This window comes from Fulvia fulva, chromosome 7 (genome assembly GCF_020509005.1).
Source record: "Fulvia fulva chromosome 7, complete sequence".
NCBI classification, from domain to species: Eukaryota; Fungi; Ascomycota; class Dothideomycetes; order Mycosphaerellales; family Mycosphaerellaceae; genus Fulvia; species Fulvia fulva.
The window spans coordinates 939695-1075601 of NC_063018.1; the positions used below are offsets into that span (position 1 = coordinate 939695).

At 50.1% G+C, this 135907-nt stretch overlaps 47 protein-coding genes across 47 annotated transcripts; 20 read left to right on the plus strand and 27 right to left on the minus strand.

Annotated features, from left to right (window-relative positions):
- Positions 1-13243: 13243 nt before the first annotated feature.
- CLAFUR5_10069 (uncharacterized protein) lies at positions 13244-13711 on the plus strand (the record flags this gene model as incomplete). The annotated part of the gene is made up of 1 exon (XM_047909217.1): positions 13244-13711. The coding sequence occupies one exon, from the start codon at positions 13244-13246 to the stop codon at positions 13709-13711; it is 468 nt and encodes a 155-aa protein (XP_047764221.1).
- Positions 13712-13842: 131 nt separating this feature from the next.
- On the minus strand, positions 13843-14533 carry CLAFUR5_10070 (uncharacterized protein; the record flags this gene model as incomplete). Its single annotated transcript, XM_047909218.1, has 3 exons — positions 13843-14059; positions 14123-14355; positions 14390-14533. 3 exons carry the CDS (start codon positions 14531-14533, stop codon positions 13843-13845), a joined length of 594 nt encoding a protein of 197 aa, XP_047764715.1.
- A 510-nt stretch (positions 14534-15043) lies between these two features.
- Positions 15044-16751, minus strand: CLAFUR5_10071 (Receptor y region, transmembrane domain- and RING domain-containing protein 3; the record flags this gene model as incomplete). Its single annotated transcript, XM_047909219.1, has 2 exons — positions 15044-16456; positions 16521-16751. The coding sequence occupies 2 exons, from the start codon at positions 16749-16751 to the stop codon at positions 15044-15046; spliced, it is 1644 nt and encodes a 547-aa protein (XP_047764716.1).
- Positions 16752-17629: 878 nt separating this feature from the next.
- CLAFUR5_10072 (Short chain dehydrogenases/reductase) lies at positions 17630-18720 on the minus strand (the record flags this gene model as incomplete). The annotated part of the gene is made up of 3 exons (XM_047909220.1): positions 17630-18321; positions 18372-18459; positions 18511-18720. 3 exons carry the CDS (start codon positions 18718-18720, stop codon positions 17630-17632), a joined length of 990 nt encoding a protein of 329 aa, XP_047764713.1.
- Positions 18721-19719: 999 nt separating this feature from the next.
- On the minus strand, positions 19720-20502 carry CLAFUR5_10073 (2-methylisocitrate lyase; the record flags this gene model as incomplete). Its single annotated transcript, XM_047909221.1, has 1 exon — positions 19720-20502. The coding sequence occupies one exon, from the start codon at positions 20500-20502 to the stop codon at positions 19720-19722; it is 783 nt and encodes a 260-aa protein (XP_047764714.1).
- Positions 20503-21152: 650 nt separating this feature from the next.
- CLAFUR5_10074 (uncharacterized protein) lies at positions 21153-21476 on the minus strand (the record flags this gene model as incomplete). Its single annotated transcript, XM_047909222.1, has 3 exons — positions 21153-21247; positions 21302-21397; positions 21458-21476. 3 exons carry the CDS (start codon positions 21474-21476, stop codon positions 21153-21155), a joined length of 210 nt encoding a protein of 69 aa, XP_047764719.1.
- A 453-nt stretch (positions 21477-21929) lies between these two features.
- Positions 21930-23294, plus strand: CLAFUR5_10075 (Cyclin pch1; the record flags this gene model as incomplete). Its single annotated transcript, XM_047909223.1, has 1 exon — positions 21930-23294. The coding sequence occupies one exon, from the start codon at positions 21930-21932 to the stop codon at positions 23292-23294; it is 1365 nt and encodes a 454-aa protein (XP_047764720.1).
- Positions 23295-24739: 1445 nt separating this feature from the next.
- CLAFUR5_10076 (uncharacterized protein) lies at positions 24740-25745 on the plus strand (the record flags this gene model as incomplete). The annotated part of the gene is made up of 3 exons (XM_047909224.1): positions 24740-25539; positions 25590-25626; positions 25704-25745. The coding sequence occupies 3 exons, from the start codon at positions 24740-24742 to the stop codon at positions 25743-25745; spliced, it is 879 nt and encodes a 292-aa protein (XP_047764717.1).
- A 48-nt stretch (positions 25746-25793) lies between these two features.
- Positions 25794-26288, minus strand: CLAFUR5_10077 (uncharacterized protein; the record flags this gene model as incomplete). The annotated part of the gene is made up of 1 exon (XM_047909225.1): positions 25794-26288. The coding sequence occupies one exon, from the start codon at positions 26286-26288 to the stop codon at positions 25794-25796; it is 495 nt and encodes a 164-aa protein (XP_047764718.1).
- Positions 26289-26968: 680 nt separating this feature from the next.
- On the minus strand, positions 26969-28403 carry CLAFUR5_10078 (uncharacterized protein; the record flags this gene model as incomplete). Its single annotated transcript, XM_047909226.1, has 2 exons — positions 26969-27610; positions 28197-28403. The coding sequence occupies 2 exons, from the start codon at positions 28401-28403 to the stop codon at positions 26969-26971; spliced, it is 849 nt and encodes a 282-aa protein (XP_047764721.1).
- A 615-nt stretch (positions 28404-29018) lies between these two features.
- CLAFUR5_10079 (uncharacterized protein) lies at positions 29019-29987 on the minus strand (the record flags this gene model as incomplete). The annotated part of the gene is made up of 2 exons (XM_047909227.1): positions 29019-29388; positions 29686-29987. The coding sequence occupies 2 exons, from the start codon at positions 29985-29987 to the stop codon at positions 29019-29021; spliced, it is 672 nt and encodes a 223-aa protein (XP_047764722.1).
- A 355-nt stretch (positions 29988-30342) lies between these two features.
- CLAFUR5_10080 (uncharacterized protein) lies at positions 30343-31314 on the minus strand (the record flags this gene model as incomplete). Its single annotated transcript, XM_047909228.1, has 2 exons — positions 30343-30977; positions 31026-31314. 2 exons carry the CDS (start codon positions 31312-31314, stop codon positions 30343-30345), a joined length of 924 nt encoding a protein of 307 aa, XP_047764296.1.
- Positions 31315-33344: 2030 nt separating this feature from the next.
- CLAFUR5_10081 (Eukaryotic translation initiation factor 3 subunit C) lies at positions 33345-35924 on the plus strand (the record flags this gene model as incomplete). Its single annotated transcript, XM_047909229.1, has 1 exon — positions 33345-35924. The coding sequence occupies one exon, from the start codon at positions 33345-33347 to the stop codon at positions 35922-35924; it is 2580 nt and encodes an 859-aa protein (XP_047764295.1).
- Positions 35925-36238: 314 nt separating this feature from the next.
- On the plus strand, positions 36239-37133 carry CLAFUR5_10082 (uncharacterized protein; the record flags this gene model as incomplete). Its single annotated transcript, XM_047909230.1, has 2 exons — positions 36239-36349; positions 36408-37133. The coding sequence occupies 2 exons, from the start codon at positions 36239-36241 to the stop codon at positions 37131-37133; spliced, it is 837 nt and encodes a 278-aa protein (XP_047764294.1).
- A 1486-nt stretch (positions 37134-38619) lies between these two features.
- Positions 38620-39462, plus strand: CLAFUR5_10083 (uncharacterized protein; the record flags this gene model as incomplete). Its single annotated transcript, XM_047909231.1, has 1 exon — positions 38620-39462. The coding sequence occupies one exon, from the start codon at positions 38620-38622 to the stop codon at positions 39460-39462; it is 843 nt and encodes a 280-aa protein (XP_047764293.1).
- Positions 39463-40654: 1192 nt separating this feature from the next.
- CLAFUR5_10084 (Salicylate hydroxylase) lies at positions 40655-41991 on the minus strand (the record flags this gene model as incomplete). Its single annotated transcript, XM_047909232.1, has 2 exons — positions 40655-41503; positions 41554-41991. 2 exons carry the CDS (start codon positions 41989-41991, stop codon positions 40655-40657), a joined length of 1287 nt encoding a protein of 428 aa, XP_047764300.1.
- A 682-nt stretch (positions 41992-42673) lies between these two features.
- Positions 42674-43521, minus strand: CLAFUR5_10085 (Ecp6; the record flags this gene model as incomplete). The annotated part of the gene is made up of 3 exons (XM_047909233.1): positions 42674-42966; positions 43078-43386; positions 43437-43521. The coding sequence occupies 3 exons, from the start codon at positions 43519-43521 to the stop codon at positions 42674-42676; spliced, it is 687 nt and encodes a 228-aa protein (XP_047764299.1).
- A 1579-nt stretch (positions 43522-45100) lies between these two features.
- CLAFUR5_10086 (uncharacterized protein) lies at positions 45101-46452 on the minus strand (the record flags this gene model as incomplete). Its single annotated transcript, XM_047909234.1, has 4 exons — positions 45101-45306; positions 45357-46092; positions 46145-46218; positions 46275-46452. 4 exons carry the CDS (start codon positions 46450-46452, stop codon positions 45101-45103), a joined length of 1194 nt encoding a protein of 397 aa, XP_047764298.1.
- Positions 46453-48619: 2167 nt separating this feature from the next.
- CLAFUR5_10087 (U3 small nucleolar RNA-associated protein 17) lies at positions 48620-51961 on the minus strand (the record flags this gene model as incomplete). The annotated part of the gene is made up of 1 exon (XM_047909235.1): positions 48620-51961. One exon carries the CDS (start codon positions 51959-51961, stop codon positions 48620-48622), a length of 3342 nt encoding a protein of 1113 aa, XP_047764297.1.
- Positions 51962-52189: 228 nt separating this feature from the next.
- On the plus strand, positions 52190-52550 carry CLAFUR5_10088 (DNA-directed RNA polymerases I, II, and III subunit RPABC5; the record flags this gene model as incomplete). The annotated part of the gene is made up of 3 exons (XM_047909236.1): positions 52190-52225; positions 52281-52357; positions 52418-52550. The coding sequence occupies 3 exons, from the start codon at positions 52190-52192 to the stop codon at positions 52548-52550; spliced, it is 246 nt and encodes an 81-aa protein (XP_047764302.1).
- A 436-nt stretch (positions 52551-52986) lies between these two features.
- CLAFUR5_10089 (uncharacterized protein) lies at positions 52987-53981 on the minus strand (the record flags this gene model as incomplete). Its single annotated transcript, XM_047909237.1, has 4 exons — positions 52987-53019; positions 53072-53337; positions 53421-53675; positions 53729-53981. The coding sequence occupies 4 exons, from the start codon at positions 53979-53981 to the stop codon at positions 52987-52989; spliced, it is 807 nt and encodes a 268-aa protein (XP_047764301.1).
- Positions 53982-54228: 247 nt separating this feature from the next.
- CLAFUR5_10090 (Riboflavin synthase) lies at positions 54229-54983 on the minus strand (the record flags this gene model as incomplete). Its single annotated transcript, XM_047909238.1, has 2 exons — positions 54229-54899; positions 54953-54983. 2 exons carry the CDS (start codon positions 54981-54983, stop codon positions 54229-54231), a joined length of 702 nt encoding a protein of 233 aa, XP_047764642.1.
- A 213-nt stretch (positions 54984-55196) lies between these two features.
- CLAFUR5_10091 (Succinate--hydroxymethylglutarate CoA-transferase) lies at positions 55197-56770 on the plus strand (the record flags this gene model as incomplete). The annotated part of the gene is made up of 5 exons (XM_047909239.1): positions 55197-55355; positions 55405-55436; positions 55511-55885; positions 55937-56490; positions 56559-56770. 5 exons carry the CDS (start codon positions 55197-55199, stop codon positions 56768-56770), a joined length of 1332 nt encoding a protein of 443 aa, XP_047764824.1.
- Positions 56771-59118: 2348 nt separating this feature from the next.
- CLAFUR5_10092 (TATA-box-binding protein) lies at positions 59119-59989 on the plus strand (the record flags this gene model as incomplete). Its single annotated transcript, XM_047909240.1, has 2 exons — positions 59119-59595; positions 59702-59989. The coding sequence occupies 2 exons, from the start codon at positions 59119-59121 to the stop codon at positions 59987-59989; spliced, it is 765 nt and encodes a 254-aa protein (XP_047764825.1).
- A 940-nt stretch (positions 59990-60929) lies between these two features.
- On the minus strand, positions 60930-61562 carry CLAFUR5_10093 (uncharacterized protein; the record flags this gene model as incomplete). Its single annotated transcript, XM_047909241.1, has 1 exon — positions 60930-61562. The coding sequence occupies one exon, from the start codon at positions 61560-61562 to the stop codon at positions 60930-60932; it is 633 nt and encodes a 210-aa protein (XP_047764826.1).
- Positions 61563-63464: 1902 nt separating this feature from the next.
- CLAFUR5_10094 (Multidomain esterase) lies at positions 63465-64305 on the plus strand (the record flags this gene model as incomplete). Its single annotated transcript, XM_047909242.1, has 2 exons — positions 63465-63534; positions 63590-64305. The coding sequence occupies 2 exons, from the start codon at positions 63465-63467 to the stop codon at positions 64303-64305; spliced, it is 786 nt and encodes a 261-aa protein (XP_047764640.1).
- A 199-nt stretch (positions 64306-64504) lies between these two features.
- Positions 64505-65347, minus strand: CLAFUR5_10095 (uncharacterized protein; the record flags this gene model as incomplete). The annotated part of the gene is made up of 3 exons (XM_047909243.1): positions 64505-64958; positions 65052-65246; positions 65313-65347. 3 exons carry the CDS (start codon positions 65345-65347, stop codon positions 64505-64507), a joined length of 684 nt encoding a protein of 227 aa, XP_047764641.1.
- A 422-nt stretch (positions 65348-65769) lies between these two features.
- Positions 65770-68127, minus strand: CLAFUR5_10096 (uncharacterized protein; the record flags this gene model as incomplete). The annotated part of the gene is made up of 1 exon (XM_047909244.1): positions 65770-68127. The coding sequence occupies one exon, from the start codon at positions 68125-68127 to the stop codon at positions 65770-65772; it is 2358 nt and encodes a 785-aa protein (XP_047764821.1).
- A 1205-nt stretch (positions 68128-69332) lies between these two features.
- Positions 69333-69524, minus strand: CLAFUR5_10097 (uncharacterized protein; the record flags this gene model as incomplete). Its single annotated transcript, XM_047909245.1, has 1 exon — positions 69333-69524. The coding sequence occupies one exon, from the start codon at positions 69522-69524 to the stop codon at positions 69333-69335; it is 192 nt and encodes a 63-aa protein (XP_047764822.1).
- Positions 69525-70098: 574 nt separating this feature from the next.
- Positions 70099-70625, plus strand: CLAFUR5_10098 (uncharacterized protein; the record flags this gene model as incomplete). The annotated part of the gene is made up of 2 exons (XM_047909246.1): positions 70099-70543; positions 70597-70625. The coding sequence occupies 2 exons, from the start codon at positions 70099-70101 to the stop codon at positions 70623-70625; spliced, it is 474 nt and encodes a 157-aa protein (XP_047764638.1).
- A 114-nt stretch (positions 70626-70739) lies between these two features.
- Positions 70740-71900, plus strand: CLAFUR5_10099 (uncharacterized protein; the record flags this gene model as incomplete). The annotated part of the gene is made up of 3 exons (XM_047909247.1): positions 70740-71086; positions 71139-71310; positions 71358-71900. 3 exons carry the CDS (start codon positions 70740-70742, stop codon positions 71898-71900), a joined length of 1062 nt encoding a protein of 353 aa, XP_047764639.1.
- Positions 71901-72681: 781 nt separating this feature from the next.
- On the plus strand, positions 72682-73701 carry CLAFUR5_10100 (uncharacterized protein; the record flags this gene model as incomplete). The annotated part of the gene is made up of 3 exons (XM_047909248.1): positions 72682-72712; positions 72768-73503; positions 73557-73701. The coding sequence occupies 3 exons, from the start codon at positions 72682-72684 to the stop codon at positions 73699-73701; spliced, it is 912 nt and encodes a 303-aa protein (XP_047764400.1).
- Positions 73702-73816: 115 nt separating this feature from the next.
- CLAFUR5_10101 (Carbonyl reductase [NADPH] 1) lies at positions 73817-74768 on the minus strand (the record flags this gene model as incomplete). The annotated part of the gene is made up of 2 exons (XM_047909249.1): positions 73817-74628; positions 74705-74768. The coding sequence occupies 2 exons, from the start codon at positions 74766-74768 to the stop codon at positions 73817-73819; spliced, it is 876 nt and encodes a 291-aa protein (XP_047764401.1).
- Positions 74769-75562: 794 nt separating this feature from the next.
- CLAFUR5_10102 (uncharacterized protein) lies at positions 75563-78147 on the plus strand (the record flags this gene model as incomplete). Its single annotated transcript, XM_047909250.1, has 4 exons — positions 75563-75623; positions 75672-75747; positions 75796-77027; positions 77084-78147. The coding sequence occupies 4 exons, from the start codon at positions 75563-75565 to the stop codon at positions 78145-78147; spliced, it is 2433 nt and encodes an 810-aa protein (XP_047764398.1).
- A 180-nt stretch (positions 78148-78327) lies between these two features.
- On the plus strand, positions 78328-79002 carry CLAFUR5_10103 (uncharacterized protein; the record flags this gene model as incomplete). Its single annotated transcript, XM_047909251.1, has 2 exons — positions 78328-78431; positions 78480-79002. 2 exons carry the CDS (start codon positions 78328-78330, stop codon positions 79000-79002), a joined length of 627 nt encoding a protein of 208 aa, XP_047764399.1.
- Positions 79003-79425: 423 nt separating this feature from the next.
- On the plus strand, positions 79426-80219 carry CLAFUR5_10104 (uncharacterized protein; the record flags this gene model as incomplete). Its single annotated transcript, XM_047909252.1, has 3 exons — positions 79426-79460; positions 79508-79749; positions 79810-80219. 3 exons carry the CDS (start codon positions 79426-79428, stop codon positions 80217-80219), a joined length of 687 nt encoding a protein of 228 aa, XP_047764404.1.
- Positions 80220-83729: 3510 nt separating this feature from the next.
- Positions 83730-84642, minus strand: CLAFUR5_10105 (uncharacterized protein; the record flags this gene model as incomplete). The annotated part of the gene is made up of 2 exons (XM_047909253.1): positions 83730-83974; positions 84033-84642. The coding sequence occupies 2 exons, from the start codon at positions 84640-84642 to the stop codon at positions 83730-83732; spliced, it is 855 nt and encodes a 284-aa protein (XP_047764405.1).
- A 571-nt stretch (positions 84643-85213) lies between these two features.
- Positions 85214-85952, minus strand: CLAFUR5_10106 (uncharacterized protein; the record flags this gene model as incomplete). The annotated part of the gene is made up of 2 exons (XM_047909254.1): positions 85214-85314; positions 85367-85952. 2 exons carry the CDS (start codon positions 85950-85952, stop codon positions 85214-85216), a joined length of 687 nt encoding a protein of 228 aa, XP_047764402.1.
- A 1160-nt stretch (positions 85953-87112) lies between these two features.
- CLAFUR5_10107 (putative tubulin--tyrosine ligase) lies at positions 87113-88402 on the plus strand (the record flags this gene model as incomplete). The annotated part of the gene is made up of 1 exon (XM_047909255.1): positions 87113-88402. The coding sequence occupies one exon, from the start codon at positions 87113-87115 to the stop codon at positions 88400-88402; it is 1290 nt and encodes a 429-aa protein (XP_047764403.1).
- Positions 88403-88466: 64 nt separating this feature from the next.
- CLAFUR5_10108 (uncharacterized protein) lies at positions 88467-89999 on the minus strand (the record flags this gene model as incomplete). Its single annotated transcript, XM_047909256.1, has 1 exon — positions 88467-89999. The coding sequence occupies one exon, from the start codon at positions 89997-89999 to the stop codon at positions 88467-88469; it is 1533 nt and encodes a 510-aa protein (XP_047764406.1).
- Positions 90000-90429: 430 nt separating this feature from the next.
- Positions 90430-90681, minus strand: CLAFUR5_10109 (uncharacterized protein; the record flags this gene model as incomplete). The annotated part of the gene is made up of 1 exon (XM_047909257.1): positions 90430-90681. The coding sequence occupies one exon, from the start codon at positions 90679-90681 to the stop codon at positions 90430-90432; it is 252 nt and encodes an 83-aa protein (XP_047764407.1).
- A 490-nt stretch (positions 90682-91171) lies between these two features.
- On the plus strand, positions 91172-95032 carry CLAFUR5_10110 (Putative ATP-dependent RNA helicase; the record flags this gene model as incomplete). Its single annotated transcript, XM_047909258.1, has 1 exon — positions 91172-95032. The coding sequence occupies one exon, from the start codon at positions 91172-91174 to the stop codon at positions 95030-95032; it is 3861 nt and encodes a 1286-aa protein (XP_047763939.1).
- Positions 95033-96264: 1232 nt separating this feature from the next.
- CLAFUR5_10111 (uncharacterized protein) lies at positions 96265-96804 on the plus strand (the record flags this gene model as incomplete). Its single annotated transcript, XM_047909259.1, has 1 exon — positions 96265-96804. The coding sequence occupies one exon, from the start codon at positions 96265-96267 to the stop codon at positions 96802-96804; it is 540 nt and encodes a 179-aa protein (XP_047763938.1).
- Positions 96805-97511: 707 nt separating this feature from the next.
- Positions 97512-97919, minus strand: CLAFUR5_10112 (Avr4; the record flags this gene model as incomplete). The annotated part of the gene is made up of 1 exon (XM_047909260.1): positions 97512-97919. One exon carries the CDS (start codon positions 97917-97919, stop codon positions 97512-97514), a length of 408 nt encoding a protein of 135 aa, XP_047763941.1.
- Positions 97920-99717: 1798 nt separating this feature from the next.
- Positions 99718-100380, minus strand: CLAFUR5_10113 (uncharacterized protein; the record flags this gene model as incomplete). The annotated part of the gene is made up of 3 exons (XM_047909261.1): positions 99718-99974; positions 100023-100099; positions 100295-100380. 3 exons carry the CDS (start codon positions 100378-100380, stop codon positions 99718-99720), a joined length of 420 nt encoding a protein of 139 aa, XP_047763940.1.
- Positions 100381-101396: 1016 nt separating this feature from the next.
- Positions 101397-102173, plus strand: CLAFUR5_10114 (uncharacterized protein; the record flags this gene model as incomplete). Its single annotated transcript, XM_047909262.1, has 4 exons — positions 101397-101424; positions 101480-101635; positions 101680-101956; positions 102002-102173. The coding sequence occupies 4 exons, from the start codon at positions 101397-101399 to the stop codon at positions 102171-102173; spliced, it is 633 nt and encodes a 210-aa protein (XP_047763943.1).
- Positions 102174-102242: 69 nt separating this feature from the next.
- Positions 102243-103043, minus strand: CLAFUR5_10115 (3-oxoacyl-[acyl-carrier-protein] reductase FabG; the record flags this gene model as incomplete). Its single annotated transcript, XM_047909263.1, has 3 exons — positions 102243-102747; positions 102827-102931; positions 102985-103043. The coding sequence occupies 3 exons, from the start codon at positions 103041-103043 to the stop codon at positions 102243-102245; spliced, it is 669 nt and encodes a 222-aa protein (XP_047763942.1).
- Between the last annotated feature and the right edge of the window lie 32864 nt (positions 103044-135907).

The window sequence follows — 135907 nt, forward strand, 5'->3', positions numbered from 1 at the left end:
AACGGGAAGCGAGGAGAGAGGCGGTGTGTTTCATGTTGGAGTCGAGGCGCTGGCAGGTCTCGACGAGCTCACGGAAGCTCATAGCACCGACGTCCTTGTCCTCGAGGGCTCGAAGAAGCTCTGCTGACAAACCACGGCGGAGAGTGCTCTTCTTGGTCTCTTCGTTGTAGCCGGTGAACCCGATGTCGCGGTTGAAGGCCGCGAGGTACTCGGCGAAGCTCTTGTTCTTCTGGAGGAGGTTGTGGATGGCGTTCTGGGCGGTGGCTCTACGGTCTGGATCACCAAAGGCAGCACGGAGGTCCTGCATCAAGGTGAGGACGTCCGGGCAGCCGATAGTCTGCGTGGCGTTGTCGATGTAGTGTTGTACCTGAGCCGCGGCGTCTCCCCGAAGGAGGGAGAAGACGTACGTGACTTTGTCCTTCTCTTGCGGAAAGTGGTCGGCATTAGCCAACAGCTTGATGGTGAGCTGTGTCTCAAATGCCTCAAACTTGCTCTTGTTGCCGTCGAACTCGTCTGGGTCGTTGACCTTCTTGGAGAAGTGCTGGCGGCGGTTGTCGTCGGCGTGCGGGGCGAGGTTCTGGAAGGTGTTCACAATACCTTGAAGGTATGTTGCTTGGTTGTTTGCTTGCTCGACCTGCTGGGCGGTCTCGCGGAAAGAGGAGACGGTGCGGTTGATGAGAGCGTAGGCGGTGTCGGGGTTGGCGTTTGCCCAGGCACCGAAGGCAGCGGCGTTCGAGAAGGGGATGTCAGTCCACTCACTGAAGTGGAATGGAGTGTCTTGGTTGTCGAGGTTGACACCTCCATCGGTGGCGTGGTCACCCATGAGGATGACTCGAGTGGTTGACGGTTTGTTGGTCTTTTGTGATGTCAGGGCGAGAGCCTGGCCTGTGAGATGCAAGGGTGAAAGCGAGAATGCAGGTGCGAAGTGCAGATGCAAAAGGGTATGGTATGATTGCTACACAAAACAAAAGACGAAGAAAGCAAGAGAGGCCTAGGGAAGGCCAGATATTTATACGCGACCCTCGCGAGTGCGTGTCCCCGCATCAACAGGGCTAACCCGTGCGAAGCCGCGCTCAGCAGCTTTGCTCAAAACCTTATTCCAACCTGCCCTACGTTCCGAGTCTTCCACGTGCTTCAAGGTTTGGTAGAGGGGTGAATTTGGAGGGCTGGGTCCCGTAGTGAATGTTGCGGGGCATGTGATTCTTGGCGCTCACACACCAAGCTGGACTGTCACTTCTTGACGACTTCTGAGCGCTCTGAGGCTCTTCTGTCCCCACCTTCCGTACACTCTGTGGGGAGACCATGACAGTAACCTACTATAGGATCGAATATAAACTCGAGACGTCGTTAGACTATATACTAGTCAGGACCTCTATTACGATATAGATATAACGTATACTAGCGAGAACCCCTAAGCTAAACTAGGGAAAGGCCTACTAGGCTAATATCTAGGTATACCTCGATAACTCTAAGAGGCTAGTCCAGATCGCGTAGTAGTAATACAACAGTAAAGACGAGATAGACGAAGTAGTCTAGGGGTTAATAGACGAAATAAGAAAAGCGACCTTACTTCACGTTCCGCTTGCCTAACTAACGATATAGTCTAAACTATACTAGACGCCGGAGTATACTACGGTAGTAAGAGAAGTAAGGAGAGCCCGCCGGGTATAGACGAGTAGCTATAGCGAGGAGGCCTAGAACGTATATAGGGAGGCATACTAATAGAAGAAAGCTATAATACGAAGGGAGAAAGCAGTCGGCTAGAGGGCTATAGTAGAAGAAATCGCCGGCAAGCTAGAGAGGATGTAGAAGCTAGCGAAATGGGCCCGACAGGACCCTATATAGGGCCCCTCCTTCTCTATCCTAGCGCTACAATCGCCTAGTAGTCCGGTTAGCGACCCCGAGGCTAAGGCGCGTCTACTAGCTAGTAAGTTCTTCCCGCCCCTATTCGAGGCTAATCTAAGCGATATAAATAGCTCTACTCCCCTAGCCCCTAGTATCGCGGTCTAATAGGAGGTGTCCGAGGGAGAAATTACCGCTATGCTAAGGAAGTTGCCGGCGAAGAAAGCCCCGGGGCCGGATAGGATCCTAAACGAGCTACTAAAGAAGTGTAGAGATCAACTAGCCCTAGTAGTTATAGCGATCTTTAACGCCTACCTATAGACCGGATACCACCCGATAGCTTTTAAACAATCGACGATAGTAGTCCTACGTAAGCCGTAGAAGGAAGACTATACGTAGGTAAAGTCGTACCGCCTAATTACGCTTCTTAATACTCTTAGGAAGGCGCTTAAGAAGCTAGTTATAACGAGACTCTCCGAGGCGGTAGAGGAACACTCCCTACTCCCGGACACCTAGATAGGTACGCGCCTATAGCGATCGACGCTATCCGCGATAGAACTTATCACCTCTTAGGTAAAGGCTATCTAGTATAAGAATAGGGACAAGGTAGCTTCCTTACTTAGCCTAGACATATCGGGAGCCTTCGACTACGTGTTATACCCGCGGCTACTCTATATCCTAAGGTCGAAAGGACTCCCTAAGTAGCTTGTTAACTTCGTACGGTCCTACCTCTAAAACCGTAGTACGTCGATCCTAGTCGGCTAGTATAGAAGCCTATTTTAAGCAGTCTATACTAGAATCCCGTAGGGCTTAACGCTAGTACCTATTCTATTCCTCTTCTTTATAGCGACGCTGCTCCTAGCCCTAGAATCCTAGAACACCGCTACGAGCGGCTTCGTAGACGACATAAACATCCTAGCGTAGTCTTCCTCGACTAAGGAGAACTATAGGCTACTAGAAGAGAAGTACAAGATCTACGAGGACTAGGCTAGGAGGTACGGGGCTCGGTTTGCCCTAGAAAAGTACAATCTAATACACTTTACGCGCCGGCTACGGTTCTATAATATATAAGCTTCTATCTAGATATAGGGGTATACGACTAACCCGGCAAATTAGCTTAGGATCCTCGGACTATAGGTAGACCCGGCGCTACGGTAGAGGAAGTACGTATAGGCAATATTACGGAAAGCTAAACAGAATATAGCATTATACTAGAGGCTCACTACGTCTATATAGGGGGCGGACTTCCGGTAGTCACGACTTCTATATACGGCTATTATACGGCCAGTCCTTACCTATAGTAGCTAAGTGTAGTCCTTAGGCGAGAGGGCCTACCTATCGAAGGGACTCGTCGCGCCGCTAGCGAAGATCTAAAACCAATGCCTAAGGAAGGTCACCGGGGTATATAAGTCGACACTAATAAGGATACTTAAGTACGAGACCGCTATACCGCCGATCGACCTATACATCTAGGGACTCCGGACCTCCTACTTAGGCAAGTCGGCACAGTACCTAGTATAGAAGGTCATCGCTAGTGTAGTCGTAAGCGCCCGCGAATTAGTACTAGCGTATAAGGGCATTCGACCCGGAAACGAGCCGAACTACCGGGTAAGGGACGAATAGCTAGTAATATAATAGGAAGGTAAGAAATCGTTTATAGAGTAACTATAGAAAGAGAGGTAGAACAACTAGGTTATAGGGCATAGTAGACGCCCTTAGCTAGCGGGACAACCTAAGGAATAGTTAGCTATAAAATCCGCGGTTAAGTACCCCCCGAAGCTTATCTACTACCGCCTTACGAGGGTATAGAGTAGTATAGTAACCTAACTACGAAGCGAACATATTAGCCTCTAGGGGTACATATTATAGAGGAAGGTTCTAGGATATACGAATACTAGCTACCCCTACGGCTATCGCTCCTAGAACGTATAGTACGTACTCCTCGTCTGTCCGAGGTAGTCGCTAGGAAGGGGGGAGTAGATAGTAAAGGCGAGGAACCGGACGATTAGGGCACTTCTTAACAACGCTAAGGACCTACGGCGTATTACGAACTAGATACTAGAGAAGGGCTAGCTAGAATAGTACCGCCTAGTAGGAGCAGTATAGGAAGAGAGGACACGACGTAGCGCGACGAGACCGGCTAGGAGCGGGGGCTAACGGGGTAGTAACATAGACTACGTACGTTTAGAGGGAAAGCTAAACTAGATAAGGAGTAGTCGGGGGCGGGAAGGGTCATCACCTATTCGGGTTTCCCTTTGTACATAATAATAGATATATACCTATATAGGCCGGATAGGGTCCTAGAATAGGGGAATGACAAATCTATCTATCTGTTATATTACGGACGCGTTCTTAGCTAAAGACTATAAAGGGCTCCCGCCTTATACGCCGGGTATTAACTATAAAATCTATATTAAGCCCGACGGCCTATAAGAGCCTCCTTACCGCAAACCCTATAGGCTTATACCGTAAGAGAATAAAGTAGTTAAGAAATAGGTTACTAAGTAGGAGAGCAAAGGGAAAGTCCGTAAGGCTAGTTAGAAGACAAGCTAGTCCCTAGCTCCTATTCTAGTAGTACGTAAGCTAGGAGGAGGACTCCGAGTATATATTAACTATCGAGGGCTAAATGTAATAACTATTAAGAACAGGTACCCTATACCTTTGATCTAGGAAACCCTTAATAGGATGTATAGTAAGAGGTACTTCACGAAGCTAGACATCGTTATAGCCTTTAATAAGCTTCGTATTACCGAAGGGTATAAATAGCTAATAGCGTTCGCTACGAGGTACGGAGTATACGAATGTCTAGTCTTACCGTTTAGTCTATATAACGGCCCGGCATCGTTTCAGTCGTACATTAATAGTGTGTTATAGGAACACCTTAACGACTTCGTGTCGGTATACCTAGATAATGTACTGATTTTTAGCGACATACTCAAAGAGTATATCGAGCACGTAACGAAGGTTTTAATAAAACTACGCGATACTAGGTTGACTATAGATATTGATTAATACGAATTCTATTAGTAGAGAGTCAAATACCTAGGCCTAATTATTACGCTAGAAGGCATTGAAATAGACCCCGATAAGCTAGAATATATCTAAAGCTAGGAGGCTCTAACTAACCTAAAGGATATATAAGCGTTCCTAGGCTTCGCTAACTTCTATAGACGGTTCATTAAAGCGTTCTTACGACTCGTATCGCCGCTAACCAACTTGACCAAGTCCGATAGCCCTAGTAACTATAAGAACAGAAGAATCGATTAGACACTAGGGTGCTAGAAGGCGTTTGACGTATTAAAGGCAGCATTTAGTAAAGCGGGCATATTAGTACATTACGTACCGGGGAGGTAGACAGTCGTTAAGACGGACTCCTCGGATTTCGTTAATACCGGCGTCCTCTCCTAATATAACAAAGAAGGCGTCCTATACCCGGTAGCGTTTTACTCTAAGAAGTTAAGTCTATAAGAGTACAACTATAAGATCTACGACAAGGAGCTATTAGCTATTATCAAGGCGTTTAAAGAGTAGAGGCCTAAATTAGCCTACGAAGTAGATAATAATACTATCGAACCGGTTAAAGTGTTTATAGATCATAAGAACCTAGAGTACTTTATAACGACGAAGTAGCTTAATCGACGTTAGGCGAGGTAGGCTAAGTTCCTCTCTTAGTTTAACTTCCGTATCGTCTATAGGCCCGGTGTTTAAGGTATAAAGCTAGACAGTCTAACGAGACGTAGCTAGGACCTTCCGTAGGGGGTAGACGATCCGCGTAATTAGTATTAGTACTAGACGTTACTACCGCCTAAGCGATTCCTTAAGATCGACTCTATACGCGTAACCGTAGAAGATGTTACTAAAGAGACGGAAACTCCGCTAAACCTAGAAGCAATAGAATTTATACTAGCCGAAGCCGCTATACCTATAGAAGCTACTACCGTATCGAAGCCTACGATAGAGGCTAATTACGAGGCTAAACTCGAGTATCGAATAGTAATAGCGTACGCCGTAGACTAGGAGCTTAAGGTAGCAATCAAGATGCTATAGAAAGGTGACGCAATCCCGCTACTTCTTTAAAAGGCGAAGGTATACCTAGTATACTACGAGGTAGAAGGAGACATACTCTACGTCCGTAATTAGTACGGCGACTAGAGCTTATAGGTACTAGATAACTAGAAGCTACGGACTCGAATAGTAAAGATAAACCACGACGTACTAGTAGTAGGCTATCCTAGTAGAGCCCGTATATATAAGCTCGTAGTACGTGAATTTTACTAGCCTAGCTTAGTAAGATTAGTACGTAGATATACCGCAAATTGCCGAGTATACTATACGACAAAATCTCTATATACCTAGCTACCTAGATTATTATATCTACTTTCTATACTAGAACGACCTTAGCGCTATATATTAGTCGACTTTATAGTAGACTTACTAGATAGCGAACTCGACGGTATGACTTATAACAACATTATAACCGTTACGGACCGCCTAACGAAAGAAGTAGAACTTATTCCTATTAGAGCTATAACGGCGAAGAATGTAGCGCGCCTATTCTTAAAGTATGTATTTAGTCGACGTAGGCTCCCGGACACGATTATCTCTAATAGAGGGAAATAGTTTATCGTAACTTTCTAGAAGTAGCTATATAAGATACTACGGATTTAACGTAAGCTAAGTTTATTATATCACCCCGAGACGGACGGTTAGTCTAAGCGTACTAATTAGAATATAGAATAGTACTTACGCGCCTACGTTAATAAGGTATAGAGCGACTAGGCTAAATAGCTATACCTAGCTCAGTTTGCTATTAATAACTACGTGTTAGAAACTACCGGTGTCTTACCTTTCTATATAAACCTTAGATATAACCCCGAGTTTACGGAACGTATCGACTTATAGGTAGGCGGAGATCGCCGCTAGATAACGACTCTTTAGCGACTCGATAGCAAATCCGCCGAAGCATTTGCCCGACGCCTTTACGAGCTACATTAGTTCCTCTAAGAGAATATAAGAATGTCCTAAGCCTTATAAGCTAAGGCCGCTAACCGATATTACCGTATCTCGCCCGACTATAAGGTAGGCGATTAGGTGTTCCTTAGTACGAAGAACATCCGTACGATACGCCCTTCTAAGAAAGTAGATCGACGATATACTAGACTATACTAGATCGTAGAAGTCATGCCCTCGAAGCTCTCCTATAAGCTAAAGCTCTCCGGTACGTTAGCTAGACTCGACAACTATTTCTATACGTCGCTATTATAGCGCGCCGACGATACTAACCTACCGCCGCTAGAGGGACAGTACCTTATACCGCCGCTACCCGTAGTTATAGTTCCTAATACGACGGAAGCTAATGCCGAGGCCGACATTATAGTAGTACCCGCGGCGACCGAGTACGAGATAGACAAGATCTTAGATATATATACGAGGAAGCGTACTAGGAAGGTAAAGAAGGGGCATAAGCGTAAGGTCGACATATAGTATAAGGTACGATAGGTCGGATATTAGGACATAGAGGATAGTAAAACTTAGTAACCTACTAAGGACCTATTTACGAGGGTAGCCGCCGCTATTATAGACTTTTACTATAACCGGCCGGAGTTGTCTACGCCTATAGGTTTCGTAGCTCTATCTAACTAGTCACCGCTAGACGCTAAGGTACTCGGACTTAACATAATCAGGATTAATAGAGACACCGTTACGAATAAGTCGACTCGAGCCTTACCTCTAATAGAATCTACTCCGTATATGTTCGATACTCGAGTAGAGCCTATAGAGCCTATAATAATACCTAACTTTAGTTATAAGGATTATACGCGAGTACTAGCCGAAGACAGACTTAGGTCTAGGGCAAGCTAGCTAACTAGGCAATATGTTTCTCGAAGGAAGCCGGTCGAGGATAGTCTTAATAGAGCGAATACGATGTTATCGGATAACGATAGGGTACTAGAGGATAATTAGGCATTCGCGCAATTATAGAGCTTAATAGGTAAGTAGCCTTATAAGGTAGATAACGCTTAGAGGACTAAGGCGTGTTTTAGGAAGGGGGGTACTATTACGGGTAGCCTACGACCCCCTACTATAGCTACGTTGGCCCGGCTAAACCGCGGACCTTCCGTATCGGGTTAGCGCGGCTTAGCTTTACTTTATAACTTCGCCGCGCCTCGCGCTCCTCTTTTATAGCTTCGTAGAATAACAACTATCTCTCCCGGACCCTATAGTACGCGCGCCCTTATAGGATTATACTATTATCGATGTCTTATTCTATAGACAGTGACTAAAGTAGTAATCTAATCTAAATGCTACCTTGCCTATCTCCTAGAAGATGTTTAGGTTGTACGCTATAAGCAACGGTAGGCTAAAGACGATGTTATATTCGAGGTCGGTGACGTAGTATAACATTTGCTCGTAATAATCGCCGATAACTACGTCTATAAGGGCCGCGTGTGTAATCTGCCGTATAGTGGCCGTTCTATCTCCTAGTGTTAGTCGTCGGCTTTACGTCAAAGGGATTAGGGGTATTATATATTTGCGTACAAATTTCTAGTCAAGAAAGAGAGAGGTAGAAGTAGAATCTATAAGGCCTCGAGCCTTTCTATATTATATTATCACGGGTAACAATATATAAGGGTGTATAGCTAGCTATTATTTATCTAGTACGTATACCGATATCTTAAGCTCCTTACTATAGTCTATTACCGTCTCTTACATTCCGTGTCTCTCAATCTTATACTCTTTCTGTCCTAGGAAGTTCGGGTAACCGCTATCTACTACGCTTAGGTAGCGGTCGTACTATTTCCCTACTACGGATCGGCGGCTAGGGAACTAAGGTTTACGTTCGGATTCGGCGTAGTATTACGTAGACGCGGTAGGCGATAGTCGCTATCGTACCTATATATTAGGTATTTAGGGTTAGTCGATACGTAAGAACCTATACGGTAGCGGTAGTACTTACCCTACTTCTTAAGGTCTTCGCGCTACTTACGGTTAAGCGTAGGTAGGTTCTATAGATATATCGGTAGATCCTCCTTCTTCTTAGTACTAGCGTACTATAGTAGGCGCTATACTAAGGTACCTACTATACCGGTAGCGGTACTAGTAACTACGTTACCGTTATTCTAGTTATTCTAGCCGCTATTACCGTTCGAGTTACTATTACTACGGGGGCGCTCCTTCTACGGGTATAGTCGATCTGTCTCGTAGAAGCTCTCGTCTAGTACGGTATACTCCTCGATAACGTCTTATATACTATCTAGGCGGCGGTCGACTTCGCGGTCGCCGAAGGTCTTAATAAAGTACTTACGGTTTAGTCGGTTACGGAATAGTATAAGCTCGGTCTTATTGGTCTATAACATCTAGGCGCGTAACTTCGAGTAGCGGGTATAGAAGGCTATAAAGGTTTCGCCTTATTCTTGCTTATAGGTAGTAATATTAACTATAGCCTTAGTTCCTTTATTACGTATACTATATTAGCGTGTTATCTAATCTAATAACTCTTCTCTAGTCTTAAACTCGTTAAAGGACTACTATCTAGGCATAGGGATCCTCGGCTTAATGCTTCGCTAAGGATCACCTTACGTCTATCTATATACGAAGCGTAGACTATCTACCTTAGTACGGAAGGTTACTATAGTTAGCTTTAGGAGAACACTACTATACTAGCTATCGAAATTAGGGTTATTATCGTTCTTAAAGTGCTTAGGGTTAGGCACACCCTTGCCGATCTCTATACCGCGAGTAAGGGTACGGTTAATAGTAAAGAGACGTTCTAGGAGGTCAACTAGTAGTGTCTAGGTACGGGTGTTACGTATTCTCGAGTCACGACTATTATTAGGTCCTAGTCGCGGACGGTCGTTATTACGTCCTCGGCTATTATTACTACGGTTATCGTCGTCTCTATTATTATTACTACTACCGCTACCGCTACCTCTACTAGTAGCTTCGCGATACCTACGTAATAGCTGCTCGAGTAAGGTCTCGCGTAGGCGGGAACGAGAGGGTCGGCGGCCTAAACGGCCCCTACCTCCGTTCTATATAGTGTCTCCTACCTTAAGCCGAGCCTTTAGGTTATCGACTTCTTGTTATAGGGCCTAGTTCTTCGCCTTAGCATCTTGTGCCTTCTTCTTCTCCTTCTCGTAGATCTCGCTAAACTGCTTATATAGGTTATTAGCTTCCTTATATTTCTTCTCTAGCTCTTATAACTTAGCTAGGTCGTAATCCTTCTTACTCTTAAGATCTACTACCATTTTCTATATAATAAGCTCTTCACTTCGTAGCGTCTTATAGATACGGTCGTATTTGGTATATGGCGTAGTATACTAGGTGTTCTAGAGGTCGTTAGCTCGCTCTATTATATCGAGTTGTCTACCCTTAGTAATCGCCGTGTTGACTACTTATAGTACGAAGTCGTAGGTAGTCTTCGGGTATTAGGATATAAGGGTCGTAAGGTTGTCTAGGGCAACATTCTAGTATTCGGATACGAGAATATATTCTGCCTCGTCGAGTAATAGATACACCTCGTCTAGGTCGCCGCCTAGGTTCTCTTTAAGCTTAAACTCGAACAGTTCTATAAAGTTAATCTTACTACCTTCTTCTCGCTCGAAGGCCTTCTAGTAAGCTTTATTAATCTCTTATTATAGCGCGATACCGGTGTCTACTATAACCCGCCGGTTGTCGTCCTATATCTAACTCTAAGGAAAAGAGGAGAGGTCGGGGAAAAGAGATATACGCTACTTACTTTTACCCTTAGGCTTAGGTAGCGGTAGTATACCGCCGTTCGCTATTTATAAAGTCGTATTGTCTAGGTTCGGGGGAGGCGTAACGGTGCCTATATCCTAACTGTCTACGAGCGCGCGACTACCTACTAATAATATCGCCGCGTTACGTTCTCTAGGTATCTACGCGCTATACGCCTTACCGTGTTCTATATTCTAATACGACTCTACGCGTTCTCGAGTTCTACGGTTCTGTCTATTCCTATTATTACGCGTCCCTTACCTAGATCCGCGATCTAGGTAGGGTAGTAGAACAAACTATAAGGGCGCGCGTACTATAGGGTCCGAACGAGATAGTTATTATTCTACGAAGCTACGAAAGAGGAGCGCGAGGCGCGGCAAAGTTATAAAGCAAAGCTAAGCCGCGCTAACCCGATACGGAAGGTCCGCGGTTTAGCCGGGCTAACGTAGCTATAGTAGGGGGTCGCGGGCTACCCGTAATAGCGCGTCTCCCTTTATTTACCGCCCTTCGAGGGCGCTCTTTACTTTTACGACGCTATCGCCCCTTCGTTTATTATTATATTTCGTTTCTCTCTATTAGTTATAGTGTTCTAGTAGTAAAGGCGATTAGCCTTATATATAGTCTTCTTAATATATATACTTAGGATCGTTTAGAGCGTCCTTAAGCTCTTTAATACGGTACTAAGCTTTTATTAATTCTAATTAGAATAGCTTAGCGTCTACGTCTCGCTAGTCCCGCTCTTCTACGTACTCGTTACGATCCTACCGAAGTATTACGGTCTTCTCGGATAGCGTTATAGTCTTTCTATACTTATATTGTCTTGTTTTAAGCCTAGTTATACTCTTACTATACAAGCTTAGCTTCCTCCTTAGTATCTTCCGCTTCTTCGAGGGCTTGATCCCTCTCTATTTGTACTTCGTTACGTTTATCTCAATAACGTCGGCAGACTAGTTTCAGTTCAGCGTAGTTATTAACTGTCGATTTGACCTTGAGATAGATAGCGTTAGGTCGTAGGTTGACGGCGCGCTAGAAGGCTGTCGCGTCTGCTATTCGATAGTTGTCGGGGTCGTACTCGAAATCGCTAGCGTCGCGGTCGATGTCGTCGATTCGAGGAGGTTCTACTAGGTCAATAAACTGGCTAAAGTCGATGCCCTTGCTATCGTCTTCATATCTAGACAGGTTGGTGTCTTCCTGCCGACTCGCCGGCTGTTTACCCTGTCGTGTTGAAGACTCGGGTTTCATAGGAGGGAGAGGTGCACGTGGAAGAGACGGAGGAAAGGGTTTCTGGGTATCACCGCGCAGAGTCTCTTGAGTCTCTGCGGGTTGTGAAGTCGGTGTCTGGGAAGTCTGTGTCTGGGAGAACGGTGTAAACAGTGACTTGCCTGCTGGCATACTTGACCTGGGTGGCTGCAACCGAGATGCGTGATCCGGATACATGCTCGGTGTGTTGCTATTGTCACCTCTGAGCATCGAGTCCAGTGCCTCCTAGGTTCTCGGGTCGTTGGGGTTCTTCAGCTGCTCAGCTGTCAGGCGTGGTTCTGATCTGGGGCGTGTACCAGTCCGGTTGCTAGTCCTCGAGGATGGGCGAGAGCGTTCGTCGTCGGCCATACTGGCGTGGTGGTTCGCGACTCGGTCGCGTCGTGCTTGCGACTTGGTCGCTCGGTGTCGGTGTCGTGCTTACGCAGAGTTCAGCTCTCTGCTTTCAAAGGCGTAACTAACTGTCACGGGCGAGGGGGCTACAGTGTGGTCGGGTAAAGACATATGTAGTTACGCGAGCTATCTAAGAGGTCTAAGGGAAGGCGAATGGATAAAGGAATCGGAAGGGCGCTAGCGCGCGAAGTTGCCGCCGATGACGTCGATGTGTCGCGGGGCAGTGCGTGAAGTGAGTGAAAGGGCTGTCTCGTGACATATATACTTTTCTAGCTCGGGCGTAATCTGTTTTACTAACTACTATACTATATCTATCTCTTTCTTCCGGGCGTAATCTCGACACTAACACTAATACTAACACTATATAGTATCTAGATCTATCTCTTTGTTTCTAGGGGAGACCCCCTAGACCCCCCTCTACCTACGGTAGGCTCTTATCGCGTAGTGTTGAAGCGTAGGTAGTATCTAGATCCATCTCTTCGTTTCTAGGGGAGACCCCCTAGACCCCCCTTTGCCTACGGCGCTAGCGCGAGGTGTGTCGATTGCCTCCGGCGGGCTTACTAACCTCCGCTCGAGTGCTCGAGTGTTCGTAGGCTTATACCTCGCACGTCGCTATAGTATTGCGCGGAGGGTCTTTATCCGTGTTATGGTTACTACGTACGGCCTCGCAAGCTCGGCGCATGCCGCAGTCTCCACCTACACGGATTTAGCTAATGGCAAAGCTGCACTAGCAAGCTAGCGTTGATTGAAGCTCGCTAACTCGGTGCAGCTTCGCCATATTATAACGCGCCTTCGGCGCAAACACATGCAGACCATTGTTGAGTCATTCGATGGCGGGCAACACACTGTCAAGACATGTCTTGGCAAGTCTACCATTACATGCGATGATCCCCAGTTCCAGAGACATGATCCCCAGACTAAACCACAAATCTGAACACACACACACACAAAGAGAACACTGACCTACTCAACAACATTCACAAATCCCTCGTCTCGCGCCAACACCAACACCATGAAGTTCACCCTCTTCACCCTCACCGCCATAGCCTCCTCTACCCTCGCAGCCCCTCTCGCCGCGAGCCCCATCGCCCCCAACACCGCCACCTGCGATTACAAACAATGCTCAGAAGGCAACATGAGCACCCGCGGCTGCTTCAAAGTCCACATCGGCCGCGACTTCATCAATGGCCAAGGCTGTGGTCCTATCAAGAACACCATCTCGAAACACACCAGATCTCTCGGTAGCTACAAGTGTACCGATGATGGTGCCGGACAGACTGTGCTCGAGTTCATGACGGAGGCTGATCGCTTTGACAGTTATGCGGCTATTGAGGCGCTGCAGGAGGCGTATCCGATGGTGCCGTTTATCAAGAATCGGATTTGTTTGCAGACGGGTATGCCGGTGCCGGACTGCCGGCGTATTGGTTGGTTCCGGATATTGCGAGGGTGGGAGGTATTACGGTTTTGTAGATCGGCTTGAGGGTCGTTGCCGCTGCGATGGGGTCAATAGGCCAAATCGCTCGATGCGTGTAGACTGACGACCCTCTGCAACTGAGCATACACTTCCATAAAATCATGACTCCTCCCCCTTCCCCCTCATCTCTTTCCCTTCTACCCTCTCCCTCTACTCTCCCCCCTACTCCCCCTCCCCTTCATGACCCTCCACTCCCCCTCCAAAATCCCAAACGACACATCATCCCACCACCTCCCCTCAAACCACAACGCCTCCCTCCCCCTCTCCTCCTCCACAAACCCCAGCCGTCTAGGCAGCCTCACAGCACCCTCATTCCACTCGAAAGCCCTGATCAAAACCCTATGCAATCCCGCCCTGCCCTCAAGTCAGAAATCACTCCATAATACTGTGGTCAGAAGTGCAATGCTTGAACAATACCTCTCAAAAGCCCACCCCAAACACCACAGAATCGCTTGACTCCCATAGCCCCGTCCCTGATGCTCCTGATCGATATCGATCCCGATCTCTGAGAAGCGGTGGTGCATCATTCTCGCGGGGTATGCGCTCAACTTGATTGCACCGATCGGCGTGGATGAGCGTTTCTTCCCTTCTGCCTCGCTTCTCTCACAGTCATCATCAGGAGGCAAACAAATCACAACGCCTAACATACTCTGCCCCAAATCCTTAATATACTTCTGCGCAGACCCCTTTGCCCTGTGGGCGAGGTATGCTGATATTGGAGTTCTGGTAGCCAAGGGAGTCCTGTTGGATGCCTAGGAAGAAAGGTTCGTCTTCTGGGGACTCTGGTGCGCGGTAGAGGAGGCGTTTGGAGCGGAAGGGGTCGGCCATGATAGTTTCGAGGTCGTATTGAAGGGGAAATGGGAGGTAGAGATAAGAAATACGGGTTCCAAGCTGGAAGGATTACCAATCTAGTCTCGCCTGGCTGAGGCTGAGGCTGAATTGATTGATTGACTATACCGGTATGGGCCACCGCAGTGCGCATTGGGCGATGTTTCCGACAGGATGGAGTCGTTGCACTACTCCGCGGACGAAGAAGGCCGTCACCGCGCGGAAGAAACCAACGTGGGCTGACTAGAGGCGATACGAAAGCGGTTTCGTCGAGATAGTGAAAATGGAACGTCGAGGTGTACATGCTTTGCTTGATAGAGCACCCCTCCCATGCTCGAACTGAGCTATATATTACAAAATGCCATGCGGATATCGTAAAATTCGTACACCGATTCTCGTCCAAAATGCACAAACCGCATAACGATGCAGCATCAAATCATCTCAAAATGCCACCCACCCTGGCCCCTGCCCCCAAACACCGTGAACGCCTTTCTCTGTCCTTCATCGCCCTTATGAAGGCCTGCTCGATGCAGCATTATCCTGTGTCGCCGCATCGGCTGGAGCCGCCTGTTGTTCTGTCTCAACAGTTTGACCATTCTCACCAGTTCTCCTGGTGCGGATGCGGAAAGCGTTTCTGAGCCTCCTTCGCACGCTGGTCTCTTCATCTAGTGCCTGATTTGTTCTTTGTGTCTGCTCATCAGTCCTGGCAGCCTGTTGGTCTCTGTACCGTCGTAGTGCTGCGACGCGCTCTTCTCTGGTCATTCGTTCTGGTCGGCTGCCGATCAGACCATGCAAGGGACTTCGTCGTACGCTTCGCCGATTGCCGTCAGCATCGGCGAGGGGTGGTGCTAATCGTTCGCCGTTCTCGTCGCGTGCGATCGGGTTGCCGTGCTCGTCGGTCTCGTCGACTGAGCCTCGGGAGGCTGGTGGGCGTAAATCGATTCTGCACAATGGACATGTGCCGGACACATTCAGGAGCCACGGATCGATGCATGCTGGGTGGAAACGATGGTCGCATGGCAGTACACGCTGGTCCTCTCCTCGCTGGAACTCTTCCGTGCAGATGCTACAACATGGGTTATCGTCGTCCGATACCTTAGGTGACGTTTGCACTGCTGCAGCAGCAGCAATACCGCCTTCATCAGCGTTGCTTGATTCAGAGCCCGCAGCAACGTCTCGCGTGGTCTCGTCCGCTGTGGTGTCCTGTGGCTGCTGTACACCATCTTGCACCGGCAGCATCTCCACCGATCCATGTGCTCCTTCGGCGGACTCAACATCTGCCGGCTTGGGCTGATCTCCTTCGCGATCCCCAAACTTGACGATCGGTATAGTCTCCAACATAGCTCTTGCCAATCCTCTCGCCCTACTCTGCCTCGGCCTTCCGATTCCAGTTCGGGGACCATATCTTTCTGGGTGTCGATGCGCCCTGACCGCGCCGGTAATGATGATAACCAGAAACAATGCCGTGATGATGCCAGTAATCGAATAGAGAATGATCATAGCCACCGCCGTACTGGGCGAAGGACCGAGAGGGTTCGTCTGGTGGTTGTTCTGGCCATTCGAGCTGCCGTTTTGCGACCGTGCAATGCTCGCCAACGCATCGCGCGGCGCAATCTGTGCATACGCTGGTCTGTCCGCATCTTGACTGTTCATGACGCCGATCAAGTCTGAAGCGTTTCGGGAGCTGATCGTGGAATAAATGGCGCGGTAGTTCGAATCGGTGCCGGTCAGTTGACATCCAGTAGCACGCTCCGAGAAGAGAATGATGGCACCAACGTTGGTCTCCTTTGCACTATCGAATACATCTTGTGGCTGGATGTTGCCACTATAAGGGTCGCATGATATCAGCACAAGATTGTCTTGCGCAATCGTCAGTTGACTGGAGGCGTTCGCAAGGATGATATTGCCGGACAGGCCGCTTTCCTGTTAATCGATCCTATATTAGCATTGCCTCGAAACGTGCCTCGTAGCACAGTGTTTCACGTACCGGTGTGTAGCGTTGCGAGTCCGCTGTCAAGCCTGCGACTGAGAATATGGCCATCGGCGCGGCGTGTTCGTTCTGCGAGATGCCAATCTCAATAGCTTCCTCCAGGCCATCTTGTTCCAAGGCGGTGCCGCTCGTCGCATTCGTCGGCGATATCGATTGCGCCGTCGCCATGTGTAGAGCGGCCACGAAGACCAGCAATGCCGTCCAGAGCGCCCGCAGAGCAGAGTCCATGTCGACGGTCGAAACGGAAACGCCGGGTAGGGACAGAAGTAAAGCAGCAGCAACAACAGCAAGTGCACATGTGCGAAGTAATCCGACGGCAAGCACTCATGGTACGGTAGTCCCTAATACATGTACCTTAACACTGCATCGCCTGAATTCCAAGACTCCAGAACCCCGCGATGACCACGAGACATGCACCGAAGATGGTAGCGTGAGTGCTTAAGACGTCCTGTCCTGTCCTGCTTCGGCCGACCAAGAAGTGCGCAGCAGCTGGGAGGGAACGAGCAGCGTTGGCGCTGTCTTTGCTGTGCGTTCGTACCTTCCTTGTTGAAGTTCCTTCCTGCCGTAAGCAGAGGAATCCGGCGATCGCGCGGAAGGACGACATGCCGTGCCACTCGGCGGATGTCTTTCTTGGAGCCAAGATCTACTTCGCCTACCGCACGGCTGCGGATGGGGCCCGGGCGGCTGGGCGAGGTTTTTGTATGTACAGTATTGCGTGATGACTTTTGTTCGATCGCTACATACATTGTCTGTCGTTGTAGACTGCATCGTTCATCCAGACCAGAGGCATTCCATACAGAGCACGCGCGTTGCCGGATCTGCTTGATGATCGTCTTGCATAGCCGCCATGCACGGAAAGCAGCGGATGCTGGTCAGCATTGAAAGAGCGGAGACGATATAGCACTGTCTCTGTGGATGGACAAAAACGCTCAATGCTTATGCTACCCCGGTGCGCCCGCAGTATCATACCGAAACATGCCGTGTAGCTGCAACACCCGCCCAGGTCCCGAAGAACAAGCCACATCTCATGCGATCAATAACAGAGCCTGGAGGCTTCCCACTGAACCATCAGTAGCGTGATGCCCACCGCATCTCCATGCCTTCAGCTACCACGCGGTATATCCACCATCAATAACAAGATGACTCCCCGTCATGAAACTCGAAGCGTCACTCAGCATAAACAACGCCGCACCACGATACTCCCCCGGCTCCGAAATCCTCCCCATCATATTATTCTGCTCCCACAACTCCCTAAGCTGCGGATCGTCGTCGAAATTCTTCTTCACCATCGGAGTCATGATGTTTCCCGGACACAGAACGTTCACACGAATCGCCTTTCCATCGATGATCTTGCCCCATTCCATGGCCAGTGACCTCCCGAGCTGGATCACGGCACCCTTGGAGGAGTTGTAGACAGACGCTGTGAAGCCTTTGTTGGCGATCAAACCGCTCATGGAGCCGATCAGGACGATGGAGCCGGGGGTTTTGTGTTTGACCATTTGACGAGCACAGGCTACCGCGGAGAGGTAGACGCCGCCGAAGTTGATGTTCATCATTTCGGAGATCTTCTCGGGTGGGTAGTCCAGAGCGGGCGAGACGTACTGGACTCCAGCAGCGGCGATCAGACCATCGAGCCGGGAGCGCTCGCTTGCGATCTGATCGATGGCTTCTTCCAACTCCGGGGCATGTTGGACGTCGACTTTGCGGTAGTGGAGGCTGCCGCCGTAGTGCTTTGCTAGGCGGTCCCTGGTGTCGTAGAAGTCCTGGGCGGGCTCATCGCGGCGGTCAACGCAGTAGACTGTTGTGCGTTAGAGGTGAGTGAGCTTGGAACAGATGCTATTAACATACCATGGCCTCCAGCTTCTACCAGCGCTTCTGCTAAAGTCAGGCCGAGTCCTTGTGCTCCGCCTGTGACGATGTAGACACGATCGTTGAGCTGTGCTTTTGGTCAGTCTGTGCAATGGCAGCTGAAGTTGTGGCGTCGCACCTCAAACTCGCGGAAGCGGTGTGGTCCATCGACCTCATCTGGATCATGAAGCTTCCTCGCAATGGCAGATGGAACGCTTTTCCTGATGTTGTTTGTCGATGTGGTAGAGTTCCTGGTAGAAACTCCAGTCGCGGCACAAGCCAATCGGAACGTCTGGCTTGTGCTGAAAGTGGAGCGCAGCAAAGTGGGTATCGTGAGTCGAGACAGCATCTCGTTCTTCTTCAGCTCTGCAGGTCGTAATGAAGTACTTCCTTCTCGAGCTTCGACTTCGTTGTTGTTACTTGTTCAGTGTGGTGATCAAACAGGTAATATGAGGGGTCGCGATGATCTTGCGCGCTCTGGAAGCAGCCATTCACCAGGTACTTATTGGAAGGAAGGCGCAGTGGGCTCAATAAGCATTCCAGCTTTACACAGCAGGAGATGGACAGCGCGCGGGGTTGTACTCCCACCAAGACTTGCAGGAGCTGGCATCGCGGTTGAAGAGCAGTGGCTGCTATTCGAAGACTGCATCGCGTAAGGCAACTGCTTCGTTGACGCCAGAGCAGATGACCCCTTGCGTGACATTCGTTGCCAACAATGCCTGGGCATTCTAAACTCTTCATTAGGTTAATGTACACTGTTTGGCGATCATATTGACGGTGTCAGTTTCCGCATATGCGTTTCGAGGTAGGTGCGAACGAAGGTTGGAGTGCAAGGAAGACCGGTCTCTCACCTGGGTAGTGGCCGAGAACGTATAATGTATTCTATTAAGATATGTACAGTAGACCTCTACGGACCAACACTTAAAGCACAGCAAAATACTCCAGATGATCCAGAGGCGGCAAAACGATCGACCTTGGCCGAACGGAGCTACGCTATGCCAATCAAGCCGGATCGACCACAAGCATGGTCGAGGCGGGTACAGTGTGCACCAGTCAACGGCAGCCTTCAAAGACCATCCGCCGACCAAAGAGCCAAAGTGGATCGTCGAAATGTGTATGCTCTGAGGACTATATGTAATCTCACCTCCCATAAGATTTGATCATATGACATGTGATCGAGACCTATTTGAGCCGATGATAAAGCCACACCAAAGACCCCTTGAGTTACAAGCGCAAGTACTGTCAGTAAGATGTGCGAGAATTTTGAGATCGATAGCGAAATTTCGGGACATTGTCAACGTAGCCCCTTGAACGACCCCATAAAATCCTCCTTCACCTCAATACCCCCTCACCTCGCCTTCCGCACCACATCCTCCAGCGCTCTACTCAACCCCTCCATAGCCTTCCAAAACATCTCCGGCCCCACACTAACTCTCGCAACTCCCATCTCCCCCAACTCGTTCACATTCAAGTACCCCTCCCGCAAATTCATCTTAACATTCACCCTCCCATCCAACGCCTCCACCAACCGTCTAATCTCCCCATCATGCACGCCCCTCCCCTTCGGTCCACCCCAAACGAAGACTGTCACCGCCCCGGCCTCAAGATATCGCTTGCCTCGCTCGATAGCATCGTCGATGGAACCGCCATAGGCCAGGACATCGGTACGGGCATTGAGACAGAAATCCGGAACGCCAGCTTCGCGGGCTGCGGTGAGGGCTAAGTGAATCCGATGCACTGCATCCTCTACATCGCGAAGCTGGCCGGTGGCGTGGTTTTCATCTTCGATGTTCGCGCCTACGGCACCCGCCTCGATTGCCTGGGTGATACTGGCTGCGATGTCTTCGTATCCATCTTGGAGGTCTACCGTCAGGGGGAGGTTGTGTTTAGCGGCGACTTTCGCGACGCGGGAGATGCCGATGAGGTTGTCTGAGAGTGTGAGGTCGGGGTCGGAGACGCCTGTGGTGGCGGCTATGGCGAAGGAGGCTGTTGCTAGGGCTTTTGTTGAGGGGTGGGAGGCTATTGCGGTGGCTGAGGCGGCGTCGTAGGCGTTGGTGAGGAGTAGAGGGGTGCCTGAGATGTGCAGGGCGCGGAGGCGTTTTGCTAGTTCGTTGCGGTGGGTATATGCCATTGTTTCGCTGTCAGTACTTTGCTCTGGTTCGGGTGGCGATGTTTGAACGTTTATGGTGGTGGATGGATGGAGGTTTGATCTGGTTCTGTAAGACGTAGTAACATTGAGCTCATGGAAAAGTGTATGTCATATAGGGCGTAGCCTTCGAACGCCTTGAGCTGTAGCCGGGAGCACAACAGGTGGAGCTCTTCCATTGCCGTGGAAGGAGGAAGTAGCCAATGAGAGCAAGCTCAATATAGTAGGTTCTGCCGAAACCATGTCTGAAAAAGTGCAGACGAGAACGGTGTTTCTGTGCAATGTCAGCAAGTTGCGTTGTGTTTGTGCTTGCAACGTCGGAAACTGAATGCAATGGCGCAGGACCTTGCTAACACTTCTGGTGGGGAAACTGCATGCAGCACCGGGCTTGGTCTGCGAGATGTTAACTTCCCAGCACGTATGTGTGGTTTCGCAAGCACGCATGAAATGTTCCCCGAGATCTCCAAAAGTGTTGATGCGGTATATCACCCTAACGCCCTCGCTTTGCATCCCATGGCAGTCGGACTTATGTAGCCGTGATTCGGCGACCTCAGCACATGTCCACGCCTCGCTCCTCATTTACTCGTGTCATGGCCAAAGTTCAGCACATGATGGTATCTCTCCTTCCTGCACGTCTACTTCTTGCCAGACTTCTTGATGCCTTGGCCACCAGTGTTCAGTGGGCCCTTGCCGCCGGCCTTCTTCGCCAACTCTTCACGAGCCTTCTTGTCTGCCTGCATGTCAGTCCACCGCTCTTCACTCCGACACACATGTGTCTACTGACCGGCTGCCTGCTTCTGCTTGAAGGCGATGTCCTCGTCGTCCTCCTCGGCGGCTGGCTTCTTCTTTGGCTTCTTGTTGTGGATTGGGTTCGTACCAGCTAGGCGGGAATGTCAGCACTCGGTCGCAAAGGTAGCCGTTAGGATGCAATGTGACATACCTCCCTGACCTGAAGGCATGATTGCGACGTGCGTGTGAGGTTGTTTGGAGCACAAGATTAAGTCAGCGGGCAAAGGTTCAGGTTGGTGGGATCAGTCAGGGTCCTCTCTTCGACTGTTAGTGGGTGTGAATAGTGGGACAAGGAAGGCGGCCGATCGAGTAGAACTATTCTCATTCTTGCCGGCCGCGTCTCCCACGCTGCCATCAGAACTCCCTTCATTCTGCCGTCGCGTTCACCACTGCACGACATCTTCACATCACCTGCCATTGTCACCGGATACTGTACAAACAACCACCAACGAGTTATCGCGACAGAATCACCACCACCGATGTGCAGCCTCTGCACCGCACCGAGTCAACATCGTCGCCGGCCGTCGTGAGACCAACCGCAATCGACCGATCTGCTGCTTCCAGCGCGATCAACCTTCCAACTTCCACCACCCGCATAGGAGTCAGGTCCGGTCGCGGCGACAATGCCATCTGCGAGCAATACCACCCATCTACCTCCGACACATCCAGCGACACGACAACGACCGAAGAGCCCCAATCGCGTGCTCGCAGAGGCAGAGGCGCAATGGCTCTTCTCCGAGGCCGAGCTGGCCAACACGCCATCCATACAGGACGGCTTGACCCAGGCCCAGGAGAAGGAACTCCGTGCGAAAGGCGTCAATTTCATTGTGCAGGTCGGCGTGATGCTGAAGTTACCACAGCTCACACTGAGCACGGCCTCGATATTGTTCCAACGATTTCTGATGCGCGCGAGCCTCAAGAAGGAGCGCGGTGGCATTCCGAAATTGCACCACTATCAAGCAGCAGCTACGGCATTGTTCCTGTCTACGAAGGTTGAGGAGAGCTGTCGCAAGATGAAGGAGCTGATACTGGCCTTCTGCCGGGTCGCGCAAAAGAATCCGAACCTCATTATCGATGAGCAGAGCAAAGACTGGTGGAAATGGCGAGACTGCATACTCCTGAACGAGGACATCCTGCTGGAAACGCTGTGCTTCGACCTCACAGTGGAGTCGCCGCATAGAACGCTGTTCGACATGCTCAAGTTCTTTAACCTGGAGAAAGAAAAGCGACTGCGCAATGCGGCGTGGGCTTTTGTTACGGACAGCAACAACACGCAGCTATGCTTGCTCGCAAATAGTCGGACCATCGCTGCGGCCAGTCTGTACGCAGCTTGCAAGTACTGCCAGGTGACGATCAAGGACAATGACAAGGGTCAGCCGTGGTGGGAGAGCTTCCACGTGCGGCTTAGGGACATCAGACAAGCTGTCGAGCATATGGCTACCAACTACGATCCTGCTTCAAACAAGATCAATGGTATATCGTCTGCGAGTGGTGCTTCTGATGGTAATGGCTCGATCTACCCTGGCTTGACTCCAGGAATGGATGGTGCGGTTGATGGGTGGGATTCTACTAGGCAGAAGTCCGTGTCGCCATACCCGAGACTGGGCAGCGAAAGGCGGCACAGTAACGCCAGCAGCATCGGAGTGAAGCGAGAGCGGGAGGAGCAGCCATCTCAAGGCGATCAGCCGTCGAATGGTGTGGTGAAAGATGAGGCAGATGCAAAGCGACCGCGTCTTGAGGACAAGACAGAGTCCAATGGCACATCAGCCGTCGCAGCACCACAACAGCAAGCCGCCGCAGAGAGCGGTGGTCCTGGCATGCAACAGCGCGAGGAAGCAGCCCGTGTCGAAGACGGCAACAAGCAGGCCACACTTGATGTCAAAGCATCAGAAGCCCTGAACGAGACCGCAAAGCCAGTGAAATCGCACAAGATTGAACGCGCTCCATCTGATGATGAACTTAGCGAGGAGGGTCAGGTGGATGAGTAGAACTTGCCACTCGGAGCCAGGGATCAGGAACGACCCTCGGGCACCGAACAACTGAAGCGATCTTACCAGTTGAAGCACAACATCAACTTGGACCAGGAATACCGAAGAAGACAGGGCAAGGCAGTGATCTTGCTCAAGAAGAACCTCGCCAATAGACCGGCTGGTCTCGCAGGTGGCGATCTCAACCCAGCGATCTACATACGGCGCCAAGGAAAAGACTCACTGTTCTTGAGTCGAGTACATGCTGCAAGAGAGGCGGCGAGAGCGGGGACAGCTCTTACGAAATGACTTTAGGTTGCATAGCGTTCGGCGCAAGGAGAGGAAATCAAAATGTTTAGCATCGAGACTAAGGCGCGAAGGCCAAAGGGTCATCGAAAGAGCTTTTGTGTGGGAGGGCGCATGTTATGAGTTGCGTTGTTCTATTTCATGATACCCACGCGCGGCACGGGGACGGGCGTTCAAGGCGCTGCCTTCGTGGAAAGGCGTATGTAGCATCGTTATCGATTGAGAATCCTCAAGGCAGTTCAACCCCAGCCGGTCCCTCGCTTCGACAACACACGTTGTGAAGTGGTGCAATGGCTCTGCGGCAGCATGCGTCAACGCCAAGAGAGAGTTCAAGACGTGACTTGCGACTTCTTGTGAGACTTCACACTTAATCATCAACATCATCAAGCCAGACCCAAAGACTGCACCATACCATCAGGAATCGCGTGGCCTAACATCGCCAGCTATGGTACAACATCAGCCGGCTCGTACGCCATTCTGAAGCATCTGGAAGCCGAGAACTTTTCAAGCTGCATCACATAATGAAGTCCAGACCTTCGCCCTACGAAATGCCATATTGGACGACCCGCTCTGACAATGCTCCTTTGGTCCCATGCTGGAGAGTCTGCATACAGGACACGATCCTCCGTGCTATACCTCAAGCGTAAGAACATGAATATGCGACTGCGTAACGTCCAATGCTGGAAGGACTCCTTTCGCAAGCGGATGAAAATGCAAGAAAGTATGGCTCATCACATCTTGGACACGGCTCGTGACCTACACGCGGCCTTGTGCATGGCCGTCACTGGCGTGGATGGTGCTCGTTCGTGTATGTTGGTGCATCATCGCTTTACTGGGAACGGGAGCTGCAGGGCTCCACCGTTCTGTTATATACAGGGCTGAAACACGGTTTACACAACCATTAGTACCGACCTTTCGACAGCAGCATCAATACACTCCATGCGTGGGTGAAGAGAGCTGGTATATATACAGGTAGGCCGATGCTGGTGTTGTCTTTCTATTTCGTGTCAGATCACAGTTCTTCTTTGTGCTGCGCACTTTCTGTTTCTGCTCTTTTGCTAGGTCTGGTACCTATTCCATTCACTCGACAACCCATTCCCCGACAAGGACTGCTATCTTGCTCTACCAAGCCCCGTCGCAACTCTCGGTAGCCCAACAACATGAAGACCTTCGCCGCCCTTTCTGGCTTCGCAGCCATCGCCGTGGCTGCACCGTTCCCAACAGGCTACGGTCTCCCAGCACCAAGCGGAGCACCATATCCAGCACACGGAACTGGCCTGCCTCCTCTTCCATCAGCCGGCATTCCTCACTTCCCCATCAACGGCACTTATGGCCCTCACCCAACTGGTCTGCCATTCCCGCCAGATGGCACTGGACTCCCTCTGCCATCAGGCAGTTTTCCAGACTTCCCACCAAACAGCACTTTTGGACCGCATCCGACTGGCGGCTACCATCACTACCCGATTCCATACGGTACAGCACCACCACAGCCGCAGGCAACTGGAGTCTGTAAGCGCGAAGCTCAGCTTGGCGAGGGTCTATCTTTGCACGGAGCAGCTGCGTCGACTAGCGGTCTCAGTGGAAATTCTGGCCTGGGTTCCGGCTCCCAGCCAAGTGTGTCCCTCTCAACAGGAGGCATTGCACAGCCGACAGGTCTCGGTACTGGGACCGGCGGCTTCTTAAGTCTCTCTTTGCCGACAGGCGGTGTCGCAGCGCCAACCGGACACGGACATCATGACTACGAAGGGCACGCTGCGCCAACGGGTCTGCCAGGTCATGGAGCACCATCGGTACCTGCTCCCTTTCCCACTAGCGTCACTGGCGGTGTAGCTCAGCCGACTGGCTTGTCGGAGGTGAATGGTCAGCGTAGATACAGTGGCAAGATTAGTGCGCCTTGGAGAGTACGAAAGATGCTGAAGAGGACGAGGATGAAGGACTTCATGTGCCAGCGACAGGATTTGTATGACAATATACGGTATGAGCTCGGAGCATGTGTGACGGTCATGCTAGAGCTTCGACCAACTTTGGAGACGCGAAGCAGAGCAATGTACGTTGTTTGGGATGCGCATTGGTGTAACTCATATCTGCTGTACGTGTTTGGGTATCATGCTCGATCCATGCCAGCCCATGCAGTCTTTCGAACATCCCATCCCCTCGCTCAACTAGCTAGAATGATGCAATCATCTCCTATAGCACCCATGCATTCAACTCCTCCTACCACCTTCGGAACCCAGCAGACCCAGCCCGCAACTTCAGCACAGCACCCCTGACGACCTGGCCCAGTGTCACGTCCTGTCCTGGTGGATAGTGCCAGGTGAGACGTGGAGCCATGACTGTGCTCACTTGGATCTGGAGCTGCCCTGGACAAATCAGCACCTCTTGCCACGATGCATTCACCTGATACGCCAAGTCTTCCAGGAACCAACCCGTGGGGTTGCGATGTCGCACATCCAAGTAGTAGTCTCGGTCCATGTCAAGGCTGAGTATGAGGAGCTTGGATCCGTCCGGGCCTGTAGAGACGGACTCGATGCGGAAGGGATGCATTGCATTACGCAGCTGCTCTGGAGTGTAGTCAAGAACGCGAATCTCGGGAGGTGGCTCGAGGAACCCGGCTGGCTTGTACTCGGGGTCGAGAATCTTCTCCACGAGCTCGGGAAGGCTCAGGGCTTGCTCGCAGGCGGTCATCTTGGAAACAGATCTTTGGCCCATGGTGTCGATAGTGTGTTGGTAAGGTGTTAGCGGAGGGTTCTGCGACGAAGGTAAGCTAATGGGGCGCTGTGACAGTGTGTTAGTGTCACTCACTATAGCTGATTGTGGCTGGAGCTGGTTTTAGATGACGGTGAATTGTCGTTGCGCGAAGAAAGACTCAGGGATAAAGTGATTTTGAAGAAGAGAAGCAGGCGAAGAGTTATTGGCAGCTGATTCACATGTGCTCGTGAGGCGGAAGGTCCGTGCACTCGGGTCAAACGTCAAGTCTTCTTCTTACCAGGATTGACATCCATTCACTGCTTCTACACCTTTGGATTCCACCTCTGCACCCATTTACTTGACTGTACGGGATAACCACGCAACTACGCTCTACTTGCCCTTTTCGTGAAATCATCTCTATTAACACATAGCAGGACACCGATGATCCGCAGGCGAGTCCCTACGGCGCTTGGGAGTCGGTAATTGCCGGGGAAGATTAAGCAAGAGGATATCTCAGATGAATGACGGCATTACGCAAAATCTCGTGAGTACTCATCCATCGACACACGCCCGCATCGCTTCCAACCGATTGCTACAAGCCACTGCACTGGCAGTAGCCCTCCAGAAAAGTCCTTCCAGCTCCAGTACCCCTACCGTAGGCTTCAGCCAATGCAAAAATTCTCCACGCCCAACCCATCTCATCAATCTCTTTGCAACAAGCCATACCGCATCGGATTTCTATGCGAATGAGCCTGCACCTCAACCACAGCATCCCGAATAATACGACCAAGCGGCACGTCTCTCCCCGACGCATACTGCCAAGTGATCCGCCCTCCCAGGTCGATTTCGACCTGAAGCTGGCCGGGACAAATCAGCACATCCTGCCAGGATGCTTTCTTCGTGTAGGACATGTCCTCGAGAAACCATTCGACGACGCTAAGGGGCAGCATCTTCTGGCAGAAAGCCTTCTCCATCTCGAGTCTGAGCATGAGCTTGGATGAGGCTCGAGCTGGGGAGAAGGTGATGATGCGGAAGGGATATGTTGCAGATCGCAGGTTCTTGGCTAAAAGGATCCGAGTGAAGTCGAGGATTCGAAGCTTGGGACTTGGGGAGAGGAACATTGCGCAATGGTACTTGCGCATGTTGATGGTGTCATTGAAGGTGGAGTTCACGCGGCGGAGGGCGAAGAGCTTGAGTGGTGTGGTTGAGACGTGATCGAGGATTTTCTCAACGAGCTCGGGAAGCGCGAATACTTGCTCACATGCCACTGTAGGAGGCATATTAGTGGTAGATCTTGCTTGCATGGTCATGGTCTTCCGTTGGCGAGATAGTGGTTGAGGAACCTACGATGGAGGTGAGCCACTGAGGCGCTGTGACAGGGTTCAGTATCACTTACTGTAGCGGGTGGTGTCTGAAGCTGGTCTTTCGTGTTGGTGTTGTCGTGCGGACAGTGACCGGCTGCGAAGTGGCTTTAAGAGAGGGACAATAAAGCAGAAGGTTCTTGGCAGCTTAGCTGCATGTGCTCGCGTACGTCCGTGCACATCGGACTGAGTTTGCAAACAAGTGACATCCATTCACTACTTCAACGCCTGTCCATATACTCAGTGGCTTTGCTCCTGCCATGGCCCAGGTACATTGTCAATCGTCCGAGAAACATTGGCAACTTTGCGTACTCTACTTTCGACAGAACCTATACAGGTCAAAGTAACTCCACCTCGAGCATTTCTCGACTTCGCTCATACACTCCTTGATCACGTCACTCAATGTCAGACATCGACCCGCCGGCCAGCGGATATCCCGTGCGTTTACTCCACCCAATTTGACACGCGGCGACAGTCTCCCAGGGCATGTCCACACATTCTGCCACGAGGCCGTCTGGTTACATGCCAAGTGAGCCTTGAAGCTTTCCTCTCGTGACGCATGCTTGACAGTCTGCTTTTCATCGCACCATTCACGATCTAAGGCGAGGTTGAAGATGAGCTCTGGTGCATGTTCCTTACCTTTGTGGTCGGTGGTGAAAGTGTTAGTGTAGATGACGATGATATGGAAAGGATGTATTGCCTCTCGCAGGCTGTGGGCCATGAAGACCTTGGTGAGGCTAAACAGGCGTAGTGTTGGGCTTGGGTCGGGTAACATGGTACTTCTGAAATATTGCAAAGCGATCGTACCGCGAAACATGGAGTTTACTCGGCGTAGAGCGAAGAGCTGGGAGACTGTTACATGTCCCAGGATCTTCTCGACGAGCTCTGGGATGGCGCAGACTTGTCCGACAGCAGTGGTAACGTTGGTGGCATGTTCGCGCTCCAGAGATTTTCGAGCTGTCTCCCCATCTTGATTGATGTCTCATCATGACATGTTACAGGTATGGTCCATGGCTCTGCGAGTGTTGTGTTCGCGAGTGTCATGTCCTACCACATACACATCTTTACGTGAAGAAAGAGGATGCGCATTTCCGCTCCTGGTATCTCTCGTCTCCTCATAGTCCACCACTCAGTCGCTCTCCTTCGAGGGCCCCTGACAAAAGAGGCGGCCGCCTTGCTTCAAGTCGCGACGGTTATTAGAGCGTGTGCGAAACGATCGAAGCACCGTCGGCCTAAGCAATTTTGTAGAGAGGCGCGTCGTGTAACGCTTCCGCTTCTATTTCTACATCATTTGCTGCGCTGCGGTACATTGGTCGCCGCTGACAAGAGACCAGTCTATGATTTTGCAGCGGCCCCGTTCTTTTTGTAAAGAGCCCTTGGTCCCCCAGGCTTAGCTCATCCACCAGTGCCTATCCCTGAAATGACGAATTCCAGGTAACGCCACTCTCTCCGCATCTTGGAGCAGCCTTTCCAACTTAACCTTTTTTCCAGCACCATATCGATGCGCGTGATGAGTAACCCCACCCGTCTGTATATCCAAACGTAGGGTCCTGTTGGCGAGCGGGCAAAGCAAGACCTTCCTCCATGTAGCTGTCGATTGGTATGGTGCCTTCCGGTTCTTGCGCAGCGTTGCCTTGAGATCTTTGTTTGACATCTGCGCGGCCTCGCTGTCAAGGTCGAGCTGAATGACAAAGTCGTTTGTCGCTGACGATGGGTAGATGACTGCGATTATGAAGGGGTATGTGCATGTCCTCAGGTTCCTGTAAGACTTGTCAGCTGTGGCCGAAGCACAGGTGTCGTAGCGTGCGAGGGCTCCTGATAAAACAGGTGACCGCTGTGCTATATATTGAGTGTCTCTCGAACGTGACGATAGCTGCAACGTAGCAGAGCGACTCCTTGCAAAGTAGAAGCGTCTGACCTGGGGCGGCGTGCGTGGTATCGCTTCGGCAAAGTTTACTTTGTCTCACGCGCTGGAAGCACTCTCCGCAGGTCATAGTCGCTATCACTTCTGGAGTAAGTCGGCCCCGTCTTTTGCCAACGGCCCTTGGTGTACTTACTCAGTTCGGAGCAGGTTGGTCAAGTGTCGCAGCCTTAGCGATAGGAATTGAGGTTCAATGAACATGAAGTGTAGAATCCTCATCCGGCAGGTAGTGCCCATGAACTTGCTGTTGAGATGACGAAGGGCGTAGAGCTGGTTCGGTGACACGTAATCGAGAATCATGTCAACGAGCTCTCCGATCGCGAAGACTCGCGCTGAGGCTGATGCCTCGACGATGATGCTGGAAGTACCGGCGGTAGTGATGGTGCTGGATAGTTTCTTGGAAATCCTGCTTCGTATATTTTTGATGGTTTCCTCCATGGTGGAACCTTTTCTGCTCGATCGGCGAAAGGGCAGCCTTGCAGGCTTTATGTTTCGATGTTCTTTCCAATCCTGGCCAATGTTTGCTGATGAATGTTGGCGCTTGTCCCACAAATAGCGATGTCTCAGTAGCTGATGATTGAATGTCTCTTGTACCGTGCATGATCCAGTCGCAGCTGTGAGGTTTCAGACTGTTATGTGACCCCAGTCAGGTACGCCGTAGCACCTTCTGCTTTCCAACTCCAGCAGGGAAGGCTTTGACATTGCTCAGAAGCAGGTAGCAATTATTGAGTAGCTCCTGCTGAGCACGGACAAGACTGGCACCCCCTCGCACTTTCTATGCGGACTCCTTCCCTCACTTCCCAACAGCCTTACTATCCGCCATCGATACCTCCCGATCCGCCGGCGCCTCAACCGGCTGCATCTGCCCACTCCAGACTTCCGCCGGAGGTGCAGCCGGAGGCGAAGCCTCGCGAGGGACCGATTGATACCCCCCATACGCATGATCGTAAGGCTTCTCCTGCGCCGCATAGTGTACTCCCTTCTGAACATTCCCATCATATACCGAACCATGTACTGCCCCTTGCACCTGATTCCTCGCCTTCTTCAGATTCCTCCACAGCACGAAACAGCCAGCCAGAGCCGCGAGGAGGAGAAGACCAAGGGGCACTGATATTCCGGCTGCGATGGCTGTTGTGTTGTTTGATTCGGGAGTGTTTGTGGCGTTTGCAGCGGCTGTGGCTGTGACTGTGATGATACTGCCAGCTGCGTCTGTGCTGTTGAAGTTCTGCGGAAGGGTGGCGCCGTTACTACGATCGATCACGACAGAGCCTGCTGGTAGGGAGAAAGGAGCGGATGTGCCGTCGGACTCGGTCATGCATTGTCTGGATGTGACGTTGTAGCCATTCAAGCAGCAGAACAAGCCGTTGCCTTGACTGCTGTCGGCGGTGTCGGCGGCTTGGAAGATGGTGAGGGCTACGTTTTGGGCCACTGGCGATGAATCAGCTCTGGCCATGCGATTTATGACAAGGCACTTACCATCGCGACATCTTGCCGGACATGCTGTGCTGCCGAAGCTTGAATCGGTACATGCTCCACGACTTATTCGATTGGCATATCCTGTTTGCTGGAAGCAATAGCCGTTCGAAAGGCAAGCTTCAGTGGGCCTACAGCATGAGCTCTGTGTAGCAGCTGCGTTGCAAGACGTGTAGTTGGCCGCTTCGGTTCCGTCTGGGAAGTAGCACTGTGCACCAGCAGCATGTATGCATGGTATTAAGGTGATCAAGATTGCGATCGAGACCCAGAGGCAGTAGAGCTGCGACGACATGGTCTTTAACTGCTGTCGAATCAAAGCGAATGGACGTGGCAGCGATCGGCAAGTGCAGAAAAAGTTGCGTGACAAGAGACGAAGGTAGCAAGGAGATCTTGAACGCGAGAATATTAAAGCAGCTCGAACCGTTCTGCATGGCTATGATTATCCCGAGATAGTACAGCCAGCAGCAGCTGAAGTGGTTGGTACAGCTGGGCCCCACGCGCCGCATCCTTCGCCGGGATTGTGGTCGGGTGAAATGCACTAGCGACCAGACTCCGCCGGCTGCCTTTTAAGGCCAGCAATATGGGTCGGCCAATGCCTGAGGCTAGAGTATATATGGAATTTCGCTGTCGCTCCGTGTAGTGGTTACGTAGCATCGATGTCGAGGATCTCTCTATGCTTTCTTCGACTTGCCATGCCTCCGTGTCGACATCGCTTGGGTTCACCTCGCGCGGCTGTACTGGGAGCAGTACGCAGCGTGATGCTCAGGCCTCCAGACTCGGCATTCCTGATCATCACAGTAACAAGGTATACCACACGAACGAGAGCATCGACGCACTAGCGTACCATCGAGATTGAAATATTCAGCGCACTAGTGGCAGAAATAGAGACCTGAGTAGGTGTCAGTCCCCTCAGTGGCTTAATCGATTCACTCCCCTGTGGGACAGACCTACCCCGATGGTGAATGAACTCCATAGCTCCGTCTTCGACCGCGGGGAAATCTGGCCTTCGCTGTACGATCCAACTCCTGAAGCTGTGAATGTTGATTCCTTCCGCTGCTTGCCTTGCCCGGGCAGTGCAATCGGCATCTCTCTGCAACGATGTGCGGCGGCCATAATCAACCACCAGACTCAAGGTCTCTTCCAAGAACAGATGCATGACAATGATGTGGCGATCATCTAGATCATAAGTGTCAGATCTCTTGAGAACAACGTCGCAGTTTCTCGACTCTGAGCATTTTCCGAAGTCGGCAGAGTTGGTTCGATATTCGTTGTGAGTAGTTCCATGCAGAGATCATGATTGGGTCTGGTAGTTCGGAAGGCGATCCAGTGAGTATTGTAAAGGGAGACCGAGATGATTTGAAAGTGGAATATCAGTCCAGTCCCTTGTAGATTGATAGACCGGAATCAAGGGCACGACCGCTTCGCGGCCCAGTTGGTCGTTTGCCACTGGAGATGGGTGTGGGAAGGTGATGGGGAAGGTGATGGTGACGCCAATTTGACCACCGCCAGGAGCCGGCATTGCAGCGGTTCATCAGTATATCTTTTGTGGTTGTGTCGAGTTGCGACGAAGAAAGATGCTGTCCACTCGGCTGTTGGAGCAACATCGACCCCCGTGAAGCAACACTGATGCCTTCGAAGCTGCCAGTACAATCGAAGTGAGGCGCACGCTGCCTGCTGTATCGATGGTTCGGTATCCGCCGATCGCGTGCCTTCCATGTACTTCGTTGCTGCTACCTATACTCAGTCAACGGTGGTTTGGTCAGTGCACGTGTTCTCATCGCTATTTCTTGCTCCGATGCGTCTTCTCGACGCCAACCTTTCGTCTATGAGTGCCTGAGATCTTCAAGCCTTGAGGCTACGTCAGGACATTGCGAGTACCGTCAAATGCCACCTCAGGTACCGGCAATTCACGAACGATACTGCCATTGTCGGATGTGTTCGCGACTCGTGACTCCTTCGTAACTCGTGTATGATAAGGTGTAATGATACATGTATGATCCGCGGAAGTCATAGTCGAGCCTCCCACGCTTAGCGAAGACCTCATTGTCATGTGCTGGCAGGCGAAGGACTTGGTGGTTGGAAGGAGCGAAGATGGTGAATGAAAGAGCGACTGCACTCGAAGAAGGAGCAGACCCCGCCAAGACTCTCGGACTCAGCCGGCGTGGCCCGCCCACTTCGTCTTTTCAGATTGTTGCGGCGACAAGACAACGAAAAGTTCACCGGTCGCGTTTGTGACTCACACCACCACAGCACCGCACACAGCGACTACATCACAGGCGAGAGCCGCTCGAAATCTTGCCGGTCGCATAATCCGCTGCGAACATGGGGTCTCGATTCTTCCACGGCAGCGACAGCTCCAGCGAGAGCTCTTCCGACGAGGAGGAGCTGTACGAGAGAAACGAGGAGGAGTCGTCCGAGGAGGAGTCTTCGGAGGAGGAAGATGATGACGACGACGACGATGATTCCAGCAGCGACGACGAGGGAGGCAAATCTGGAGCCAGCCGTTTCTTGCGCGAGGCCTCCAGCGAGGAGGACTCCGAGGACGAAGACAAAGTCACAATCGTCAAGTCTGCAAAAGACAAGCGCTTCGATGAACTGGAGGGAACCATCAGGTTGATCGAGAATGCCGAGAAAATCAACGACTGGACCGCTATCAACGAACAGTATGACAAGATGAACCGGCAACTCCCCACCCTGATCCGCGCTCTCGACGGCAAGCCACCAAAGATGTATATCAAGGTCGTGGCTGAGCTCGAGACGATGGTCGCCGAGGTGTTTGAGAAGCACAAGGTCACGCCAGGCAAGAAGATGAACCCGATCGCACAAAAGGGTCTGAACGCCATCCGCCAGAAGATCCGCAAGAACAACCGCGACTACGCAACCGAGATTGACACCTTCAGGAAGGATCCAGATGACTACATGAAGGAGGATGTTGTCGAGGACACTGCACCAGCACCCAAGAAGCCAAAGAAGACCCTCTTGGCGAACGCTGACTCTGTCGATGCCGACGATGATGGCTTCACTATGGTGGGCGCAGGCGGCAAGGCCATGGTCTACACTCCAGAGAGCATCCTCAAGCATCTTCGATCGATCGTGGAGTCAAGAGGTAGGAAGAACACCGACAGGCTTGAGCAGATCAGGATTATGGAGAAGCTTTCGGACGTCTCTGTCAGCGACTACCAGCGCATTCGCGTCCTGCTCACCCTTATTGCTACTCGATTCGACCTGACATCCGGCACTGGATCCCAGATGGCGCAAGAGCAGTGGAAGTTGGCACAGCAAGAAATCGGACGCCTACTCGAGGTCCTCGAGAAGAACCGCGACATCATTGTGATCGAGGCTGCCGAAGAGTGGGAGGATGACGAGAAACAGCCAACCATCACCCCAGGTGAGATCTTCAAGATTCCGGGCAGCGTCATCTCGTTCGTCGAGCGTCTTGACGACGAGCTCACCCGAGTGCTTCAGCACGTCGATCCACACACTGCAGAGTACGTTGAGAGACTACAGGATGAGGGTGCTCTGTACACCAACATTGTCCGCGCCATGATGTACGCAGAGCGTCTGAAGGCCGAGCCAAAGATCGAGCATTCCACAGATGCCATCAACAGAGTCGTCCAGCGCCGCCTCGAACACGTCTACTTCAAGCCATCCCAGGTTGTGAGCATACTCGAGGAGAACAGCTGGAAGGAGATCCCTGAGCAGCTCAACTCGACTGTCACTCCTCGTTCGCAGGCCAAGGATGTAACCACTCTTGTCCAGACCCTGGCAGGCTACCTCTTCCAGAATGCAGAGGGCATCATCAAGGGCCGCGCCATGCTCTGCCAGATCTACTTCCTTGCGCTTCACGACAACTACTACAAGGCCAGAGATATGATGCTCATGTCACATCTTCAGGAGACAATTGGCAGCTTCGATGTGAACACACAAATCCTTTACAACCGAACACTCACCCAGGTCGGCCTCTGTGCTTTCCGTGCTGGCCTTGTCTACGAATGCCAGACAGCACTCCAGGACATCTGTGGTAGCCAGAGGCAAAAGGAGCTACTGGCCCAAGGTCTCCAGATGCAGCGCTACTCACAAATCACACCAGAGCAGGAACGCCTCGAGCGCCAGCGTCAACTCCCGTTCCACATGCACATCAACCTCGAATTGCTCGAGTGTGTATACCTCACATGCTCAATGCTTCTCGAGATCCCAACTCTTGCGCAAGCAGGCAGTTCACCTGACCTCAAGAAGCGTGTTATCTCGAAATCGTACCGACGTATGCTTGAGTACCACGAGAGACAAATCTTCACTGGTCCACCAGAGAACACCCGCGACCACGTTATGCAAGCCTCGAAAGCATTGGCAGCGGGCGAGTGGAAGAAGGCCGCCGATTTCATCACCAGCATTAAGATCTGGGATCTACTACCAAAGGCCGCCGAGATCAAGAAGATGCTCGAGAGCCAGATCCAAGAGGAAGGTCTTCGAACATACCTTTTCACCTACGCACCATTCTACGATACCCTCAGCATTCAGAACCTTTCCGAGATGTTCGATCTCGAACCTCAAAAGATCACAAGCATCATCTCGAAGATGATTCACCACGAGGACCTCGCTGCTGCACTTGACCAGGTCAACAGCGCAATCATCTTCCGCAAGGGTGTTGAGCTCAGCAGACTGCAGAGCTTGGCACTTACACTCAGCGACAAGGCACAGAACCTCATCGAGTCGAACGAGAGAGTGTTGGAGCAGCGGACACAAGGTACAGCCAACGCGTTTGAACGACAGGGCGCTCAGCGTGGCGGACGAGGAGGTCGTGGTGGAGGCCGAGGAGGTCGCGGTCGCGGTGGCGCCCCACCCAGAGGTGGTGGACACGGCTTCACTGGCGGTGCGCTTGGCAATGCGATCAGGGCGCAATAAAGGCATGCGTGATCAAAGGCGTTCTATTGGGTTGGTAGCGACGGCATGATATGTATGTGCTGCATGAAAACGGGTGCTGTAGGCAAAATGTGCTTACGTTGCTCGCTACGTAGTTTACCACGAAATGGTATGAAAGACGTTGTTCAGTGAGCTCATTGTATCACCGCTGCCTTCTCGAATCCCTGCAATACATTAGCGCGTGAAGCTAGTTCCGCGCGCTCAAGCACTTCTACATTTGCTGCACCTCTCACACTCACCTTTGAACGCGAGCAGCAACACCGCATATCAACAAGACACCCCGAGCAGCGAGCGCCATGGTGTTACCTACTCGAGAGCAGTACTTCGCGCAGCTGCCGACTTCACAAGAGACCGACGGCTCTACTGCTGAAGCAGTCATCGCGGATGAGTGCCCTGTTTGTTACGATGTATGAACCTGCGCACCAGGCCCTCAACAGCTATCATGATTTACTAACACAGTGACAGGAGGTCACCACGCCCGTCAAGACATCCTGCAACCACACCTTCTGCGAAAATTGCCTGAAGCAATGGCTCAGCTCATCAAATACATGCCCATCATGTCGCACGGAGCAGTTTCAGCGCGATCCAGTTGAGGTAACCGCAAGTGAGCTTGCGCAAGCACAACGAATTCTATCACGAACTCCTCGCATCGGATTGGGGCCGTACAGCAGCACGGCCGTCGAAGTGCAGTCCCTGGAAGGCGAAATACGACACGCAAATGAGGTCCTGGCGGCGTACAGAAGGGTGCGCCTCATTGCTGGGCCAGATACGATGGCTCTAGGCCGCTCAGCGCTGGACGCTCATGTGACGCTCCCCACTTCCGACAACGCTGCTGTACAAGCACTGCGAGACAGTATAGCTCCACGCCGTTCGTTGCTACCAGAAGCTAGAGAGCAAGGTCACCCAGCCACGCCGCCACCGGATACTGGAGAACCGCCTCGAAGACCCAGCGTCTTCCCGCGGTTCGCTGATGATCTTATGGCCAGCTTTGACCGCCTCTCCAACAGTGCGTTTCAGCGCCCTTACGTCGAACTTAGAAGTACCGAGAGAGTCTCTCCGACAGCGGCGCAGCTAGCACGCCAGATCCCTCCAACATCACAGTCAGGTCCACTACTGCGAAACCAGCGTCGCCAGAGAGCTCCGCGAGCAGACCAGGCGCGGAACTTAGGATCAATGATCTATCACTCATAGCTGCAACACTCGGCGACCCTCGCAGTGTGGTTCCGCGTCATCAAGGTTTGGGTGGAGGACGTGATTTAAGGGCTGTACGAAGTGGATGAGTGACGAGTACAATGAACTTGGAGATCGGCGGAGTGTAGAGAAAGACAGCCTCTTTCGATGAGCTGCTACACTACACCATGAAGTGGCAGTGCAATCGCGAAGAATGGCTCTGGAGAGGCACCCGATGCGCGAGCCTACTCACGCATAGTGTCAAACGCCACGTAGTAAGTCAGCACACTGTCTGTCTTGCAGAACTCCCTTTGCTGGGAGACGATACGAAGTGCACATAGTACCAGAAGCAGAGCGTCTGTTTTGTGGCACCTCAGAACCACCTCCAAAAAGCATACCAATACCACACCCGTCCGTCATGCGTCACCTCTCAAAATGCCTCACCACCTCGCTGCTCAGCATCTTCCCCGTCTAATGACCGTGGCATCCAAGCTTCCCTGTCCACTTCAAGGCCCCCCTCATCTCCTCGACACATCGTATACAAGACAAAGTCCTTCACCTCACTCGTCCGCCGCACCAACGTCACACATCCGGCAACACGCCATAATAGAATCGCTTTAGCTGGTATTTCGGAGAAATTTTTACGGCCTACTCCCATCCTGAGCGCTGCATGCTCGAACTTAATATGTATGCTGTGAATCGAGAGCTGAAGTCGTTGCTGAATCAGCCACGCGTACATTTGTTTGCCCTCTATTCCCTGAGTGAGTGACATCGTAGGCATGCACACAGCTGCAGATGGACCAGGCGGTTGTCGAGCCGGAGCCCCTCCTCTTGTCGTCATATCTATTACCTTGGATGTTGTTCGCCGCAACCGCCGCCTTGAAAACATGACACCGTGGTCGTGAGCGTTGTTGTCGGGGAGATTGAGCCACCAAGCTTATCCCCGGTGGCGATGAAGGTCTTCTTCATGCATCGTGCAGAACACAAGAGAATGATTATCGTGGCTAGCCATGCCGTACATTGGGTATGGACATCGACGAATGTATCAAATGATGTTCTCCCCGTGAAAGAAGAAGGTGAAGTGGGAGGTAATGGTAGACGTCCTCGGCTAGAACTACCGGCCGGAGCGGCGGGTCGCCAAAGTGGGTCCCCATCCAAGATCTCTCACGCGTGCGACGATGCACGATCCCTGCTGCTCTTGCGCGAAGGAGGGGTCCTTGCAACACATTTGGTGTTGTTGTGTCTTCTTCATTCACTGCCTTCTTCACTGAAGCTGCAGCTGAACACATTCTCGAATCGAAGCTCGTCACTAATCTGCCTCTTCTGCTGGTCAGTTCGAGAAGTGTTCTTTGTCCAGCATCATGTCCACCAAATAGCTCTGCCTCGGTCAGCGCGCATCACAGCTTCCAACCCATACGTACACCATGGCTTCAGTGCTAGGGAGCAGGAAGCGCACTCGTGATGATGATTTCGGACTGACCAACGAGGATAGTCATCTCGACAAGGCATGTCGAAGCTGGTGAAGTACATGCAAAGTGCGATACTGACATTCTATCAGCGATCCCGCCCCACCGCGGGCCAAGGCAGTCACCATGGCTATCACGATTCCGTCCTCAGCACACCAGCTTCACACACTCGAGAGCAGCCCAAATACAACAGCGACGACGATGGCTCCTCTTCCATGGTTTCCGAGCCAGGCAGCCCTCAAGACATATCCATGTCATCGGACGACGACATGAACGGCGACACTTTCTCGCAATCGCCCGAAGATAGCTTCATCATGAGTCGCCCGCGTCCTTCCAACTCCAGCCCATGGGCACAGAGATTGCAGACAAATCGTGTTCCGACTCCGATCGTGCCTATGAGACCGGGCGGATCACCCTACCGCATCGGACCACGCCAACACGTACGACAACGCCACCCTCAAGAGTTCAGCTCCGACCACCTAGATGTTCCCTCACCCATTGACGAAGATGAGGTTCCGACTCCCCCATCAGCAGCCGAAGCGGCAGGCTCTCAACTTAGCATGTTGACAGTTAGTGACGTCGACATGCAAGAGAGCGACGACGTGCCCACCGTAAACGTCCATCCCGTCAGACCACTGAGTCGAAACACCAATCTCGACATGTACGAATCTGCCGTCGAAAGCGAACCCATGGACAGCGGACCGGAGACCATCGTTGTTAGGAAGCAGCGACAACGAAGCGGTGCGCTGAGTAGTGGCAACTCTCCCGTGCGGGCGGGACCAAGTCAGCCGCCTGCTCCTCGAAAAGGGTTCAGTATGGGATTCCGAGCAGATTGTGAGAAGTGCAGGCTGAGAGTGCCTGGGCACATGAACCATCTTATCTAGAGGATGGAATTTGCATCTTGAGATTTCAGCGAGAGGCGTTGGGACGGACGGAGTTTGCCATACAGAGGCAGGAAGCGAGCGAGCGAGCGAGCATGGATGACAGAACAATGCTGGAGCGTGACGCATAGCATTTCATTTTACGGGTACATTGTTACACATTGAATTCATCAGGCGTTTCTATTGTGAGCTCGCCCTTTTCGAGAAAGATACCCAGTGACCAGGGCTGAACTTGCGGCCAGTGGTCACTCTGCGTGATTGCTGGGTTCACCTTCGACCATACAAGCTTCGCACGCTTCGTCGACGCCACGAGACGACATAATTTCCACGTGTCCGTGCCTGGCAGGAACGCCTCCGCGCCAGCAGGCAAAGGCGGTTGCACCAGAGTCGTGTCGAGTGGCAAGTATCTCGTCGACAATGGAAAAGCCGGACACCACCGTACAGAGGTGAAAGTCGCTGAGAAGAATGGTTCCCTTCTACCAGTATCGGTCATCTCAGGCGAGTAGACAGCAACACTTCGCTCTCCAGTCTTTGACATCGTCCATTCGAAACGTACAAGATGTTTCGGAATGTTCCAGTCCCTGCGACCTACATAGCAGTCAGTATCACACCTATGCAGTCCACAATCAGCTGACATACCATGATAACAACTCGCCTCGGAATCAACATAGATCCTCGAAATTCTCAGCTTGCTCTTCCCCTTCGCGTTACCACCAGGCACGGTGAAGGTGCCGGGTATGATGAGGAGCTCATTGTAGGGCCTACTGGACTGTCGTGGTACTGTATTACCTGAATCATCCCTAGGCCTCCTTTGAAGTCGCTTGATCGAGTGTCAAGGTGCTGGCGGTTAGCGAGTCGTAGGTGTTTGATGGCAGCGGGTTCTTGAGTGTGAGTATGAGCCAGAACATGTCGCCTTGGAGGGTCCATGGCGTGGGAGCTGGGTCTGGATTGAAAGGGTCGGCGTGAGGAGTCCTGTGAGTAGTCATTGTGGCCGCTGGGTGCAAGGGGGTGGGTACAGGAGAGCAGGAAGAACAAAGTCTGAGTGTGAGGGATATGGGAAGGTGCCACCTTGCTTGACGCACGTGGCTGCAGGGCCCACGCTTCCCTGTCAGAGATCGGGTATGCAGTGTAACGCTGGTAGGAATTGGACGCTGTCTCGATGGCCTGGGGCAGGCAGGACCTGAGCAGATTGGTTTCATATGCTGCTATCGCGAGCCGTCTCGTACACAGTATCGAGATCTTCCTCCCACACCGTCCTCATCCTCTTCTCTGTCGACTCAGCTAGCATGGGCAAGCATTCCTCGAAGCTGAGATCTTTCAGCCGGTCTGTTTGCAGCTCATACGAACTCCCTGCGATACGTGAAGCCTTTTGCACCATCTGAGCTCGAGGTAGTCGGACCTTCTGATACAAGTTTGCCGTTGTTGCTAGCGACTGGAAGTGTGGTCGTGGTGACGATGAGAGGTACTCGCTCAAGGCTCTGCCGAGCACCCATCCATCTTCAAAGGACTGGCCAGCTCCAGCCCCAAGGTGAGGCGTAGTTGCGTGAGCTGCATCGCCAAGCAGGATGACTTTACCGTCCATGTAGTGCCACTGCCCCAGCGCTGGCCGATCGTTGATTCGCCATTTCGAGGACTCCTGTGGCATCAGCTTGATGATCTTCTGCACTTCTCCATCAAACTCAGCAAAGTCGTCCTCAAGCTCCTGCTTGTCGCAGGTGCTCGTCCAACTCTCCTTCAGGTCCCCAATTTGATCCTCGGACTTTGCCACAAAGGCCACGATGTTGAGCTCCTTGTTAGAACTTATGGGAAAGATCAGGAAGTGCTTGTGCTTGGCTACCCAGAGGTTGGGCCATTCCGGGAAGGGCCATGGATCTAGCGATGGTAAGGGCACAATGCCGCGGTATGCAATCCAGCCAGAGAAGAGAGGATCATCTTGGACGAATTGGCGCCGGACGGCAGAGTGTATCCCATCGCAGGCAATGACGAGGTCAGCTTCGCGCACAGTACCGTCGGTGAAGTGCAGTCGCACGGAGTCGTCCAGGTCCTTCCGGCGAGTCAATACAACGATAGTCCATGGGTGAAATGTCGACCCACCTCAACATGCGTTGTCCTCATATTCGTATGCAGATTTGCAGTGTTTCGCTCCTCAATCGCCACCCGCAGAAGCTCCAGAAGGTCTGTACGAGAGCAAGACGCCTGCCGCACTGTCTTTAGCTCACCATCGACCTTTACCGAAAAGATCTGCTCGCTATTGTCGAATCTTCGAAAGGTCAGCCATGTTGTCCCACGCTTGCCTGAGATAGCATTCAGTCTTTCTCCCAGGTCAAGCTTGTGAAACAGCCTAGCGGCATTGACGCCAACTCCAATGCCTGCACCGATCTCCTTGTACTGCGAAGCCTGCTCATAAACGTCAATCTGTAATGAAACGGAAGCTGCATCGCAATGGTGGCGAATAGCCAGCGCACAGAAGAGGCCGCCTAGACCGCCGCCGACAATGGCGATGCGGAATGTCTTTGTCGTCTCATCGGCCATAGTACTACTGTTGGTTGAAGGAGGGAAAGACGCCGACTTGGCTTGTATGTGTTAATGATTACTCGGCAGTTGTCAGCGCTCGTTTGGGATGCTGCACAACGAGCGATGTGCCGCACAGCCGCGATGATGCCCTCCGAGAGCTTGTGATTGCACGGACATGATGACAAGGGGAACGCATGACTCTCAAGCAATGTTTGCTGAGACATGGATTGCACGATGTTGGTGTTGACGTGTTGTGGGATGTAGGAAGGCAGGAGGTGTCGTCGAGGATGCTGGAGGATCAACTGAGATCCACTTTGTTTTGATGCATTGACCAGCACGCGTCTGCGCTTCTCCTTCGACGTGTCCTCATGGTCATCAACATCACAGCAGTACATTGCATGTAGATTGCCCCTCCTGCTAAGACGGAATCGAGCGTCATCAAAAGAGATGCGCGCTAATTGCCTGCAACAACATCAATGCAGAGAGCTCTTGTCGTGATGCTCAGTACATCCACAATGCAGGAAAGTGACAATACATTCGCGTTTGGGAACGATGACTTGCCAGGAGTAGAAACCATACTGAAGACTGTCTCCAGACCTGAGTTGTCGAATAGCTGATGTATACACACAGTTACTCTCAACACGCTGAGTTTAAGTACAAGACCATTCTGTCCCGACCATCTTCACACCTGACAGATCACTTATGCCACAGCAGTAGTGACGTTCTTGCAGTCCTGTGGCAGAATGATCTGCTGACCAACCTTGAGCTTAGATGGGTTAACGTTGTTGTTGAGAGCCTTAATCTGACCGATAGTGGTGTGGTAGGTAGCGGCCAAATCGACGAAAAGGTCACCGGCCACAATGTTGTAAGTACCGACAGCCTCGCACTGGGACGATGGGCAGACTGGGACGGTGATGATCTGGCCAACATCGATGGCATCTGGGTTCTCGATCTGAGTGTTGGCAGCGATGAGGGAGTCGAGCGTGATGTTGACTAACGGGAGAGTATGTTAGCCCAAGTGTTTCAAAAGGAGGGGCCAGAAGCCATGAGCGTCCTGTGTGTCCCAGGTGTCTCATCAAGGTTTCTGCACCGGACGTTACTTACAGTCCTGGGAGATGTTGGTGAGAGTGTCGCCGCTGACGATGGTGTAGCTGCCTGGAAGACCTGGCACGCAAGTCTCGGTGGGCTCGGCCGGTGTCGACACGCAGGACTTGTTGTCGGGGTTAGAACAGTTCTCTGGGATGATGAGGGTTGCGCCGAGCTCGATGAGGTTGGGGTTGGCGAGTTTGTTGACGGATACGATGTTGCAAATGCCGGACTTGAATTTCTTGGCAATGGAGGTGAGGGTGTCACCCTTGACGACAGTGTATTTGATGTTGCTGGTCGAACCGCAGTCTGTGGCCTTGGTCTCGCCTAGAAACGTGTCAGCCGGTCTCTGCAGCTCTAATAGCCATCGACTATACAATCAGGGTCATCAGTACGTGGGAGAACGAAGCCGTTTACGGCGGCGCCCATAAGAGCGGCAGCGAAAAGAATCATCGACTGCATGGTGAAAATCGGGGCTTCGTCCTTCGTGGTCGGGAAGAAGGGAAGACGAAGGTGGGAAAGATTGTATAAGTAAGATGTAATGAATGCAATCTAACGAGAGTTTTATAGATTATAAAGATGTGATAGCAGCGAGGGCCTGTCCACCAGGCAAGTGGACAGGCCCTCTACCAGCAATGGGTGTGACCTAGTGCGCTTTGCGGCACCGGGCCTATTCATAGGCAAGGCCATCGTGCCACGCCTTGGAGGTGTAGCAGCTTGGTGCTATATCGACGTTCCGGAGAGGCCGGTCTCGGGATAATGACGGTAGAACACGAGACTGGCATCGATGTCGCTCTTGGCCACGCAGGCGCCCAAATCGATACAACAAAGCAGCCGATGGTCGTGGAGGACGGCAAGCATTTGTCTGCCGTTGTATTTGACAGCTCGCTTACGTTTGACGGAGCGACATAACGTGGAAAGTGGGCATTAACAATCTCATGCTCTGCAGGGCTGATGTGATTGGCATGGAACAGCCTGGAGAAGACCCCTGGGGAGAATTCGCGTTGGCACTAGGATCTGGAGACTGCCGAGAGACGGCTTTTGCTTTAAAACGTTCTTGATGCTGGTTCATGGTCTAGACAGGATGTCGTTGGGATGCTTTTACGAGCAATGGGAATGGCCGCGTGGTCATACACTTGCTGCGGATCACAGTTGGGGCCCGTTCGATCGCCCTGTTTTCTTGCTGGACGTGATATTGAACAGAGTTTGAGCTGTGACCAACTTTCACGACATCAGCAGGGGTGTTGTTTGATCGTGATGTCGTGGCCTTGATATCAGCTTTAAGCCAATCAAGACGAGTCTCCGCACGCCATCACAGTGTGATGTCCGTAACCCCGTCTATTTTCAGATGTTAGCAACGCACGGCCTGTTTTCGTCCGTTTGTGTGTGAAAAGACCCCTGCGTGATATCTGAGCTTGGACTCGCTCGACATGCTGAAACGTTAGTGGTAAGCAGGGCACTTGCCCAAAAGACTCCTTCATACAGCCTCTTCGTGCAGCGGAGTCACCTTCACTTTTAGTGCGAGCTGCCAACGACACTGGCTGATTTGCTGAGATTCTGGATTTTGCTAGGACACTCGAGAGAGGAATGTCACTCCGCGGCACGAAGACGCTGTAATGGCCGAGGCGGTCTCAAGATCGTTGAACACTGCTGTTCGTCTCCGGTCGCCATCGATGTCAATCACTGCTTTCGTAAACGACATCGCTCCATCTTGCCGCCAAGAGGTGCCTGGTGAAGTGGCCGGGGACCGCCTGGCGTAAGCGCTCTCTAGCTAGTCCTTTTGCCAGGTTTGCTTTGTGCGCTGGCAAGGTGCTCCATGGAGAGTTGAGAAGGACTCAGCTAAGCGCTTTGCTACATTGTACAGATCCGAGCAGTATCGCCGTGATATTGCTGGTGCAACTGCCTGAAGAATGTCACGGACACGGCCACTCCTAATCGGATGGGTATTGCCATTGGATACATCCAAGTATCGATCATGATCGCTTCCTCGACTGGGATTAGGTATCATCACGAAATGCCAAAGGATTTCTAGCGTTGGCGTTCAGGTTTCGTACCCGATCTGCAGTGGTAGTCGCAGCTTCACCGCTGTGCTATTGTCATCATCGAATGTCAATGCCAGGTCGATGGCATAGCGTCTTGACAGAAGAGGCGAAAAGAACGCTGTCGGGAGTGGTCGACTTGCAGAGACCTTGAACGGGACATGCAGTGCATTGGTCAGAACTTCTTCGGTCATTGTACCATGCTCTCCTATTGACAAAATTAGCTTCCAGTCAACCTGAATCCTCGCAGCAACGTACCTTCACTCTCGGAGTCGGGACAGTGCCATTGGTTTAGTGGCAGTGTGTACTCCTGCGCAAAGCTCTTCTCTTGCTTGATGACTGCTCTCGTCTTCAGGGCACCAGGAAGAGTGTGTGCCGCTGGCGTGCCAGCACGGTCCATGACAATGGTCGTTGTGCGCAGTTCTGCCTTGATACGTGCTCGTTTGGGTAACGACTCTTTCCCAAAACTGATTGCTCCGTCCCGGAAAAGCATTAGAAAGAGATTGATATCGGTCTCCCCAGTAGCAGCACTCCGTTGCAAGACCAACGCTCGCGGCTCCTGACTGATCATGCCAATGCGAGCAGTCGACGAGGACGACTTGTTGATGGCCTTCGTGGTGCGGACCACATACTCCTCCGGGAAGTCCTCAAGAGCTATGGGGCTCGCATCGATGATACTGGGAGCATAAGAGAAGGATCTGGACGCCGAGAACACTCGTTTCCTCTCGGATACTGCAGTGGCAGTGATGGTGTATTTGACACTATACTGGGCATCTGGACCTGACTTGAAGTTGCTTGACCAGTGCTTGCTGGCTATTTTCGAGTCTACCGATGGCAGGAAATGTTTGAAGGCGTGGCCTGATGATCGGGTAGAGTCGGACGAGCTGTCGTGGTTGTCTGTCCGGTTGAACTTGAACGGCACCCTGGCTATATGCCTCTTGTTATCTGCCAAAATCGCAGGTCGGGTTCCCTCGAACAAGGTGGCAGATAGGAACTCCTTGACGTCAGTCCTGTCTCCAAGTTGCATGTGATCATGGTCGACTCACTGTCTGGGTCTCAACGCTCGAAGTGCTTTGCAGCCCACCTGCTGGAAGCTCAGTAAACGTGGTCTGAACGACACCTGCTTTCAGTATCAGCACCTCTGTTCAGCTATTCCTCGTTGTCAAATCCACGCACCCTTGACGGCGATCTTGTATCGCATGCCTTCATAGTCCTCGCGCAGATTGAACGTCGCAGTGCCGGTGATGTACTCGTTGCCCACATATGTCGGAGCGTGAACGATGGCTCTCGATTTCTCTTCACTGCCGAATTGTATCTGCACCTCAACCTGCGGTGAGCTACTCCACGACGCCATGTTGCTCTGATGATAGTGTTACAGATCAAGTTAAGACACAAGGTGCGGTATGTTCAGGTCAAGTAGCCGAAGCAGCTGAACATGTGAACCCGCAGCCGTGGCACCCACCTGCGATATAAGGATATCACCTCAGCCCAACTTTGCCCTCATAGGATGTCGTTGAAAAGTGATTACCTATCAGTCCATCTTGGCACCACTACGAGCGTATGTCTGCCACCATGTGCTGCGGTTCCCAAGCGGTTCGTGCGGAAGGTTCTACCGCTCATTGCATCTTGCTCGCGGGATGAGTCGTAAATTCATGTGGTTGGTGCACAGGGCATTTAGGGCGAGCAGCATTGCACGTGGCGAGTTGTTCGGAAGTGTCATTGCCTGCCTGTACAGTCCTGGGCATAGTTTCTACAACCCCTGTATTTACGCCAACCCCTTCCGGCTATCCATGTCCATCTCAGAAGGTGTTGCTACCTTCAATCTCACTATCAAGAATGGGCCAAGCTCACACCTGAGGACATACAACGTATATGCAAGAGTATGCGAGAACGCTGCGAGGCAGTAATAGCCAACAATGGAGGACACACCAGGTGGTGAGCTACGCCAAGCAGTGGATACATCCTTCCTAATGAGGAAAGGTGGAAGAACAGGGGTTGTAAAAACTATGCCCAGGACTGTACACAGTGTGCAGTGCCAGTAGAATGTTCAGCCCATGTCTGCGACGTGGCGGTGCCAATATTGGCCCGCTCAGCTTTGATCACCGAACAGCTTGGTAGCCGTGAGGAGTCGATTGGATGGGCGATTTACCATTGGCAGGTCGTAGAAGGAGTGTAAGACGCCGATGGGCCTGATTGTTAATGCAGTCAGATCGTAGCGCGGCAGTCTGTTGTGTAACCTCGGGATCAGCTAAGCATGTCTGCAGCCAGGATCAGAACCCTGCTTGGAGCTTGCTCATGTCAGCAATTCTCCAAAACGGAATTCCGCAGTAAAGTGTATTGTCGCTGAGACTTGCCTCAAATTCAATCTGCTACATGTAGATGATTTCGGAGGCGACTGCCGCTTGCCAGAACCGGATCGGAAGGGACTTGCCAGCAGCACGAGGAAATTCGGACTTCCAACGAGGCCGAAATGCTCCGAATGCGCTTGCAGACTTCTGTCAAAAGGGCGATAGAATCTACGGCGAGATCTGATGGGCATTGTTGCTCAGGTATCACCGCATTCGTTCATCTATGAAAGAGTCGACATGATCGCGATGGCCGCGCAGCACGCAGAGCTGAGGGCCAAATGCTTGCCCATTAGACCGAAGAGTTCTAGGTCGTGTTCTTCAATCAATGATGACTACACCATCGAGGTGAAGGTGGCTGTAGAGGTAGGTGCTATTCGAAGAAGACGCCCACACTCACTATATGGAGGAAATGCAGATGACCAAGTGATGCCTGGCACATCCATGCAATGCAGCCTTGTCCAGAGCCGGTCGGATCCTGATGCAAAAAGGACAAAACAATCGCCTTCGTTTTGATAGCTACCGGAACCAGGTGAGGCCATCAGATACCTCATTGGCATATGGAAGCATCACCATGTCCGTGCTAGTCGATCGGCTGATGCTCTGCGACTACGCCACCAAGCCGGAGACGACTGTCGATGTCTCGTGATGCACAGCAGTACATATACTCGAGTTACACCAGAGGGCGCTGCAAAATGATCCAGACTTGTTGGAAATCTGGTGAAAGATGACTCAAGTAGCAAAAAGACGAAGACAATCACCTCCATCTCGATAGCCAGGCCATCTGCAGAGCTGCGCATGAAGTTGATGGCAGCTGCGAGGCAGCAGGCGAGCACGGCCTCCATTCAATGAGCATCTCACTGACTGAGCGACCAAGGCGAAGATGATTGTCGAGGTACCGCAGATGGTCAACCCATATTCAGCTTGTCCGACTGAGCAGCATGTGGTCGCCACAAAGACTAGCTGATGCCAGTATAAAGCAGAAGATTATATCTCAAGATGAGGTGCAAAAGGAGTAAAACTCCTCCTCATCGTTCTTGTGCGGTCGCGAAGCAGGTTAGGTCACAATATGCTCTGTCGTACGATGTGCAGCGAGTCTTGCTCGAAGTATTGGATCTATACAATTTTGGTTATATGCATACATCAATGCATTGCCAGATAATGCTTTGCGCTGACTCACGCATCAATCATGACCATATCATCCACAGCCGACACCAAATTCCTCCTTGGTTTGCGTGCAAAAAGCTCAACCACATTCTGGAACATATCCCTCACAGGTGGCAGGGCGAAGCTTTGTCCGACATCGAGGACGCCGGCTAGTTGCTCCGGTCTTATTACAGGTCTATCATCTTCAACATTATCACCGATGGCTTCGCCGGCTGGAAGCGCGAGATTGCCCATGCCGGCGAGGAGCTGATCGCCTTCTGTGTCTTCGACGATCGCCAATGCAGAGTCGTTGGTGACTGGATCTTCGGTGATAGCCTTGTCAAAGATACTGCCGCGACGAACGGATGATGCCGTGCTTGAAGAAAGTGTCCGGATTGTGCCATCCTCGAACAGGATCGTGAAGCCCTTCACACCATTACCAGCCAAGATCGCGGCTGGAGTGGCCACGAGGTTCAAATCGAAGAGACATTGTGGTGCCTTGGTGCTGTAGACTTGGACCTTCGGCGTTGGCTCATCTGTGCCCCTGACTGGATCGTACGATACTATCGCAAACGTCTCGTCAAAGTGGTTCAGAGCAAGCACGGCATTCTCTTGGTCCTCTCGCGCGGAGAGACCAATGGTAAAGTGATGACTGTCATCGATCAAGTTCCACACGCGTACGGATCCTGTAGAGAGGCTGATGAAGTATCGGTCGAGAAAGCCAAAGTCGAGAAGCTCCTGCTCGGCGGCAACGAGTCCAGCTTTCGATGTGATGAGGACACCAGTCTTGGGCGAGATGAAGTGGACTAGCGGCAGCGCGTTGTCATTATTCGAGACCTGAGCGCAAGCGAGCATCGAGCCATCTTGAGAATAGACGAGGCATGCATCTTCCAGTATCTCTTCCTTTTCATTGTCTTCAGCGTCCTCCATTGGCGAGTCGGCACGATCTGGGAGTTCTGACGGTACCGGCAATGGGACAGTATGCCGACAGACGTAGTCGATCGAGTCCCTGCCGTCTGCCTCCTTCAGCGGGACGCCGTGTCTCGTCCTGGTTGTCGGCCGCCAGACCTTGATCTTACTATCCTCACCAATGGTGGCAAAGCTGTTCGAGGTGGGATCTGACACGAGCTTGAGTATTCGGCCAGGTCCAGCATCAGCATTCGCACTAGATGATAGTGCGTGAGGTGAGTCTGCTCTCGTGCTTAAGGTCCACATCTCCTGTGCCTCGTCCCATCGCCAGAACTTGAGATGTATCTCACGCCTGCGCTGCTGTTCTTCTCGCAGCTCGATGACTTCAGCGATATCCAGCCCAGCAGTCTTGGCCAGAACATGCTCCAGGTCTGTTCCGGGCGGGACCCACTCATCGACAGTGGCGAGCCACTTCCCATCAGTGCTTACCGCCATGAGGGCTACATCGGGGGGGGAAATGAGCGTCTTTTCAGGGCCGGTAGTAAAGTCTGTGATGTTGTTTCGACTCAACGCCTGCCTGCTGATGTGGCGCGAGTTGCGGATGTCGAATGCTTGCAGGAAGGGTCGGGTGGCCACATCTTGCACAGTCTTTGGTTGAGTTGACGGCACTGTCATCAGAAGTTGGTAAGGATCCTTAGGATGCAGTATCGCGTTCGTGCGTGGAAGCATTATTCCCTGGGCAACCATGCTTTCGGTGACAACTGGTAATTGAAGACCTGCAAAGTTGGCCACTGGGTTTAGCTCGGTAGTGCTAAGCACCATGATCGAATTGTCACCCATATGCAAAGCGTAGCGAGTACCATCTGGGCTGACAACTACACGTTCAACTTCTGATCCGAGATGGGGAAGGTGCTGCTGTTTGCCGGTTTCCAGCTGCCAAAGCACAAGCACTGTCTCCTTGCCACCAGAGATGAGGTAGTGACCATCCTGGGAGAACTTGACAGTAGAAACAGCATTGCGATGCCAGTGCAACACTCTTGGGGCCGGTAGAGTGATTTGTGACGGAGATACGAACAAGGTAGACAAGTCTGAGTAGAGGTGGATTTGTCCTTCGGCGTTGCCAACTGCAACAGTCAGCTCTGGTCGCTTGCTTTGCTTCTTCTTGTCAGGACGCGAGAAGATCGTTCTCGCATCAAAACAATGCAGTGGCATGTCTACTGGAACCTCAACCCAGGTGTAGTCAGGCTGGTCTGGCGCCTTTCGTGCTCCGAGAATGAGCGCAGTGGCGCTGAGGCAGACAATGTATACGCCTTCATGCAAGACCTTGATGCCGTTAAGTCTCCTTTGGGTCGTGTACAATGCTTTTCGGTCGCCAATGATGGAGTGATAGCCATCATCAGAGCAAGTAATGTAGAACTGCTCTAAGCTGTCATCGATCGCCGTGGAAGTGGTCAGGGCTACGATGTTCTCCTGCGCCGGAAATGTGCCTCTCACAACAGCCTCTGTGATCCAGTTCCATTGCACCCTCGTGCCGTTATCGTAGGCCAGGTCCACGCTGTCTGGATCGCTCGCACTTCTGGAGTAGCATACAATGCTTCTGCCGTCCGGAACTATGTGGGATCTTATCATCAAAGACGTCTCCAGCGATAACAGCTGCACCTCACGGACGGTCGCGGCAATCAAGCAGTCTTCATCATTCTCGTCCTGCACGAACAGAGAGTCGTGGTTCAGGTAACGGCCAGCAGCTGGTGGTGAAAGAGACCATCCGTGTGCGTTGGGAGCGGTGATAGCTTCGCCAACATCGAACGTAGCAACAGACTTATCCAGCGCCTTCTTCGCCTTCTTCTCCTTCTTGCTGCTTACGGATGTGTCCAACACGTCCGCCACTGAGTTTCGCCGTTCTTGCACGTCCTGCGATGGCACCAAAGCATCCTGCTGCTGCGACTTCCTCTTCTTGCTCTTTTTAGGCTTCGTTTGAACTGCACCAGGATCCGCTTGCTCGATGTCCTCCGTCTTTACGACAGTCTGTGTCTCTGTCTTGATACCATTGGCTTTGGCTGGCGTCGCAACTCGGATCTCGTCTCTTTCTTCCTCGACATCCTCAGCATACTTCCTGTGCTTATGCTTCTGAAACCTCGGCGAAGGCTCCTCCTCGTGCTGCTCAGCACTCGAAGAAGGTATCTCTCGGGCCATGTCTTTCAAGAAGGACTCGGCATCGCGTTTGGCCTTTTTCGTAGCAGCCTTCCTTTGCGTTCTGCTCAATATTGGAGCCTCGTCGGGCTGTGCTGTAGCATTCAGGCTGCTCTGTCTTGCGACAACGACTTGAGGACTATCGGCGCCGTTCGTCTTGGGTGCTGCTTTCTTGGTGGAGTCGCCTTTCGATGGCTTCATGCGTTTCGGTGTCGTCGTCTGGTCGAGCTGATCATGCTCCAGCTTGCGCTTTCTCTCTGCATCCTTCGCCATGATCACAAATGTACAAAAAGTCGCTTGTATTCAGTTGACCACAATGAGTGAATGGTCGTGTGCCGTCCAATGTCAAGGTCGAAAAGCTCCAGCATCTCGGTCCAAAAAGTTTCGAGCCTGACTAAGCTTTTTGAGACATCTCCCGATGCTCGACCACCTCCACTACCTTTGCGACAACCCTTACAACACCACACATCACAGCTCTCCAGACTTGACCAAACCGCCGCCATGATTATCCCAATCCGCTGCTTCTCGTGTGGAAAGGTACGATCTCACGAGCACCAAGCCGTGTGCGCCTACTAACCACCGCATCTCACAGGTCATCGCAGACCTCTACGAACGCTACGTCGAACTGATCGGCACACCGCAAGACAACGGCGACACCATGTCAGATGGGTATGTCTAAATTCTGGCTCCTGGGCGGCCAAGAACGTCCACTAATACCCTTCCTCACAGCGACGCTATGGATCAACTCGGCCTGAACCGCTACTGCTGCCGCCGCATGATGCTCACGCACGTCGACCTCATCGAGAAGCTCCTGCGATACAACCCAGCGGAGCGCGATATCATCAAACAGGGAAACAGGTGATCGAGACAAGATTCTTCCAAATACACATCACACACACTCCTCCACGACCAGCGACCATCCGCAACACCACTGCAAGCACAAGCAGAAAGATTTCGTGAACAAACGGGCTCGAATGATGGGAGAAGCAGCCAAAAACTGTCGGCCAGTCACCAGGCTCGGAATACAGCGGCGAAACTCTCGGGAGTCGTGTTTCGACGGAGAGATGAGCCAGGACCTCGCTTATTACGGCACGGTGAACACTGCGGGTGGACATAATGGGTTTTAGCGAAGGCGTCACGGTGTACAACAGGCTTTGAGTGATTGACAAGGCAGACTCTTCAATTGAAGGTTTCAGAATATGAGACCACTATATGTAGTCAGCGGGATGAGCGAGAGCTCTTTCTTATCGCTCGCAAATTCCTGCTCGATGCCATGCTGTGTCTCTCAGTGCTGTTCTTTAGCTGTCAAGGATCTGTACATATCCGTCGGCCTTGATGCGGTCGCAGCTCGAAGCTACACTACAAATGCTCAATCCTGCACACCTCATCACTCGCCACGTCAACCCTCTCCCTCAGAACACAATCCAGACACAGTCCAACACAGTTCTCGTGCAGGACTTCCTTGATCTTGTCCCAACTCTCGCCTCCATGAGGATACTTGTGGCTGTAGCATTCGCCACAGTGTGCCTGCGTTCCGAGCTTAGGGTATTGAAGATCATAGATCTTCGTGAACATGGTCTGCAGATTGTTTCCTCCAAGATCATCTAGACCTACGTCCGCAACGGCCTTGAGAAGATTGTGGTGGAAGACTGTTGTGCGCGGACACCGAAGATCGGTGAATTGGCAAGGAGTCAGCATGTGCTCACGTCCTGTTATCTTTGGAGCCACGTACACCACACAGCAACCGGCACCATCTTCCCGATCGTGCTCGTTGCTAACGCCAACGTCGACTCTGTCGTCAAGAGGAGCAGCCTGGTGTACTTCTCAAACAGTTCCGGGCAATCCAGCAAGTACGCCGACACAGCGAGATTGCGAACCGCTTCGGCATCCCTGGCGATGTAGCGCATCATGGTCTCTGGCGGAAAGAGGCCGGGTGTTCCTTTGACCTTGTCGACGCAGCCGTAGTTGAGCGCTATCGTGGCGAAGTCTGCAGCCCATCAGCAGCGAGTCATCCAGATGGTAGTGAAAGCAATATCGTACCTATCATCTGTGCCGGCTCTAACAAGGTACTGCCGTCGTGGCAGCGGTGTAAAATCATAATCAGACAGGCAAACGCAACTGGGCTGTCGTTGGGGAAATAGAGGTCAGTCACGATCTCGCTGGTCTGCCAAAGTGCTGCAAATTGAGGCGAGGCCTGTGCGAGGACGGCGGAGGAGGCGTAGATTAGAATCTGAGTGTTAGGGTCGTCGCCCACGGTGATGGCGGCATCGCCGTTGAGGTTGATGGTCTTCATGAATGAATCGTCGCCTCGTTGCGTTCGTGCTGGTGGTGGAGTGAGAATCGGGGTGAAGTTGGTTTAACGTTAGCTTGAGCGAGATTCTTGCCACCTCGCGTGCTAAGGTAGGCAACACTTCGTGCTGGAGGGAAGGAACGATACTGACTCCCATCGGTCAATGGCAGGAACAGAATTGCTCTCATGAAAACAAAGCAAAGCGGAAGATCATACCTGTACTGTATGTTGTCTTCGCCTCAAGACCGTCCTACCTCCCCTTCAACCTCCCATCCACAATCCTCTGCACCATCTTCTCCAACACGGCGCCCCCATCCCCAGCATTCGTCTCGAAATACGCCTTCACGCTCTTCTCCACATACTTCCCCACCATATCAACCTCGACATTCACATCCTGACCCTCCTTCTTCCCTCCCATCACAATCTTCTCCTGCGTATACGCAATCAACATCACCTCCCACCAACCCTCATCATCGTTCACATTCGTGATCGTCAACGAAGCTCCATCAAGCGTGACGTATCCCTTCTCGACAATGTAGCGCAACACGCCCTTATCTTTAGGCTGCAGACGGAACGTAACGGCGTTGCCGTCCGGCGTGGTCTTGAGGATCGTGGCGATGGTGTCGACATGTCCCTGCACGAAGTGTCCGCCCATCCGTGTACTGCCACTCACGGCGCGTTCAAGGTTCACACCACTCCCCTCCTTCAGCGAACCCAAGTTCGTGCGTCGTAGCGTCTCAGGTGAAACTCCAACCTTGAACGAATCTTTCTCGAACTCCGTCACGGTCAGACATGTGCCATTGATGCTTATGCTGTCTCCCAGGTGGCAGTCACCGAGGATTTCGGCGCAGTCGCTTATGGTGAGGGAGGTGCCTCCGCCGCCGGAGGATGTTTCATCGTTTTGGACGAGTTTGGAGACGGCTGGCTGGGATGTCAGCGCAGCGTCGTGGGAGGATGTGGTAGTGGGGACATACTGCCGATTTTCTCGACGATGCCGGTGAACATTTTGGCAATGGGTGTTGTAGGGGAGGGATTGTCGCGTGTGGTGATGAAACTAGTGTAACGGTCATGCACATTCACTCCGATCTCGGGATGGGGAAGCCGAACCGAGGCGCTTGTGAGGAAGGTCACTCCGGGCGGCTGTAGAGATGCAGGAACGAATGCTTCAATATCAATGTAGCTGAAAGGTGCGCATGACCATTTGTGCATATCTTTTCAATGTCGTTGCAAAGGTCTTTGCGGCTCTTGAGTCGTCCAGCATCATCACAGGTCACGGCCCGAGCACTTTCACAGCAACGACGATGGCTAGCAACACCAGCCGAAGCATTGCCATTGGCTGGCATAAGAGTTCTTGATATGACCAGAGTACTAGCTGGTGTAGGTCGATCTCGCCTGACGATCGAAGCATTGTACTCACATTCGGTAGCCATACTGTACACAAATCCTCGGTGACCTAGGGTATGCATAATACATCCAGTACGACCACTTCCAGGTCTTGCTGCATGGCAATCACATGCTAAGCCCACACCCAGCGCAGAAGTCATCAAAATCGAACATCCAACCCGAGGCGACGACACCCGAGCCTGGGGACCACCTTATGCCTCCTACACAGAAGAAAGCGGCCAGAAAGGTCAAGGCGAAAGCGCATACTTCCTGGCCGTCAACCGCAACAAGAAATCCATAGGCCTCTCCTTCCAGTCCCCAGCAGGTGTTGAAATTCTTCACAAGTTGGCCAAAGACTGCGATATTTTGGTCGAGAACTACCTCCCCGGCGCATTGAAGAAGTACAACATGGACTACGAAAGCGTCTCGAAAGTCAACCCAGGCATTATCTACGCCAGCGTAACAGGCTACGGCCAGACTGGACCGCACAGTAAGAGGGCAGGCTACGATGTCATGGTTGAAGCGTAAGTACTGCTCGATCCCATCTCAAGCAGCGTTTCACTGACACAGACTAGGGAAATGGGCCTAATGCACATAACCGGCCACCGCGACGGCCCCCCAGCAAAGGTCGGCGTAGCAGTAACAGACCTAACAACAGGCCTATACACCTCCAAGTCCGTCATGGCCGCCCTCATCGCCCGCGGCAAGAACGGCGGCAAGGGCCAACACATCGACGTCGCGCTCGCAGACTGCCAGATTGCCACGCTCGCCAACATCGCATCTTCCTGTCTCATCAGTGGCAAGCCAGACAGTGGCCGTTGGGGCACTGCGCATCCTTCCATCGTGCCTTATAAGGGATTCCAGACGAAGGATGGGGATATTTTGCTGGGGGGTGGGAATGATAGGCTTTTTGGTGTGCTGTGTGACAAGTTGGGGAAGCCCGAGTGGGCGAGTGATGAGAGGTATAGGACGAATGCAGATCGAGTTAGTCGGCGGGATGAGTTGGAGGATATGATCGAGGCTATCACTGCCACCAAAACCACTCAGGAATGGCTCGACGTCTTCGAAGGCAGCGGTATGCCATATGCGCCTATCAACGATGTCAAAGCGACATTGGAGCACGAACACAGTAAGTTCCCATCACCCTTCACTCGCTTCCCCTACCACTTTACCAAATGCTAACCACACCCCTCCCAGCCCAGCACCGCAACATGGTAACAGAAGTGCACCACCCCTCCTGCGGCCCCATGAAACTCGTCAGCCCTCCCGTGAAATTCTCAGAATCGAAACCCAGTATCCGCACACCGCCGCCGACGCTGGGCCAACACACCGATGAAGTATTATCGGGACTGCTGGGGATGGAGTCGGGGGAGATTGAAGCGTTGAAGAAGGATGGGGTGGTCTCGTAGTGGATGTGGAGGAACGTCGTAGCAAACGAGGTATTGTTGCGCGATTGTGGTGTGTGCGTTTGTTTGTTGAGATCAATTGTGATACGCAGGGTGCCACGGCTGGGCGATGAAGTTGCACTGCAGACAATGTTACACTGCAGAGCTGATGGTGCAGGGTATGTTGTGGAAGCCTTCTCCGATCTACTGCTGGGAGTAGCAGTATGATCGATGAAGACTGAGCGATACGTCTGGCCGCTCGCTGGTCTGTAGTTCAGCACTTACAGGCCGATGTATCTCGTTACTAGAGCAAAGCATTTGCCGCAGTGACGAGAATCTCACAAGATGTCACCCGACTTACCGAAGACCTGGCACGCCTGGGGAGATCCATGTCTCCCAAGCAAAACCTTGAGATGGGTAAGATCTACTCGCGTCACGCATTGTCCGATTCTGCTGTTCCGTAAGGCTGATACTCGGCCGGCTGATCGGCTCGGTGAAGAAGAAAGGTTAGCAGGCAAAAAATGGTTTGCTCTGACGTCGGACATGTGAGTGTCGCATGAGTTGGCGCATGCGTTGCAAAGTATCGACACTGTCCAGCGCGGATGTCCGAGTGCATCGCTGTGCGGGATAAGATCGTTCAAGAAGGTGTGCAGGAATTTCCTGAATCGACTGCCAGATGCGGGATGTCTCTGTCCGAGTTCGAGAGCGATGTCGAAGATGCGTCCACAGTCGCTACTGTTCGCGATCGTGTGTGCGGTACGTCTGACACTGATATCTAAGTCGTGGCCCAGGTTGCGCGCGCCCAAATCCTGAGGCATGCAAAGCTTTTTGCTTGGCTGCCATCTTCCACAATATCGGCCAAGAATCGTATTGCTGCCGCCTCTTCTGCTGGCATCACAAGCAACGCATTCCAGTGTCGCTGCCTCGGTGGGGCGCGGGTACAGTATTGCCGTTCACGCTTGGAATCGGATGAGTAGCTCAGGAGTGGAATGCCACAGTGGTGCGAAGACGGGATGAGCGAGACGGCGCCGTGGCCGGAGAGGGCTACCAGACCGGTCTGTCGAATCAGAGTCGCAGGATTGCTAGCGCCTAAAAGTGAAAAGCTGTCATCAGCTTTGCTTGTGATGTCGGACCCACAGTGATCGTAAAGCTCTCGGCAAGCGCATGCGACACGATCGAGTGCTCTCGAACAGCTTTACATGTGGCGATGCAGTGTGCATGTGGAATGATCGATATGCGACAGTGCAGCAGGGCGACAGATGTCAGATCCGGGGGACAAACGCGCGGCGCAAGTGGGTTGCCTCTTCCGTCCGCCGTTGATAGCGCGATAGCATCACAACTTGTGGAGAGCAGATGCGAGGATGCCATCACTACCTGCTCAGCATGCATATACTGTAAAGCAATGCATGATGAGGGTAATGTTGTGTATGTGCTGACATGCACTGTACATGTATGCAGCTCTGTATCACATTCAATGTTGTCGCTGTTTCGCCGTCTCTTCTTGACAGTTGTCGCGCCACGGTAGTGGTGAGTCGTGAGTCATAGCCCTTGAGGAGCTCGCGGCTGGTGAAGGAGCAACGGTCTCGCGTCGCGTTTTATCGGTCGGTATCGTTCATGGAGGACGGCCAGGCAGTGTCGTGCGGTATAGTGCAGTGTGCTTCAAACAGATTGAATATGCAGCGATGGCAGCATTCACAGTGTTTGCAGAACGCGACACGATGGCAACGTCACTGTGGAAAAGGGGCGACGGAAATCCCTGCAAACTCAGCTTAGCGCCAGGTATCTGCCGCACAGGCCAGCTGGCGCGGACTACATAAAGGCCGCTCCTCGCCCTCTCGATCTACGGCCCAGCCGCGGTCGAAAAGTCTCTCCTACGGTCTCCACCCACCACACCCGACCATATCTCGCACAAACGTGCCCTTACGTAGTGTGAAGAATCGAAGCATCGGTCTCACGGTCTAACGACTCACGATTTCCAGTTAATTGCGTTCACTTTGACGGAAAGCACTCTCTTTGTCGCGAATCCGGAAGTCACAGGTCACGAGGGGCTTGGCGAGCTGCCTACTCCAGCGCGATTCTTTCAAACCCGGCCCTCTCCCCAACACCCACCACCACACAACCACACAACCACACAACCACACAACGTCGGCGAGGGCGGGACTGCAGGCCAGCGATACTCTTGCCATCCACACCACAGCCTCCCGCGCCACCATCGCCGTCCTTACCGACCGCGCGGACCCTTTTACTAGAGCGATCTGCGCATCTCAAATATCTCAGCACCTCCGCCTCAGATTGCGACAGCGCGCGCTTGCCACCTGATCGCAACCAGTGTCGCATAACCGCGCACAACCACATCTCACCTCACCGCCATCATGGATACCATGATCTACACCCCGACCAACGCCGCCGAAGCGAAGCAGTTCACCGGACCGGGCAGTCTCTCGTATGGCAACGTGCCACCGTCGCAACTGACACCACCCTCCGAGAACGGCTCGCAAACGCAGAAGCCAGGCGCACCAAATGGACAGCAGCAGCAACAAGGTGTGGTCACACCTGCCGCGACTCCTGCGACAGCTCAGGCGAATACCGGTGTGAGTGGTATTGTGCCAACACTGCAGAACATTGTCGCAACTGTCAACCTCGACTGCCGCTTGGACCTCAAGACCATTGCACTGCACGCACGTAACGCCGAGTACAACCCAAAGCGTTTCGCCGCTGTCATCATGCGCATTCGCGAGCCCAAGACCACTGCTCTGATCTTCGCATCCGGCAAGATGGTCGTCACTGGTGCAAAGTCGGAAGATGATTCGAAGCTGGCTAGCCGCAAGTATGCGCGCATCATCCAAAAGGTAGGCACATGAAATGCATGTCAGGTCGTGGTATTTCACTTGTCGCTCGACTTCTGAAGCCGCTCCTGTCCACTTTTCATATCATGTGCTAACATTCTGACTGCAGCTCGGTTTCAACGCCAAGTTCACCGACTTCAAGATTCAGAACATCGTCGGCTCTTGCGACATCAAGTTCCCCATCCGACTGGAGGGTCTTGCAAGCCGCCATCACATGTTCTCATCTTACGAGCCTGAGCTCTTCCCAGGTCTCATCTACCGCATGATGAAGCCCAAGATTGTGCTCCTCATCTTCGTGTCGGGCAAGATCGTCCTCACCGGTGCCAAGGTCCGAGAGGAGATCTACCAAGCCTTTGAGCTCATATACCCTGTTCTCTCCGACTTCCGCAAGACCTAAACCTCTCGGCTTGAGACAACAACTCGACCAACCACTAAGGCATCCTGTATCACCACAATGTACCAACAGAGGTTGATGCCACCTCACGACCGAAAGGTCAACGCACACTGGCTACGACATTAAACACAGATCAGTCACTGCACACGATTGTGACCCACTGGGTCACTGACTTCATTACTTGCTTTTTACAACTTCACTGCATCAGCGACGGCGTTACCGGAAACAGTCGACATCCAACTACTTCACGGACTCACAGCGAGGTCCGATTAGATCGGCATGCTTGGCCGCAGCATAAAGATGGCTGCAGCGTGCGATTGAGCTCTATAAGAGAGTTCCCAAGGCTGATGATACTAGATGGAAAGGTGTGGCAGACAGCATCGGCGGGCTTCGAATAGCCGATGGGATGCGAGCAAGAAGCGTTGGTATGGAATGAATACGGCTTACTTGGTAGATCACATCTCCAATGCCAGTAGTTTCATTCACCTCTTCGAGTTTCATGTGGCTCCCTTAGGCGTGCATGACCGGCGTAGCCCGTCACTGTTGCAAATCGTCGTCGCCCTGGTGTGATTGCCTGTATGCCGACCATGTTGTCATCGCTGCAAACGTTGCAACCCTTGCATCGCCTGCCTTCCTCCTCAGAACTGCTTCTGCGGCGACTCAGGTGGCAGGCAGTGTACCCATAGCGTTCCCAGCGCTTCCCAACCATGCCTGTGCATGACTATCCTTCATCATCTGCTCCTTATCTCATGGAACCGATGGAGAAGGTGAACTTTAGCACGCAACCACCCCAGTGGTCCTTGACGCCCAATGCCCACCACTCAACATAAGTGCCGTTGGGCATCATCTCATCTTTAGCATGCCAAACACATCCACAACTCCAGCACGCTCATAAGTCCCTTCAGACATCACCCACAGCCCAGCCCAGCCCATCACCAGCCCATTACCCACACATCACCACCACAACTCCCACCGCTACTCCCACCACTCCCCAACCCGCCACCTTCACCCTCCCCGAGGCGGCAGATTCCTTCCCATACGCAGCAGCAACCACACACTCCATCCCACTCCTTCTTTCCCTCTCACCCACCGGCCGGATCTCAAAACTCCGCACCGAGTACGGCAGCGTCGTACACTCCCCGTCCCCCGAGGAAGGAGTACTACAAGTCCACTCGGTCCAGGGTTCGATCAGACCATCGGATTCGGCGACTTGGTTGCAGTCTAGGCCGTTGTAGGTTTTCAAGGTTAGGTTGGTAGAGGTGGATGCGGGTTGGGAGTAGGAGATTTGGGAGTAGTTGAGGCTGTAGTCGAAGGAGGAGGTTCCGGTTAGTGTGTAGGTGAAGTTGGGGACTGTGGTGTTTGGGTGAGTGAAGGTGCTGTTGAGGTTGAAGCAGTGGGGGGTTGTGGGGGTGTTGGTGAGGGAGAAGGTTATCGCTTCGTTTGAGGTGGTATCTTGGGTGCCGCAGGATGGGGTGTTGGGTGGGGAGAGGGTCATGGTCATGGTTGTGTTGTCGATCGATAGTGCTGTGCTTGACAGGGCCAGGAGCGTTGCGAGGAGCCAGCGTGTTCGCGACATGTCGTCTGAATCCCGAAGTCTTATTCCAAGATCGAGAATCACTTCCAACTTCCGAAAGATTCACAAGATTTCGCCTCCAGTCATGTACTCGTTACCCGTTTCTCATTCAAATCATGTTCGGTCCATAGCACAGAAATCAGCCTGCAGGTAAGAAGAGTTCATGCATCACGGCTCCCGAGGACGTCGCACTGCATATACTCTGCAGGTTTCCGGCCGCGGAGACGGTATACGCCATCCTTGTGAGAGTCAGCAGGCAGAAAATACTTTTCCGTGGCAATGCCGTGTAAGTATCCTGCAGGAGACGCGTAACTATGCCAAGTATGGTATACATGTACTTGGCATGGACGCTGGAAGTTGACGGGCTGGGGTGAGATATTGATGAGCAGCTCGGTATCGTCGGGGACGGTCCATCAAAGTGCTCGGCAATAAGAGCCGGACAAGCCTTGACCGGCCGCAAGGATTATTCGGAAAAGAAGTTACCCTCAGTGCCATGTTTAAGCGTAGCGACCGAGCGCTAGCCACACCGGAGTACGAGCTTGCGAGTACGTAGGTGAGGCCACAAGCTTCGCCGCACCCCAGCAATCGCCGCACCCCAGCTCGGATTCTCGCGTTCCGACACATGGTGTTGCTGGCTTGTATCAATTGCCACGCACGCTCAAAATACACGATATGTAGCTCAAATTGCTCAGAATAGCATCGCGAGTACAGAATTTGAGAGCCTGTGGGCACTATAGTGGGCTCCATGGTGTGTTGTTGTATGTGGTGAGGTGGTGAGAAAGCAAGAAACGCGTGAATCTCGACACGGGCGCATGAAGCTTTGGTGGGGCTCTCACCAAAATCCCATGCCGAAGCGTCAACACCAACCTCTCGGCAACACAACGTGTTTTTACGCGATATGAGTATGCAGAATATGGAAACAGATAGCTGCAAACACATTGGGAAAAGAATCAAGTTGATATGAGCAATATTGGTGGTGTTGATGATAAAAAGTCACTGGGGTGCGGCGATTGCTGGGGTGCGGCGAAGCTTGTGGCGTAGGTGAGGCGTCAGCGAGGGAGTGAAGCTCTATACCAGCCCTCAACTAGCCTTGGCGCCCGCTCTGATTGGTCAACTCTCAAGTTCTAGGGTCACGTGACCCACCGCACTGTGCCTGTTGGCGAACTCGCAAACATATACTCGTCGCTAACGCCTATGTCGTCGTATAATAAGCACTGTACGTCGGGTAGGGGCAGCGTGGATCGCACGCTACTTTGCAGTCTAGAAGGGTTGGTAGAGAGCTCCACTCCGCTACGCTTACCTTTGGAGGTTCACAACCGCCAACAGCACATTTTTTCTTCTGGGAAGCAATCTATTGCATGCACACTACTGAACGAGGTCCTGTTACGTCGGAAAAGCCACGATGTTGTATATGAGTGCCATGCATTGTGAGAGACTTCCTGATACTCAATACCCAATGGATGTTCTTGCTTCTTTCCATTTGCATACGCATGCCTTGAGTCTCGATCTTGTCATCAGTACCAGGCCAAAGCAAGGAGGTATGCAGGATCTGCGACATGATCATCCCCAGATTGAAGAAAGCCGCTCTTCCTACTAAGTACAAGATGGAGACATTCCTCGAGGCTACCAGCCCCGACGAGAAGAGCAGAATGGCGACATAAGATCGCAGGCCACCGGTAGCAGAATACCATCCAGACTCTAGGCATCACTTCTTGATCGGGAACACGCCCAGTAGGAGCATCACCTTGCGTGAGACAATCGGCGACGCATCGGATCGTACCTTGCACGGTGCCTTATCGGACATTGCAGGAGTTCTATATAAGATGCCGAGGTTGTCCTTCTTCATGTTGGGTGTTTTGGTCATTTTGCCTCACGAGCTGGAGTAGGTCCCGGCGAAAGGCAGCCATGATGTTCCGCATGGGCTGGAGCGGTATGCTGGCGGCACTGGCATCCGCAGTCTCGACGTGTTCCGGTGGTAGGCGGAGAGGACACTGAACGTCACAAGTGCGCGTCTAATGATCATGATACAGCAAGAGATTTAGATCGATCACGCGGTAGTCGTCACATATCGCGTCAAGCAGCAATTGCTCCTGGGATACCATTGAAAGTCCTAGCTGTCGGAGATTCGATTACACAGGGATTCAAGAGCACCGACGGCAATGGATATCGACTACACTTACTCGGATCTCTAATCGACGCTGGAAGCCAAGTCTCATACGTCGGATCGCAGCGTTCCGGAAACATGGAGAACAATGCCAACGATGGCTTCGTTGGGTGGACCATCAGCGAGATCGCGGAAGGAGCTCGACCAGACTTCAAATTGCTTCCGAATGTGGTATTACTTCATGCTGGCACGAACGATATGGATAAGGATCCGGCGCCTGAGCCTTACGACACTGCGCCGGAGCGGTTGGCTAGTCTCGTTGACGAGATTCTGGGTGCGATTCCGGAGGTCACCTTGGTTGTGGCGCAGATCGTGCAATCTGGTAATCCGGGGACGAGAGATCGCATACCAGCGTACAATGCGGCAATATCGGGCATACTCAACGAACGAGCTGCGAAGGGGAGCAAGATCCTCGCGATTGACATGTCGTCTATTGGAGTTGGTGGGAGCAACCTGATTGACAATCTGCACCCCAATGACAAGAGGTATGAGCTCATGGCTGGATTCTGGTTCGAGGCTTTGAAGCAGGCGAGTGAGAAGGGGTGGATTACAGCTCCGTGTGAGCCTTCTGCGGAGTTATGAAATGACGCCGGCAGTCTACATGTATATGTTTGGTCAGACCGCCTCGTAGTACTGCTTGCCTGTATGACCATGGCAGTGGTAGCTCTACTGTGAATAAGACTTTACTCGCTTGTTTGACTGCCAATTCCCCTTAAGTTGACATGCCAGCCAGGACCATTTTCAGCCCCAGGTTGCCTGAGCACAGCCGGAAAACAACATTTCACTTCTTACACCTCTTCATCCACGTATGCCGCATATCATACAGCGACCCAACATAACTATCCTCCCGATCCAACTCCTGCACCTTCCCCAACAGCGCCTTACAAAGATCCACAAGAAACTGCGGATGGTTCTCCTCGTACTGCTTAGCAATCCAACTCGAACTGCCATAACGCACGTGCAGATACACCATGAGTTGCCTCGCCGGGGACCCCTCGGGGGTCCCGTCGTAGATGATGGCGACGTCCTCCTTGGTGGGGAACCAGCGGGCTCCTTCCTCGTCTTTCTCGTCGGAGAGGCGCATGGAGGCGCAGAGGGCTTCGTTGCAGAAAGCGTCGTCTTGGATTTTCTCGCCGAAGATGTAGAGGCGTAGGAGGTGGTTGATGATGATGCTTTTGTCGGACAGTATGGGGAGGTCTATGATGGAGGGGATTGAGATGCTGTGGCTGTAGAACCTGCGGGTTGAGAGGGTTAGTACTGCTTTCAGAGGTTGTCGCGAGGTTTAGTGTCCAGAGACTACTAGCCACTCTTTTCAAGCAAACACGTACCAGTCCACGTAGCATGCAACTATGGCGGCCTCATCCTCTGGCAACTCGATGACACGAGTCTTGCCCTCCTGGCACTTCGCATCAAACGCCTTGCGAAAGTATTGCGACTGCTCCTTGATGACATCCTCGTGCACGTGGAACTCTTGTCGTTCGTCTCCAGTCCCGGCCGCAACAGTGACGAAGCCGCCCGAGAATCTGCGATGAGAAGATAGTCAGCAAGGGTGAGATCTTAAGGCGAATGCAGGGATGGGCGCGACATACTTCGACTTCTTTGCGGTGCGAATACTGTCTGCCATGATGATGCTTATGTGAGCGTGAGGTGGATCTCGAGTTGAAGAGAAGATGTTCTTTGTAGAGGCGAAGTGAATGGGTAAGCATCAGGTCACAGGCTCAACGTAACTTTATCCGATCATGCAGCGCTTCACGGCAAGCCTGCCGAAGCGTCAGCTTGGAACTGGCTCACCATGTGATATGCCAAGGCAACCTTTCCAATGACTGACCAAGAGAATGACGACCAGTGCAGAATCCTTTGTCCCTATGATTCCGCGATCAACACCAGTACTTTCCGTGACAGCCTCCAGCACTGCATAACGCAGTTGAGAGAACATAGTGTGACTGGTAGCTGTTTAGCAGGATATTCTGTGTTCCATAGTGTATGTAGGTATGATGCTTTCTTGAATGATCAGGTCATTCAGGTCTCTTACACACCACCACCACCTCAGAGCTCCTTCTTCGACTTCTCGCTTTGATTCGTGTCCATCTTGTGCTCGATCAAGCCTTTGCCAACCTGAGCGCTCTCTCGCCAGTTCCTCTGTCTGTTCCAGAAGCGCTCGAGCGCTGTTGAGGTCTTCAAACTTCCCTGCCTGGCCTCTTCCTCCAGTGACTCTCTCGTGATTGGCTTCTCCTCGTATATGCCCATGTTCGGTGTCTGAGGAAGCTTTGCAAGACTGTCCTGAACCAGTCTCTGACGAGTCTCGTAGCGATCTCTGCGCTCCTTCTGCTTGCCTGGTGAGTCGATCTTGGAGATCGCGTTGGCAACTGCGCCATGTACGAGTAGGTACAGGTGTTCGCTAAAGAAGATGGACAACAGAAGACCCCAAGCCTTGATGTCGTGTGGCCGACCATCAGGACCGATGCCATCATTCGAGAACATGTAGGCCAGAGCTGGTGTTGTGATACTTCCCATCCAGGTCAAGAAGCTGAGAGCGTCCAGCCATGGTCCGATCGTGTCTGCTCTCCACGGTGTTGGGCGTTGCATTTCAATGCAGATCTTGACAGCGTCTGCACGAAGCTCGAACCAATTGTTGACCAGATAACTAACTGGCACAAGTGGCCAGACGACACTGAACAAGCTGAGGTATCCAAATTGGATGATCATTTCGCGGAGATCCTCATACACATCGTACGCTGGTAGCTCAGCCTCACTTCGCACACGGTCGAGAAACTCTTTCTCTTCTGGGTTGTCGTCCATGTCAGCGGACGGCGGCGACTGTAAAGCAGCACCAACGCGCTTGGCAGTCATCTCCTTGATCTTGAGAAAGCCTTGACGCTTCAGGTATGGCACAACGACCTCCATGGCAAAGTTGACGAGCTGCGCGGTGACGGCAAAGTAGATGACTTGCTTGCGCAGGCGGTCGGGATTGATCGTGAAGTGACCTGGTTTCGTGCCCTTCTCGTCCATGTGTTCGTGTTGCTTAGCCGCGAACAGTCGACTAAAGACATCGAGATATGGCACCAGGACGCTGCCGAATGGGACGTAGACGAATGCCGTGAGCATAATTCCCATGTAGGATGTGATGAAGTTGAGTACCAATAGCTTGCCAGTGTGTTGACGATCATATTTCGAGTCTGTTTCGTAGTTCTCGAAGTCATTGAGGCGCTTCGCGAGGTTCGTCATGACCCCACTAAGGAGAGGTAGGCATGTCGTTAGGATCACGGTAGGAGTGAACGTCAAGATCGACTTGCCAGGACCGGTGTAAACCTCACCAATGAAGATCTCGATCGCGAAGCAGAGTAGGATGAGACTACCCAGTACCACGACAGCTGCTATCGCGAACGGAATCTGCAAGAGCTGGCGCTTGAGACGGTCCTCCCATGGGAAGATGAGTTGCTTCTCGCCAGTCGCTGGGTCCTCGACCTCCTTGGTTGGTCGGAAGTCGTGACGCTTGTTCTCGATGTTGCCAACACCACGGACGCCCCATCTGATGGCAAGATCACCTTCCTTGTGCTTCCACCACTCGATGAAGACAGTAGCCCAGAGGCAGGAGAAGATTGCATACAGCGGGCTGAAGGAGCCTAGCACTAGCCAGGCGAAGAATCCAAATCCTGCGGGAGCTAACAGGAAAGTGAAGTATGTCTGTTCGAAGGCGAAGTAGAAGGCCACTTTCTCGCCAAAGCGATCCCGAATGTTGTCAAGATCTTCAGTCTGGATCTGCCACTGAGTAGCCCACTTCGTCATAAGCTGTTTGTTGAACGTATGGTCGTGCAACGCGAACACGCTTTCCACATACGGCCACTCACGAGACTTCGGTCGAATGCCAGCTCCGCCATCTTGTTCATAGTTTGTGATGAGTTGATAGATGATCCGGAGACGTTCCGCATCAGTCAGTGGATCTTGCTCGAGAGAGGCTCGAACGTCAGTAGCAGGCTCTCCAGCTCGTACACCATGGATCCAGTCCTTGACACGACTTCTGTAGATCTCGGCGTACATGTGCTCAGCACTTGCCACTCTGGTGAAGGCCAGCAGGGAGTCCTCCTTGCCATTCCGGGTTTCAATAGCCAGACCGACTTGTGCCAGTCTTTGACAGAGTTGCTCGAAGCTCGCGGCGGCCTTGACCTTTTCTGAAGGCGGAGAGCGGAAAACAATCACATAGTCGACGTCCATGTTGGTGGACAAGGCATGACTCTTAGCCATATCGCCTGGTACCAGCTGGGTCGTGACCAGCTCACTAATAGTTCGTGGAAATGTTGACCGCTTCTTGATGGGCTGCAATTGTACGTCAAGATCGTCTGCGGATGCTGTTGTCTTCTTCTTGATGATTACCAGCGGCGTGCCGGTGTCGTCCTGCTCCGACATGCACTTTGAAGTGGAACAGGTAAGGATGTGCAATGCTAAGGAGATATAGAAGCGGACTAGGTACGTAACGGCGTTGTTGGTCCAGCCAATGTGTCAAGATGTCGTTTGTTTGGGCGAAGACTTTCCAGGTTTCAGTAGTCGCGCAAGTGGCAGGTGAACGTCATCCTGCATTGGAGAGAGAAAGCGCGGCCACGTTGTGTCGGTCTTGGCAGATCTCGCGTGCCTGATCTCGCGTGCCTTTCGTGATTGTCCTCAATATCAATATCAATATCAACCTTGTTCGTCAGACACGCATCATGCATGGCACAACGACATAAGTGAGATCCCACGGACTCGTCAGATATGAATGGTCAAAAACCTATATACATGCTGTGACAACAGTGCTATACATACAAGGGGTGTTTCGCGACATCATCGCGTCCCTATGCAGTGATGAATTCCAGTCTGATCTTCATTCACACATGCCAGCGCTGATACCATCGGCGCAGCTCGAGACCCGCTGAGGCTCTCATGCGACGTGACTGACTCTTCACTAGCTTCTTTGGGGGCTTTCAACCCCTTCGCCAGCAGTTGTTAAGTCATCTGACTTTTCGACAGCTTCGATGTTCGCGAAAGCGCGGCGGCGACGTTCCTACTGCCTCGCGAAACCAATCGGATCGAAGGAGTGTCCCTGCTGGGATCCTAATCATGCCCGGGCCATTCAGCCCATCAACAGGCTCAATCGGACGATTCGTCAGGGACCCGATCGATGGCCGAAGGCCGTATGGTGCTTCCTCCAGAGCTGCGTTCGATCAACTGGACTCGTTAGATGGTCAAGACCTGCCAGGGCTGGTCGACAGGAGTCTTCGCCGTCTTCCGGTCGATGGAATAGGGGCGGGCGAGGGGAGAGCTTGTGTTGAAGGGGGTTCAGGGACAGGGCGATGCTGGTGATATCCAAGGCTTTCCGAGCTGGGTCATCTACAGCGGACCATATTTAAATTGGAGGCCACGCCTATCGAGCTCCCTTAGACTGCAGTCGACTCAGTCAGCTCTTCTCTAGGAATCTTACCGTAGAGTTGGAAGGAAAGGACATGGTCGTCACGATGGATAGTTCATCCAGGCTTTGCAAATGCCAACCTTAGTGCTGAGATAAGAACGATACCTCAAGTAGTTGAGCCGAGGCTTCAGCAGCTGTTTTATCGAAAATGGGAGAGGTGATCTTGAGGTCAACGTTTGTTGATGGCTCCGACTCCGCTGTAGATACGCTTCGACCTCATGGCATGATTCGAAGGCACTGCTGGACCGCGCCATTCGAGGGAGACACCAGGAGGCAGGTTCTCTGCGTTAGCATGCATCGCGGAAGCCATCCCCTTAACGTTGGCCGGTCGCTGACGCTTCTGTGGGCGGTGGTAGAGCATGCTCGCTATCCTCCGTGATTTGAGCCATGGCACACATCGGTTCGTGGTTGCAAGGGCATGACGCCTGCTCCGTGGAGATATTGTATCGTGTGCTCGTGAATCGCTCGTCCACTGAAGCCCTCAAGTCATCGCCCTCTGATGAGTAGCGAAATCGAATGAAATCGCGAGATGGAGCATCTATCCTGAGCGGCATCTTCTCGGCAGTTGAGAACAAGCAATGCTGGTCGTCTCGAAGCAACATCGCGTCTTGAACTTCACAGCGTCATCATCGGACTTCCAAACCATCACCAAAGTCATGTTGTTGACACTGACCATGATTGATGAAAGATAGAGCGAGATAAGACGCGCCCAGATATGGTTACCGCGCAAAACGGTCAGTCGCGTACATGACGCGAACTGCATATCTACAACGTCACCGCTCCATCATCTTTCTTGAAGCTCTCTCCCGAACAGCACTCTGACAAGCAAAGCTCTAACCGTACTCTAACCATACAGCTACACGAGCCTGAATCGACTGCCGCTTCAGGATTCTCCCGCCAACAAAACAACTACAACAAACTCAACAACGCTCATCATGTCGCTCTTCCGATCAAGCCTCCTGCGCTCCGCTCCTCGCACAACCAGCCTCAATGTAGCTGCCCGACGCTTCGCCAGCGGTGACTACGGCTCAGGCGCCGTCAAGCCTGGCACACCCAACAACGCCGTCGACAAGGAGCACCCAGGCCCACCGCCACCCAGCGTGGCTCAAAAGGGCAACGAGCATAAGTCAGGCAGCAACGACTCGCAAAAGAGCGACAGCAACGATGCACAGAAGTCTGGCTCATCATCATCAAGTGGAAAGAGTACGTCTGATAAACCTCAACCAAAGATCCTCAGCGCAAACCCGCCAGCCGAGGGACAGGAGCCCGAGGATGTGGCCGAACACAACAGAGAGATGGCACAGAGAGCTGACAAAGCGGCTGAGAAGGTGAGCAATGAAGATGCGAAAGACGATAAGGTTTCGAAAGGGTTCTGGTCAGGTAAGAGAACTCATATCCACGTTTTGGTGAAGGACGTGCTGACATGAACACAGGTACAGGTGGACGGGATCGCGAACCGTAGATTGCATGGCAGGCGCGCTTTGCATTTCCACGGCGTTGACAGTGTAGGATCCGACAGACTTGTGTACCAGTAGCAAATGAATCAGAATGACAGACACCATGAGACATACAGATAATGTTTGCACCAGCACTTCCAAGACATGCATCACACACAAGAGCCAGGGCGTTGCAACTTATAACAGCTTACATTTGCAAGCCGTTGATTGTGACGGCGTGCACATCACTGCAGGAACCTCTCATGATACCATTAGAATGGGAGTCTCCCAGTATGACATCCCATCATCCACATAACATGCTAGCAGTCAACAGAAGTCAGTTCAATCCGGTGCCCACCTACCGCGCGCTGAAGAGAAAGCGGGCAGATGAAGATCAGGAGATCGCAACTATGATGAAGCTCCGGGCATCACAAGACGTCGACCTTGCTTGCATGGCGGAAGGAGCTCGGGCGCTGAAAACAAGGCGGTGAATAGTTCAGTTGGTCTTCATCAACATTCCATGGCTGACTGCAAAGTAGTTTCGATACTGGAACCATCGACATTGTTGTCGGCAGTGCTAGGCCTCGGACCTTCCTCGTGCCACAAGTTCTGCTGCACCATGCATCTCCCGTCTTCTGCAATATGCTCAAAGGCTCGTGGAAAGAGGCCAAGACCGGTCGCATCGAACTCCCAGACGACGAACCAGATACCGTCAACCTTTACATCGATTTTTGGCAAGTGGCAAGATCGCCTCTCAGCCTGAGAACGGTCTTCATCTCAACATCAACGAACTCCAGGGGTTGGAGTGGAGAACCCTCGCGGAGCTCTACATTTTCGGAGAAAAGTATCAAGACGACCCCTTCTGCAATGCTGTCGTATCAGCCATGGCAGATCTCTCAGATAGGCGGGCCTGCGTCCAAGACATCATGCCAAACTCTCCATCAGATGCAACAGAAGAGGACTTTATCGATCACATGGGGGAGAGACTCGAGCGAGCGCTGAAGCGAGGAGATCTCCAGGACCGTTGGGCCAAGCATCCCTACCAGAAAGTTGTTGAACTCATCTATGGCGGTACACCACAAAGCTCACCAGTTCGAAAGTTGATGGTGGCAATCCATATCAAAGAACCTGCCATGCCAGCTTGGATGAAGGATGAAAGTGATGGGCGGAATGCGGAGTTCACGAAGGATCTGCTGGGAGCTTTGTTTGAGGAGAGGAGGATGGCATCGGTGGAGCAGCTGAAGCGGTATGCTGGAAAGCATGCCATGTTCGCGCGCCGGGAGGAGTTCTTTAAGAAATAATTGGGGTTTCTCGTTGTTTTCTACACCTCTGGTCAGCAGCTTATGTTACCGCATGTGTTGAGTGCATGTATTCGACAGAGAGCACGAAACATCGATGTCATTGTTCCAGAGCGACTACTGCATTTATGCAGTCGTTCTTGCCTGCCCTGTGCTGGACCCACATCCCCGGACTCCATGTAGGTTGCTTGACTTCTCTTGGCTGCCGACATGAAAAACTGCCGCGATCTGCCCTTCCTACTACTCTAGCAACTTTCAAGACAGTGAGCTTCGCCTAGACCAACGAAACCCCAAAGAATCGCATTCGACGCTCACGCACATGGTTGCTATCGATCGCATCGGACCCAAGAGCAGCAGCCTATGAACGGTACATCCAAGAAGTCAATATGTCCATGACTTCTAAGATGTGGGGCCCCCACTTCGGCACATGTCACGGTCCCGGACGACCGCACCGGCCACAAACCACCGCCAAGCTCACCCCCCAAGTATCTCGGCAGGAACTCACCAGTGTAGCCCACACCTTTGTGCGACATCTGGTTGTTTTTCCAAATAATGTCGACACCAAGGATGTCTAGGAGACGTATCATTCGTGGTTGGTGATGCCTCCGCTATGGCATCATCCAATGGCTTGAAGTTTAAATGCTCCATGGACCCTTCCAGTTTTCCCCAAGATTGTTTGGCACCTAAGTGTGAGATGCGAAGATGTGGATACTTAAACATGGTTTGCCCGCATGTGTGGTCTGCTCTGATGTATACATTTTGAGGTGTTTGGAAGATCAGCAAGATGGCGGCTAAAGTGATTCACTTCGACTATGGTAAATCGTTCTCCTGCCACTCTTCGATCTCTACCACCTCTAAAACATATCCTAGAATTCTCCCCCGTCGGCCAAAAGACCAAATTGGTCCTGAAAGCAGCCGGCATCCCCTTCGAACGATGCGACCAACCCGCCCTGCTCCCGCGCCCATCTCTCGAAGCCCTGGACATCACATACCGCCGCATCCCCCTCCTCGCAATCGGCAAGGACATCTACTGCGACTCCGAGCTCGTCATCAAGGTCGCTCTTGAGCAGCTAGGAAAGCTCCCCACCTCCCTCGCCGACAAGGCCTTCAAGGAGTGGGGCGATAATGTCTTCTCGGACGTGTGCCTTCTCATTCCAGCAGAAGTGCTGACCCCAGAATTCAACAAGGACCGCGGCGCGGTGAATTTCATGTCCATCCAACGACCTGATTTGAAATCTGCACGCCCCTCCTCGCTGGCGCAGTTCCAGGGTCGACTCAAGCAAATCGAAGAACACTTCTTCCTTTCTGGAGGTCCTTTCATCAACGGTGCCAATATCAGCTTGGCGGATATCGAGGCGGTCTGGCCGGTGAGGTGGGCGTTTAAGTATTTGGGTGTTGACAAGGATGCGGGTGTTGGTAAGGATAAGTTCCCGAGGGTGTGGAAGTGGATTGAGAGCATGCCGGATGTTACTGCGCCGGAGATCAGTGCGGAGGATACGCATGCGAGTATTCGAGGGGCGCAGTATACGGCGAAGGAGATTGGGATTGCGAAGGATGATCCCACTGGACTGCAGGCGGGGACAAGGGTCAACGTGGAGAGCTTTGAGTAAGTGCTGCTGAGTGATGGTGATGTTTTGAGTTGTTACTGATATTGTGTAGCACCAAGGCAGGCGCATATCCACAAGCGGGGAAGCTTGTCGGACTCAGTGATGAGGAGATTGTGCTGGAGCTCAAGGATGGTGTGAGGCTGCACTTCCCCAGAGTGGGATATCTCGTTCGTGATGCGAATGCTGTTGTCGACTGAATGCGATTGTCGAGGGAGACGCAAGCTCGATGTAGATCATAGATCAGTTCGTAATGCCACTTTTCACGATACAATGCCATCCTGTCTCCCAAGCTGCCGTCAACGGTGATGTTCTTCACCACTCAATGACCTCCTCATGCTGCCAAAACTCTCCGGTCTTGCCTCCAATGTCCTGCAACGCCAACATAACCGGCGTCTGCGCTCCTTGATCCGGCGTCTTCCTTCCCCTTCCCTTCGTCATATCCGTATTGACATATCCCGGACAACACGCATTGATCAAAATATTCTTCTTCCTCCAGCTCCCCTCCAATGCCAATGCTTTGGTATAAGCCGTCTCACCAGCTTTACTAACACCATATGCAATACTCGGGAACCCCTCCTCTTTCTCCTGCCCTGCCTCGACGGCCTTCTGGAACTGCTGCATGATCGCCGTAACGGCGGGCACATCCTTCTTCGCCGCAGCCAAGAACGCCTCGCGAATCTCATCTGAATACTTGTTGAGTTTCCCACTCATACTGCTGACATTCACCAACCTGCCCCCTTCCCTTATCAACGGCAGCAGACTCTGGCATATCTCCAATGTACCGAAATAGTTCGTCTGTAATGTCTTCTTGACCACCCCAGCGTCGAAGCCTTCCATTGCGATTCCGGCATTGTTGATCAGGATATCGATGCCGTCGGAATGCTCTTTCTGCAGGAAATCTCGAAAGTCCTGGACGGATTTTGTTTGGTCTATGTCCACGGCGTGGTACTTGATGGTTGTGTCGCCGCCATGTTGGGAGAGGACGCCGGCGTCTTTGAATTGGGGGTCGGAGGTGAGGGTGTTGAGGGCTTCTTGGCCGCGTTCGGGGGAGCGGGCGGTGAGGTAGATTAGGAAGGGGCCCGAATTCAATGGCGAGGTAGGGTATTGGAGGGCGAGTTGTCGGACTGGCGGAGTCATGTTAGTGGGTGGTCTTTCGGTGGTCGAGGAAGAGTCGATATGCTATCGGGAATATCTCCTTACCAATGGCGAGACCAACGCCCTTGTTGGCACCTGTTACGGCGGCAATGCGAGATTGAACAGCCATATTGTATGATTAGCAGTGGTTGTCAACATTGTGAGACTTGTGGGCATATATGTTTGGCGAAAGACGATCACAAATGTCGAATCGTCATGGCATGACACGAACTTGACGCGCTGTGGAGATCTCCACCAGGATCAGGGAGGCGTGCTTTCCAGACATCACCTCCTTGAACAGTACAGACGTAACCACATTAACATCATCATAATCCATCGACATACGCGCATTGAGATCGCAGAAGGTGACCTGCCGACAACGAGCTTGAGCGGTGCCGCTGATACCATGCTTTCTCGACACCGCTTGTGAAGCATTGCCTCATTCAAGCCATCATCGCACCAATTCAGAGACCATCCACCGAAAATCCATGACGCCCAAAGGCAGGATTCAGGAGCTACGCAGGCTTCCCAGGTGGTTCTTTGGAGGCTGCTGGATGCAAAGGAACTTCGCCCTGTGCAACAGCACTCATGCCCAGGACTGCGAGACATTGCTGCGCACACACGAGATGTCTGCCAACCTGGTCCACTCATCCTCGCTGACCGGCTAGGTCGCATTCCACTCCGTCTTTACCCGGGGGCAAGAGCAGTGTCGTGTTCGAGACGTAGCCAATGGAAATTTGCCGGTACGTTGCACCAGGCCGGTGAAGCGTTCTGAAGCATTCTCTTTAGCTCTTCAATTTCAGCATGCAGCTCACATATATGCCGAGAAGGCTGCTGTTCAGATTGAACTTGTGATTTGACGCCAGTGCACAACTGAGAGACTTACTGATACAGGCACATCGAAAGATTGCATGTTCTTTCCTGATGGCGCACGGACTTTCTGTGGCTCAAGCGGCAGCTTTGATCAACGCTGCCTTTACCATTGGTGTGCATCAATGTACTATGCACGCATGTGGACACTGACATGCAGCAGCAAAGTTCAGCTTTCCTATGCTGACATCGATAATTGCCATTAGGTCTTTGAAGAGTCAACCTAACGCAGCGACTTGGTAATGCTCGCGCTTTCGCGTACAGTGTTTACATTGACAATGGATCAGGTCGGTCTTTGGCCGACTCATCAACGAGTCGCTGTGGCCAAAATTCCTAAGCACCGATACGGCTTCACCGAGAAGGGTACAAAAACGGATTACTGCACTGGCTGTAGCGTCGACGGCCGTCGCTTGGATCCTCGCGGTATCGGTTGCTATCACGCCGCTTGGCTTGCACGAAACAACAATACTCAAGCAAGAAGACAACGCACTTTTCGTACATGCCGTGGACGAGTCTGCGATTAATCAGGCCACCAGGTCCAGAGCAGCATACATGGCTAACAGAAGATGCGGTTCTTTGCTTGCAGTATCATGCCCCGGTAACACCGACAATCACACGATAACGGTTGGCAACCGGACTGTGTGGGCGGGTGTAGGGAATCAAGATCTCATGTCGACTACCATCGCCGACAACATCACCGACGCGTTTTCAGCCGCGACTCGAGCCGGCGGATCGACCATCGCCGGCGTTTTCGATATTCAATGGCGCTCTTACCTGAACTATAACAACGCTACAAACCCTGGTAATAGTGAGCCCTGGTTTGATGAAGGACGGCCACGCACAACAGACTCCTTCAGGTTCTCGCAGAACTTCGCCACTCAAGATCTCATACAGCTTGTCAATGGTCTCATTGTTTCAACCCTGTCTGACGGAACGCGTGGGATCGGATTTCGCAACCACACCATACCACTGGGCTCTGCGGATCAGCTCGGTCATCGTTGGGAGGAGCATATCCTCTGGCTTGCACCTGAGACCCATTGCACCAATCTAAACCTTTCATACGATGTGTCAATACCGGGACCAAATAGCTCCCGTCTCGATAGGCAAAGAATGCGTGTGACGGATCACGGCGGACTCTTTGATCGAGACGAAAATTATCGAATTCTCACCTTGAACGATACCCAAGATGACCCGAAACTTCAAGGCAGGTCTTGGAATGCTGCAGTCTATACGAACAGGCTCCTCAAGAGCTTGCTGAACGAAGGCTATAATGAGGATCACGAGCATGAACCGAAAGAATACCCTCTTGACAAGTATACACCGTCCGAACTATCGTCCGATCAGCGCGAGCTGCGACAGATCTCGTTAAGTCGGTTCGGCGAATTCTCCAAGTATTACGGACCTGCGCCAAACTTGCCACTCGATATGAGCATGCTAAATTCTAGAACTCCCGCGAACAAATCCTGGACCGAATCTTGGGCAAATATATCTAGCTCGCTGAAGAACATTGAGAGCATTGGTGACATACTCTGTAGTGTCCTACACACATGCAGCTCGCGCTAACTTCTTCACCAGATTCGCATGTGCTAGGTTGGTCAGGTGTGCTCACCAATATTTCCCAAGCTGGTGCGGTCGGGGGCCTACTGCTCGGTCCCGGCAGGAGAATTGATGCCGGCTCGCTCGCAGAACAGCCTGCGGCTATAGACTCTCACGTTGAACCAGGCTCGAATTGGACTCAGCCGCTCTACGCATGCGTATCAGCTATCAAAGCGTCTGTCAAGAAGGTTCGCTTCAGCACGAATGGCACAACCATACATGGCCGCCTCAGCGACATCCAGGTCGAGTCCATCATCGCCTCCGACATGCCTGTGACATGGGGCGTAGAGAACTCTGGGCGGACTGCGTCCTGGATCCAGCCATTGTGGGGCATTGTGAGTCCGGACGCAAGCCAGACCCACGACGTATTCACTCTACAGCGGCCGGAATTATACCTACCCACAGGCTCAGACAGTGTCTTTTTCACTGAGTTTGAACGCGGTGGTGACGCCGCTGCTGGTGCAAAGGCACCATTCCAAGCCCTGGGTACTATCTACTCATTCGACTTCCCAGACTCATTCCCAACATTGACGGGGTACGCGAACTGGCCAATCGCCCAGAAGTGGGCTCAACTCAGCAGAAACGCTTCTTCTGTCGGCGACATCATTAACCTGCTCTGGGTCGAGCTCATGGCCAATGCTGTGGTCGGCACAAAAAGTGTGCTCTCCCAGCCGGACGGCCCTGATCTGGAAATGGTCACTATGCCTGCATGGTACTACGAGCGCAGCCTTGCCTACGACTGGATCTACGCTATACCAGCTCTGATCTTCGCAACTATTTATCTGGCCGCATTGATCTTGTCTCTGGTCTTGGCAATTCCGAAGCGCTTGAGCTTTGACGATATTCGCTTCATGCTCAATCAGAGTGCTGCTGTCAGGACTATGACTACGGAGCGCTTCAAAAACGATGGCGACAGAGCTCGAGCTAAGACTAAGAAATGGGTTGAAGAGCTTGGTGATGAAATCGTCCAGTTGCCAGCACAGCTCAAGGATGCGGCTGCGAAGCAAGAGCAGAGTCTGCTGTCGCCGACCGTTGCTGCATAGAAGCCAACAAAGGACCAAGTCATGGAACTGTACGAAACGCAAACGTGATGGATTGTGGACATGGTTGTTCATTGTAGCTTGGGTTTGTGCTTCACTTCAACAAGAGATACGAGACATGCAGACAATTGCCAATCTCTGTATGCTTTGCCTGTGTGAGTGGCCATATAAAGGTTCAAGTCGATGGAATCTCCAATCCAACAACCAAAAGCTCCTTGTCTGTCTTCTCTACGCACCTCTTCGGCAATGTCTGCACTTCCACAATCTGCCACCGATCCAGGGACACCGTTAGTATCAGAGTGCTTGAAACACAAGACGATGCTAACATACTACAGCCAACCCTTCTCCACATTCGATGCCATCCGAAATGCAGTCCAAGAACGCCTACGACTTCAAGACCAAGACTGCGCCCTCATCGCAGAGGCGCTATGTACTCTAGCAGAAGGATACGTGGAAGAAGCACAGAGGTCTCAAGAAAAAGATGAACGTATCACCTTAGCCACACGGGCAATCAGCGCTGTTCTTTTGGCTCGTCTCTGCGCTCAGGACGTCGGGGACTTCGGAAGTCTGGCGAGCGACACTTTGGGACTCGCGTCATCTATACTTACGGCCTATGCCTGTCCTGCTGCGGAGGTGAAGCGAGTGCTTATGGAGTGGTATGTGAAAGAAGGCGATGAGAGGGTGACGGAGGATATCATGAAGCTGTTGCCAGCGAACGCGAAGACGGCTGCCGTGGAAGAAGTCGGTAACGAGCCTGAGGTTGCAGGCGAAGCTGTTCAAGACCATGGTCCCAGGCATGGTCTGCTCGCCTTATTGCTTATTATAGCATGTGCGATGATGATGCTGCGAATGGTATGAATGGGAAGGATTGCTGCATAGGGCTCCTCATCTACACCACGTCAAGTGAGATCAGGTCGACAGGGGTCGGTGTGGAGCAGCCGGCTTCACACTCAGCTGCGTGGCACTTCATTTCAACTAGTCTTATGATTCAGATTGCTGCTAATGTAACCGACCACAAAAGCACATCAGAAAGACCACAAGGAGTGACAGTCAATGGCAAGGAAAACACAATTCTACACCATGTGAAAGCAGACGGCCCCCAGTGAGTTGGCATGTGACAGAGAGCGAGCAGCTTACGTAGTGAACTTCTCTTGATCTCCAGACAAATCTTGTGCATCATCCTCTTCCACTCGTGCAACACACCTCGTGTTGCAACCTCACACCAAGGACCTTGCAGAACACCGCTTCATAGACGCTACCACCACAACACTCTCCAGAATCATGTTCATGTTGCGATATCTCCTGAACGCGATCACGTAATAGCTCCCCATGACCTGTGAGGAAATGTGCTGACACCCTACAGCCGTGAGCAGTTCCGAGTCGCGTATAGAGCTGCACTTGAGGAAGTCCACCAAGCCGACGGTATAAGCGACGATACGAAGCATCACCTCATCAAAAACGCCAACAAGCTTGCTCATCTTGCCATCCGCACTCGTAGTGCCTCGTCGGGTTTCAAGAGATGGCGTGATGTGCAGGAGTATAGAAATGCTATGCGAGCGGCTCGGCTGTTGAAGCGGGATTCGGAGCTGCACAAGGGTCGAGAAGGTATGTGATGATGTTTTAGATACATCCGGGGATATACAGCTGATGTGTCTGGGGTCTTAGTACTGAGTTATGAGGAGACGCAGCTGATCTGCGGACTGACCACCCACTTCCGAGAGCGCGTCGATGAGCCACTTTACAAACTTTACTACAACGAGGACGAGCCAGACTATGAACTATACGACTACGACGAGGATTACCTTAACGACTCCTTCCTGGCCATGTTGGCGCGTTTAGACGCATGTGACGAGGAAAAACGCAAGCAAATCTCTTATCTGAAGGGCCACATGCTCTGTGTCACGGCAGAGGAGAGACGATCAATGGAACCAGCACTGAAACACATGGAGCAATCGGTGGCATTAGGAGACCAGTGGAGGGAGTGGAGAAAGAAGTGGATGGGTACGGAGATAGAGGGGTCTGGGAGCTCAGTGTTAGATGTTGAAGCGTCCAGCCTCCTCCAGCTGATCCAGTGAGTGTATTGGTATGGTTACCGGTACTCATCTTGTCCATACCATACCAATAACCTATAGCTGAGTAAGCCTACCAATACATACCAGTTGGTGACCACTTTCCTAATTAGGAAGGTCTGTATCTTCACAAGGTGTTGCTGCCGCTGCTGCTGCTTGCTGTCACTACAACCTCCGGTCCAGGCTCTATAGCTCGTGTGAAGAAGTTGTCCTTATAGTCATTCTCGATAGCCACCTCATCGTCCACATCGTCACTACCTGGTGCTCCGTACCAGCTACGTAGACAGCTACAGGCTTCAATGATAGTGTCTGTAAGGTTTAAGCGTTTGTATGTAATCATATCACGGCCTGAGCTGAAGGAGCGCTCTGGAGAGTCCGACATAAGCGGAATAGCGAGTGTATCGAACGCAAACCTCGCTAGCTCCGGCTCTATCTCACGGTGTCGGTACCAGTATCCAAGGGCATCGTATAGAGCTATATTGTCGGCCTTGATCTGCTCAGCAGACTTGTTAGCTTGTGGATTAATCTCACAAGTACTAGCCAGGTACTTCTCAAGCGAGTCACGCTTGACAGTAGGTGTAAGAAGCTCGTTAACCCTCCGCCGCTTGTACTTGTTGTTAAGCACGCTTCGAAGGTCGTTATTGTCCTTAATAATAACCGGTTGTGAAGGCTGAGATTGAGATGCCGCTAGTGCCTTGCCCTTCTTATTCTTACGCTTCTTAGACGCCGGCTCTTTAGTAGGTGTTATAGCCATCTGATCGGCTGGCTTATAGAAGTCTGTCCAGAGCTCTTGCACTTGCGCGAGGGTAGTATTGATCCAATTCTGCTGCTCTTTAGTGCCGGCCGCCCACATGTCTTTAAACCACTCCTACTTCAAGATAGGATTGAGTATTACAGCGGCGTAATAGACAGGCATCTGATCTTGCGAGTCCGAAGTACTTCTCGGCCTTAGACCAGCTTATAGCGTAACACGCGGAGAGATATTCGTAGGAGTCGTTATTCCTTGCTTCCTCTTTAAATTGCTCTTTGTACCTATCGAGTGTATTAAGCACGAAGCATAGAGTCGGATACTAGTCGTATAGGTGCTTCTTCTCGCCCTACGTATCTATCGTGCCTATCTCGAAGACCTAGAGGGTGTTGTAGAGGGAATCTAGCTGGGCCCAATCGTTCGGGGAGAGTATGTTCTTTCGGATAGTCGTATCGTCGCGGTGTCGTATATAAAACGTGTCGACACGTTCCTTGATAGTAAGCGCTCGTCCGATTATGTAATAGAAGCTGTTCTATCGTGTGGAGTTGTCTTGAATGAGCTATAAGATAATAGGTTAGCTAGGAGGTGTTTTTAGGGAGATGTTCAAAGTTACGAAGTGCCGCCGGCAGAACGTCGGAGGCGTTTAGGAGCGGCCGAAAGCCAATAGATAAGCTTGGATAAGCCTTAGCGTTATCACGTACAAGATCCTACTCACCTTCAGCTTATCGAATTCCTCTAATCCTTTACTACCTACTACCTCCGAGAACTTATCCAACCTCTGTGTTAAGGCCCTAATCCACCTTATTATATTGTACAGCTTGCTAACCGCTCCTCGCTTCAACCAGAACTCGTATACTGCGTCAATAGCGCCGCGTTCGATATCTAATTCGAGCTCCTTAAGCGCCCTTCCCGAGCCTTCTCCTAGGAGTAGCGATTTGGCGTAGAGATTAGCGATATGACCGAAACAACGAAGGCGGCGGCCCTTACGATAATGGGCCTTTATCTCTAGATACATCCGTTGTAGCAGGACCTCAATCGCCGTGTCGTTGTTAGTGGTATTATCCGCGACAAAGAATCCGATCTTGCCTAAGAGCCGGTACTCCTAGAACATCTCCTATAGGGCTGATGCGATATTCTCGCCTATATAGTCACTACGTAGTCTTCTGAAGGCTAAGAGCTTAGTACAACGCTTGCCGCTACGGTAGATGTAATAGCTATAAGCACTCACGATAGAGTAATAGTTAGGCGAGGTCTAGACGTCGAAAGAGATGTGAATATCGCTAAGGGCATGCAGCAGCTCCACCACTAGCTAAGCCTTCCAATTCTCGTGTTCATAGATAACCCACTTTCGAATCGTAGCACTAGCCTTCGGTAGGTGTATACCGATCTTAGATGATAAGCAAGATACTAGCTCTCGAAAGTAGATGTTCTCCACTATACGGAAGGCTATATAACAATACACAATCCACCGGATAAGTAGGCGCTTAAATTTATCGAACTTTCGAACTAGGGTGAAGTTGATGAAGGTCTGCGACTGCGAGCTCTCTTTAGGCTCTTTAACAACGGCAATAGGCTCACCACGCTTGTTCATCTAATGGCTCTAAAGATGGACAAGTGGACCTTGATTGCCGTTTATCGTAGGCAGCGATTGCGGCCTATTCTCGAGCTCATAGTTGTAGCAGTAATACACCTCTCTTAGATCGCTATTACGCACTAACGCCTCTCTATAGGCCTATATTGGAGAGGTCTTCGTACGCCCTTTCTTCAGCTGCTGGACGGCGTTCTTGCGCGTGTGCGCAACACCATCGATATTGAACTCGTCGAGCCGCAATTCAGCGTCGAACTTGGGGTTCTTGAGGCATAGAGTCACCTTCGTGGTGTTCTTCGAAGGCAAGGTGAATGGCCATCGAAAGGCTGGCATATTGGCGGCAGTGAGGTGAATAGATAATAAGAAAGAGAGGTACGAGAACACACACAACACGCGTATTTACGCGACTCCGGCAACATGCTATTTTGGTGGTGACCCACTGCGGATAGCCATCCGACTGGAGCGCAGTGGATACCTCATTTGGATCTGGTTACCGGTGCCAGTGAGGTGAGAATACCATACCACTACCACTAGCGACGACGGCGATACCGTACCTACCAACGACCGCGTGTCAACCAGTATTAACCAATAGGATACCATACCAATTCACTCACTGAGCTGATCATGATGGGGATATACCTTTTTCTGGCAGCCATCGCAGTGGTCAACATGAAGCAGCTTGAGAATGCGACCACTCTCAACAGATACAGCTGGATTTGAGCTGCTGTGCAAATGAACTGGACGAGTCTCTCGATGGTCCTCGGAGGATCCGGACCCCATACTTCTGGCGGCCTCACCGGGGCCTTGCAATCTTTCCTGTCTCATGACAAGCGCTTGCATCGTGATAGCAATCCTGGATAGGAACGGAATTGGAGGGATGCCACATTACCGCCCCACAAGTCACATGCATTCTTCCCGCTGTCTTCAGCTGCCATGGCTAGAGACCTTGGCACATCACATGCAGGGGCGAACTTTTGAATATCAGGCAGCAGGACGATCAGACACTGCAAGTCGGCTTAAACCGGCGTAGTAGCCTTGTTCATAGTTGAGAGTAAGTCGGGCCATGCTTGAGCTGGATCCCGAATTTGATCTCAGTGTTCACAATGCTTGCGACTCCCAAGGAGAAGATTTCGTCAGGTGTCTGATGAACTGTCTCCAAGTCATGGAATCGCTGCCAATTCTAAAACAGCAACATGAACCTCTCTTTGCGAGGGTGCAAGGGCAAGCTCGATGCCATAGGTTGGCTTGTCTGTCGGGCCTGCCTCATCGCTGAGCTAGCACCTGCTCTGGAACATGTATTGCAGATGTGCTTGAGGTTGCCCTTTCGACTACGTTCCTCCCGCCTGGTCATGATGTTGTCAAGTCGCCTCTCGATGAAGTCGATGATGTCGTCGTTGAGCATTCGTCGACGTCCGATGAGCTGTTCTAGTAGTTGTGTTAGCTTTTGGTTACCGTGCACTGCGTAATCTGCAGTATAGCATACCGATGACATCGACCAGAATGTGTTCTTCCTCTTCAACATCAATATGTCTGACCGGTCCTTCGATCACAAGCTTGCCCAATTCGCGAAACGCTGTATCGATGCGGAAAAGAGAAGCTGCATTGATGAGCATATGGAGGTCGGAACTCTTCTCGATGTCACAAGATGGTAGCCAGCAGGTCGCTGCAGCAGCCACTGCCACTTGACATTGATACTTGTCGCAAAGCATGGCTATGGTCAGCAACTGTCGAGCAGACATATGTCCGGCGCCATTGTCCATGATCTGAGCTTCCTTGTTACGCAGATGGAATACGTTGCAGACTGACTCCATAGCGTCAGGGTCATCATCCGGCAGAGGAATCTCGACTGTGTTGGTGCTGGCCAGCGTGATGCCTTCTTGAAATTGGGGCTTGAACATGGCTTTGAACATGTCTGAGGCCAGAGACATGACAGGTGAATACACGCGGAGCCTCTTCTTGGTGATGCTGCCGCAGATGAGGAAGACATCGCCTTGTGGGTCGATGTCGACTGTTGGTATGTCGATCGCCTCTGCGATCGGTTCGTCACTGGCAACGCTTGGGTCTGGTTGGTGCTCAAGGGTGGGTTCCTCCATTGGTTTCGATGAAGAGTGGTGTGTTGTGGACGTGGGCGCAGAGGTGGGCACTACATGTGGCGACGCTGTTTCACGTCTTTGTCTCCACGTTTGCTGCCTGGCAAGACTTGCAGACTCCAGAGAGTACCAGAAGTAAGCCGAGAAGGAAGGCTCAAAGAGGCGGAGCTCAGTGTTGCAAATGGGTTTCCTGTTGATACTGTCAAAGTTGTGCTTGAATGATGGGGTTGCCAACGGATAATTGCTTGCGTCTGTATCATTCCTTCATATTTATGATGTCGAGGAAGAGAGACTTCGTTTGTAAGGGTGTAAAGCATTGTCACCCCGATGATTGGAAGTTGAATGTTAACAAGGAGGCAATGTAGCTTGGAGTACGGCGAAGCGGCGAAGAACTGTGAGATGATGATCATCGAAACCACTGAGCCCATTGTGCCCCCTGCATCATTTCTTCATATCTATACACCGTAAGGATAGAACTTCACCAGCCCATGCCGTTCGTATCTACCATTATTACACTGTTGTATTTTGCATTGCCGAGCCAAGATAGTGGAGCCCATCTGCTGAACATCGCAGCTTACAAGCTGATCGGGATACAGCTCAAGTTGATGTTGAGCGTACCTTCCTGTGTGGTTGGGCAGCAGAAAGTGTTGGCAGCAGCGCAGTTGGAGTTGAGGGCTAGACAGAAATATTAGCAACTGGCATCATCATCTCCGACATGGCCACTTACAAGACAGAAGCGAGAGGTTCTGGAGAAGGCAGCTGCCACCGAGAACATTGCCGAGCGCCCCAGAGTTAGAGCTGTCAGTGGTGCAGCAAGAGATCTCGCTACCCTTGGCGCAAACGGTGGATGGTGCCTCCTTCTCTGGCTGCTTCATCTCTGTTGCAGCCATGGTTGGGCGGGCCTTTACTGGGTCGACGTGGTGTGGGTCGGCGTGGACAGCCTTGGCTGGCTCGGCATAGTGATCGGCCTTCTTCCCCTCTCCGTAGTGCTCAGCCGCATGGGTGGCTCTAGGTTGCGCAGAGTAGGAGCTGGCGACAGAGTACACCTTGTAAGCCTTGTATGGTGCGGCCTTGTGCTCCTCGCCGTGGTGCTGCGCCTCCTCGGTGACAAGGGCGTGGTAGACCTTGGTCTTTGTGACCCTCTCCTGCTCGTGCTCGCCGTAGACCTCAGCGACCCTGGTGGGCACGGCCTTGCGGGTCTCGAAGGTGTGGACCTGGGCGGACTTTGCACCCTGGCCGTAGTAGGCCTGAGGAGCCTGGGCAGAGGCGGTGGCCGCAGCGACAGCGAGAAGGACGAAAGTGGTGAACTGCATTTTGACTGATGTTTGTTGGTGAGGGAAAGACTGTCGTTGTTGTTTGCAAGGAAAAGCGAGTGTAAGTAGTTGGAAGTCCTGCGGAGTGATGCTGATGAGAACGCACTGGAGACGAGGAGGGAGAAGTTCTTATACGGAGTCTTACAATGGGTGTCGCCACTATAGGAGTGGAGTCCGCAGTAGGGAGACCATAGATTGCGACTCCTTCTCAACCAGCGGCAGACAGAGACAAGGTGCTCCAACTGTGATCGACCCCCATCACTGTCATTATTTTGCAGACGCAAGTCAATAAAGCAGACTTGATTGACGGCTGGGCTCAGACACGTGTAGATGAGATCCGATGCATGTTGCAGCGGCGTCGCCTGTTATCGCAGCTGTGGGTGTATGAACTTTGCAATGTGGTTGTATCAACGCTGCCGCTGGGCAAGTGTTGTCGTGGTTCAGGTGATTGGGATCTGCAAACAGTATTGATGTTGTCGATGTTGTGGAGTCGCTGCCGCTTGACATGAAATGTAATGCTCTGAACTATCCCCTGGCGCGACATGAGAAGTTTGGTATCCGGTAGACGGTCGTTGGCATCCGGGTTAATCAACCGGCAGGGTGCAGCGCTCGGCAGCGTAGGGAGTCGAGAGCGTCAGTAGCATCGTCAAGTCTGTCCAGTGTGACCGCACACGTCGGCCTCTTGCAAGGAGTCGGTCCCCCGGCAATACATTGAAGGCGTTGTTCTTGTTGTCCTCCCCCAGGAAGCGACAAGACGCGACAGGCGGCGTGACGATGTGATCGCCGGCGTTCTCAGCTCGTACTCATACGACAGGACCAACCAGTGGGCGCTTGTCGCGTAAGAGCAGGCCAAATGTTCCGGTAGGCGTCGTGGTTTGAAGTGCAAGATGTGGTTGCGAAGAGAAAGGAGTGCGGACACCGACTCTACCCCGGCCAATGAACGTACTTGCCGAGGCCGAAAAGATCCACTCACAAAGTCTCATTCGCAACATCATCTGCAGGAGCAGCAGCAGAACAACATTTTGTGGTACAGCGACCTGGAATTGTAATTATCCGAGAAGGTGCATCTACCGGCTAAGCGAGATCGTGGCTCCCAAACAAGAGTTTGCACATGTCAATCGTTTTCCAGCATTCGGCCTAGATCAGAGAAAGAGACCACAATGGCAGACCACACGATACATGCCATCATCGACTACGAGGATGCCTATGTCCAGCCGTTACTACTATCTGCTATTCGGGCAAGACTACCAGCAGAGCTGCTGATTCTCATCAAGGATCTCTCACAGCTGCCATCCCCGGCTGACAGACTCTTGCAATGGCGGCAATACGAAAGCATAGACTTCGACCACCTCATTGAGAACTCTACAACAAGTCTGGCGAATAGCTATGTGATCAGGAAGGCTCTTATCAGGAAGCACTACTTGTCAACGACAATTTCGCATTGGCTGACTAAGCATGCCAACAGCTTGCTGAAAGATCACGTCAAGCCCAGTGTCGAGTTCGAAGTGGATTATGCGGAGTTTCTGGATGATGCCTTAGTCGAGGCCTTCGAGTTGAAGGAGAGTTGGACTAGGAATGAAGCTCTCGACGAAGACTCCGACCAGAGGGAATGGTGGATACTGAAACCTGGCATGAGTGACCGCGGTCAAGGGATCAGACTCTTCAGTTCTGAGGAAGAACTCCAAACCATCTTCGAGGAATGGGATCCACCATCCGACGATGAAGACGACGATGCTACCTCTCAGCAAGACATGAACCCCTCCACGACTGACAAAGACGAAGGCAACGGCGTAATAACCTCCCAACTCCGCCACTTCGTCGCACAACCCTACATCTCCAACCCTCTCCTCTTACCACAACCCCACCCCTCAGCAGGTCGAAAGTTCCACATCCGCACCTACGTCCTCGCCGTAGGCGCGCTGCAAGTCTACGTAAGCAAACCAATGCTCGCCCTCTTCGCCGGACAACCCTACACCCTTCCATCCTCAGTCTCAGCACCAAACGACGACCTCTCAGCACATTTGACAAATACATGTCTCCAAACCGGCGAGCGCGAAGGCAGTGTCCACGCCTTCTGGTCCCTTCCCTCTCATATCGAAGGCATCGACAGCAAAGACTGGCGAGAAGACGTCTTCCAACAAATCTGCTCCATCACCGGCGAAGTCTTCGAAGCTGCTGCGAGGAGTATGGGGATCCATTTCCAGCCTTTGCCAAATGCGTTTGAGATTTTTGGGCTGGATTTCATGGTTGATGCGAAAGGGACAACGTGGATGCTTGAAGTGAATGCGTTTCCGGACTTTGCGCAGACGGGTGGGGAGTTGAAGGATTTGGTGCTGGATCTGATGGGGGATGTGGTGGAGGTGGGCGTGAAGCCGTTTTTTGGGGTGGAGGGGGATGTTTCTACGACGAAGATGGAGAGGGTTTTGGATATTGACCTTGGGAGGCGATGAGAGGTACTTCAACATTCTCGTTGGTCACTACTAGGTTGACCTACTTGTCATTAGGGGTGCACTCCTAGGCACCAAGGACAAAACTCTCCCTCCCAAAGCCGAACCACTTATGCAACCTCTTTCGCATCGCCCGCAACGTGATGGGGTCAATCTTAGGCGTTGGATGCGGCTTATGGAAAACGATTCTACCGCTTTCCGGTAGCTCAAACACGACAGCGGATCCGGCACTGTCACGAGCAGTGAAGCCACGGTCACGCATGGCGTGCACGAAAGCATCCCACTCGCAGCCCTGAGTAGCGTCCTCGACATCCGTAGCGAACATCTTGTTGAAAACCTCGACGGCTCGCTTCGAGGTTCGTACGACGGCAGTCGGCCGGTCGTCCGGCAGAGACATGGACTCCAACTCTGAGGTTGGTGGGTCAATTTCGCTTGCATCGGTCTGCTTTTCTGGCCGTGTCTTTGTCTTGACACTGGTCTGCACGAGCTCGAGCTTGGCACGTTCGGTCGCCAAAGGTAGTTGAACAGTATTGACGTGTTTTGGAATCGTGAGCCTTGATTCGATTTCGTCAAGTACTGTTTGCCTTTGTGCATTGACTTGCGCAATATGCGATGGATCAAGGTCGGCACGTATGAAATGTGCTACATCAGGCTCCTCGAAATGTTTACTCGGTCCTCGTATAGCCGACCAGTATGTTGCGAGATTGACAGAGACCTCGTCATACTGCTTCAGCCAAGCTGTGTCTCGACGACCCTGGGGTGGGGCTGTCTCGTAGAAACGCTTGAGAAGCAGTGGGCGTGCGCTGGTGAGGTGCACGTTTCCAGCCTCCAATAACTTGTTCCGCCAGACACGCCCCTTCTCGGTTTTCAATAGCTTGTCGGTAAACCCGATGTGGTTTTGTGGTCGGCTCAATCGAAGGGTCAGGAGCAGCTGATGGTTGACAGCTATTTCCGAAAACCAGTCAATTACTGTTTGATCGACCCTTGTTCGTTCTTCCTGCGATGCAGTGGCAAGATGATGCTCCAGGTATGCAAATAACCTGGCATGGTCAATACAGCCTCTCCCGTCGGGTGGCGCGCACAGATTTATCAGATACCAGTACAGTGGGTCCGTGAAAAACCTGTTGGGCAACGGTTCAGGATTAACACGAGTCACTTCTAGCTTCCGAGGTCCTATTTCCTCCCAGCGATAGTATTTCGAGAATCCTGGACGCTGCTCAATCTGATTCCGACACATATCACAGCGGATGTTCATGAAGTTGACAAGCACGACTTCGAGAGCAGAGAGGGCATGGTCATACTTAGGGGGTAGCGGCGACCCTGGATCGATTTGGTCTTTGAAGCGGTGCTGGAGATCTCTCACAAGCTCAGCTTCTTCCCGCACGCAGAACCACCAGTATAGCGACTTCAGCTCCATCGTGAGAGTAGAGTCTACGATCTGCCATGCCGTTGTGCGTGGGACTGATTTGTAAGCCTCGCCCTGAAAGAGTAGGCGAATGTATCGGCGGGCGTAGACAGGATCTACCTGCATCAAGGCGAGATGATCAGACGCATGGTCAAGACGCGACTGCACCGTGGCGATGAAAGCATCGATGTTCATTGCTGGAGGGGACGAGAACGGCTGATTGCTGTAGGGTGACCACTGTGCAACATCGCCTGTAGCTCGAAATCCGTCTCTGCACATCTCGGTCCAGCGCGTGCAAGAAGGAGTGTCCAAATTGGCACCTTCAAGGGTCAGCTCCACGACAGTGACCAGGAATTCCATTAGCCCAGCCTGCGCCTCGAGGAGGATTCCGCAATTCCGGCATAGTGTGTCGCCTTCAGGCTGAACTCTGGTCAAAAAGAATGACCAGGCGCAACAGAAGACTCAAGAATGGTGGGAAAGACAACTAGACGCAAGTAGATGGCGTGCCCACATCTACTCGTTCCAGATCAATATCCCTCTGCAGATCGTGGAGTCTACTTCTTCTCGGGAAGCGCCTCTGTTCCACCAGTGGCGGTCGTTCGTCTACCGGCGTTGTGGCATGGGCTCAAGGTTGTAGTCTGCCCTGACTACGACCGGGCATCCCTTCAGCTCCCCTCGCACGCTTCGCCATCTTCGCCTCAATCTTGACCTTATTCTCCTCATAGAATTTGTCTGCTTCTTCCTTCTGCTCTTGCGTAAGCGGAGGCGGCAACATGCTCCTGTCCGGGTGGTACATATGCTCTTCTGTCACACTCATGCCATCGGCACCACGCATGATATCCTCAACTCTTTGATCGAATGGGTGTCGGTCACACATTGCCTTGACCAGTCTTGGAGGTAGGGCGACGGCATCGACGGTCGCTACTGGTGGTTGTCTGTTCTGCCATGGTGTCGATGTCCGATGGGCTGGTCACTGTGATTGAGATGTGTCTGCTTGTTAGTCGATACGACCACTGCACTGCGAGGTTGTGATCCTTGGCTGGAGCACGATCGCGATGGATTGGCAGAGCGATGTCATCCTCTGTCGCAGGAGACTATATCCTATGACAGGCCAGGCCTCAGGCGGTGATCTGTGGCTCTCTAAGGAGTCGCAGTACATTGAAGGTAGGTGAATGCCAGTGAAAGATAGCCGTGGACGTCGAGGTGAAAGAGGCTAGATCTGGGTTGTGCCAGGCAAGTCTCGGCGGCGAAAGTCGAGGGGCACATGTACAAGACTACAACATGCAGGTCTAAAGGTCAACTTCCAAAAACACACCCCATGCATCTTTGACATGGCCGACACAAAGCAGACATCTTGCTCGGTCTAGATGGCGGACACTCTGCCTCAAGCGCTGCAGAAGCTGACACTCGCGTCTCAAAGCGTCGACGATGATATAGACGACCTGCTGGACCAGGTCAAACCACGCAAACGCCTTCGCAAGTCGCCCGATGATGTCAAGAAGAAGTTGGGGGCAGACTTTCTGACGCCTTCGACATCCTTCAGTCCAGAATGGCTGGACCGGCTGCAGCAGAGATGGGACGCTCCTACCAATTACAACGAGCTGTTCGCCCTTGGACCAACACAGACCAGGACCATTATTCGATTTACCAGAGAGGGGCTTGAGGGCCGAGCGACGGGCTACAAAGAAGTCACTGTGCCCGCGAACAGTGCTACAGCGAAGAACTCGACTTCACTACGCAGAAAACCAGCGAGTCGAGCGGAGTTCGTGAGAGGCGCAGCAGGTTTCTACCCTTTTGCGCCTGGCGGTCTCGATGCGGTCGAAGCTACAGCCGCGTATGAAGACGAACTCTTCCAGCAAAACGAGGCGAATGGTGTTCGAAAGTCTAGCAAGCTGAGCAAGGTCATAAACTTTGCTGCTGGAGGCGGTCTCCTGGAAGTGCCTCCAGGCTTCAAGCGTGGACTTCGAGTACCTGACAAGCCGAAGCAGGATGACGAGAGTGCAAAGGAAGTGGAGGAAGTCCTCGATGAGGAGACCGATGACCAGCACCCACAATCAAATGGTGTGCCACTGCCCAAGGAGGACGGTGAAGCTGACGACAGCGAGGAAGGTGAAGGCGAGGAAGACATTGACGACCTACTTCCGCTCGAGTTCCCGGCCCTTGCCGCACACGGACCTCTGGCGATGGCACGCAACAAGCATGGTGGCAGAGAATGGGCACATATGGTTGACGTCAATCGCGACGTCACGAACTTTAGGGAACTCGTGCCAGAGATGGCTCGAGACTGGCCATTCGAGCTCGACACATTTCAGAAAGAAGCAGTGTATCACCTCGAGAATGGCGATTCGGTGTTCGTTGCAGCTCACACATCTGCCGGCAAGACTGTCGTTGCTGAGTATGCCATTGCTCTGGCAGCCAAGCACATGACGAAAGCCATCTACACATCACCTATCAAAGCACTCAGCAATCAGAAGTTCAGAGACTTCCGGACCGAGTTCGACGATGTGGGTATCCTGACCGGAGACGTGCAGATAAGACCCGAAGCGAGCTGTCTCATCATGACGACCGAGATTCTTCGCAGCATGCTCTATCGAGGAGCCGATCTGATTCGGGATGTGGAGTTTGTCATATTTGATGAGGTGCACTATGTCAACGACTCTGAGCGTGGAGTCGTTTGGGAAGAGGTCATCATCATGTTACCAGAGCACGTCACGCTGATCTGCTTGTCGGCGACAGTGCCGAACACATACGAGTTCGCTTCTTGGGTCGGACGGACGAAGAAGAAGGACATCTATGTCATCTCTACACCCAAGCGCCCTGTGCCGCTTGAACATTACCTCTGGGCCGACAAGAAGATGTTCAAGATCGTGGACGCCAGCAAGCATTTTATCGAGAAAGGCTGGAAGGATGCTAATGATGCTCTCACTGGCCGCGACAAAGTCATCGAAGCTGAGAAGAAAGCCAAGGAGAAAGAAGAAGCCGCTGTCGCAGCCGGTCGTGGTGGTCGCGGTGGTCGTGGTCAGCAAAATGGTCGAGGGGGTCAGCAGCGCGGAGGCGGCAATCAGCGAGGCGGCCCACAGCAACGAGGCAGAGGTCAGCCCGCGACTCGAGGGCAAGGGAACATCGCTCGGACAGGTCGTGGTGGAGGCCGAACCACAGCTGCTCAAGACCGTAACATCTGGGTGCATCTGGTCCAGCATCTGCGTAAAGAAGACATGCTTCCATGCACTATCTTCGTCTTCTCAAAGAAGCGCTGTGAAGAAAACGCCGACGCTTTGTCAAACCTTGACTTCAACACTGCTGCCGAGAAGAGCGCTGTACACATGATTTTGGAGAAGTCTTTGACGCGACTGAAGCCGGATGACAGGACGCTACCACAAATTCGCCGCATCCGTGAGCTACTCAGTAGAGGCATTGCCGTCCATCATGGCGGTCTCCTGCCGATCGTGAAAGAGTGCGTCGAGATTCTCTTTGCAAAGACACTGGTGAAGGTACTTTTCGCCACGGAGACGTTCGCCATGGGTCTCAATCTGCCGACCAGGACTGTCATTTTCTCTGGCTTCCGCAAGTACGACAACAAGCAGTTCCGAGACCTGCTGCCAGGCGAGTATACTCAGATGGCCGGTCGAGCTGGTCGCAGAGGTCTGGATTCGGTCGGCTACGTTATCATCGTGTCGCCCGGAGCAGATGAAGCGCCGCCAGCGGGCCGTCTGAGGCAGATGATGCTTGGACAGCCGACCAAGCTCCGGTCGCAGTTCCGTCTGACATATAACATGATTCTGAATCTGCTTCGTGTAGAGGCGCTGAAGATCGAGGAGATGATCAAGCGATCTTTCTCCGAGAATGCCACACAAGCACTACTACCAGAGCATGAGAAGCAGATTAAGGTCTCCGAAGCTGATCTAGACAAGGTCGTGCGACAGCAGTGCGACATCTGCGATCAAGACATTGATGCGTGTCACGAAGCCAGCGTTGAGTATCAGCGGCTCACGGCCAGCCTCCATCTGTCTATGCTTGCTACTCCAGTCGGTCGTCGCCTGATTCAGGCCAAGCGCTTGGTCGTTTTTCGTGGCAAGAACGATGTTCGAACGGCTGGCATCATCCTCCGAGACGGTGTGACAAAAGGATCGCCACCAACGGTCCAGCTCCTCGAAGTGATCTCTCGTAATCCACGCAAACGCCAGGACCCAGACTTCTTACCATACCTGCCTCGGTTCAGAAGACGTTTCGTACCACTTCCGCAGACGGAGAACGACATGCAATTACGCACCACCACCGTGCCATTGGACGATGTGGAAGCGCTGACAGGGTCACACATTCAGATGGACCTTGCAGCTGTGCTCCAGAAGGACAAAGATGCCCTCGCCGATGTCAAGAAAGAGCTCCTAGAAACATGCTCATCATGGACCTCGTCAAGCTGGAACGAGCTTGACTACTACAAGTGGCTCAAGGAGATGGACATCAGAACACTTCTCGATACCCGCAGCAAAGCGGCGAGAGAAGCTCAGGAGCGCGCTTGCATTCACTGCGACAACTTTCCCAAGCACTTCGCCATGGCCCACGATCAATGGGTCATCAAGGACAAAATCGACTCCATCCGTCAACTCATGTCCGATCAAAACCTCCAACTCCTCCCCGACTACCAGCAACGCATCAGCGTCCTTAAAGACCTCGGCTTCATCGATGATCAATCCCGTGTCGAGCTAAAGGGCAAGGTCGCCTGTGAGATCCACTCCGCAGACGAGCTCGTCTTGACCGAACTCGTCCTCGAGAACGTCCTAGCAGACTACGAACCCGAAGAAATCGTCGCACTCCTCTCCTCCTTCGTCTTCCAGGAAAAGACAGAAATGACACCGACCATGACCACCGCCCTCGAGAAAGGCCAAGAGACGATCGTCAAGATTGCTGAGAAAGTCAACCACTACCAAATCTTACATCAAGTCATCCTCTCGTCTGACGACTCCAATGATTTCGTGTCCCGGCCGCGGTTTGGACTGGTGGAAGTGGTGTATGAATGGGCGAGAGGTATGCCGTTTAGTCGGATCACGGACTTGACGGATGTGCTGGAGGGCACGATTGTGAGGGTCATCACGAGGTTGGATGAGACGTGTAGGGAGGTCAAGAATGCGGCGAGGATTATTGGAGATCCGACGCTGTTCACGAAGATGCAGACGTGTCAGGAGCTGATTAAGAGGGATATTTGTGCTACTGCTAGTTTGTATATGTAGGTAGTCATGAGGGCTCCAAATCGTGGGCGAATACATCGACAGTCGACAGGACGACCTTACGCCGGATGGCTCGAGCTTAGGACGTGTTGGTCGCATATCTGTCGTCAACGCGCAGACTTGTCTCATAGAGCATCTTGGTTCGAGGTACAGCTGTATCGTGAGCGTGCTGTAACCATAGTTGATGAGCTATGCGACGCGGTTCAGGATTGTCTGGCGCAGCAAGCCTTCTGCTCGAGGGCCGCCCGTGTTCGGACTGGGCCGACCATAACGGGTGACATGCGTGAACGCCTGCATGAGCTACCCGGCCGTGCCTGCATGTTCCCTGAAGATAGCTTGAAGCTGCAATTGCACCTGGACACCATCATCAAAATTCCGGTGGCGGCGAGCAACAACAATACAGAAGTTGCATCACCAACGGCCAGCCTTCTCAGTGACTCTCCCTGCCCACGACCTATATTTTGCACACAAGGCTGTCCATTACATGGAGCGGCGCAGTTCGGGTGCTAGTCATGTATGGCAAATTTAGAATGAGCCCCTTCGGCCTCTGATGCCGTGCAAGAGGGCGAGTCGTTGCAAGGCTGGCAGACTTGGAATACCATTAGCACATGGCGCTCTCGTGGCGGGGTCACATTGTGCATGGCGTTGAGCCTCAACGCCTCAGGCTGGATGATCCTCAAATAACGGACAAAGTCGCGCCACCGTCAAACTCTCTGGAGTCAATATCCTGGCCATTCACCCGTCGAAAGTCATCACTGGCTCCACTGGACTGGACTGGCTATCGAACACCACTAGGACGTCAGTCACCTGCACAAGTATAACACAAAGCCAATGTCGAAGCAATCCAGTCTTGCGGTCTGGCTACTCATAGGCTTAACCCTACCAGACACTGCACTAGCGGGCCTCTGTATCCATCCCACGAGATGTACACACCGAGAGACGACACAGTTCCAATTCGTCCAGCTACCTGATATGTATCAGATCGACTCTTGGACTAGCCTGGACATGCCTATTTACCCTTTACGTCTGCACGTATCAAGTTCTCCACCTCAACGTCTCATCGCGTCGGAAGAAGTCGCAGATACCTTGCCGCCAAATGCTTCTCACTTTCGCATGGTCGCTGGTGGTGATCATAGCTCCAGATTTTATCCTAGTGGACGGCATACCGCATACGAGGTCTTTGGGATGCACGAACATGGCTGAAAGAGTTTCGGCGCGGTGATAACAGCATAGAGATGGCTGAATCGCAGCAAAACCTGGTACCACCAGGATTACCGGGCTCGCATGGCCATGATTGGCAACAGAGGAGTTTGTCTCCGGGATCATCCAACTATCAAGGCCGTGCCCAAAGTCCAAATTCGGACAACCGCGATAGACACCAAGGATCAAAGCACGTGGCCATGGTTGAGGAGCCTTGGACGCTGACACATATGCTCTACGCCAACATGGGCGGTTTCGTGGTCAAAGACATGTCAGAAGAGCGAGACACTCGGTACTTGACCGTCACTGGAAAGCTGGTTCCCTTGGCCATTCAACGCCAGCTCATTGCGTCGGAGCCACCTGCAAGTAAAGCTGAAATAAAGGACAAATCAAAGGACAACAACCACACGAAGCTGCTCGCAGTCATGCAGATTGCGTATTTCGATGTCGAGTTCTTCATGCGCTTCGCATTACATCTGCCTATCACTCAGCTCGAGCTTGCCGTAGCGAGCGTTGCTGGTTATGCAGTCAGCCATTACCTACTTCTGTTTATGGCCAAAGCCGAAGGCAGTTGAGACTCCCACGCTCATCGCAACCTGGAACTACAACGTCCGGAGCATGGAGAATCAGCTGATCATTAGCAAAAGAAACGAGTGACCTCGCACTACGAGCCGATATCGATGCAGCGCCGATAAGTCACTCCGCTCAGGACGAAAGCTTCCGTCATCCGGCATCACAGAAGATCGCATCGCCAGGAAACTTCTGGAAGTCCGGAACTGAGGAAGAGAAGACGCTGTGGGCTCGTCCTATTCATCTTGGCCAGTGCTCCTATCGGAGTCATGCATCTGCTGGCTTGGGACTGGTACTTTCCAACGACTATCGATCTCTGGGTCTGGCGTATAGCGAGCATCACAGCGACAGGCGCCGGACCAATCCTCCTGCCGTTTTACCTTACCCTGCGACGATCTGGAGGTCATAGTGCGGCGACTTCGTGCTTCTGGTGTACAGCGATGCTGTATTTCTTGGCTAGGTTCGCGCTGACAGCGGAAATGGTTCGACGTCTGTTGTATATGCAGCCAGGAGCATCTCGCAACGAACTGGGTCATGGAATGTACCGCATATCGGCTGAGCGCTATCTTGTTCGCAGTTATTTCACCTTGCTGGTCCTTACTAATTGTACATAATTCATGTGTTGTATAAACAATAGACATAGATGTCAGAGCAGCCCCATCGTCCATCTATCCACGTCCCTTACACTGCGTTATCCCCTTTCTTGTCCGACTCAATAGCCAGGATGTCCAACCGACGCCTTCTTCCCTCCGACACCTCCCTTCTTCGGCTTCGGTTGCGGCGTCTTTACCGGACACGTACTCAGGTTTGGATAGTCGCACCACTTCTTGCCAACGTTATCGTTCCACTGCAGTCCTTTTGGACATGGCTTAACCACAGGCTTCGCATTGCCAACTTCGTCGAGCGGTACACACTGTATGTAGGTTGTACAACTGTCGGGGTTCGGGTAGAGACAATCCTTGGGACCCATACACTTGGTGTCGATGACTTCTTGGGGCTTGCATGGGTTGTATGGTTGAGTTTTGGGGGCCTTCTTGGGAGTCTTCGCAGGAGGATTTGTGGGTTGGGCGAGGGCTGTGCCGACTAGGAGAGTGCTTAGGAGGAGGGTTGTGTAGTGCATCGCTGTGGATGCCTTGAGTGCTTGTAGTCGCTAGGTCGTGTGATCGTTGAGTAGTGCGATTTGGGATCGTGTCGAAGGTCGCGATCTGCTTAAATTATGTCCTGAATCTCTTCCTGAGCTATTTTGGACCTGCGTATGTCCAATTTCGTTTTCCCTTGCAACCTGTAAAAAGCATGCCTTATTGTGGCTCGTGTACAGACCTACCGTGGTCGCCGTGCCGGGTTCATGGTCATAGTACTGCTGTTGGTCTAGGTCATAGAAATTGGAATTGGCCACTACGCATTGAAGCTGTGCCATTCCGTAGAACCTCGACACTTCCCCGATCCCTAGCTAGCCGACCGGTCCCTAGTTGCCTTGTTAAATCCTAATTAAAGTGCATTAAATGTCGACTATCCTGCACGTTGCCGTTGAGCCTCGGGGAGGGCATATCGGCGGGGAGCATACCCCTGCCTCGTAAGGGCCCCTCTCCTACTCGTTGCCGGCTCGAGTACGCGAAAAAGATAGATGCTAGAGGCTTTCGAGGCGCAATGTATATTAAAGTTCGATCAAATTAGGCGGCAGATAATAGGGCTCGGTCGGCTAGCGAGGGATCGGGGAAGTGGTAGGTTCCGTAGGATAGCAAAGATCAAGTATGATGGCAAGATGTTGTTGCAATGCAGTGTAAGTTGTGAGCTGTGAAGTCGGTTAGGTGGCACGTGGGTGCTTTTTCTCCGCATGTACCAAGCTCTCGTGAAATGCCAAGACTTGGTCCATAGTCGAGATTTTGTAGAGCCCAATCGTTGGTAACGACAACGATAGAACCCAAATGCGTAGAACATGCTACAGCACTTGGCATACAGAGCAGAATGTAATCCTGTAGTCGCAAACTTGCAATGGTGTAAGCATGTTACGGAGCAGAAGTTCTGTATTGCCGGCCCAAGTCCAGCTCGCCACATCAGTCCATTTTTGTGGCCTCTTTTCTCACCGCTTTTGCGTAGCTACATATTGTATCTACCGCCTTGCTGACTCATCTGCGTTGCAGTATCGCCCGCTTGGCTTAGTGGTACAGGTAAGCATGCTGTCCTCAACTTTCACCCTAGATCACGACCTAACGCCGCCACAAGCGTGTCACTCGTAATCTCTTCGTAATGACAAGATCACTGGTTCGATTCCAGTAGTGGGCATTAACCTGCTGCATATGGTCTTCCTTTTGCTGTGGCATAGGTGTTGGGAATGTGTATGAATGTTGCAGCCTCGTCCGGATCGGGAACTTCAACTTTTTGTTCTGAGGCTTGGCATGAGCACTACTTATGCACTTGCACAGCTGTGTATCGTGTCAGGAGACTGCTCTTTTGCTTTGGGATGCATGGTAGTGTTATCGTTGCTATCGTATGAAGTCTGGAGTGAATTCCGGCTTTTTGCTCTGGATGGACAAAGTTTGGCGCAGGACTTCATAGATTCACACGGATAGAGATAGGCAGATACACACGGTCGGTGGAAAGTCTAATGGGCGTTATCTAGTCATTGCGACTTGTTAAGTGTAAGATCGCTCCCAGGTAGGGAAGCCGGGGAATCACGATACCAACGATGAGCATTAGCAGCTGAGCTCAACACAGACCAGCAAAAGCCAGCAACGATGTATATTTGGACAGAGAGTGTGCAGACAACCTGAATCGGCGGAGGACCTTGATCATTCCAAACACAATGCTGGAATATGGACTTTTCACATCAAGACTTGTTCTGCGCCTCGCCGCAACAGCAATAGTGTATCATATCACATATGTACCACCTCATCAACCCTTATGATCATACAAAAACATTAGTCCTCATCCTCAGCATCGTTAACCTCCTTAAGATCATCCTCTTTCGGCACAGCACCGCCGACATTCTTCTTTGCAGCCGCAGCTGGGCCACCCGACTTCGCGGTATCATCGGCATCTTCGTCGCCGTCGTCGTCGCCTGCGGCCTCTTCCTCACCGTCGAGCTCTTGGTCGTCTGCATCGTCATCGTCGTCGCCCTCTTCGTCGTCGTCGTCGGCAGGGGCTGGCTCTTTGGTTCTCCTGGCCTTCTTTGGCGCTGGAGGTCGTGAGTATGGGTCCTGACATTGCGATCAGGGCGACTTACGTGGAGCCTCTGGAGCTTCCTCGTCATCGTCATCGTCGTCGCCTTCTTCATCGTACTCTTCTTCGTCTGACTGGTATCTGAAGGATAGAGGTTAGACCTGCCATTGGAATCGTTTCAATCGCTCTATTGATCGATCGAAACGACGCAATATGAGCACCAGTATCGATCGGATCGATCAATACCGTCCATACAGCATCTCGCGACCGACATGCGACCAAAGCCATGCCAATGCGACAACACAATGGCATGCCTCCTGAGTGACGTCAACTTACTCTTCCTCCTCAGCGCTATCGTCCTCAGGCAGCTCCTGGAGCTCCTCCACCTCGTCCTCCGCCTTTCTCTTGCCGCGTGTAGTCATGGTTGCCCGAATAAGAGTGTGCAATGGTTGAAGTGAAAAAGTGAAAGGGGAGGAAAGCAAAGCAGGAGCTGACCAGGAAACTCGAGGGGAGCTCGCGAAGAAGGCGGCTGGGACGCGGCTGGTCCTTGGGCGGTCAGGAAGGCGTCATTGGCGGAGAAGGTTCAGTAGAAGCCTTCCGCACAGTCCCACCTGGCGCACAGCTTAACCAAAGCCAACTGTTGTCCAGGTGACACCAGTCAAGTTTTGATGCGGATTATCTAACCTTAGTGAGAGTGTGGTGTCAGGTGGGATCGTGCAGCACATGGGGAAGACTTGTAAGCGAGTTGGCGACCTAATCCCTCACTTCTGCTTGGGGATCACGTGCTTGCTCTCACCATTGGATGTGTTCGAGCACGTGTTGTGGTATAATGTCCTTGGCGATATCGCTGCACTTCTCAGGAGCTTCTTGAGTGATGGCATCGATATGGAGTGGCATGAACCGTCCATGTCAGAGGTGGCGTTTCCTGCTTGGGAAATCCGACCCATGGCGGCCTCTGAGGAAACAGCAACTCTGACTCTATCAGCAGAAGAAGTCACCGTCTTTGGCGTGCGCTGACGGTAACAAAATGAGCAAGACTTCCTACCTCCCAGCCTGCCATGGCTGTCGTATTCGCGACGATGAAGGTGTGCTCTCATCTTCCTTTGTTGTTCGGAGCAAGTCGAGATTCGTGTGTAACGTCGCTTCAAGTTCGCCGACACCAGATGACAAATCGGCCGAACGTGTCGCTGCTCAGCCGGCGACAGCACATATCACCGAGAGCATACGGGCACAAACATAGCATATATATGTCGACGGCTCCGTTCCGAGTAGCCAAGACGGGCATCGACCGTCCTATTGGATCCGAAATAAAGAAGCAATGAACATGTTCCATGCAGGCTGATGCTCACTGTTGGAGACATGTCAGACACGAACAGCACAAAAGCAACATAAGAAGGCGTGAGTAGCGATCAATGTTCTGGATGAAGAGCTATTCGATATGCATATACTTGTCATCGGCGCAACTGGTCAGTAAGACACTTTGTTAATATATGTCAGGCGCTCATGCTGACACGCTTCCAGGCCCTTCAGGCATCGCCTTTGTCGAAGCAGCATTGAAGAGCAACCATAAACTGACACTATACGTTCGAACCCCTGCGAAAGTTCCAATCGAGATCCAGCAGCATGGCGACCTCGATATCATACAAGGCACTTTCGATGACGATGTCGCACTGGGCAGTGCGTTGAACAGCGGCGCCACCGTATATTGGTGTCGTTCGCAGGGCCGGTGGCCAGTGGTAGTCAGAACCAGCCCGTCACTCGCTTCTACGAGGACAAGCTCTTCCCAGCTGTTCGCAAAACTTCTGGATCAGGGATCCGACGTTTGTTGATTTGCGGCACGCCCTCTGTTCAGGTTCCGGAGGACCAATTCTCGTTGAAATGGTATCTCATGGTTTGGCTTCTCAAGACATTGGTTGGTGATGCGTACAAAGAGATCACGGGTATGGGTAGGGCTGTGTTCGCCCTGCCGCTTGATGAGGTTGAATGGACAATGTTTAGGTAGGTCTATGATGCAGGTTAGTGGGCTTGACTGACTGGGGACAGAGTGCCGTGGTTGACCAATGGCGAGGCTAAGCCTGTTTGTGCGGGCATGATCCAGAGCGAGGCGGGTCTCCTGCTCAGTAGGAAGAGTATCGCAGTAGGGCTTTTGCAGGAGCTGGAAGAAAGGAAATGGGTTGGTAAAGCCCCAGCGTTGTGCAATCCAGGTTGGATCTGAGGTAACATCCATCACGAAGACTCTACTCAATGTATGCTTTATGTATCTGTGTCGACTCTCAGTCAAGTCTCACTTCAAGCCTCCAGATATCAATATGCTCTGTCCGGTCATGTAGCCAGTCTTGCATAGCATAGTGACGACGTTTGCACATTCCTGCGTCGTACCTGCTCGACCAACAGGAATGTTCTTGACATCACCAGGCGTGCCCTTCAAGAACTCCTCGTCTGGAATCATCCCAGTCCCGGTGATCATAGCGGGCGCCACATCGTTACAGGTGATGCCGTTTTTCGCAAGCTTGATGGCGAGATTCTTCGAAAGTCCTTGGACACCCGCTTTCGAAGCTGAGTAGTGGCATCCGTTGATGGAGGTCCCACCAGCTGCTATCGACGAGATATAGACAATTCTGCCCCAATTCTTCTCCTTCATGTGGGCTACGGCAAGCTTGGTCAGAATGAAGCTTGCACGAAGGTTCACGTTGATGGTGTAGTCCCATTCCTCGATGTCGATGTCCAAATTGTCCGACGTCCGTTTACCGTAGCCAGCATTTGCGACTAGGATGTCAGGACTTGATGTCCTCATAAAGCTTGTTCAAGTCGCTGTCTGATGCCATATCAGCTCTGTGCACTGTGATCTTCCTGCCATTGGCATTCGACCGGAGCTCATCTGCTAACTGGTCGACAGGAGCTTTGTTGGCTGAGTACGTCAAGGCTAACGATGTGCCTTGCGCGAAAAGGTCTCGAGCACATGCGGCACCAATGCTGTTTCCGTTTAGCATTGCCCTGATATGGCAGCCAAGGGACAGCCTACCTACCCCCCAGAGGCACCGGTAATGAGAGCCTGCCGGCCACTGATGTCGTTATGGACAGGCATGACTGGAAAGGGCGTATTCGACGGGAGGTAAGTCAACCTTAGGACATGAAACGTGGGAGATGTTAGTGAACCTACAATGCGGGAGGGAGCACGGACAAGCTTGGCAAAGGTGGAGTACAAACATATACAGATGAGCAAACCTTCGTAATTACTTAGATTACGTTACGATTCCGTAGCGTAACGTAAAGTACGATGCCAAGCTTTACGTTATAATTACGATTACGTAGAAATTCTACTACGATTACCTTATTACGTTACTTAGAGATTCTATTACTTAAGTAATTACCTAGGTAATAAAAATAGTAATATTTAGTAGATTCTAGCTCTACTAGTAGTTTCTATAGATATATTAGGATATATATAACGTGCTTTACTACCGAGCGGGCTATACTACCGAGCGGGCTACTTTTACTAAGAACTATACTACTTCTACTTTAATTACGACGGTATCTTAACACGACGACATCCTATAGAATCGTTACTAGGAGGACAATTCCTCTTTAGATTCTTCGCTATCTAGCGAGTCTACTTAATAGGTACGTACGTTATGCCCTAACTCGCTATATCGCTTATAGCGTCGTAGCCTTAGTACTAGCCGGACACTATCTAGCGACTCTCTACTTACTTCCTACCTCCTAGTATCCTCTAGAGGTATCAATTACGACGCCTTATTGAAGGTTAGAGACTATCTAGACTAAATGTACTTGCGCTTTTATACTTTCCGCTATATAAGGGCCTCGTTAGACTTACGTAGCTTACTAATCTCGCTTCGTATAAGAGCTATCTAATACGCTATCTCTCTACTCCCTCTCTATTACCCTGTTGAACGACCTTTATCTTTCTACTACGCCTTTCTAAACCCGTAACGACGCTCTAAGACGTAATAACACCTATTATAAATCCTATCTCGTTAAAGTTATAGGTATCCTAGTTAAGGATACTATACTTCTCCTTTATATTACGTATAAGTAAGAACTACTTCTCGATAACGTCTAGATCTTCTATTAGGGCTCGCTAACGATCGTATCTACGTATTATACGAACCTTTAGCTCACGATACCGCCTAATAAACCTGTCTATCTAATTAAGACTAGCGGGCTTAAGACCCTTCTCTTATAGTAATAAATCGGCTATTGCTTGTATACTAGCCTTTAATAGCGAGAAACCTCTAAGATCTAGCTCGAGTATATACTCAAGTATCACCCTCTCTTCTAGCTCTATAAGCTTCTTCGAATTAGGCTCGTAGTCACCCCGAGGAGGTCGTCTATTCAATCGATACCCTAGTATAGTTCGAGACGCGTCGTATACCTTTATAGCAAGTCGATTCGTAATTATCGCGTCGCGTTTCGTGGCCTAGACAGCTAAGGTCAGTTTGGCCTCGTTAAAAGACAATATACGCTATAATAGTAGTTCTATAGCTATATCTATAGAAGTGGTATAGTTCTTAGTAAAAGTGGCCCGCTCGGTAGTATAGCCCGCTCGGTAGTAAAGTAAGTTAAGTATTATCTACTATAAAGAGCAAACTATTACTAGTATATAGTATTATAGTCTATAGTTAAGATATATTACGAATATAGGTTAGTAGGTATGTCGTACGGTACTAAGACTAACTTAGTATATACTAAGTTAGTCGAGATAATAGTACGGTAATACTACCGAGATACTATACGAATAGTAGGAGCGACTTAGAGGACCTAAAGTCGCTTAGCTAGTTAGTACGAGACTATCGGAGGAACTGTCGTCGTAGGATAAGATATAGGTAAACCCGATAAGGTGTAGTAAAACAGAACTAGGACTAGAGCAAGATCCCTCTATATAGGTATAAGAGACGTAGTCTCTATACCGATAGTAGAGATACCTTTACTACTAAACACTATTCTACTATATACCTCCGTATACTATATTAGTCCTTCCTCCTTCCCTATTACGTATCCTAACTTCCGTATATATATATACTATACCCTTTTAATAGGTTATAAGTCCGGGCTTACTTAATAGGACATCGATATGAAAAGGAAGTACGACGTAGGGTATTATACCCTATACCCGGAATCCGTACGGTAACGTACTAGTAGACTCGGGGAGTCTACTATACGGAACGCTACTAATAGACTCGGGGAGTCTAAGCTTATTCTTACTACCGTAGTTAAGTAAGTAGCTTACTATATATCTAAGGCTACCTTCGCTATAGAAGACTTAACGAGTTACGAGGGCCCCCGGAAGGTCGGCCCTACCCTTACTCGTAAAAACTAGAAGCGCTAGTTTGTTATACTACGAGACTATCTCGAAAGCCGGGAGGTATTCTAGGTTATTAACGACTCGTCGGCTAATCTCCTAGAATACGTTACGCCTAAGATTACTTCGAAGGCGAACGGTATAGCGAGATATACTATCTTAGTATATTTATCTAAGGAGGAACTTAGCGAGAACAATAAATCGGCGCTATCGCTAAACACGACACATTCGAAAGCCCTTATTAAGGCTATTCTAACGATTAATAAAGCAGGCTACTACCCCTAGAATTAAGGGAGTTCTACCTTATTTAAGTTAGATAGCTTAAAGTTCTCTTCACCCTATTTCTTTAGCTCTATAGCTCTAACCGCCGTAGAGGTGCCTAGCTACATTAGGCAACTCCTAGGTAATAGTAGCCTAGGCTACGGTACTACCGGCGCCTACGGCTCTATAGGCGAAGCTCCCCTAAGACAACTAGTAGTAACTTATAGAGGACGTAAAAAGTATAGAGACTAACGATTAGCTCCTATACCGGTCTCTATAGGTTATAATTACTTAGCTACGTATAGTACTAGTACTACCGTATTACCGAGGGCAATAAGAAATAAGGACGACGTCTTAGGCGATTAATAAGGCTACCTGGAATTAATACCTCTATAGCTAGGTATCGGTCGCGGTATCGATACTAGGACCCCGCCTAACGTACGATATAGTTACGATTCGTATTATAGTAGAGGAAGACTAGGCCGAAGTTATAAAGCTATCGAATAAGAAGCTCGCCTAACGAATTAGTTAATTAGGAGTAGTCGTAGTGAACTAATAGTCTAACGGTACTCTATAGATCTATACTAGCTCTACTACTACTAGGAGGCACCTAGAGGTATAGCTATAGTAGGCATCTAAGGTTACGGTATTAGCGAAGGTCTTAACGAAGCAATTTACGATCCTAGTCCACGACATACCTAAAGAGTTCGACCTAACTAACTAAGGTCACCTACGTACTCTCTAAGAGGACAACCCGGTCACTCTTAACTCTCTAATCTAGAAGGCGACTTGGCTCTATAGGAAATGGCTAGAAGGTAAGAAGGCCTCGGCGCTAATCGTATAGCTATAAGACGCGAAAGCGGCGGATCTAGTAATAGAACAAGGCCTAATCTAGTAATATAGCCTTAAGATAGTAGAAAAGCACTCCTTATCCTTCCGTATCCTCTAATACTTCAAATAATAATAGTATAGACACTAAACCTATACGTATATAAATAAGTAGGCCTACTCGAACTATATAGGGGACTATATATCTAGGGACTATATATCGGCTACGAGGCGGTACGCGAACTATCCGGGGTACTACCTATTGTATAGCGCGGAATGCCCGTAGCGGAAACTAGCAAAAAACAAGGTAATTATAAACAGAACCGTCGCCCTAAGATTCTACGGCGACCGTAAGGCTAGTCTATACCGGAACTAGCTAGCGGCGGTCGGGTATAAGCGCCCTAGGGCCGAGAATAATATAAAGGATATATAACCTAGGGCGTACGGGAGGCTACGTACTCTACTAGTTACGGCGAGGGAATCTAACTAGGCCCGGCTCCCCTTTAGTATATAACCAATACGCGTAGACTAGGACGCGCTAGGTAGTAGGACATAGGACATTATAGAGGAAATGATTGTCGATAATAATAACTAGCCTCGACACGCTTAGTATTATCTAGTATAGCGTTAACTATAGTAAGGATATAGTATAGAACTATTTCCTATACGAGGCGGACCCGTACGTCTACTACGTCCTAGTAATCTAGGAGCTATAGATTAACCCGTACTATAAGAGACTAACGACCTATAAGTTACTAGGCTATACGATATACCTACGAAGCGACGGTAGACCCCGTACGTACTTCTATATTAGTAAGGACATACTAGAATCCGAATAGGAGGTAGTATACTACGTAGACGAAGAAGGCGGGGGAGATATTACCTCCCTCTACGTAGGTAGTACTTCGATATATAACATATATATACAACCGCTAGCCTCGAGGTCTAGCCGCGACCTTAGGGTCTATAGACACCTAGATAGTACGCTTAAGAGATAAGGCTACTATATTGTAGTAGGAGATTTTAATATATACTTCCCTTCCTAGGAAAGCCTTATATAGCCGTACGCTATAGCCGACGAAGTAATCGACTTAATAGCGAGTAACGTAATTGCCCTTAATGCCCCGAAGGACCTAGGTACCTAGAAGAGAGGGGGACTCTAAGGTACGATCGACCTCTCCTAGATCTTAGATAGCTACTACTATATAGTAATCTACTATAGGATCGAATATAAACTCGAGGCGTCGTTAGACTATATACTAGTTAGGACCTCTATTACGATATATATATAATATATACTAGCGAGAACCCCTAAGCTAAACTAGAGAAAGGCCTACTAGGCCAATATCTAGGTATACCTCGACGACTCCGAGAGGCTAGTCTAGATTACGTAGTAGTAATACAATAGTAAAGACGAGATAGACGAGGCAGTCTAAGGGTTAATAGACGAAATAAGAAAAGCGACCTTACTCTACGTTCCGCTTACCTAACTAACGATATAGTCTAAACTATACTAGACGCCGAAGTGTACTATAATAGTAAGAGAAGTAAGGAGAGCCCGCCGGGTATAGACGAGTAGCTATAGCGAGGAGGCCTAGAACGTATATAGGGAGGTATACTAATAGAAGAAAGCTACGATACGAAGGGAGAAAGTAGTCGGCTAGAGAGCTATAGTAGAATAAATCGCCGACAAGCTAGCGAGGATATAGAAGCTAGCAAAATAGGCCTAATAGGACCCTATATAGGGCCCCTCCTTCTCTATCCTAGCGCTATAATCGCCTAGTAGCCCGGTTAGTAACCCCGAGGCTAAGGCGCGTCTACTAGCTAGTAAGTTCTTCCCGCTCCTAGTCGAGGCTAATCTAAGCGACATAAATAGCTCTACTCCTCTAGCCCCTAGTATAGCGGTCTAATAGAATATGTCCGAGGGAGATATTACCGCTATACTTAGAGAGTTACCGGCGAAGAAAGCCCCGGGGCCGGATAGGATCCTAAACGAACTACTAAAGAAGTGTAGAGATTAACTAGCCCTAGTAGTCGTAGCGATCTTTAACGCCTACCTATAGAGCGGATACTACCTAATAGTATTTGAATAATCGATGATAGTAGTCTTACGTAAGCCGTAAAAGGAAGACTATACGTAGGTAAAGTCGTACCGCCTAATTACGCTCCTTAATACTCTTAGGAAGGCGCTTAAGAAGCTAGTTATAACGAGACTCTCCGAGGCGGTAGAGGAGTACTCCCTAATCCCGGATACCTAGATAGGTACGCGTCTATAGTAATTAACGCTATCTATAATAGAACTTATTACCTCTTAGGTAAAGGCTATCTAGTATAAGAATAGGAATAAGGTAGCTTCCTTACTTAGCCTAGACATATCGGGAGCCTTCGACTACGTGTTATACCCGCGGCTACTCTATATTCTAAGGTCGAAGGGACTCCCTAAGTAGCTTGTCAACTTCGTACGGTCCTACCTCTAAAACCGTAGTACGTCGATCCTAGTCGGCTAGTACAGAAGCCCATTTTAAGCAGTCTATACTAGAATCCCGTAAGGCTTAACGCTAGTACCTATTCTGTTCCTCTTCTTTATAGCGACGCTACTCCTAGCCCTAGAATCCTAGAACACCGCTACGAGCGGCTTCGTAGACGACATAAACATCCTAGCGTAGTCTTTCTCGACTAAGGAGAACTATAGGCTACTAGAAGAGAAGCACAAGATCTACGAGGACTAGGCTAGGAGGCACGGGGCTCGGTTTGCCCTAGAAAAGTACAATCTAATACACTTTACGCGCCGGCTACGGTTCCACAATATATAAGCTTCTATCTAGATATAGGGGCACACGACTAACCCGGCAAACTAGCTTAGGATCCTCGGACTATAGGTAGACCCGGCGCTACGGTAGAGGAAGTACGTATAGGTAATATTACGGAAAGCTAAACAGAATATAGTATTATACTAGAGGCTTACTACGTCTATATAGGGGGCGGACTTTCGGTAGTTACGACTTCTATATACGGCTATTATACGGCTAGTCCTTACCTATAGTAGCTAAGTATAGTCCTTAGGCGAGAGGGCCTACCTATCGAAGGGACTCGTCGCGCCGCTAGCGAAGATCTAAAACCAATGCCTAAGGAAGGTCACCGGGGCATATAAGTCGACACTAACGAGGATACTTAAGTACGAGACCGCTATACCGCCGATCGACCTATATATCTAGGGACTACGGACCTCCTACTTAGGTAAGTCGGCACAGTACCTAGTATAGAAGGTCATCGCTAGTATAGTCGTAAGGGCCCGCGAATTAGTACTAGCGTATAAGGGCATTCGACCCGGAAACGAGCCGAACTACCGGGTAAGGGACGAATAGCTAGTAATATAATAGGAGGGTAAGAAATTGTTTATAGAGTAACTATAGAAGGAAAGGTAGAACAACTAGGTTATAGGGTATAGTAGACGCCCTTAGCTAGCGGGATAACCTAAGGAATAGTTAGCTACGAAATCCGCGGTGAAGTACCCCCCGAAGCTTATCTAGTACCGCCTTACGAGGGTATAGAGTAGTATAGTAACCTAACTACGAAGTGAACATATCGGCCTCTAGGGGTACCTATTATAGAGGAAGGTTCTAGAATACACGAATACTAGCTACCCCTACGGCTATTACTCCTAGAATGTACGGTACGTACTCCTCGTCTACCCGAGGTAGTCGCTAGGAAGGGGGGAGTAGATAGTAAAGGCGAGGAACCGGACGATTAGGGTACTTCTTAATAACGTTAAGGACCTACGGCGTATTACGAACTAGATACTAGAGAAGGGCTAGCTAGAACAGTACTGCCTAGTAGGAGTAGTATAGAAAGAGAGGATACGGCGTAGCGCGACGAGACCGGCTAGGAGCGGGGGCTAACGGGGTAGTAATATAGACTACGTACGTTTAGAGGGAAAGCTAATCTAGATAAGGAGAAGTCGGGGGCGGGAAGGGTTTTCACCTATTCGGGTTTCCCTTTATATATAACAATAGATATATACCTATATAGGCCGAGTAGGGTCCTAGAATAGGGGAATAACAAATCTATCTATCTAATAACGAGCCTAATTCGAAGAAGCTTATAGAGCTAGAAGAGAGGGTGATACTTGAGTATATACTCGAGCTAGATCTTAGAGGTTTCTCGCTATTAAAGGCTAGTATACAAGCAATAGCCGATTTATTACTATAAGAGAAGGGTCTTAAGCCCGCTAGTCTTAATTAGATAGACAGGTTTATTAGGCGGTATCGTGAGCTAAAGGTTTGTATAACACGTAGATACGATCGTTAGCGAGCCCTAATAGAAGATCTAGACGTTATCGAGAAGTAGTTCTTACTTATACGTAATATAAAGGAGAAGTATAGTATCCTTAACTAGGATACCTATAACTTTAACGAGATAGGATTTATAATAGGTATTATTACGTCTTAGAGCGTCGTTACGGGTTTAGAAAGGCGTAGTAGAAAGATAAAGGTCGTTTAACAGGGCAATAGAGAGGGAGTAGAGAGATAGCGTATTAGATAGCTCTTATACGAAGCGAGATTAGTAAGCTACGTAAGTCTAACGAGGCTCTTATATAGCGGAAAGCACGAAAGCGTAAGTATATTTAGTCTAGAGGGTCTCTAACCTTCGATAAGGCGTCGTAATTGATACCTCTAGAGGATACTAGGAGGTAGGAAGTAAGTAGAGAGTCGCTAGATAGTGTCCGGCTAGTACTAAGGCTACGACGCTATAAGTAATATAGCGAGTCGGGGTATAACGTACGTACCTATTAAGTAGACTCGCTAGATAGCGGAGAATCTAAAGAGGAATTGTCCTCCTAGTAACGATTCTATAGGATGTCGTCGTGTTAAGATACCGTCGTAATTAAAGTAGAAGTAGTATAGTTCTTACTAAAAGTAGCCCGCTCGGTAGTATAGCCCGCTCGGTAGTAAAGTATATTAGAGATCGTAGATAACTTCTTAAGAAAGAAGTAGGTAATCCCGCTTAAGAACAAATTCGACGTACCGTAAGTACTACGATAATAGCGGCTAACTATAGAGAAAGTATCTAAATACTACGGAAGAGTAGTACGGAGTAATAATATACCTAAGCTACTAATAGTTCTAAAAGAATAGGAGAAAGAATCGGGTATTTAGTACGATACGACGGATACTTATAACTCTATACAAAACGGAGTAGTAGAAAGGTTAATCTAGGTATCGGAGAGCGCGATCCGCGTAATACTCGAGGAATCGGGGATACCGGTAGAATTCTAGCCTAAAGCGCTAGAGGTATAGGCAGTTATACGTAACCTACTACCGAACGGACCGTTACTTAACGGTATCTAACTTTCGCCGGAAGAAGCATTTACTAGCAAAGTACCGACGGTACATCACCTAAGAGTATAGGGTTATAGGGTAGTATTTCACGTAGAACCGAAATTATATCTAAAAGGGCTACGATAGGATAAGTTAATAAACCGGGGTAAGAAAGCTATTTTCGTTAGATACGGTTAATTAACTAAGTAATAGTTGTTCTAGGAGCTAGATATACGAGCTATTAGGCAGTATAGCTAAGTAGATTAGTTCGAAAACGAGAAGGGGAGAGATCTAGATTTAGGTGTCTCTATTACGAACTAATCTAGTAAGGTACCCGAACGAAGGCTAGTCGATCGACTACCGGCGTCCTCGCAACCCCTACTAGTTTAGCGACTAGCGGATCCCCCGATAGTAATCTTACGATCCTCGGGTAGTATAATACCTAGGCCCGACGAGAGTAATATAAGCAAGATAGAGTATAAAATACCCTAACTTTCTACTACTAAAGTAGCCGAGTCTTCTATAGAAGAACCGACCTAGCTAATTCCCGCTCTCTACGTAGAGACCGAACCTACTACGGCTAAGGACAAAGGACTAACTGTCTTAAGACCGCTCTATATCTAACTTCCCGGTAGACTAGATAATATCGCGGACTATAAGAAGATTAAGGAAACCCCGGAGCTACCGGAACTAATCGTCCGGAGGAAAAGGACTAGGGATCCCGACGATAACTACGGCTAGGACTAGGACTATAAGGCTAAGTACTATAAAGCTATAATAGCTTTGTTCTACTAACTACTATAGGTGAATAATAGACTTACCGATACTAACGAACGTATATTTATAGCTATAGTAGAGGAACTGTTCGACGAAGTCTAAGAATACGCCTTTACTATATTTAGACCCGGTATTACCTACTAATAGGAAGTACCTATCCCGAAGATATATAAGGCTATAGTAGGGGATCCTAGATAGGGCTACTTATAGAAGGACGCTATAGATACCGAGCTACTCTCGTTATTAAGTAATAATACCTAGGAAACGGCTATCGCTCTAAGGGGGCGAATATAGTTACCTCTAAGTAGGTCTTCGACGTAAAGAGACTTATTAGCGGAGCAATCGAAAAGTTTAAGATAAGACTTGTCGTAAGAGAGTTTTTATAGAAGTTCGGCGTTAACTTCGAAGAGACATTCGTACCTATAGTACGCTATAACACCCTAAGGGTCTTTATAGTAGTAGTTTACGAGCGGGATCTCGAGATATACTAGGTCGACGTTAATAATGCGTTTACCTAAAGCTACCTAGCCGAAGACATCTATATAAAACCCCTACTAGAAGTCGAAACCCTACTAAATACGGTCCTTAAGGTACTCCGGAGTCTCTACGGTATAAGGTAGCTAGCTAGAGACTAGAATAAGCTCTATATTACTACGTTAGTTAAAATAGGATTCTACTAGTCCGAGGTAGACCTATATCTCCTAACTTATACTAAGAGAGACATTATACTACTTATCTATATAGACGATATACCTATTATAGTACTAAGGTTAGCCAATATCTAATAGTTTAAGAAGTAGTTCGCGTAATACTTTAAGATTAAGGATCTTAGGGAACCGGAGAAACTACTAGGACTAAAGATTACCCGCGATAGGCGTAACGGTACCCTAAAACTCGACTAGGGCTATTATATCCGTAAGGCCCTTACTAAAATAGACATAGTAAAAGAAAAGGTAAGCCTAATACTCTCGCTAATAGATAGTTACGATAATCTCCGTCCTATAGCCCCGAACAACAAGAGATATAGTAAGGATAACTACTAGAGTAATAATAGGACCTAGATATAGCTAATAACTATAACGAGACCGGACCTAGCCTTCCTACTCGGGAGAACTAGTACATATGTCGCGGATCTAATAAAGCGGTATATAAAAGTACTAAAGAAGGTCTCGAGATACCTAAGGTCGTTCCCCGACCTAAGGTTAATATTTAGACGTAGTAGCGGTGCCCTAACCGGATACTTAGACTCTAACTACGCGATAGATCGAGTAGATAGGGTCTTAATTCTAGGATATATCTAGCTAGTATACGGTACGCCTATATCCTAGATAAGTAAGAAGTAAAAGTCTATAGTAACCTCTACTATAGAGGTAAAGTTTATAGCGATAAACACCGCCGCGAAACAATCCTAGTTCCTAGCGGCTATCCTCCGAGAGATAAACTACCCGGGGCTAGTAGGAGACTACGCTTTCTAACTAATAGTCCTAGCTAATAAGAGTACCGTCGACGAACTAAGACTAGTACGCCTTATAGGGGATAACTAGGGGGCTCTAACCTTAGCTAAGGGCGCCTAAATCTACAAAAGATCTAAGTATATTAATGTTACCTATAACTATATTAGGTACCTCTAGTAGTAGAGGAAGATTAAAGTAGAGTACTACTATACTAAGGAGATAGTAGTAGATAGTCTAACTAAACCGCTAGCCGGTCCCTAGTTCTAGACCTTTGTATAATAGCTATAGCTAGTATAGTAGGAATAATCGTTCCTTACCTTACGACCTAAGTAGGAGTATTACGAATATAGGTTAGTAGGTATGTCGTACGGTACTAAGACTAACTTAGTATATACTAAGTTAGTCGAGATAATAGTACGGTAATACTACCGAGATACTATACGAATAGTAGGAGCGACTTAGAGGACCTAAAGTCGCTTAGCTAGTTAGTACGAGACTATCGGAGGAACTGTCGTCGTAGGATAAGATATAGGTAAAACCGATAAGGCGTAGTAAAATAGAACTAGGACTAAAGTAAGATCTCTCTATATAGGTATAAGAGACGTAGTCTCTATACCGATAGTAGAGATACCTTTAGTACTAAACACTATTCTACTATATACCTTCGTATACTATATTAGTCCTTCCTCCTTCCCTATTACGTGTCCTAACTTCCGTATATATAAGTATATTTATAATGCCTATCTAGCTCCTAAAAGGTCTACGAGGCCGGGGGCTATTAAGGAAGAGAGAGGGAAAACCCGTCGTACGGGGAAAAACCCTCTTTAGGTATTAGTAAGTTCTCTCTATTACTTATTAGTTAATCTATTGTACTAGAAGCGGTAAGTACTAGGTAGTTAGCCGCCCCGGAGTACTAATCTACCCGGTACCTAGGAACGAGTAATAGTAGCTAGCCGACTATTAAGTAGACGATAGGTCGACTATTAGTAGAGGCGGGTCGCCTATTAAGTAGGAGACAGGTCGACCGTCGAGCGGAAAACGAGCTAGCCGTCGAGTAGACGACGAGTCGACCCTTCCGGGCTCCTATACTCTATTAGTACTCCTATTGCTACTCCTCCTATACTCGGGGTCGCTATAGGCTACGGTCTACCCGCTTACGTAGTCGTCGGTACTACCGGAGTTCTACTACGTCTATAGGTAGGGCGCCTTCGAAGGCTTCCTAGAGCTCTTCCTCCTAGGCTATCTCCCCTATCCTTACTAATATTTTACCCGCTATCTAGAACTACTATAGTAGGCCGGTCTATATTACTATTCGTACCGCTACTCGTATCCTACGCGCTATACCTATTATATATTAGAAGTCTATAGCCCTAGTCTCGAGGTATATTACCTACCGGGCTTCTATAAAGCGTAGGTAGAATAGTACGACGTGTTTCGGCGTCTAGACACGTCTATATTCGTATAGACTACTATCTACTCCCGGTACCTTTCGGCGATATAGATAGTCCTTAAACCTAATATATTCCGAGCGGAGTAGTATCGCGACTATTACCTATAGGCGGGTAAGGGCTCGGAAGAGTATTACTCTATCTCGGCTAATAGGTCCTGTCTTCGCCGCTACCTAGTCTTCTCGTCGGTATACTCGTCGCCGTAGTAGTTACCCGTTCGGGTACCTTTCGCCTTTCTCCTAGCGCTCGTTCTAGATTCTCTAGATATATCTACGGACCGCGTTCGCTATAGCCTTCCGTTCTTTACGTCCCTATCCCGCTCCTATTACTAGTATACTACTAGCTAGGGCCTATACTCGGAACTATACTATCGGGGTTTATTACGTATCTAGCTACCGCTAGGCCTATAATCCTATCTTCTTTTTAGGCGCTATAGATCGAAGGCGTGTCGTAATCGCCTAGTACGCCGCGCGGATATCGCTCCCTACCTTACTATTCGCCGTCTAGAGCGTATAGCCTATAGCGAGCTATTAGAGGTAGAGGTCTAGTAGCGTAATCTACGTATCCGCTTCTAGGACCTATATCGGTATAGTACGGTATACTCCGGTCGCCCTACGTAAATATTCGTTCTATACGTTTTAAATCTACTTTGTCTAGCTAGTCGCGTAGGATAGATACTAGACTAGTACCCTAAAGGTAATCGCCGGTCGGACGATAGAGCTATATAGCTAGCGTACCTTTACGAAGGCTACGCCCTATATAGAGGCCGCGAGGCGTATAACTAAGGCTTTATTCTAGTCTCCCCGCTACCGGAGCTACTTTAGGTAGGCGTACTACCGGAGTTACGTATCTACTTAGAATCCTAGAACCTAGATAGATAGCTATAGAGTAATCTAGCTTACGCCGGTCCCGGCCTCGATCGTAGCTTAGAGGTTATACTTCTTCGGGGTCCTCGTAAGGTAGATTATCTAGTACTTCTAAGGTATAAAGACTACCTCGTATTACGCTACCTATTCGTTATATACCTCGAGCGCCGCTTCGAGTTAGCGGTAGTTAGTCTCGGTTAAGTCGCTATATATTAGGATATTCGTATCGTCGATAAAGCCTATATAGGAGTTAGTACCGCCGGCGCTTCCCCTAAGTAGCGGGAGGAGCGTAGAGGCGAAGAAAAGGAAGAGGATCGGAGAGAGCGATAAGCCCTACGGGATCCCCGTTTCTATAGGCCGTATCTAAGGTTTACGCTACTTCTCTAGGACGAGCTACGTAGACCGGTTACTAAGGAAGGACTTAACGAACGCGACGAGCTAGCTAGGTAGACCTTTTGCCCGGAGATTATAGAGTAGTCGGGCGTAGGAAACTTTATTAAACGCCCCCGAGATATCGAGGGATAGTAGGGTAGCGACCTATTATCGACGTATTACCTAGATTATATAAACCTATTCCGTAACGAGTTCTAGGGCGGTCGTCGTAGACCGCCCTAGTCGGGCTCCTATCTACTCGGCTAGGAGGAGCTAGTACTCCTCGGCTAGCTTAGAGATATAATCGGCTACGATACGCTCTAGCGCCTTACCGATCGTACTAAGTAGGGCTATCGGGCGGTAGACCTTCCTAACGTCGTATCTAGCCTTACCCTCCTTACGGAGGACGACTATACTCGAGTACCGGAAGGGGGTCGGTACGTATAACTACTAGAGATATACCGTAAATAGCCCCGTAAGGTACGGGGCTAGCGTCTAGCGGTAGTACTTAAGGAATCGGTTAGGGATCTTGTCTAGTCCTAGGGCCTTATCTAGTAGCGCCGCTTTTAGTACTATTAGTACCTCCGCCTCCGTTACCTCTTAGCTAGTCTCGAGCTCTATTAGGTATACGAAGCCTTCGATATCGTCAAGTCGGGTAGTAACCGGAGGAGGGAAGAACGCCTCTACTAGTACGTCGACTCTACCTTACTAGGCTTCCTAGGAGACCTCTTATCTATTACGGATAGGTAGGAACTATAGTAGTAGTAGCGGCGTCTCCGGCTTCCTCGTACGCGCCTACTTAGCGAGCTTCTAGACCTTACTTCGGTCTCCTATAACTTTACGGACGGCGTTACGCTACGTAATATTATCCTATCGCCTAATAATCCTACCCTTCTCGTTATCTAGTCGGCGGTATCGGGCGTATATAGCGTCCTATTTTGTCTCGTTCTACCGGCGCCGCGCCGCTACCGTTATACGGACTACGTCTACGTATTCCTACGACTAGGCTAGCGACGCGTACTTCGAGGGTCGGGTATAGGGGATCTTATCCCGGATTACTCTTACTATATACTACTATAGCGACGGGCGCGTAACGTAGGCGAAGCCGCGGCGAATAGAGGACTACTAGTAAAACGGGTATAAAAACTATCCGACGAGCGTATACTCGTATCGGGAGCGAGTCCCTCTTCTTTCTACGTATAAGAAGGGCGCGGAACCGTAGCCTATACGCTCGATAGGATACCTCTAGTATAAGTATAGAATTTTCACCTCCGGAGACCGTAAACCGAGCGGGCTAGGCGACGAATATTAGACGAGCGGACTATAGAACAATAACTAAGCGGACTATACGACGGCGTCGAGCGGACTACGAAACAATCTAGTATTTACTAGCGGGTAATACGGTAGGTAGGTAGACACGCGACGAAGCCTATAAGGGCCTATTAAACACCCGGTATAGGAACGAGGGTTTTGCCTAAGGCACTACCTATCCCGCTACATAACGTACCTAGTCTGATATAGTAGATTGCGACGAGGAAAAGACGATAGCCTAAGCAAGGAAAAGACGGCTATTAGGACGGGGAAAAGACGTATAATATAAGTGGATAAGTTCTATAATCGGGGAGGATCGAGGGTAGGGTAATAAGGAACTTTATATTAGTTAGTAGGTAGAAACGTAAGGAGTACGCTACCCGGTATAGAGTGTACCCCGAGTAAACCTACGAGGTATAGACGGCCGCTTTCTAGAGATAGGCTACGGTATCGCGAAGGGCGTCAAAACCTAGGGCGTAGTATATACTAGTAGCGACGGCTTATACTATCTATATAGCCCGAGAGGACGGATACGTATATCGGTTAATAGAGAGTACTAAAGGGCTTAGGCCTATAGAGGTAGATATTAGCTTAAGGAGCAAATAGGGAGGGAGGGCGTAGAGGGAAGCTTTTGCTCCGGGCTAACCTCTCGAAACGAGGCTATACGGTAGTACTAGATAAGTAGGAAAGCGCGGTTAAGACTTATTACCTTATCTCGTAGCTAGCTTACTAAATACGATTCCTTCCTTACTTACGGATATCGACCCGAGTATATACCCGGGACCCTTAGATATAGATTAGGCGGTTAGCTCTAATATAGTAATAGGAGTTATAAGTAAGCTAAAAGGACGAAAAGCCCTAGGCCTAGATAGGATACTAAATATACTACTAAAAGAGTATAGAGAAGAGATCGCGCCGAGCCTTACTAACCTATTTACCGCGTACCTACGGCTAGGGTATTACCCGAAGCCGTATAGAGAGTCTATAATAGTAGTGCTACGTAAGCTATAGAAGGAGGACTATACTTAGCCTAAATCGTATAGACTAATCGTACTTCTAAACACGATAGGGAAGGTCCTAGAAAAGATAGTAGCCTAGAGACTTACGTAGCTAGCCGAGGATAACTACGTACTCCTAATAATATAGATAGGGGGAAGAAGCTAGCGATCGATACTAATAGTAATAGAGCTAATTACGGAGCAAATTCAGACCCTCTAGTACTACGGTAGGAACCGAGTAGCGTCCTTACTATCCCTCGATAACGTAGGAGCCTTCGATAAGGTCTTATACTAAAGGCTAATATATATCCTATAGTAGGAAGGCATCCCCTAGTAGGTAACGAAGTTCGTCTACTCCTTTCTCTAGGAACGGACGACATACCTAGTCCTAGGAAGGTATACGTCCGACCCGGTAAAGGTAGAGGCTAGAATACCTTAGGGATCTACTCTCTCCCTAATCCTATTTCTAATATTTATGTCTAATCTAATCCCCCTACTTACCTCTCCGTAAACCTTAGTATCGGGATTCGTAGACGACATAAACATTCTAGCCTAGTTAGACTCGATAGAAGAGAACTATCGCCTCCTTAAAGATAGGTATAAGAAATGCGAGGAGTAGGCAAAGAAGTATAGTACCCGGTTCGCCCCTGAAAAGTACTAACTTATACACTTTAGTAAAGCGAGAACATACTATAATGTTGAGAATTTGCAGGTCATAGGGTCAACATTAGGTGCTTAGGGGGATTAGTAATCAGGGCTTGCTAGTCAAGTCCTGAGTACAGCTGTCCCTCCTGAAACACCTACACCAACACCGGCGATACTGTATGTAGATACACGCTATCCCATTAGGTCCTTCTTCGTCTTTCGTGTGATCCGCCGTCTTCCACTGCTGCGCAACTCGTACCTGTTTAACAGGTTATGAGCCCGGGTTAGCAACTCGGTGTTTCACCCTCGACAAAGTCGTATTGGAGTTATTCCTCTTCAGAACAAAAGGAAGGCAGACTGGAGGCCGCACCCGCCTTGCACAGGAAGCTATAGCCGTGCTGTAGGTGCATATAAGACGTGAAAGAGCCTAGTGAGGCACTGTCAGACTCCGAGTCAGGGAGCCTGTGCCAATACCTCAGACAAGCGGGCGAGCTTACTGAGAAGAGTCGCTCTCCGGACATCGCGTTCGCATCGACTAACTGTTCATTCTGAGAGAGCCGCAGTGTCTCAGAAACCCCCTCTGCTGAGAGAGTTACGCTACAGTGTCTCAGCACCAACACGATCCTTCGACTTTCCTCCCCTTCCCGGCGGATAGCCATCCTCTCCGCCATCAACCTCGCGTTCGTTTTATCCCATTTCGATCCGATCGCGTACGACCGAATACATCCTTTTACCTGAGGGCAGCCAACCTGTCCCTCAACTTACAAAAAATGGAGAACGAGACTGGGTTTACAAGAAAGAGAGCAGCACCTGTTCTGACAAGAGAGAACCACGAAACATGGTTCAAGCTGATGAGAATACACCTGGTATCAAAGCAGGTTGACTAGGTCCTCGAAGACATCATTACGGACATTCCCGCTGTAACCCCATCTATAGCGACACCCTCTACATCATCGGAGTCATCCCTTCCTTTAGATCAAGCGATAAGGAAGGCATCGTACAGACGGCACAATGCAACGGCCCTGTATGAGATGTACATCTGTCTGTCGACAGATGACCAAGAGATGACATACGAGATCCGGCATGCGAAGGAGTTGTGGGAATGGGCTGAAGCCAAATACAAGAGAAGACTTCTCGCTACTGGAAGAAGTTTGCTTCAGCAATACACCAATTTCGTGATGACAGAGGACCAGTCAATAGATGACGCCTGGCAGGAGCTTAGCTCAATTGCAAGGAGGGCTGTTTTAATCTCGCCTCAGTTCCAAGACATCAAGACTGAGGACAGAAAGATCCAGCAACTCTTAGCAGCTCTGCCAGACTCATTTGGCTCAATTCGCGATGCAATTGATGCCCAGGTGAATCTCTCACCACAAGACATTCTTGCAATCCTTAGGGAGAAGCAAGAATCAATGATTCATCAAGGGACAGCCATGTTCGCTAAGAAGGGTTTCCAGGGCAAGCTCACGTGCCATCTCTGCAATGGTGACCATTTTATGAGCAAGTGCCCACACCTTTCTGCAGCTCAGCAGGCTGTTAGGAACAAGGACAAACTAGCTAGGGTTACCTACCCTGCTAAGAGACAACCGTCACCACCTCGTAGGAGGTCATCATCACCAAACCTTCGTGATGTCCTCAAGGTGATGACGGACCTTGCAAAGCAGATGAAGGAGAGCCGCAAGCCAAAGGCCTCCTCTAGTAAGAAGCCTGCAAGGGCCCGTGCGACCCAGGAAGACGCATCAGACCCTGAGATACCATCAGAAGATGATGATGTTGATGAGGTTGCCCATTCCACTGTGGAAGCCAAGGGCAAGTACCCCTCGTCCGAGTGGTTGCTTGACTCTTGTGCTTCATCACATATGACTGACCAAGATTCACTATTCAGGACACTGAAGCCTCTTCAAAAGAGGAAGTGGATCAAGGTTGGGGGTGGCTATCTACAAGCTACACATATGGGAAGTGCAGTAATGGGTGGTCCTTCTGGAAAGCAAATTGTCTTAGAAAATGTCTTGTTTGTTCCTGGCCTTGGAGTTAGTCTTGTTTCTTGGAATCAGTTCAGCCAACAATTTGCTGTCCAACCACCCAGTTTCACCCTTAAATCCCTTTCTGGAAAACCTGTTGTCCAGACAAAACTGAGAGGGGGTGTTCCATTCATTCAAAGTGTTTCAGAGCAGCTTGAAGCTATGCCTCAAGCATATGCCTCTCTACAGGAGCATGACTTGGATCTGTCCAAGTTAGGTACACATTTTGAGTGTGAATTGGAACAGGCTATGACTGCCACTGAGTCCCAGGACCAGTGGGAGCTATAGCATAGAAGATGTGCACACCTTAGCAAGGGACTGCTAAGAAACCTGCATAGAGTCACTGACAAGAAAGTTCCCATTCCTGTTCCTTCTGAACACCAGAACTGCAAGATCTGCTCCCTTGCAAACATGAGGAAGTTCAAAGGACCTGCCACAGAGAGGAAAGGAGAGAGGCTGGCCCTCATCTCTATTGACATCTGTGGGCCTTTTCAAGGGGCAGTCTCAAGACTTGGCTTCAAGTACTGGCTTGAGATTGTAGACAACTTCTTGAGGAAGAAGTAGGTAATCCCTTTGAAGGCTAGGAGTGATGCTCCTACAGCTCTAAAGGAATGGAAGGTTCAGGTAGAGAACAGCTCAAGGTGTTTTCTATCTGCAATCCGTAGTGATGGTGCAAGGGAAATTCTTTCCTTGCTAAAACAGTGGGAGAAGGAGTTTGGCATTCAGATGGACACAACTGATGCCTACAACTCACTCAGAATGGACCTGTGGAAAGGTCAATCCAAGCCTCTGAGAATACAGTGAGAGCTATGCTTAAGGACTCGAGTATGCCAGTTGAATTCTGGCTAGAGGCCCTTATTGCTCAAACTGTGGTCAGAAACAGACTTCCAAATGGACCAATAATAGATGGTACTACTCTTTTACTAGAAGAAGCCTTCACTGGCCAGGTACCATCAGTTGACCATTTGAGAGTCTAGGGATGTAAAGCAGTGGTCTGTGTAGACCCGAGATCCCAACCTCAAGGCTTGAGAAGTGACGAGCTCATGAATAGGGGTAAAGAAGTTGTCTTTGTTGGCTATGTGGAGGACACCACAAAGCAATGGCTCTTCTGGGAGCCTGACATGAAAGCCATCAAAACACACGGGCAAGTTGACTGGTTTGAGAATGAGAAGGGGGGGTGATATGGATCTTGGCATCACCTTCACAAACCAGTCAAGCAGAGCCCTGAAGAGAAACCCCGTTGGAAGACCTCCTGCTCAGGTCTCCAGTTCATCAATGCAGCCACAGCAGCTCCAGGCAAAGCCTCTGTTTGTGCAACTTCCCCAACCTCCAAAAGACATTAGAGTGTACCAGAAGAGTGGAGTAGAGGGGACTCCAAGAAAAGAAAAGGAAGAGGAACTTGTTCAGGAGGATCAACCTCAACAGCCACCTCAGCTTGCAGGCAACAAGAGGTCAAGGGGGGATGAAGATGATGGCTTTGCTGAGCATGAAGCCAAGCATCATAGGGCATTGATTGCTCAGATGTTTCATCTTGATCCAACTATGAGCTGGGTTGAGGAAATCCTGAATGATGTGGAGGGATATGCATTTGCTGCTGTTAGGCAGGCCATAGCCTACCAGCAGGAAGTGCCAATCCTAAAGTCCTATAAGGAGGCAGTGGGAGACCCCAATTGGGGACATATGTGGAAAGAGGCAATCCAGAAAGAACTTATTGCCTTAGGAAGCAACAACACCTTGGATTCAGTTGTACCACCAAGGGGTGCAAGCCTGGTTACATCTAAGTGGGTTTTTGATGTGAAAAGAATGATCAGTGGAGCCATTGAAGAGTTCAAGGCAAGACTGGTTGCAAGAGGGTTTTCACAGAAATATGGTGTTGACTTTGAAGAGACCTTTGCACCTACTGTTAGGCATGATACCCTTAGGGTCTTCATGGCTGTAGTATGTGAGAGAGATCTTGAGATACACCAGGTGGATGTGAACAATGCTTTTACCGAAAGCAGCCTTCTTGAAGACATCTACATGATCCCACCCCTAGGTGTTGAAATTCCACCAAATATGGTCTTCAAGGTCCTTAGAAGCCTGTATGGACTGAAGCAAGCAGCTAGAGATTGGAACAAGCTCTGTGTTGCCAAGCTAGAACAGATTGGATCCACCTAGTCCCAGGTGGATCCATGCCTACTCATCCACAGAGGAAGAGACCTCATGGTCCTCACCTATGTGGATGACATCCCCATTGCAGCTCCAAAGCTGTCAGATGTTCAGTGGTTTAAGGCTGAGCTTGGAAAAGTGTTTAAGATTAAAGATCTTGGTGAACCTACGAAGATCCTTGGAATGAGGATTATAAGAGACAGGTCCCAAGGCACTGTAAAGCTTGATCAAGGACACTACATCCAAACTAACCTTGCCAAGATGGGCATCTCTCCAGAGAAGGCCACACCCACACTCTCACCTATAGACAGCTATGAGGATCTGAGACCTTCAGCTACTATGGATGAGAGGTGCAACAAACAGGAGTACCAGGGTTGCAATGGTACCTGGATGTGGCCAATGACAATGACAAGGCCAGACCTTGCTTTCCCCCTTGGAAGAATCAGCTCATATGTTGCTGACCCTCCAAAGCAACATCTTAGAGCTTTGAAGAAACTCTCCAGGTATCTGAGATCATACCCGGACCTGGGCTTGATGTACAGAAGAGGAGGAGGTATTCTCCAGGGATACTCAGATTCTGGTTATGCTATGGACAAGGCAGACAGAGTCTTAATCCTTGGACATATATGGTTCCTTTGTGGATCACCTATGTCCTGGATGAGTAGGAAGCAGAAGTCTGTTGCCACATCAACAATGGAGGCTGAGTTCATGGCCATGAATGCAGCAGCCAAGCAGTCACAGTTTCTTGCTGCAGTCCTTAGGGAGATGAGGTGTCCTGACCTGGTTGGAGAGTGTTCATTCCAACCTAGGATCAAGGCAAGCAGTACTGTTGATGAGCTGAGACCCGTGGAGCTTATGGGTGACAACCAAGCAGCTTTGACCTTTGTCAAAGATGCCCATGTCCATGACAGGTCAAAGCATATTGATGTTGCATACCACTATGTCAGGAATCTCTCGTGGCAAAGGAAGATTGCAGTGGATTACTGCCATATAAAGGACATAGTTGCTGATAGGCTGGCTAAGCCCCTCAATGGCCAGCAGTTTCAAAACTTTGTAAGGCAGCTCCAGCTTGTATAAGGGATTGTTTGAGACCTTCTGACCTGAGTGGGAGTGTTGAGAATATGCAGGTCATAGGGTCAACATTAGGTGCTTAGGGGGATTAGTAATCAGGGCTTGCTAGTCAAGTCCTGAGTACAGCTGTCCCTCCTGAAACACCTACACCAACACCGGCGATACTGTATGTAGATACACGCTATCCCATTAGGTCCTTCTTCGTCTTTCGTGTGATCCGCCGTCTTCTACTGCTGCGCAACTCGTACCTGTTTAACATATAATATAAAGGCGGCGGTAAGAATCTAAGGCTACGAGACTAAGCTATTAGCGGAGCTACGAGTACTAGGGATCTGGCTCGACCCGAAGCTAAGCTAGAATGTATAGATTAAGAAAGCCTAGAGTCGAGCGTAAGTCAATAAAGCCTCGATAAAGAGGCTTACGGCATCTATATAGGGAGCAACATTCGATAAGGCAAGAGTAATATATAAGGCGATCGTTAGACTAGCTATATTATACGGGATATAGATTTAGGGAATAGGAGGCGTAGGCAAGCCGATCCCGAAACGGATAGAGCAACCCCTAAATAGGATATAGGTAGGTAACCTACGTAGGATACTAGGCGTATATAAGATAACGTTAGTAAGTACAGTAGAAATAGAGATAGGAATACTACTAATCGGCTAATATATCCGGGGAATAAGAATTTAATACGCGGTAAAGACGACAGATTACCTAGTATAAACTACGATCTAGGAGGTAAAGAATAAGATAGAAAGCCGCTACCGGAGAGGGGCCGGATATAGGACAAGCTAAAAACAGGATGACCTTACTACCTTTACGGCTATATAGACAAGCACCGAATAGCTAGTACGAAAAGAGGAGGAGCGTAGGACTCGCTAGGCCGGCGGGAGTAAGGCTAAGACCTAAAGCCTAGCGGAATAGATAGTGAGCTACCTATAGGAATAGGACTAGAAAAGGAAGCCCCCTAAGACAATAGGCCCGATAGTACTCCGAGCCTTCTAGAGACATAATTACTAGCTATATAGGGACCTAACAAGGGCCGAAGCAAGTATAGCGATCCAAATCAGGTCCGAATATATTAGATTAAGGGCCTACCTATTTAGGAGACGCGTACTAGACATCTATAGCCTAGCCTACTAGTATAGCTACCTATCGTAAAACCTAGAGTATATACTACTACGATGCCCGTAGTAGGCGAGAGGTAGGGGAAATTGGAGGCACTTAGTAGGAAGGAGAGACTATAAGTCAATTATTAGGGATAAAGGTAACATTCGCCGAATCTCTCGGTAGATACTATAGTAGGGATACCTCTAGTAGTTTAGCCTCGCTAGTAAGACGGAGGAGTAGATAGACAAGAGGCGGAAGCTAGGGGGGTTGTAGATAGGGTAGTTATTAGGGCAGGCCTATAATACTAGCGTACCCCTAATAAGGGAAACCTAAGACAATAACTAGGGGGAAAAGATAGGCGGGAAGGAGGAGGGGTTTTGACTAATACGGTTTCCCCTCTATATATACGAAAACAAGATAGTATAGCTATATAGGCCGAAGGGCACTACAACAGCTTAATGAAATATCTATCTATCTATCTATATACTACTATAGGCTCTCTACCGCCGTATCGATTTCCGCCTCTAAGCGGAGGGGTACCGGCGGTACGAGGGCCGTTATTCGTTCTTTTAGTACCTTATTAATCTCCTTCTAGTCCGCTCTCTTCTACTAAGGCCGTAGTTCTAGGGCTAGTAGCGCCTATAGGTATATTACGTCGAACGTCGTACGGATAGCTAGGTAGTCTAGATTACCGGTATCGAGTTCTCGGTCTATATCGTAGAAGATAGTCCGCTAGGCTATCTACCGTATCGCGAAGGTTAGGTTAAGCGTCTAGGTCGTATTTTTCTACTAATACGTAGCCGTACCTACGGGAAGTACTAGGCTAAGGCCGGATACCTCTACTAGACTAATAAGCGCGTCTACGGCGCTATAGGCCGAGAGTACGCTATCGCCTCCCTATCTAAGGTAGTAGAGGTTAAGGTCGCCGACTAGGATATCTATATTAGCTTCCTCTTAGAGAGCTTCTTAGAGCTAGTAGAGGGTAGCCGACTAGCTATTGTCTTCTATCGAGCCCGGTACTAAGTACGGGTTATAGGCGTTATAGATAGCTATTATCTTACCGTCGGTAAGGCGTAGCCGTAGAGAGGCTATATTACTAGAGTAGGTATAGGTCGTCTACGTTATTATCGCGATTTCTTTACTTACGTAGAAGTAGACCCGCGCTACCGGCTAGTTACCTTAGGGTACTATAAGGTAGTATCTCGGGTCTACGAGTATCGTCTTTCCGTTTGTCTACTACTCTTAGATAGCGACTATATAGTACCGGCTAGGGTATAGTAGGCTAAGGAGTAGCTTCTAGGCCTTATCCTTACTCTTATTAGCGTTATACTATATAATAGTTAGCTAGGTAAGCGTACTATTTATAGTTAGACTATTATATTAGCTATAGTTCCCTATTCTACCTCCGTAGGTTTACTACTATATTATCGTCCTCGTCGCCCTCGCCCTCGCTTTCGTTATCCTATCGCGGGACCGGCGTCGCTAGCGTAGCTACCGGTAAGGGCGCGCTACCTCCGTAGGGGCGGAATATCGTCGTATCGAGGCGCGTCTATCCGAGGCCCTAGGCCCGGGGGTCGGTAAGCGCTAGTCGACCCGCTCCGTATATTAAGCGTCTATCGCTATTTGGCCGCCTCTTCTTACTCCTATATATAACCGGCTAGAAGCCGTCGGCGTCGACTCTTAGACGGTATAGTACTATCGCTATTCCTCCTCTTTCCTAGCGTATACCTAGGCGCGCTCCTACCGCCTATTCCGCTACCTACCTCTTTACTCTATATCCGCCTATCTACGCCTTATAGTCCCCGCCGTAGTTAGCGTACTTACTTATCTTAGGTTAGGAGTATTTACGGGTATTATATACCTTTACGTAGTAGCCGTAGTAGGTCTCCTACCGATAATACTTTATAGTATACCCGAATCCCTAGTACTAGAAGTACTAGGTTACTATATAGGTATAGTCGTGCTTTTTAACGTAGTAGTACGAGTAGGCTAGGACTAGTCCCTTCTCTATAGCCTAGATCCTCTAACTATTATACTTAAACGCGAGTACGAGTAACGAGTATTTCCGCTCTATTCGTTCCGGCTTCTTTAGCTAGTACGCCCGGGTAATAACGAGGCCTAGGATAGTAGCCTAGTTGTCCTTTACGATAGCCTCTCCTATCGCTACCGGGCTAGTACCTACTAGGAAGGTATTAACTCGGATACCGTATATAAGGGCCTAGTATACTAGCGCGACCGGCGCTACGCTCTTCGCGTTTAGTACCTCGACCGCCTAGGCTACGCTCTATAGTAGCGTCGGTCTCCCCGCTATAGTTACGAGCGTATAGCGTACGTCTCTACTCTTTAGCTTCTAGGCTATAATAATGTCTTATTTACTAGCCTAGCGCGCCTACTCTATAAGGCGTTAGTACGATAGTACCGCTACCCGCTCTCTTTCTTTAGGGTTGTCTATATATATCGTAACCTCGCGCTAAACTAGCCTAACGTAGTACGTTAGTTACTCTACGGCTACTATAGCTACTTAGGTATATATCGCCGGCCTAGCTCTTCCTAGCGCCTAGATCTCCCGTAGGAGTTCCGCGTTTGTTACTTCCTTTACTAGCGCTAGCGCCTTCGTCGCCCGTAGTAGCTCCTAGATCGCTTTGGCTAAGCTCTCGAGGAGGCTACGGATTACGCGTTCGTAGGGCAGATTAGCGCTTACGAGGGTAGCTATAATTTCGTATATAATCGCGGTATATTCTACCGTGTCTATACCGTGTTTCGTATACGAGTTCTTCTAGTTAGTAGCTTATAGTTATTATAGTCGTTATAGTAGATAGTCTCCGTGTTTCGATTCTCCCGGGCGCGTCGTCGCCCCGCGCGTTTTCCTTCGTTCGCCGCCTTTCGAGGGCGCTCTTTACTTTTACGACGCTATCGCCCCTTCGTTTATTATCTTATTTCGTTATCCTTAGGGATACGGAGTCTTCTTGATAACGCACTTATATTTAGCGACTATGTCCTTTTTTCGCTCAAGGTATATATCCTTCCGTATATATATATATACTATACCCTTTTAATAAGATATAGATTAACGTAAAGTACTAGTAAGCTAGGAATACTAGGAAGCTAGGAATTTTGTCTTAGTACGACTAACTCGCATTCTTTATTTATCATTTTCAATACTATTAAATAGAGAACTAGTAAACTTAATACTCTTATCCGATTTAGAATTGTTCTCTTTATCTTCTTAGTACGTTCGTACGTTATAGCTAGTCCGACCGTAGTTACTATACCGCCGTCTACTTAGCTAGCCCTCTTTTATACCCTCTGACCTACGACTCTTCTTTGACTATTCTATAGCCTTTAACGACTCGACGACTACCTATAACGAGCTAACTCTATACCCTAAGATCCCGCCGTACTAGAGACGCTTTCGCTTACGAGATTGGCGCTTTATAAGAGTCTTAACTTATCGTTTAAGCTTAGAGTTACGAGCTCTAAGAAGCGTATTCTCTTATAGTATTACTTCGCCGCCTTTTATAAGCTAAGAGAAGCTATTATAAGCTACTTTAGAGTTGCTTAGTATAGCGCTATATATAAGCTTAGAGTACGACGTAAACTCCTTTAAATTACTCGGAGTTTAAGACTACTATAATGTTATCTAAGGCGGGGGTAGTCCTAGCGGGATTCGTAGGCGTATATTAAGGCAATTAAGTACTACTTACGCGTTAATAGGAACTAACCCTATAGCCTTAAAGGCCTTCTTATAGTTTAACGTAGTAAACACGTCGAAAAACGCGTCTTTAAACGCCGGAAGGAAGGTTTCTTTATTAATATAGAAGATACGCTAACGCGCTAAGTCCCGTACGCGTTATAAGTACTTTAGCTTTAACGGCGCAAAACAAACTACGTTAAGAGGCTATAGGATATACGACAAATACGCCGGTATATAGAGCGTAAGGATCTTATAGTTTAGATAGTAGTCCTTAAAGCCCTAGTTTAAACAGCCCTTATAGCCATTCAAAATAAGTAACCTATAACTACCTATAGAATACGCCTCTATATACGCGTTAAAGTGCTTTAACTACTCGAGGCTAAGCACGTTATTTATCTATCTATTCTCGGAGACCGTAAGCTTCTAATTCCGCGGTATAATCACCTCTTCGTACTATACTAAAATATAGACGCGCCCTTTATAGATAATAAAGGGCGGGGTCGAGTAGCTAGCGGTATAGATACTCTAAATAACTATAACCTACTCTCTATTACTAGACTAAGTAGCCGTAGGGCGAGACCGTCGTTCTAAGCTAGTAACGACTTTTATAGATCTAATTATACCTATTTAAAAGCCCGTCTTATCGAAGTTATAGATATCCTCGTTATATACGCTATACTTAGTAATCGTCTCTTCTATAAGCTTGACCTAGGCGCTTATAACTTCTAGATCTTCCTAGAGTATTCTCTAACGGTCCTTCGCTCGGTTAAAGGCTATTTTAAGCTCGGTAGAGCGTAAAACGAATCTCTCTACCTAGTTCTTACCTACCGGATCCGCGTCGCGTTTACCGAGTAGCTTGTCCGCTATATCTACTACCTCGCTAAGGGTAGGCGCAAATCCTCGCGAATCGAGGTCGAGGATATATCGAGTAATCGTCTATTCTTCGGTTAACGTAAGTTTATACTAGATAGGGTAAGTATCGACGCGAGGAGTAATTCCGTAGTACTAGCTAGTTAGTATCAAATAAGGTACGTAATATACTATAGCTATATATAGAAGACTCGGAGATTGGCCCTAACGATAGGTAGAGAGGGTAAGAGAAATTCTGCCTTCTTTATTAGACGATTATATATTATATTATTTGTTGAACAGGTACGGATTAATAGTAGCGGAGTAGGGTAAGGGATTAATCTTTAACTAACTAATAGTACGAGTATATAGTGTTGAGAACATATAGGCCGTAGGTCAAGTATATAGGTATAGGTATATTATATAACTAGATTACGTAACTAGGGTTTACTAGCCTATAGGCTAGTAAATATCCGGACACCTAGTATCTACCTATACTAATACTAGCGATACTATATATAGATACACGCTATCCTATTAGGTCCTTCTTCGTCTTTCGTATAATCCGCCGTCTTCTACTACTACATAACTCGTATCTATTTAATAGGTTATAAGCCTAAGTTAGTAACTTAGTATTTCACCCTCGACAAAGTCGTATTAGAGTTATTCCTCTTTAGAACAAAAGGAAGGCAGACTAGAGGCCGTACCCGCCTTATATAGGAAGCTATAGCCGTACTATAGGTATATATAAGACGTAAAAGAGCCTAGTAAGGCACTGTTAGACTCCGAGTTAGGGAGCCTATACTAATACCTTAGATAAGTAGGCGAGCTTACTAAGAAGAGTCGCTCTCCGGACATCGCGTTCGTATCGACTAACTGTTTATTCTAAGAGAGCCGTAGTGTCTTAGAAACCCCCTCTACTAAGAGAGTTACGCTATAGTGTCTTAGTACTAATACGATCCTTACCGACCGACTTTCCTCCTCTTCCCGGCGGATAGCTATCCTCTCCGCTATCAACCTCGCGTTCGGTTTATTATATTTCGATCCGATCGCGTACGACCGAATATATCCTTCTACCTAAGGGTAGCTAACCTGTCCCTTAACTTACAAAAATAGAGAACGAGACTAGGTTCTTAAGAAAGAGAGTAGCACCTATTCTAATAAGAGAGAACTACGAAACATAGTTCAAGCTAATAAGAATATACCTAGTATTAAAGCAGGTTAACTAGGTCCTCAAAGACATTATTACGGACATTCCCGCTATAACCCTATCTATAGCGACACCCTCTATATTATCGGAGTTATCCCTTCCTTCAGATTAAGCGATAAGGAAGGTATTGTATAGACGGCATAATATAACGGCCCTATATAAGATGTATATCTGTCTGTCGATAGATAATTAAGAGATAATATACGAGATCCGGTATATAAAGGAGTTATAGGAATAGGCTAAAATTAAATATAAGAGAAGACTTCTCGCTACTAGAAGAAGTTTGCTTTAGCAATATACTAATTTCGTGATGACAGAGGTTAATAGATGACGCCTAGTAGGAGCTTAGCTTAATTATAAGGAGGGCTATTTCAATCTCGCCTTAGTTCTAAGACATTAAGACTAAGGACAGAAAGATCTAGTTACTCTTAGTAGCTCTACTAGACTTATTTAGCTCAATTCGCGATATAATTGATACCTAGGTAAATCTCTTACTATAAGACATTCTTACAATCCTTAGGGAGAAGCAAGAATTAATGATTTATTAAGGGACAGCTATGTTCGCTAAGAAGGGTTTCTAGGGCAAGCTCACGTGCTATCTCTATAATAGTGACCATTTTATAAGCAAGTGCCCACACCTTTCTGTAGCTCAGTAGGCTGTTAGGAACAAGGACAAACTAGCTAGGGTTACCTACTCTACTAAGAGATAGCCGTTACTACCTCGTAGGAGGCTAGTATTACTAAACCTTCGTAATGTCCTTAAGGTAATAACGGACCTTATAAAGTAGATAAAGGAGAGCCGCAAGCCAAAGGCCTCCTCTAGTAAGAAGCCTGCAAGGGCCTATACGACCTAGGAAGACGTATCAGACTCTAAGCTACTATTAGAAGATAATAATGTTGATAAAGTTGCCTATTCTACTATAGAAGCTAAGGGTAAGTACCCCTCGTCCGAGTAGTTGCTTAACTCTTATACTTTATTATATATAACTGACCAAGATTTACTATTTAGGACACTAAAGCCTCTTTAAAAGAGGAAGTGGATCAAGGTTAGAGGTAGCTATCTATAAGCTATATATATAGGAAGTGTAGTAATAGGTAGTCCTTCTAGAAAGTAAATTGTCTTAGAAAATGTCTTGTTTATTCCTAGCCTTAGAGTTAGTCTTGTTTCGTGGAATTAGTTTAGCTAATAGTTTGCTATCTAACTACCTAGTTTCACCCTAAAATCCTTGTCTAGTAAACCCGTTGTCTAGACTAAACTTCGAGGAGGAGTACCGTTTATCTACTCGATCTCGGAAATTCTTAAGCTATAGTATACTAGTATACTCTCTTAAGAACGTAACGGCACCGCTATAGCTAATACTAAGTCCGAAGATTAGTAGGAGCTATAGTATAGAAGATGTATACACCTTAGTAAGGGACTACTAAGAAACCTTTATAGAGTTACTAATAAGAAAGATCCTATCCCTATTCCTTCTAGACACCTAAGTTATAAGGTATGCTCCCTTGCTAATATAAGGAAGTTTAAGGGACCTACTATAGAGAGAAAAGGCGAAAGGCTAGCCCTTGTCTCTATTAATATCTATAGGCCTTTTTAGGGCGTAGTCTCTAGGCTAGGATATAAATATTAGCTTAAGATTATAGACAACTTCTCTATAAGAAGTAGGTAATCCCTTTAAAGGCTAGGAGCGACGCTCCTATAGCCCTACGGGATTAGAAGGTCTAGGTAGAACGGTAGTTAAGGTACTTTCTGTCTACAATCCGTAGTAATAGTATAAAGGAAATTCTCGCCTTACTAAAAGAGTAGGAGAAGGAGTTTAGTACTTAGATAGACACAACTGATGCCTATAACTCTCTTCAAAATGGACCTATAGAAAGGTCAATTCAAGCCTCTAAGACTACAGTCCGGGCTATACTTAAAGACTCTAGTATACTAGTTAAGTTCTAGCTAGAAGCTTTGTAAGCATAGACTGTGATCAGAAACAGACTGCCTAATAGTCCGATCATTAATAGTATTGCTCTTTCACTAGAAGAAGCCTTTACTAGCTAAGTACCGTTAGTCGACCATTTCCGCGTCTAGGGATATAAAGCTATAGTCTATATAGACCTAAGAGCCTAACCTTAAGGCTTAAGGAGAGACAAGTTAATAAACCGAGGGAAAGAAGCCGTGTTTATAGGCTACTTAGAAAACACTACAAAATAATAGCTGTTCTAGGATCCCGACATAAGAGCTATAAAAGCGTATAGTCACGTCGACTAGTTTAAGAATAAGAAGGGGAGAGATATAGATCTTGGTATCACCTTTACTAACTAGCCGAGTCGAGCGCTATAGCGCAATCCTATTAGGAGGAAGCCCTTAAGGGCGAAATTTTCCGATAGGGGATTATTAGAGACACCGTTACGAAGGCTAGGAGAAAATATTAAGGCGGTTTTAATACTATCGAAGGCCGATAACGGTGAATCTATACAGAACCTACCTAAGTCATTAATACTATAACAACCGCTATTTATATAACTTCCCCCTCCCCTAAAGGACATTAGGGCATACTAGAAGCTTAGAGATTAGGGTACCCTAATGAAAGAAAAAGAAGATGTCGTTTAGTTCGACCTATCCGAATACCTAGCGCTACCTTAGGTTATAGGTAATAAGAGGTTAAGGGGGGACGGAGATAATAACTCTAAAGAATATAAGGCTAAACACTATAAGGCTCTTATCGCCTAGATATTCTATCTAGACCCTATAATAAGCTAGGTAGAGGAGATTCTAAACGACGTAGAAGAATATATATTTGCTACTATTAGGTAGGCTATAGCCTATTAGTAGGAAGTACTAATCCTAAAGTCCTATAAGGTAGCCGTAGGAGACCCTAAATAGGGATATATAGATAGATAGATTTGTCATTCCCCTATTCTAGGACCCTATCCGGCCTATATAGGTATATATCTATTGTTATATACAAAGGGAAACCCGAATAGGTGAAAACCCTTCCTGCCCCCGACTACTCCTTATCTAGTTTAGCTTTCCCTCTAAACGTACGTAGTCTATGTCACTACCCCGTTAGCCCCCGCTCCTAGCCGGTCTCGTCGCGCTACGTCGTGTCCTCTCTTCCTATACTACTCCTACTAGGCGGTACTATTCTAGCCAGCCCTTCTCTAGTATCTAGTTCGTAATACGCCGTAGGTCCTTAGCGTTGTTAAGAAGTGCCCTAATCGTCCGGTTCCTCGCCTTTGCTATCTACTCCCCCCTTCCTAGCGACTACCTCGGACAGACGAGGAGTACGTACCGTACGTTCTAGGAGCGATAGCCGTAGGGGTAGCTAGTATTCGTGTATCCTAGAACCTTCCTCTATAATAGGTACCCCTAGAGGCCAATGTGTTCGCTTTATAGTTAGGTTGCTATACTACTCTATACCCTCGTAAGGCGGTAGTAGATAAGCTTCGGGGGGTGCTTAACCGCGGATTTTGTAGCTAACTATTCCTTAGGTTGTCCCGCTAGCTAAGGGCGTCTACTATACCCTATAACCTAGTTGTTCCACCTCTCTTTCTATAGTTGCTCTACAAACGATTTCTTACCTTCCTATTATATTGCTAGCTGTTCGTCCCTTACCCGGTAGTTCGGCTCGTTTCCGGGTCGAATGCCCCTATACGCTAGTACTAATTCGCGGGCCCTTACGACTATACTAGCGATGACCTTCTATACTAGGTACTGTGCCGACTTGCCTAAGTAGGAGGTCCGTAGTCCCTAGATATATAGGTCGATCGGCGGTATAGCGGTCTCGTACTTAAGTATCCTCGTTAGTGTCGACTTATATGCCCCGGTGACCTTCCTTAGGCATTGGTTTTAGATCTTCGCTAGCGGCGCGACGAGTCCCTTCGATAGGTAGGCCCTCTCGCCTAAGGACTATACTTAGCTACTATAGGTAAGGACTAGCCGTATAATAGCCGTATATAGAAGTCGTAACTACCGGAAGTCCGCCCCCTATATAGACGTAGTGAGCCTCTAGTATAATGCTATATTCTATTTAGCTTTCCGTAATATTGCCTATACGTACTTCCTCTACCGTAGCGCCGGGTCTACCTATAGTCCGAGGATCCTAAGCTAGTTTACCGGGTTAGTCGTGTGCCCCTATATCTAGATAGAAGCTTATATATTATAGAACCGTGGCCGGCGCGTAAAGTGTATCAGATTGTACTTTTCTAGGGCAAACCGAGCCCCGTGCCTCCTAGCCTAGTCCTCGTAGATCTTGTGCTTCT